The 144179-nt window shown below is 39.2% G+C and overlaps 1 protein-coding gene and 1 long non-coding RNA gene across 2 annotated transcripts; both read left to right on the top strand.

Moving 5' to 3' along the window:
- The first annotated feature begins 23556 nt into the window (after window positions 1-23556).
- On the top strand, window positions 23557-117360 carry pth2ra (parathyroid hormone 2 receptor a). Its single transcript, XM_047369912.1, has 13 exons — window positions 23557-24101; window positions 38356-38461; window positions 40440-40550; window positions 44084-44208; window positions 48783-48880; window positions 57664-57847; window positions 66238-66391; window positions 75106-75166; window positions 78330-78396; window positions 92976-93070; window positions 101742-101880; window positions 106984-107025; window positions 114301-117360. The coding sequence occupies exons 1-13, from the start codon at window positions 24021-24023 to the stop codon at window positions 114685-114687; spliced, it is 1650 nt and encodes a 549-aa protein (XP_047225868.1). The 5' UTR covers window positions 23557-24020; the 3' UTR covers window positions 114688-117360.
- LOC124870997 lies at window positions 84352-91062 on the top strand. Its single transcript, XR_007038922.1, has 3 exons — window positions 84352-84488; window positions 90764-90801; window positions 90967-91062. It is a non-coding gene; the product is annotated as an uncharacterized LOC124870997 (long non-coding RNA).
- Window positions 117361-144179: the final 26819 nt, after the last annotated feature.

Consider the following 144179-nt stretch of genomic DNA (forward strand, 5'->3'; position numbering starts at 1 on the left):
TGCCTTTTATATAAAAGTTAACCAGTGGAAATTCCAGACCTGGCCATCCCATCCAGGAATATAAATCACAATGGTGTGTTTTGACATTTTGCAGTTTGTAATGAATTTCAGAGATGAGAGGTAGACAGAGTCAAGCATCCTAAGACATTGTGAAGAAAAGATCTCCATAATGCAACACAGACATAAAAGTTGCAGCAACAAGCCACTTTTTAGCAAGTTATGAAAAACACAACTTTAAGTTGAGCTTTTTTCACGAGATTTTCCATGTGCGGTTTTAAAGTAAGGCAGTCATTGATCAGAATGTCCACATATGTGTGAACCAGCTCTATTTCATTTCCTCCTGGAGAGAACACAGAGGGAATGTTTTGTTGCGCCCTGGATCTGGGAAAATACATCAGTTTAGTTTTATCTATATTAAGTTTCAAATTTAATAAAGATCTTTATATAGCAGCGAAGGCTTTCTGTAATAGTTCAATGGCCTGAGTAGGAGTGGATCCAGTGGAATAAATAATTGTATCATCTGCATAAACATGCAAAATTTGCATCAGACACATTCTGTCCCAATTGATTTATATAAATTGTGAAAAGAAGAGGACCTAATATGATCCCTGTGGCACCCCCTTTTGAACTGCTACAGCTTCAGAACAAAAATTACCATATTTAATACGTTTTGTCCTATTTCTGGCATAGTTTGTGAACCAAGCAACAGCTTGCTCCGAAAAAACAGAGACCTGTAGTATGACTATCAAAATTTAATGTTCTACGGTATTCAACGCTTTTGACAAATCTACACAAAGAGTTGCAGAGTTCTGCTTTTAATCAAGAGCAACAATAATGTCATTAACTAACTTCAATGTAGCTGTTAGACAAGTGTAAAATAAGACACAAGGTGAAACAAGTAAGTTTGACTTGCAAGGGTGAGACAGTCCTTTGCCAGAACAGCGACTTCCTTCTCACAAATCCTTGCACCAGCCTTTTATTTACAACTCACATTCCAACAAGCAAAAAGCGGGAATTGGTTCAGCCAATTCTTACAGAGATTTCAACCTAAAAGAGTAGTCATTCCCATATATGGTATAAGCTTGTCATGTCCAGGGAGTGATCCACTCCAGACCGCATTCCTTAACCTTCCACAAACCCTTTTTCACACTAAAAAACAATCATAAGAGTCATCTTAGCCAGAGTAGAACTTCAAACATAAACATGATTTAAACTGAACAATGATAACTTATATAAATTTTTCCAACAGAAAGTCCTTTACTTGGTCACTCACAAGAGATTCTAGAATTGTTTCCAACACAGAAAGATTAGATATTGGCCTGTAACTAGTTAAAATTGCTGAGTCACCACCTTTTACCAAGGGGAAGACAAAGGATGATTTCCAAATTGAAGGAATATCTTGTTTTTCTACAGTAAGGTTAAAAGAACTGTCAGGGGCTCGGCTACAGAGTCAGCTGCAATCTGCAAAAACAAACAATCTATTAAATCGGGTCACTGAGATTTCTTGTGATCTAAGGTAAGGTAAGGTAAGTTTATTTATATAGCGCTTTTCAGCGCTATATAAACATCAGCAACAGAGAAAGGCACAAAATTGAAATGCTCACCAGAGAACAATGGGTGAGTTGCACAAGATGCAACAGAAACCGTTCCCTTGGAATCACACAAAAAGCCAGATGAAAAATGCTTGTTAAAGCAATTTAAAACCCCCATTCTATCATAAACAGGAATTGTCTTTTAAAACATAGGTAGGAGAGCTTTTACTCATGGTGAGGCTTTTAATTGCTTTCCAAAATTTCTGAGGATTATTGAGATTCTCAGAAGTAACAGATAAATAATAATCAGATTTAGCCTTTTTAATAGCAGAGGAGCATTTCTTCTTAATCGTCTAAAATCAGTTCAGTCAGTGGGGAAGTTCGACTTCCTTGCCTTTGCCCAAACCAGATTACGCTCACAACTGAAATTTGCTAATTCTGGTGATAATCAGGAATTATCTCTCCTCTTTATTCTGTGTCTTTTTAAAATTGTGTGTTTATTCACAGCTTCCATAAAACAGTCTCTGAAGAATAACCAAGCCAACTGTACATTAGGCATCAATCCTATTTCCTTCCATTCATTAGCTGACAAGTCATGACGAAAGGCTTGTTCATTAAAGTGTTTAAGATTCCTCTTTATTATAACACGAGGTTTAGATTAAGGTGTTTTAGTGTTTCTAATGGCCGCAACAACACAGTGATCACTTCCATCACTGCAGAAGGCTCCCAAAGCTGAGAATTTATGAGGAACATTATTCAATATTAAATCAAAACCTAAGTAGACTTTTCAGGACTTTAAGAATTGGTTGAGTCAATGTATTTACCAACTGGGTAACCTTGACTGATTCACAATAAGTTTTAAAGCCTTCTGAAACTCCATTGAGCCAGTCCCAAATCAAATCTCCAACTAATACTAATTCCCTAAAGTTCAGCCTGGACATAAATTGTTTTAAAGAGAATAATGCCTCTTTAGAGGCCTGGAGCAACCAAAACCGTTATACAAAAAACTTTGCAGATTTAAACATTTAAAGCTAAGAATTCCAGTTGTTTGAGGAGGCATCAAATTTTATTTGACATAAATCACCATCTCCTTTTCTAGGTCTGTCAGTACGATAAACATTTTAGCCAACAACATTTATATCTGCATCAGTAATTGACTTGGTCAACCAAGTTTCAGAGATTACACCAAAATCTGCATTTGTTGAATTAACCCAGATCATAACCATATCCACCGTGAAAAGATGATTGATTTTAAGACCAGACAAGGATTTAAAATCAGAGGGAGTCTGAACAAACAGTAACAGGGTTGGACTGCACGTTACCGGAAAAAAGTAATAATGAAAGAATCAACAGCTTCTGCCTTGTTAAGATGCACATTAAGTCTGATACACCTTTTGTTAAAATGAAGCAGCATTAAAGGCTCTGAAAATGAAGTGAATCTCTAGACAAATGAGATAAATTCATGTTCTGTGTCATGTGAATTGGTGGTCGTACTGGTTGTACCATAGGCCTATCGTAAGTAAAACTATGAGTGATATCCCAAAGGTTAAATAAATAGTACAAAGCGATAGGAATGCCATTATCCACAACTCTCAGCAATTTGTTGATCACTGTGGAGTGATTGGTTATCCTTAAACAGCAGAAGCCTAAATATCTGAGAGAGATGGCTCTGTCAAATAGCATGGGATTCAGTATAGTGTAGATTATCCTTGCAGAAAGCACAGATCTCAATGTGGGATGGATGATCTATGATGAAAACAGCAGAAAAATGCAGCAAAATGCAGCTTGACGCAGGAGGCTAGTGGAAGCTAGCTGCTTAAAGGCTGGTGAAGGCAACCTGCTACAAAACTGAATGGAGGCTGCAAGGTTAGCAAAGGCTAGCTTAATGAAACAGGGTGGATAAAATAGATCTCAGACAGCAGTGCAGGTGGAAGCAGAGCAGAGTGACAAAAGTATGCTGTGGCACAGGGTGGACATAGTGGGCTGCAGAACAGGGTAGATGACCTGAGCAGAAATTACTGGGATTACACCTAATTGAAGACACGTGGACTGTGGATTAGGTGCAATGAATCTTCCTGGATTTTATTTAGATTATCAGAGTAAAGGGGCCAAATAATGGCCTGTCAGATAAAATAACAATAAATACATTGGTTGTAGGGCTGCACGGTGGCGTAGTTGGTAGCACTGTTACCTTGCAGCAAGAAGGTCCTGGGTTCAATTCCCAGCCTGGGGTCTTTCTGCATGGAGTTTGCATGTTCTCCCTGTGCATGCGTGGGTTCTCACCGGGTACTCCGGCTTCCTCCCACAGTCCCAAGACATGCCTGTTAGGTTAATTGGTAACTCTAAATTGCCCTTAGGTGTATGAATAAGTGTGTGCATGGTTGTTTGTGTGTTGCCCTGCAATGGACCGGCGACCTGTCCAGGGTGTACCCTGCCTCTTGCCCATAGACTGCTGGAGATAGGCACCAGCTCCCCTGCAACCCACTATGGAATAAGTGGTAGAAAATGACTGACTGACATTGGTTGTAATGTGACAAAATGTGGAAAAGCTCAAGGGGCAAGAATACTTTAGCAAGGCACTGAAAGTAATGCAGCTATAAGATCAAAAAGGTCCTTGCAACAACAATCTATGATTTATTTTTAAACCTTTCCAAAGGATACTTGCACAAGATGTGCAAAAATAGTGGAATATTTCTTAAACCCCTGGGGCATGAACAGAGTTTCTCACATTGATGTATGTATAGAAAAAATAACATTTTGAAATTAATTGAAAAGCTTATTGTGGCATAAATACATATTTGTTGACAATGTATTTATCATGTTGGAAATATGTAAAGCAATCTATTTCTTAGAAAAAACAACTAAGATACCTGTTGTGTGTTTTTCCTGTTCAGATGCACAGACTTTAAAATTATAATGGTCTCCACAGGTCCTGGACCTGAAATATAAAAGTGCAAAATTCAGTGGGCGACAACAAAACAAGCCACTGAACTAAAAGTTGGTTTGTTAGGAGCCATTACTCTGCACCCAAAATGACAATAGCAAAAATTATTTTTATTATTTCCTTCATCAAAATTAAACTCCTTTTACATTTTTCCCTGTTTGTGGCCGACTCCCTGAGTCACGAGTGTCTTTTACAAAGAGTCAAAGTCAAATACAAAAGAACAAAGTTGTTTTTTATTTTAGATGTGAAAGACATATCACATCTAAAATATAAAAGAACTGTCCAAAATCAGCACAACGGGAGCCCTTTGAGCTAGATGGGCTTTAGACATGAACAATGATGTAAGCAAGGGAGAAAGTCTCATGCTCTCATGAGACGGTGTCACACAAAGGAAGTCATTTGTAGACCTAAAATTAAGGGCAGTTTATTGATTAGACTCTTTTTTTTTTAAATAAGATGACATAATTTTCTGAGGTTTGGATAAAATTGGATGAAAATAGTTGGATAAAAAAGGATTACAGCACCACAGCTCTCACATAGTGCTACTTTCTTTGCAGCCGATGTGATTATTTCACTGGACTCTATTCTTTCCCTGTCTTTCAGGTCAGATATTTTTGGAGGTAGTTGTAATCATATATATTACATTAAAACCTTACTTTTGGTTTCATACTTTCTACATTCTTCTGTATACCTAGGATTTCTTGCAGGGGAGGAGGGACAGCTTTAATTTTTAAAAAGACATTTTTATTTTGCAGCACTAGAGGTCTTTTATTTTTCATCAGTAGGTAGACAGGAAAGAGGACAAAGAGAGGGGGAGACATTTGGCAAAGGTTGCTGGGTCTGGGACATGGTCACGTTTAACCCTACACCACCAGCGCCGCTTATTAAGACATTTTCATGCTCAAAGTTCTCTTCAAGCTCTTTTAGCTCAGCCAATATATGCAATTTTAATTTATCGTCCACTTGGGTGTGCTGCATCTTTTTTTCTAACCTTCAAGATCTTTTACCTTCCACTATTAAACTAGGCCTGATCAACATTGTCAGAGACTCATCAAATAGTACCACCAAGGCGACAGATTTCTGCTTTGTTTAACATGTATCTGGCACACCTTGGACTTATCCTGTATGGTGTTACTCTTGATCATTTGCATGTAGTTGAAGTTGTCTTCAATGATCATAAGTCAGTCTCCTTTTATGTTGCTTGTCTTTTTTTCAAGTTTGTATTAAGTGCAGGCGCTTTATTGATGATTCTCTTATTTGAAGTTGTCATATATTTTCAATTCTTGTACTTTCTGTGATGATAATGTTGAGCTCCTCCCTAATTATTTTAATAAACACTGCCTTGACATTCTCAATCAGGTTGCTCCTTATAAAACTGGTCTTGGCTGTGTTACTTCCCGCTCACCCTGGCTAAAAAAAAAATCACACGACCCTTTACATTCCTGTCGAAAAGCAGAAAGACGGTGGAAGTTCACGGGTTTGGTTGTCCATCGTGAGTACTTCAAAGAGCTTCTTTCCTTTTATTATCAGGCAGTGAAAGGGGCTACATACTCTTATTTCAGTAATCTGAGAGTGTCTGAGAGTTTTGCCATGAACAGCTCACTAATGCAGGGTTGCGTTCCATCCTACCTTAAACACACTGAGATAACTCCACTACTTAAGAATCTTGATGGCAGTTCTATTGGTAATCATTGCCTGATTTTAAAACTGCCTTTTCTTAGGAAATTGCTAGATAATGTTGTTGAAAGTCAGTTCAGATCTTTATGTAAGCTACAGATTTTAACCCTTTTTCACAGTGCCTATCAATAAAACTGCACTCTCCTGAGAAAGCTGTTTTGAATGTCTATAATGGTGATTTAATAGCTTCTGATGCAGCGAATTGTTCCATAATAATTTTACTTGATCTCAAGGCAGCTTTCGATACACCTGACTATAACATTTTACTGAATAGGCTGGCAGTTTTAACTGGCATCTCTGGTTCTGCATTTGATTGTTTTTTTCTTATTTATCTGGAGGGACTTTTTCTGTCATGGCAAACAAGTTCACTTCTAAGAATGCCTCTCTTACTTGTGGGGTTCCACAGCGGTTGGTTCTGGATCCATTTTTCTTTACTTTTAATCCTTTAATGACATTTACCATTTTTCTGCAAATGTGCTGTATGACATTTAAGCCTAATCAGTTGGATAGACTGCCTACCATAGTCCACTGTTTATCCCAGATTAGTGATTGGCTTCCCAGCAGTTACTTTGTTTTAAACACCAAAAAGACTGAGTGTCATGTTTTTTTTAACTGTCTTGACCCACATGCAGATAACACTCAGGAGGCAGAGAAAAGTTTATTTTATTTATTACAGAACTGGATTTGGAAATAGACCCAGGACTGAAATCACACCAACTGCATGGAGAAGGAGAGCAGGTAGGTCGGATATATTTCTGAGAGGAGGGTTTTGTTATTGAAGATGGATTTTGCTTACAGAAGAGTTGAGGAGTAACTGCCAAGGGGAGAGCGATGTGGAGCCTGAGAGGAGTGCTGCAGAGCTGATTCGTGATGAGTCTGATCCAAGGTAAGTTATTGTCGGCACAGGTGATGGTTAAGGGTGAAACCATGGCAGTGCAACTTTCTTTCAGGAAGAGAAAGCCAGTCTGAGGTTGGTACTGCACCCAGTGAAGGTTTTTGGAGAAGATCACGGTGGAGGGTGAGTAAAGTTCGCTTTACTTGAGGCATAGGAGTCAAGGAGCTTAGAGGCTGTCAGCTGGAGCTTTATCCGAGAAGGAGTACTTGGAATCTTTGGATCTTTATCTTTTGTCTGAAGACAAACTGGAACTGGAGCCAGGACTAGAAGGTCATCATGAAGGAGCAAACAAGGAGGTAAGGTTCTATATGTTCTTAGCATAGCAACAAATAGCTTTGGCCAGTTTGGTTTACCACAGTTGGCTCGCACTCCAGGGCTGAAGTGCTGACAGCCTGCTCTCTTTATACTCCTGAGATGATGATGATGTGCTGCACCTGTGCTCTCTCTCCCACCAGATGCTCAGGCGCCATCTAGTGATAAAACAAAGTAAACAGCAGGCAGAATGGAGACTGTCTCCCGGGCTTCGACACTGAGACCACAACTATAGCTCCTCCTGCACTATATATAAAAATCAGTCAGGCTCTTGCTTCTTTTTGCTCAACCCCTAAGTCCAGCATTCAAAATCTTGGAGTAATATTCGGTTTTTCTATGGGCTTTGACTCACATGTAAAATCTTAAGGATCTTTTCTAAACTGTGACATTTGGTCTTTTTTGCTGAATTGGAAAGAATAATCCATGCAATTGTATCAGTATGTTTCAATTATCGTGATGCCCTGTTTACTGGCTTGGATAAATCATCCCTTTTACGCCTCCAAGCCATACAAATGCTTCGGCCAGACTACTTGTACTCTCCAGCAAGCGAGCTCACATTACCCGTTTTATACCTGTTTACACTGGCTACCAATACATTTTAGTATTCATTATGTTCTGATTATTATCATGAATATATTATTTAATATTTAGTATTAATATTTTATTAAATAATAATTCGGTCAGTTAAGTGTTTTCCTGTGAATACCAGCCCAATAATGCGGTGGTATTAAGGCAATAATGAAAAGGGGTGAGCCAAGCTCTGACATTACTGAACAGCAAAACTCTGCACACACATGTAATGAATTCACACAGTTTTTTAAAATACAAGAATTTATTAACAAAAATAAATCAACTCAAATTCAAACATACTTCAATCAACAAATTATACACAATATGAACAAGTGAATCAAAGATGGTTAAAAACCATGGCCAATAAAATGATGCAACATTACCATTAAATGTTATTTATGTTTGAGAACCAAGGATTATCTCGAAGAATCTGGAAATGAGGTTAAGTCAGTCTTGGAACTAACTTAGACAATAAGTTGTATACCTTCAAACAACCATTCACAACATTCACAATGCAAAATCAGATAAAACATTATTTTAATAAAATAATATTTGAAAGAATGATTTGCTGAATAAAACCAACCCTCTGGGTGACTAATTCTCAGTGGTGTTTAATTAGCTGCCTTTATTAAATACAATAATATTTAGGGTAATAATAAGAAAATATTAAAATAATATTTAAGGAAACATTATTTTTAATAAGAACCAAAGCTTTCTGGATAAATGATTCTTAACCTGGTCACGACAAAGTCTGTGGGCTCATAAGACGCCGGGTATAAGTCATGGGTTACCTTAGCCGTTAGCAGTTGAGGCCAAAAAAAGAAGCTTAAAGCTTGTTATAATCCCTTTAAAATCAAACATGTACCTTTAAAATGCCATCAATAAAAGGATCAAAATGCATAAGCATTGACAGCGTGTTATGGCCGATCTGTGTTTAAAAACCACCCTTTAAATAAAGTTTGTCTTAACTTTAAACACACAACACAGAACACATCATTAGTTGAGCAGCTAGTCTGCTAGCACTCAGCTAAGTTTTCTCAGGATAAACAAAAAATTTGATTAAACAAACATTATTTAGATTATTTAATTCTAAACTAATCTTCTCTGCCCAAACGCAAAATCTTATGTGAACTGTTCTGAAGACAAGGTTTCCTGGGTGACGAGTTGAGAGAAGCAAAGCTGTCCCGGTCATCCACATGTGGGCATTAAAAGGGACTAGCATGCAGCTAATCTCAGTAGCTGTAAGGGGTGGGCCGTTTGGCTGGCCTGGCCCAACTGTACGACAACAGCACGTTGTGGCAATTTCAGTGGCTTCAGTCGCTACCTGGACATGCACGCAGGAAGAGGTGCAGAGGCCTCAGAAGAAAAGTCCAGCCACACTTGTCTTATTACACCGTTTTTATGAATGAATGCTGGATACACGAACAACAAAATCAATACGTATCTTTGTTGCATACAATTGGTGTGATCGTAGTCACTTTGGATCCAATAATTTTTTGAAAGAGAAACCTTACTTGTCTGCGAGTCTCAAGGCTTTCGGCTGACGCGTGATCTGGTCCCTCCATTAGCCACTGTCCGCAGCGGGAATGAGGCAGGATGGAAGGGGAAACGTGCCCTTGGGTCAGAGATTCCAGCTCTGACTCTTCCTCTTCCTGGGCTGAGCTGGAAGTAGGTTAATGTGATTTATTTTGAAAGTTCCAGAAAAGTTCCTACTGCCCTTTTAATGTTGTAGCCCATGTTCACTTCATGTTTACTTCATGTTTACTTCATGTTCATTCATGGCTGGGTCCCAACAGCTTGAAAATTCTCACACTAACACACAGAGAAGCAGGCAGGACCCAGATTAAAGCCTGTTATAAACCTTCGTGTTTAAACAGGCTCTTTGTTGAATGCTTACTTTCATTGTGGGTTTTATTGTTTATCTTTTTTATGGCGCATAATTTTAATAGTTATTTTATTGGTTTAATGTACAGTACTTTGTGATAGTTTTGTCTAAGAAATGTTGCTTAATACATAAACTTTACTGACTTATTTACAGTTAATTAAATAATTAAATAGTTTCTCACAGAAAGTTTAATGCAAGTTATGTTTTCGAGTCTCAGTGTTTGTTCCCTCAAAGTATTTTCAAAAGAGTTTTTGTTGCCTCCTCTTTAATTCACTTATATATTTTTAGGGGGTCAAAGTCTAACCTCAAAAACCTCTGAGCTTGAGCAAAGTACCATGAGAGTTTTTACAAATGTTACAAACAGAAAAACATTTGGATCACAAATGCCCCAAGGTGAAACTATACCTTGACATGATCACTCAAGCCAACACTGCCAACAGTATTCAGTCTTGACTGCTATGCTAGCACATTCCAGATCGACCTAAATCTAGCAATCATTAGGCTTTTTCCACAAGTTGTTTTCAGAACTTTACCAGAACTGGTGCTTAATTTTTCTACCAAAGAGTTTCTAGCTCTTAAATGGGTCCTAGAGCCAGTTCGTAAGTGGTTCTTTAAAAAAAAACAGGTTTGCTTTTCAACCGCCTGAGAGCCAAGTTGAAACCATGCCATTACGTTGTTATGAATATCTCATTCATTTTTTGTTTGTTCATCCTCCTGTTTAATTCTGTGTTTTTGTAAAGGATTGCAGTGCATGGAGAAAATTTAACCACAGAAATAATATTTATTCCAGTATCCCTATAAACAATGCCCTAATATCACCACCTTAATTTATTTACATGGTGTAAAACAACCAGCTGTGCTTGTGAATGCTTCAGAATCCTAATCAGCTGAACTCTCATGTCTTAGAGCAAGATTTATTAGCACCACCTGGTGATATTAAAAGACCATCAGCGACAAAGAACTTAGTAGGAAATAACCTTAATGGATTCAAAGGAAAATAATCAGCTCTGAATGCATCTGTAAGCAGTTCATTGACCTACCAAAACTCCATGACAGTTGACTTCAAAATAAACTGCAGGAAGATAAGAGACAGTCAGTTTGATAATCCAACATTATCTTTTCTTTTTCTGTCTTTATGTTTTAAACTTCAGAAATCAAAAACGCAACTGTTTCCAGAGTCTTGGCGCTCACAATGTTTGGACTGGCTGCTGTTCTCCATAAGGCCGCCCAGTGGTTGTGTCATCTGCCCCAGCTGCAACCTGGGGCAGGGATAGCTCCGGTTCTTGGTGTTAGAGTGAGGGTTTGGTGAAAGGAGGGTTAAAAAGTATCCAAGGCTTACGTTTGGGGAACTGTAGATAAGAGAGGCAGCTTTGGAAAAATCAAGTCTTCAGAACAACCAGAAAATACCAGCCATTTCTTAGAGAGGCTGGCCAGGAAAAAGCCATTTTATGATCAACCATCACAAATGTAAAAATGTGGAGTTAGCTAAATGCTACTGAGACTTTAACTGGTGCTGTGTAATTTGGGTAAATAAGATTTAGATAATAAGCATCTTTATTGGTCATTGCACATGTACATTACAACAAAATTTGTCCTCTGCATTTAGCCCATCCCTTATAGGGAGCAGTGGGCTGCCATTGTGCGGCACCTGGGGAGCATTCTGGGGCTAAGGGTCTTGCTCAGGGACCCTGAGTGGCAATCTGTGGGATATGAACCTGGCCCCTCTGGAACGCAAACCTCCTGTTCTAACCACTAGGCCACCACTCAAAGCTGCCCACTTCTTTAAAAGTAAACACGCAGGGATATAGATGGGTATACCCGGGTAAGGTTGTTGGGTCCTGACTATTCCATAAGAACGGTCAAAAATACTGCCGGGGGGAGTGATACAAGCTTAAAAGGCCTCTCTAACCTTGTTAAAGAAAAAGGTTTAAAAGCCGCCCGCTCCTTTTTATTATTTTGAGTAAACAGCTGTATAACGATAAAAGTGTAACATCAATTGGCCAGTGTGGATGTGTGTGAGTCATAACAGTGAGCAGACTGAAGTGACGCGGGACACATTAGACTGACGGACCTTGACTGCTACATGCGAAGCTATCAGACCCTAGCTCACTGAATAAACTCTACTGTGAATAAACTTGGTGTCTGAGAGATAACGAAATAAGCTCTCATGTGGACCAGGAAACGGTGCTGTACTGCCTGGTTGGCCAGAGTGTGTGAAAGTGTGTGTGAAGTGAGAGAATGACTGAGAAAGTCACTAAACAATGATCTCCCTGCTTGTTCTGTAGGAGCAATGCTTGGAGACAGGGAGGAGAAATATTAGCAAGTTTCACCTACAAAGATGCTTTAACAAGTTTAAACAACAGTTTGATGGAGCTTGTTTGGGTCCCGGAAATAATTGTCGCGTCACCAGAAAAGGGTAAGAAATTATTTTTAACCATTAAGTGACACAAAGTGGTTCCACTCTAAAAATGCTGTATTTACAGGGTAACTGAACTTGTTGTGGCCAATGTTCGTCCAATTTGTTTTTGTGAAATGAATGTCTGTTTCATGTTATGTAAAAAATTAGGGGATATGTGGCGGGATACATTTAATTTCAATTGTTTTCTGATATGAAACTAATTGGAATTTTGAGTTTTTAGGTGTGGAGAGGCAGTCCTGGCCATCGACCGCCTGCTTGAAAGGTAAAAACATTTTAAACTATCTGACGCTCAGTTATTTATTAAATAAGGTATCACAATAATTAGAGACTACAAGAGCAGGTCTGATCCTCAGCAGTACCATAATAATATTAGGTAAGTTCTTTATGATAACACGAAAGGAAGTGCCAGAAAGGGACAATCTCTCCCCTCAAAACATGATTTTAACAGATGGTTTGACTTTTTCCAGTCAGAATGATCAAATTAGACTCAAATTTAACACAAGAGGAAATGCACCTTAACATAATTACTGGACTGGATGGACTAAATGAACAAAACTTTAGCTAAATGAAACAAACTTTAGTTACTTGAAATAAATACAAAGTGTGATTAGAAAGGAAACTGTACAGTGTGTTTATAAAACTGGGTAAGACAAACTAAGAGTATAAGACATAACATGCCCTTCATTTTTGTCTTCATCAATTTCATTAAGCCTTCTAAACGGATGAGGAGTGAGTTTTTTCCACAGGACTCAGTTAGTTAAATGTAATTGAACAAGATAAAAAAAAAATGGTATCTATGGTTCAGATTTAATACTTACATTCACAATTAAATGAACACAATACTCTGACCCTTTTTGATGCCTACACTACACGTAAAAGAGACCAATCGAGATATGGAAAGAGATTAAAAGAAGCACTAGAACCAATGAAATTAGCACTTCGCATTATTAGTATAATAACAACTAATACATACTAGTGACCCCACTCTTAAATATAATGAGGACTTACTACATTAGAAAATATAGATCGATCTAAATAAAGCTAGATTAGAATAGAACATTCAGAGCCGTTATAATCTTGCTGATGAATACCACAAAAATTGTTATGAAACCAGATGATTACAAGAGAGCAGCTTTATCAAGGCCAAACAGAAACATTTGCAGGGGAGATCCAATGTCCTTCGACCTGATTTTGACTTTATTTAACCCTATCATGGCACATATTATGTATGGAAAGAAATAAAAGGTATAATTGGCAGCATTGACACCTGATTATTTCAAGGCTAATCCCTTGAGATGCACCATCTCATTTTTGACAGTGTCCTTGCAGAACAGAAGATAAACAAGAGTCAAACGTATCAAACAAATGTGAAAACATCACACAGAAATACCCACAACGTTCTCAAGGACCCACAAACACACACTCTCACACTCACACTCTCACAACCACATAGTCACACACACTCTCACAATCACCACCATAGCAACTGCATAGCACATAGACTTAACATCAAGACAAAATAAGACAACATATAGATGCAGAGTTCATGTGCATATCTCTGTGAGGATTAAGTCCAGAATAAATGAACATTTATTCTTACTGAAAGCAAGAGAAAGATGTTTTACAATAAAGTAAATATGAATAGCACTGATACAGCTAAGTAACTGAGGCAAAGTATTCAAGCTGATGAAGCTTTAAACGGAAATGCAAAACGTCAAATTCTCTCACCCAGCTCAACGTCCCAGCCTCCACTTGTCAGTGGATCAACAGCTTCCTGACTGACTGACAGCAGCAGGTAAGACTGGGGAGCATCTTCTCCCGATCCAGATCAATAAGTACTGGTGCCCCCCACGGGTGTGTTCTATCCCCACTCCTCTTCTCTCTGTACACAAATGACTGCACCTCATCGGACTCGTCCGTGAAACTCCTGAAATTTGCAGACGACACCACTGTCATTGGACTGATCCAGGATGGTGATGAGTCTGCATACAGACAGAAGGTGGATCGGCTGGTACACTGGTGCAGTAAGAACTACCTAGAACTCAACCCACTCAAGACTGTGGAAATGGTGGTGGACTTTCGGGGAACACCACCCCCATGCACCCCCCTCACCATCCTCAAAAACGCAGTGTCAGCTGTGAACCACTTCAGGTTCTTAGGAACCACCATCTCTGAGGTCCTGAGATGGTCTTCACACATAGACACTGTTCGAAAGAAGGCCCAGCAGAGACTGTACTTCCTGAGGCAACTCAAGAAGTTCAACCTTCCACAGGAGCTGTTGGTCATCTTCTACACTGCCATCATTCAATCTGTCCTGTCTTCATCCATCTCAGTGTGGTTTGGCTCATCCACAAAACAGGGCAGGTCCAGACTGCAATGAATAATCAGGACTGCAGAGAGAATCATCAGGGCTGACCTTCCTTCCATCCAGGACTTATACAGGTCAAGGGTCAGAAAAAAAGCTGCTAAAATCTCTGCAGACCCCACACACCCTGCACATAAACTGTTTTACCTTCAGGCTGCCGCTACAAAGCACTGTTTACTAAAACCAGGCACCATAGAGACAGTTTCCTCCCCCAAGCTGTTTCTCTGATGAACATTTAATAGAGTACCAAACAACTGCATACTGAAGTTGCAAATGCACCTTTATATATGTGTATATTTAAGGTCATAAAAATATATGCATAAATATATTTAAAAATCCAGAGAGCAAAGTGTACCAGAGTCAAATTCCTTGTGTGTATTGTTGGACCATTTGTTTGCTGAATATTGGACCATTTGTACGTTGCTGGACGCCACTATGCCTTCCGGCATAATCAGCCATTTTGTACCCCAGGATAGTCCGCTACTACAAATGCCAGCGGGCACTGCACCTGATAGGACGGGGTCGTCGCAGCGCTGATGTCACAGTGGACTGTATAACAAATGAGCTCCCTCCCAGCTGGGCTTTTCACGCTGGAAACCGAGACGCGGTTACCACGCAACTGGAGCATCACTCTGGAGAAGAAATCCCACGTGGACTTTCATTCATTCTCCCCGTTGGCCAACGAGAATGAAAATTCATGAAAGAAGTTTCTGGAATAGGATTTAACACGTGACCCAAAAACCCACAAATGTTCAAGGAGACGAAATTTTCATCCTTGTTTTTGTTCCATTTGACGCGCGATAACTCCCCCCCTCTCTCTCTCTTTCCCCCTTCTTCACAGAAGATGACAACAAGTAACCCGTTTGTCTTATTTCTATTAGAAATAGCTTGGGCAGGATAGAGTAGGATTTTAGGGCGATTTAGAATCGCCACTTATAGTCCAATGTGTTCTAAATTGTATGTGCATGCTACGTTTTATTGAAACGTGATTGCTGTTGATTTTTGAGGCCGCCGAGCCTCGCAAGTGTGTTTTACTGTGTGAAAATCTGAACCCAGGTACACTGTAACAGTGGACTGCTAGAACTCCATGGTGGAAACTCACCATCGCTTTGTCTGCCTCCTGCGTGTTGCTTTTACCGGTTTGCCGCCAAAAGTTTCATTATTCTTTTGTATTTTGTCATAACTGCCATAACTGCTGGTTTCATACACACTCAATGCTGTTTTATTTTGTTTAGTTAGATATTTTACCATTTTATGTAGAACTTTGCATGTTTGATTAGGTGAAGATTATTGAATCGGAAAAGCGAGGTGTATCAGGGCTGTTGATTTAATAAATATTCACATAGATAAAGAGAGAGCGTTTGTGTTTATTTTGAGCAAGAGTGATTTGTCAGTCAAAATAAGGTCGAAGATCTTCCACCTGTGGTGAAACGGTTGATTAAGCAGTAACATCTAGTAGAAGTTATCAGTTATTACTGAGAATTTAACATTTGTAATTATCAAGGGCTTTGAGCCACAATTACAACACCAGAGGACATCTCTGATTTCGATTAATAAATAAGGATTTTTGGTTAAGAAATTAATTTTTCTCAAATTAGGATTTTAAATTATAATTCTAGATAAATATTAATTAATCAATAATCATAATCCTTACAGTATGTACGAACTTGGCAATAAAGCTGATTCTGATTAATTTTAATAGGGAAAATAAAGCTTAGTGAAGAAATATGGTGTGAAAGGAGTAATTTAACAGCTAAGCAGGAGCAGAACAGTTGAAAAGGGTGTTTCTGATGCATATGAGCCAAAAGACTAGATTTAATATCATATTCAGCTCTATGAAATTCTGATAAATGAGGAATTGGGGAAAAGATATGAATCCGTGCTGCACAGAAAACTGCAAAAAAGCTCTTTTTCATCTTGAAGACCTTTAATCTTCTTTGTAGATTAGAGCAGCACATGAATATGCAGAAATCTGTAGGCGAGGAGACATAAATTTGGCACCACGAGTTTCATCATCAATAAAAACAAATTACTTTTGAAAAGATTATTGTTGTAAAAAAGCCAAAGTACAAAGCTAAGAAGCAGGATGCATTCATCAAAACAGAAACTTAAAACTAATTTTCTGCAGTCATCTTCATTTTTAGCTGAAATGATCCACTATCTGCACAATTAGCACTCGTTTTGACTTGATGACTGCAAAAACTGTGGTCAAGGTACAACTTTCAAAGTCTAGGGTTTAAATATTAATGGTTATTTTTAAGATCCTGATATGTAATATTAGATTAAATGAAGCTTCCTAGATCTAGGAGAAGGCATTGAGAGAAACTAAACACAATGTTATGTCCTTTTCCTCTAACAGGGTAGAGAAAAAACTTAGTGCTTGGTTGCAAGGCTAGACTATAATCATAGCCTTTCAACCTGTTTTTATCAGAGAGGGAACATCGACACAGGATTTCTCTCTGTTTTTTATTTGAACACACAATTATTCCAGTTTATTTTCACTTTCCACCTCTCTCCATTCCTCCTCTCCTTTGTTAAGCTACAGGCATAATGTTGTAAAGTGGTTTATTTAACTGTCACACCATTCCAGGATAATGTTGGCCCACAGATCACAATTTGACAGCTGCGTGCCATCAGTGGTCACAATCTGAGCAGAATGCGGTTCACAGCATAGCGTTCTGCCGTTATCTTATTAATGAATCCATGCAGGCTCTGCCCACAAGTGCACTGAGTGTTTAGTCCTGATTTGAGGATAACCGTTTTAAAGACCATTTCAAATCCTTTTTTAAAGAGCAGCTGAACAGGCAGGCTTTATCCTACTGCTGGCAGTGCATGGCAATGTGTGAAAAGAAATGAATCCTCATTCCTTTTTAAATTAAAATGTGTTCACAGCAAGAACACCATATAATGGTGTGAGAAAAGGAAGAAAAATGTGGGTCTCATAAATGCTTTATTTACAGTAAACAAGGCTTTAGATAGAACTGTTTCCTTGCTGCACTGTCAGCACCCAGCACCACGGACAGATCCTTCAGCATTGTGGCCCCTTGAAATGCAGCAGAAAGTGTGACACTGTGGTAAACATTGTGATGAGCCACTTCATGTAAGTTCCCAGGATCTATATCTGGCAAGCATACCTGTGCCTTCATGAATGAATTTTTTTCTTCCTTTTTATGTCAGCTGTTTTGTGTATGAAAGCATTAAATTTGAGCTTTTAAACACAGTAATTGTGGTCCTAGGAGTAGTCGACTGTTGGGCTTGTGGAAGAGTGCATTATTTTACATAAAAGTTCTGCAAAGACAATTTGTCCTGTATAGTACCCAGTCCATACATTGCAGAAGTTTGCATATACTCCTAAAGGCATAGATGTTATATGACTTTGGGTTTTAAATAATTAATTGAGCTACCATCATGACAACTTCTGCAGCTCTTGACAACTTTGCTGTGTGCATCTGTCAGTTCTCTTGTTGTCTGTCCTGGAGTGGTTCTGTTTTTTCTGGGTCACCTGTTATATTACAATTAGAAAACAGTTTTCCACAAAAAGAAAACATTGTGTATGAGAGGATGTGATTAGAACCAGCTGGGAAAAAAATCAGTTTACCACTTTCTTAACTACTGAACATAAAGGATAAAGTAGTTGAAAAGTGTCTCAAAAGACAAAAACAGTTCTGCCATTCATTCTTAAGGATTTATCTTGCTAAAAATATATGTAATTGAATGTGCTGACACTTACTGTAAAACCCACAACACAATGCAAATAGTGCTATCTTTGCTGATGAAAACAGCAGCCACGAAGTACATCCATGTGAAACATCAGCAGTGCCCAAATTAGAATGGAATAGAATAGAACAAAATAATATAGAATAGAATGATCCTTTATTGTTTATTTATTCCCTCATTGGGAAAATTCAGGTGTACCAGCAGCAAAGTGACAGGCAAGTCGAACCATGCAGATTCTCACAAAGGTGAAAATATAAAACAAAAAGGAATACATTTACATTAAGGGCATAAGAGAGATATACTCTGCAGTTATTCAAAATAGCTTGTTCAGATTGTCATGATTTAAAGATGTTTTGAGCTTTGCTTTGATTCTTGTCCCTGATCCTTTTTCATGTTTTCCAGGTGGTGCTTTACTTCATTCCTTTAGGTTTAGTTTCTGACTTGTTCTGTTTATAGTGCATTTTATGTTCTGTTACTTTTGTAAGAATTTCCTTTGGTTAGATTGTGTCCTTGGATTTTTGTTTACTTCCAGTCATGTTTTGTTTTCACTCTCTGCCTCTGCCATAACATTCACCTTCATCTGGTCCACCTGCTAATGTCTATCAGTCTCACTGTTTTCACCTGTTCCATGCTCTATATATACTCTGCTGTTCTGTTTACCCCTTGTGGATACATACTGTTTGCCTTGTCACGCCTGTTTATGACCGGTTTCATGCCAACTCTGTCCATGCCTATTTGCCACAGCAAGCATGCCCCTTTTCATGCCTGCATCTGCTTCCACCTGCCTGTAGTGAGCTTTCTTTTATAAATAAAATCATCTTTTACTTACCATGCTGTGCTGCTTCCTGCCTGTCTGCATTCAGGGGTCCAGTCCAAGAGCCTTTCCTGACACAGATTCAAAGAAATGTTTAACTGAGTAGGACAATTTTGAAAAAAGGTACAACATGTGTTTGCATATTTATGCATAAAAAACAACAGACTATTTACAAGAAATTGAAAAACAACAGGGATGTAAACACTTATTAAGTTTGTTGGGAGCAGTGATGGTTATAAAATCTAACAGCTGCTAAAAGGAAAGATCTGCGATAACGCCCCTTTGTGCACCTAGGATGCAGTAGTCTGTCACTGGAGGAACTCTCCAGTTCTGCAACAGCTTCATGCATGGGGTGGGAGACATTGTCCGCTAGTATTGTTATTTTTGCCAGAGTCCTTCTCTCTCCCACCATTTGCACTGGGTCATCCTAACGTGATGAGACCGACTATCGCAGAGGCATGACACAACCTTTGTAGATGGCAGCCTGTTGAGTTGACGGAGAAGTCTGTAGGGTAGAGGGTCGACAGAAACGTTACCAACACAGTACCCTGTGGGGCCCCCATACCGCAGACCAGACTGTTAGAGACACAGCCCCGTGTCTTCGCATACTGCGGTATTGAGGACATGAGTAGTGAGGGTGTCCAGTATTTACTGGGACAGGTGGTGGTCATCTCCTGACATCTCCAGCTTGACCCTCAGATGTCCCAGCAGAATTGTAGAAAAAGCACTGGAGAAATAAAAGAACATGATCCTCACAGTGCTACTCCAGGTGGGTCAGAGCTCAGTGCAGGAGGTAGATGATGGTATCCTCCAGCTTGTTGCCAGGCTGGTAGGCAAACTGCAGCGGATCCAACAAAGTCCTCTCCAGGGGAAAAGATGGTTGAGGACCAACGTCTTGAGAGTCTTCATCAGATGCGAGTTCAATGCTACCAGCCTGTAGCTGCGTTCCTCACCTGAAGTGATGAAAGGGACAGGATGGTGGTGGTGGAGGAGAGCTGTGGGATGGAGTCTTCTGAAGCGGAGGGGGTGAGTGATAGCTGTGAGCTGACAGTTGTGAAGTTCTGGGAAGATAAGCAGACAGTCAGGAGGGCTGAAGCATAGGTGACTGGGCTGGGAGAGGGTGAGTGCTTGAACAAACCTAGTTCAGATCATTCACCCACACTAAATCTCCTACAGCCTGGAGGTTTGCTTTGTGACCTGAAATTGTCTTTATGCTCTTCCAAAACCCACTGATGTTGGTCTCTTGCAAATAGTCCTCCGTCTTCTTCCAATAGATGTTTTTTCCATCCCTGATCTTCCTTTTCAGTTCCTTCTACAAATCTCTCAACTCTTCCTTGCTTCTTAATCTAAAAGCTTCCTTCTTTTCCTTGTGTTGAACCGTTCTTTTAGGGTTGATCCAGGGCTTGTTATTGGAGAAACACCATACTTTTATGAGGGGCACAGTGTTGTCCACAGAGGTTAAAAATTGAATGTAGTCTGTGATGCAGTATGTGATGTTGTCAATGTTTTCTCCATGAGGATCACATACGTCTTCTTACATAGTGGAGCTGAAACAGCCCCTCAGAGCTTCCTCAGTCTCCTCAGACCATTCCTTCACTGTGTGTCTCACAGCTAGTTCTCTGTGTACAAGTTCCACAGACAAAAAAGAGGTGATAACCTGTATGCCTCCTTGGTGTTGGCATTCAATAAGTCCAAAGTTTTATTGTCTCTGATGCAGCAGGTAACATACTGGAGAAAGGTGGGGAGAGTGGAGGACAGGGACACAAGATTAATATCCCTGGAAATCAGTAAAATGGCCTGGCTGTGTTTGGAGTCCGCTGGTATGGAGGACATTGCAGGCTGTTGCAATGTTATGACTAACATAGCCAGTCTTCATTGATTGCACATTGCACCAGTAAGAGCAAAGTGAAGGTTCAATTATCAGGGTAAGAGCACAGTTTTGCTCAAAATATTGAAATGTACACAACATTATGGGTGACATACCAGAGTTCAAAAGATGACAAATTGTTGGTGCACGTCTTGCTGGCGCATCTGTGACCAAGACAGCAAGTCTTTGTGATGTATCAAGAGTCACGGTATCCAGGGTAATGTCAGCATACCACCAAGAAGGACGAACCACATCTAACAGGATTAACTGTGGACGCAAGAGGAAGCTGTCTGAAAGGGATGTTCGGGTGCTAACCCGGATTGTATCCAAAAAACATAAAACCATTGTATTGGCCACAAAAGGAGGCCCTACACCATACTAATAAATTATTGTGGTCTAAAACCAGGTGTTTCAGTTTCATTGTCCAACCCCTTTGAGTGCTATTATTTACACAAGAGGTGCATCACATTTGTAGGGCTTCATTTGGTGCAACAATCACTACTGCCAGCAGATGTTACCCTAGGGAATTGAATGAAGCTTCGAGTAGTGAACCACTTTATGACACAATGGTTCAAAATGTTTCTATGCTTCAAAAAGCCTCATTTTGACATCACTATAGTGACGTTTCCTACCGCGAAACAAACCTTCATCACGACCAGGATCAACCCAGTCCAAGGCGGCGCATTTACCTCTTCTTCTTTTACTCTGTCTGTGACATTAACAGCAGCGCGACCGGCTACCGTAACAGCAGTTGTTGCGCACAACATGCTCACTCGCCCTTTCTACCCCCGGCTACCGTAGTAAGTCAATACACAACATTTCTCATTAACAAAACTCTAAAATCGGTGACATTTCCAGGGACAGCTTTAACCGGGGACAGGCTGCCTAAATTGGGGACGTCTGGTCACCCTACACTACAAGACACGTGGGTTTATCTGAAACGTAGTCATATTCAAAGTAATCCCTCTGACGCTTTATCCCAAGTTTTGCTGACATGGCGCTAGGTGTGGACGGACTGCACAGGTGATTTGACTTATGTACCCGCCATCTGCTGGCAGAATGCGGCACAGCAAGAACAAAATAAAACCACAACAACCCCAGACTAGACTTCAGAATTATGCATGAGACACACAAACGAAAACTAAGCACATTATCTCTATAAATTCAGTTAATTTTAGTCAGTTTTGTAAACACTCATTACAGTTTCAGTTAGTTTTCGTTTTTTTTTTTGCAAAGTTTCATTTTATTTTTATTTCAGTTAACAAAAATGTTTTTTGGCCTGCCCTGTTGCCTTGCAGCAAGAAGGTCCTGGGTTTGACTCCCGACCGGGTTGTTTCTGCATGGAGTTTGCGTGTTCTCCCTGTGCATGCGTGGGTTCTCACTGGGTACTCTGGCTTCCTCCCACATTCCAAAGACATGCCTGTTAGGATTACCAGCATAAACCAAATATTATTAGTAATTTGGGCTTTAGCTGCTCTTACACCAATGACCCAGCTTTCTTAATTAGACTACAATGGACTGTTATTACTTAGTTCAACTTCAGTACCAGTAAAAGCAATATATCATTAGCACCTGAAAATGTGGATTAAAGCTGTTTTGTACCAGTGACTCAACTTCCCTAGTTAGAATTCAGAAGAATGATGAGACTATTAGATTTCTCAGAAAGATTCATAGATTTTTAGATTTCTTAGAAGGATTGTAGTATCATTTGATTTGTTTTTTTGTATCTGTGTTTATTTTCTTTGTCATTGTATTATAATTGTACGTACAGCGCTTTGAGTGTCTCGTTATTGAAAAGCACTATATAAATAACCTTACCTTACCTTACCTTACCTTAATCCTGGAATAAAAGCTGTGGCTGCAAAAGACTTGAGGCTGGGGCAGAGATTCACCTTCCAGCAGGACAATGATCCTAAGCATTCAGCTAGAGCTTCAATGAAATGGCTTAGATTAAAGTATATTTGTGTGTTAGAATGGCCCCGTCAAAGTCCAGACCTCAATTCAGAATCAGTGGTAAGTTTCAGTTTAACTGAATTTGAGCTGACCTGATAAGATTTGGCAATACTTTATGTCTCAAATGGGCAAAACTGGTAGAGACACACATTTACAGACCTGTAGCTGTAACCACAGCAAAAGGTGGTTCTACAAAGTACTGACTCAGTGGGACTGAACACAAATGCAACACTTTTCAAATTTGTATTTGCACAATCTTTACATGGGGTTTGTGGTCTTATTGTGATAAAATGGGTTGGGATTCAAAAGGGTATGAGTAGTTCTGCAATGTATTATATATACCAGGATATGAAGCTTGAATGGCAGATCTCTTTTTATCAAACCCAAATGTTTTTATAATATATATCATCCATGTTGCTGTTCCTCCAATAGTTTTGGATTGGACTGAAAACCTGTTCACAACTACAACTCTATTATCTGAGGTTTAAATTCAGTTTTCCTTTGGGGGTGTTAGATATACTGCCCTCCTTGATGCGCGTTTCCTCAGCTAGTTATAACCGAGCGAGAGAGAGGATCTCCACCACACATTGCATGGTGACTCACAGGAGCAGTCAGGGTGGAAGCAGTGGGGGCTCCGTGGGGAAAACGTCCACACTGTGAAGTGATTCATGACACATGGAAATGTGCTGGCACCTGAAAGTGGAGCTCATTTATTCCTGCTCAGGTCTGTCTGCGCTCACTGATCGCCACATCAGCGAGTTAACGGGGATCTCCGGTGCCAGCGCGCGTCCGACGAGGTGTCTTCCTCTGCAGAGGCAGCGGTAACAGGGTCCGGAACGCTCTCCAGGGCGGGGAAGTTATTTCTGGGAACCCTTCTGCGTGTGGCAGGAGCGAATTGAAGCGGTTGGAGATTATAGGATTAGATGAATCCACCTGCTGCGGCTTGGGTTTTGGATCGGAACTTTAGGCGAAACTTTGTAATGATGTGAGAATTTTATCCAAAGATGCGCCGACATCAGAGGATTCAAATGCACCCACATTTTAACAAGATTTCTACCTAAATATTAAGAATGAAGGGAGACCGACGAACTATGAACTTTATTTTATGGATCTTTAACTTTTTAATTTATTGGACATGGACTGACGCACAGGTAAAAAGCTGTCATCTCTTTTTTTCTTAAGCAATACTAAACCTCTTTTTTTTTTTTTATCTTAAAACTGCTTCATGCAAAACAGTCTTTATATTAAAAACAGACAATGAGTCATCAGACAAAATAGAATACCCACTGCGTCGCTGTGGAGGACTGAAACTGCCAAAATGAAGAAGAAATGCCTCCAGAAAAAATATACAGCTAAAAAATAGTGCTTACAAAAAGAATTGCAACAAAGCAATTAAAATAAACATTTAGGCTCAGTTTATTCTCTTAGAAATTATGTAATATGTTATTTATTTAAAAAATGTTAGCAGTTCAACATTCAATATTCTTACTTACCTTTTTAAATATCAAGTTTATAAGTACTCATTTTCTATTCCTTATTCTTTATTAAGAACCCTAAGAACTCAAAATGTTTGTTTAATTTTCATGTTAAAATAATTTGAAATCATTATAATTACTTTATTATATTATTTCACATCTGCTTTTTTACCATTTTTGTACCTCAGTGGTGGATATAAAAAAACCAAAACAAAACCAAAACAAAACAGCTACTAAAAACTATAACAGAAAATACAATAAGTCATTTAAAATTTAAAATAGCCAATATATGAATTTATAAAATATGGATAATATTTTTTTTTCTAAATATCTAAATTGTTAGTATTTCTACTTAATTCACAATTTAATTTTAAATTATTTGTATTTAGTTTATGCTCCTTTAATGGATTTATTTGCAGAAATTTTCTGATTGTGACATATTAGTCAGTCTTTAGAGCATCTTTCCAATTTTTTACAGAGCAGCCTTCTAGTTACAACAAAAGCAACACCCTAGTGATAAATTTGGATTCATATGGTTTTTACTGCCAGTTGTAATTCAAACAAATATCTTTGAAAACGAAGCTCTGTTTTGCCTTACATTCTATTAATATAAGGTACATAAGCTTACAGTAAAAAATCTTATTTCTGCTTTTCCATTTGAATGTTATCTGAAGCCAGACCTTAAAAGAGCATGAAGCCAACTGCTTCTCTGAGGTACGGACATAGCAGTAACTGTCAGATCGATTTACACTGCTCAAAAAAATAAAGGGAACACTCAAATAACACATCATGGATCTGAATAAATGAAATATTGTCATTGAATACTTTATTTTGTACAAAGTTGAATGTGCTGGCAACAAAATCACACAAAAATCATCAATGGAAATCAAATGTATTAACCAATGAAGGCCTGGATTTGGAGTCACACACAAAATAAAGTGGAAAAACACTACAGGCTGATCCAACTTTGATGTAATGTCCTTAAAACAAGTCAAAATGAGGCTCAGTATTGTGTGTGGCCTCCAAGTGCCTGTATGACCTCCCTACAACGCCTGGGCATGCTCCTGATTAGATGATGGATGGTCTCCTGAGGGATCTCCTCCCAGACCTGGACTAAAGCATCCACCAACTCCTGGACAGTCTGTGGTGCAACGTGACGTTGGTGGATATAGCGAGACATGATGTCCCAGATGTGCTCAATCTGATTCAGGTCTGGGGAACGGGCGGACCAGTCCATAGCTTCAATGTCTTCATCTTGCAGGAACTGCTGACACACTCCAGCCAGATGAGGTCTAGCATTGTCCTGCATTAGGAGGAACCCAGGGCCAACCCCACCAGCATATGGTCTCACAAGGGGTCTGAGGATCTCATCTCGGTACCTAATGGCAGTCAGGTTACCTCTGGCGAGCACTTGGAGGGCCATGCGGCCCTCCAAAGAAAGGCCACCCCACACCATTACTGACCCACTGCCAAACCGGTCATGCTGAAGGATGTTGCAGGCAGCAGATATCTCTCCACGGTGTCTCCAGACTCTGTCACGTCTGTCACATGTGCTCAGTGTGAACCTGCTTTCATCTGTGAAGAGCACAGGGCGCTAGTGGCGAATTTCCCAATCCTGGTGTTCTCTGCCAAATGCCAAGCGTCCTGCACGGTGTTGGGCTGTGAGCACAACCCACATTTGTGGACGTCGGGCCCTCATACCATCCTCATGGAGTCGGTTACTAACCGTTTGTGCAGACACATGCACATTTGTGGCCTGCTGGAGGTCATTTTGCAGGGATCTGGCAGTGCTCCTCCTGTTCCTCCTTGCACAAAGGCGGAGGTAGCGGTGCTGCTGCTGGGTTGTTGCCCTCCCACGTCTCCTGGTGTACTGGCCTGTCTCCTGGTAGCCCCTCCAGGCTCTGGACACTACGCTGACATACACAGCAAACCTTCTTACCACAGCTCCCATTGATGTGCCATCCTGGATGAGCTGCACTACCTGAGCCACTTGTGTGGGTTGTAGAGTCCGTCTCATGCTACCACGAGTGTGAAAGCACCACCAACATTCAAAAGTGACCAAAACATCAGCCAGAAAGCATAGGTACTGAGAAGTGGTCTGTGGTCCCCACCTGCAGAACCACTCCTTTATTGAGTGTCTTGCTAATCGCCAAAGATTTCCCCCTGTTGTCTTTTCAATTGAATTCAATTCAATTCAGTTTATTTATATAGCGCCAATTCACAACACGTTGTCTCAAGGCACTTCACAAAAGTCAAGTTCATACATTCCAATTAATCCTAATCATTGAACAGTGCAGTCAGATTCAGTTATTTATTTAAGTTGGATAAAAAGCTTTTCTGTCTAAGGAAACCCAGCAGATTGCATCCAGTCAGTGACTTGCAGCATTCACTCCTCCTGGATGAGCATGTAGAGACATTTGCACAACAACATGCAAAATTGATTGTCCATCAGTGTTGCTTCCTAAGTGGACAGTTTGATTTCACAGAAGTTTGATTTGATTGTAATATTGTGTTGTTTAAGTGTTCCCTTTATTTTTTTGAGCAGTGTATTTGAACACTGGTAGTAATGAGTTCAACAGGAAAAAAAAATGCAAGGGCATTTGATGAATGGAAATTAAGCAAAATGTTGACAAATGATGACACTTGAATCCCCGGATTTGCTGCCATATTAGTCACTGCCAGAGGAGTCAGATGTTTAGAATGTTTATTTTAGTTTGCTAATTGGTTGTCATTGTTGTGACTATGTTTTTGCATAAGCCTTTTGTTCCAAATCCATTCATAATAAATGAAAAGAATGAGAACTATAGACATTTCTTTAAAAACAATCGCAGAGAGAGAAGTCAGACAGATAACACTCTGTGACTCAAATATGAATTACATGAATCAGCTTTAGTAGATTATAAAGCTGCAGTTTCTCTGTATATTGTTTGAATTTTAATATATTGTAAACCTCCGTTTCAATCTGCTTCACTCAAAATCTACAAATAGAGTAAAACCCTCCAGGTTAAGGGACATTTGCATACCTCAGTATGCACACTTATGCACAACATATCACAAGATATTCAAGAAATGGTCCTTTAAGATCCATTGAAAACCAATAAAACTCTGCAGAAGCCTTAAGATGCCTTTCGGTATTATATTTCTATATACATTGTATCAAGAGCAGAGGTGATGTCACAGTGTGTGTGAGGGAGAGAAGCTGCTGTGATACAACTTTGAATTTGAGCAGGATTTTACATTTACTTTAAAACAGAGACAACATGATAACAGCTGATATTTTAAACTGCCTTTAACATATCAGTGGTTAGTAGCCAGCATTAATAACTATAAACACCAGACACATTCCCTACAGAGATACAGACCCTTACCTGAACTCTGAGATTTCCAAGAGACTGCCAACATCTCCAAATTCAGCATCTTACATAATAGATAGTAGCTGAACACTCAAAGTAAAAACATAGGTAACTTGTTAATTTAAATCTCACCCTCTCTTGCCCTCTTACAGTCTGAATGAACCGCAGACATGTCTCATAGAAAATACAGACTCATTTTTATAGGGCTGCTCGATATCTGGGAAATGATCATTTTCAAAACTACAACAGGACACTTTTTTTACTTTATTATTATACAATGTTCTCACTCCTGGTGGTGTGAGCATTAAGACCGTCAGTGTGTGGCTCTTGAAATATAATACTCTACCAGATATTACGTCCAAGGAGTCCTTTGTGAGTGCACTGACTCATCTAACTTTACACCTCACCCCTCAAAGTGGTAAATTTGCGTCTTCCTCAATAACGTCTTGAGCGCTAAAGAGTGTTGTTATAAGCACCAACTATTAGTGCTTAGTTGTGATGCCTTCATAAATCGTAAAAAGACCAGATTTTAAACAAGAATCCTAAAATTGCATACTGAAAGCTGGATTCACTAATGAAGAACATTTGGTAATCAACAACGGACTTCAATTATAAATCCCTGGTTGGCCACCTTGGTTATCACCTATTAAAGATATCAGTGCTCAGGGCAGGCAGGGTTTGTGTGCCATTTGAAATGGTGCATCAGTCAGGCTATAACATCACAAATTTCACCATGCAGCTAATTTATAGCATTCATTATATATTTGTTTGGTTGTCAAGATGACAAAGTTTGTTCATTAATCAGCAGGTGATCTCTGGTTGGGGAATAATTTATTTTTGCTGATTTACATTCTGAGTGGTTAATGAATTAATTTACTCTGATCGCTGTAGCAAATCATCTCTGACCTTTTCTGCCTCTGAATAATTCATCATTTGAGAGGGAAACTCCTCCTTTGCAGCTTCATCACCACTTCTACCCTGGTCTTCCCCTGGCTAACTCCTAAAGCATGTACCCACATACAATATGCAAAGGCATGGCAATCATTGTAGTAAACGAGAACAGAAAATTAATCAAACAATAACTGAATATTAAACTGAAACTTAACAGGGAGACCAACGTAACAGCTTGAAACACTATCCTGATTCTCCTGGGGTAAAATAAATCAAGGCTGTAAATAAAAAACGATCCTCTCTACAGAAAAATATTTTGCAGGTTCAGTCACACTATGGGTCTTCTTTGCTCTCACTACCCCTGGAGGCAATGAATACATGAAAGGCATGTTGAAATCACAGGGTTTTATGCAGTAGAAAAATAAAAAGGTTTAAGGGTTTCTGGAGATTTCCTTAAGGAGAGTCAGCTTTATCATTTGATTTCATGTACTGGTTGTATCCCCAGGTTTTGACAGTTTTCTTATTGTGCCTGCTTAAAAATGTATTGTTTAAACTTTAACATTCCAATTAGTTTTTTGTAAGCCCTAAAGCATTGAGAGGGACGCTTGGAATGGCTTGCAGTATTCATACCCCTGAAACTTTCACGTTTTGTCACCACAATATAACCACAAATGTTAATGTACTTTGTCAACAATTTATGTGACAAATCAACACAAAAAAGCAATCCAAGATTATGATGTGGGAGAAAAATGATGTGTGGTTTACACTGCCTGCTTTGTTTATCCTCTCTTAAAGTGCATGTGTTTCCTGGCCACATTTAGCAAATCACTTACTTTATTCTGGGCTACATGGTGGTAGTACTGTTGCTTTGCAGCATAAAGGTCCTGGATTCGACTCCCGGCCGTTTTGTTTCTGCATGGAGTTTGCATGTTCTCCCCGTGCATGCAAGGGTTCTCACTGGATACTCCAGCTTCCTCCCAGTCCAAAGACATGCCTGTTAGGTTAATTGGTCTCTCTAAATTCCCCTTAGGTGTGTGCATGGTTGTTTGTGTGTTGCCCTGTGATGGACTGGCAACCTGTTCAGGTTGTACCCTGCCTCTCGCCCTTAGACTGCTGGAGATAGGCACCAGCTTCCCTGTGACTCACTATGGGAGAAGCGGTAGGAAATGACTGACTGACTTTCTTTATTCTCAAATATTGATGTGAGAATCTGGCTTTTCGTGTTGTGTTACCTCGCCTGCTTGACAAACGCCAATGCCTTGCTTTGTTAAAATGAATTTACAGTAGGACTGCTCGTCTTTGGGGGTTTTATCCCTGGGGTGAACCGCCTTTTGTTTTGTTTACAAGCGTTGTTAGGTTTTCTGAACAGCACGTTATGTTAAAAAAAAGAAATCCTGCCACAGATGACCTGGCAGAGCTTTTTATGCTTGTTCTTTTCATCTCGGCTTGAAGCTGCCATGATTTTTTTCAGGAGTTGACTCCTGATGTTATTTTGTTCATTTTACTGTCCGCTCTGCCTTGATAGAGACCATCTCAGTTTGATGGTGTAGAACCGTGGTGATCAAACAGCAGTTAGTTTGTGTGCAGGGCTCTGGTACCTCTTGAGAGCTTTTGTTGGTGGAATACCTCCAGAAAAGGAATTAGGTTCCCATCAACTTTGTCAGCTTCCTCAGGAAGGCTTGTAGAGTGTGATTTCTCAGTTTAATAGGTGAAGATAACCACAACATCAAAATTAGGGAATTATCATTTGATTAGAAAGAGCCCAGTGGAAGCTTTTAACATATAAACACCTTTTCGATGCAAATTTCACACAGCATTCTGGAGATATTTATAACAATTCTATGTTTATAAGCTCGTTTGAGGCAATGGTTTTCCTACAGGTGAAAGTAGACTACTCCCTCCATGTCCGGGGTAAGCCCGTGTCTTAGACAGAGGAGTTCAAATGGCAGCTTGTTTGTGATCAATGGGAGATTGGGAGACGAATACATTTGTATAGAACAGGGCTTTGTTTCTGGTGGATGAGTGGATTCTGTTTATAGTGGGGGTGGGAGTCTGCTGACTTTGACTGAGGACATTATCGGGCGGTGGAAGGAGTACTTCGAGGATCTCCTCAATCCTGCCATCACGCATTCCCTGGTGGAAAGAGAGACTGGGGACTCGGGGTTGGACTCTTTCATCACCCAAGCTGAAGTCACCGAGGTGGTTAAAAAACTCAGTGGTGGCAAGGCTTCGGGGGTGGATGAGATCCACCCTGAATACCTCAAATCTCTGGATGTTGTGGGGCTGTCATGGTTGACACGCCACTTCAACATTGCATGGTGGTCAGGGACAGTGCCTCTGGACGGGCAAACTGGGGTGGGGGTCCCCCTTCATAAGAAGGGGGACCAGAGGGCGTGTTCCAACTACAGGGGATCACACTCCTCAGCCTCCCTGGTAAGGCCTACGCCAGGGTATTGGAGAGGAGAGTCCGTCAAATAGTCGAATCTCGGCTTCAGGAGGAGCACTGTGGTTTTCGTCCCGGCCGTGGAACACTGGACCAGCTCTATACCCTCTACAGGGTACTCTAGGGTTCATGGGAGTTTGCCCAACCGGACTACATGTGTTTTGTGGACCTGGAGAAAGCATTCCACTGTGTCCCTCGTGATGCCCTGTGGAGGGTGTTCCAGGAGTATGGAATCGGGGCCCTTTATTAGGGGCCATCCGGTATCTGTACAAGCGGAGCAGGAGTTTGGTCCGCAATGCCGGCACTAAGTCGGACCTGTTCCTGGTGCATGTTGGACTCCGGCAGGGCTGCCCTTTGGCTGCCCTTTGTCACCGGTCCTGTTCATAACTTTTATGGACAAGATTTCTAGATGCAGCCAAGGGCCGGAGGGGGTCTGGTTTGGGGACCAGTGGATTTAATCTCTTCTTTTTGCAGATGATGTGGTCCTGCTGGCCCCCTCTAGCCAAGACCTACACGATGCGCTGTGGCGGTTCGTAGCCGAGTGTGAAGCGGCTGGGATGAAGATCAGCTCCTCCAAGTCTGAGGCCATGGTACTCGACCGGAAAAGGGTGGCTTGTCCTCTTCAGGTTGGAGGGGAGTTCCTGCCTCAAGTGGAGGAGTTTAAGTATCTCTGGGTCTTGTTCATGAGCGAGGGAAGAATGGAGCGGGAGATCGACAGACGGATCGGTGTGGCTGCCGCAGTAATGGGGGCGCTGTGCCGGTCCGTTGTAGTGAAGAGAGAGCTGAGCCAAAAAGTGAAGCTCTCGATTTACCGGTCGGTCTACGTTCCTACCCTCACCTATGGCCATGAACTTTGGGTCATGACCGAAAGAACGAGATCCCAGACACAAGTGGCTGAAATGAGCTTCCTCCGTAGGGTGGCCGGGCACTCCCTTAGAGATAGGGTGAGGAGCTCGGCCATCCGGGAGGGGCTCGGAGTAGAGCCGCTGCTCCTCCACATCGAGAGGAGCCAGTTGAGGTGGCTCGGGCATCTATACCGGATGCCTCCTGGACGCCTTCCTCGGGAGGTGTTCCAGGCACGTCCCACCGGGAGGAGGCCCAGGGGACGGCCCAGGATACGCTGGAGGGACTATGTCTCTCGGCTGGCCTGGGAACACCTTGGGCTCCCCCCGGAGGAGCTGGAGGAGGTGTCTGGGGCGAGGGACGTCTGGGTGTCTCTGCTGAGTCTGCTGCCCCCGTGACCCGGTCCCGGATAAGCGGAAGACGACGAATACGACTCGATTTTGGATGGATGGATGGAGGGATGAATGGATTTAATGATAAAAGGATGAATTAATAAATTCGGATTGGTGGTTGGATGGGAAAATACATTTAAACAAAGCTGTAAATGAACAAATTTAAAATATTTAATCAATCAAAAATTTAGGAAAAGTTTCAAATGTTTAGCTTTCTGATCTGCTAACCACAGTCGTGAGACTTTTGAATTAACATACATGATATAATTGAACAGCAACAACTTTCCTACATGTTTATGTGCAGTAAATTAGTCTGATAAATAGTACATTTTATCAAGCTCCAAGCTGCAACTGTGAAGGCTGAGCTTTAGAAACTGCTCAAGATTAATTGATCTATCTAGGTCTATCTAGGCAACCATAGTGTACTTCTGCATGGCAGTTATGTCTCCATGTGTAAATAAGAGTGATCAGAAATTTACACTACACCCTAAAGCTTTGTAGCAACCACCAAGAACGATAATGAGACCAAAGCGAGTGATTGCCTCAGTTTTGTCACATTTGCTGCCTCTAATTTCAAGAGTTCAAAGATGTATGAGCTGGAAAAACTTTAAAAGATTAATCATGCTTTAAATCAAAGGTTTCAGAGGACTTTCTGCTACGGTAGAATGTTACTGAACAATGATTTCAAACAACTGGGAAAGAGTGATATTCTTAGCAATGGTGCAAAAAAATGTCATAAACATAAATGTTTTCTTGATCTACTTAATTTTCCACGTAATTTTGACTTGGCCCAACTATGATGTAACTTTTCAAGATAGCCTGACAGGTGCTGCGAGTGAATGGATCAATAATGGCTTTGTTAAGATGTGCAGCTGAAAACCTATGAAAAAGTAAATTAGGACAGCTTGAACAGTGGACAGACCTGCATATTATGGCAGAATTTGAAGACTTTGATAAAATAAAGCTTCCTTATGTGTTCATAAGCTGGGAAAGGATTGGTTCAAACTTGTGTAATGTGCAAAGAGAAAGACTTTACACTATATTACATAGACACAATTCCAGGGTTTTAGCAGGTCCTAAAACAATTAGAATCTAACCTCAAGTGTAAATAGTCATATACTACACCGTCCATCCATCCATCCATCCATCCATCCATCCATCCATCCATCCATCCATCCATCCAAAAAGCCCTATACATGCCCCTCCCCATTTTCACTCTCCAGCTTACTATGGGTTAACCATCAGGTTTACCCACAGAGGGTTGTGATGGGAAGCCCTCACCCTAACAGTAGGTGTCCAGGAGACATACTTAACAGAACCATCTCAGTTAACTCCCCACAATACCCCACGCTGTGGGGAGCTAACAGATGCTCTTCACCTTATCTCTAACGCTACTCTAAAAATGTTTCATTTTGTCATCTTTTTAGACATTCAGAGTTGAACTTGCTAGTGTGCCAATGATATTTGTCCTACTGTACAACTCAAGTGTCTATGAGCTCAAGGTCTTAACCTGATTTTCTAATTGAGAGCAACATTTGTGGTTCCATCAATTAGATGTCCAAGTCTTGAAGTAACCAAGCAGCCCCAGATCCTCACACTGCCACCACCATGTTTGACTGTCGATGACATTCTTTTACTGAAATACTGTTTTAGTTTTATGCCAGATGGGATGCACACCTTCTGGAAAGTTTTTTCTCATCAGTCCACAGAATATTTGGGACCATCATGATGTTTTTTTGGCAAATATTAAATAGATCTTTGTTCTGTTTGTTCTCTTTGTTCTGCTATTTTTGCCCAGTCTCTTTCTTATCAATCATGAACGCTGAACTGAAGTTATGATGGATGAGTAAAGTGTGCACTACGTTTTGTAGGCCAACCACTCTGGGTAAGGGCCACCATTGTTCCATGATTCGTCCATTTGTGGATTTTGGCTCTCACTGCGGTTTGGTGGAGTCCCACAACCTTAAAAAAACTTTACACACTGATAGATTTCAGGGTGTTTGTTCCTCATCTTTACTTGAATTTCTGTAGATCAAAATATGATGCGTTGCATTCTTGGAGATCTTTTAGCCTACTTCATGTTTTCAGACTGGTTGTATTTAAGTGATTTCTTGATTCTACAGGTCTGGTAGTAATTAGGTAGTGACTAGTGAAGTTGAACCAGTAAATGTAGTTAATTGCAGTTAAGTCAGGATTTAACAAAGAAGGGAAATATATTTTCACATAGGGGCAAAGTTGGTTTGGAAATCTTTGTCCTTAATGAAATCGTTTTTTAAAAACTGTTTTTTGTGATTTCTCATGTTATCTCTATTTTATAGACTTTGTTTAGTGGTCTGAAACAGTTTAGTGGAACAATAGAAGCCAAACCAGAAGAAATCTGTTAGTGTTTGACAAATCTGTTAGAGGGTACTTTTATATCATTGTAAATTATACAAATGTTACTAAAATTTAAACAGTGGTAGTCCTTTGTTCTTTAGCTAATACCTATAATGCAGATGCATGCAAATCTAAAAATCAATTGTTATTGTATGTCAGAGTTAAATAGATTTATATCAGGCAGTCAAACAAACAGTCTTTGATAATATAAGGTCACTTGACATTTACATTATGGACTTTAAGAGGCTCTCATTGAAGTATTATAATATTCACTACAGTAAAATCTGTTGAAACCTGCAGTTTTGCACAAAGTGAAATCTCTCAACATTTATTGGAAAAACTGAGATGGCATTTTTGCAGTGACATTTATGGTCCCTGAGTGGGAATATTAAGCCGCTGCATGCATCCTGTTTTTGAAAATTAGCTGTCAGTTTGACATTTTAGTGTCATGACTGAACTATCCCTCTCCATTTTACATAAAAGTCAGGACAACACTTTTATCAGGACAGGCAAGTTTATCTTTTCTTATCATATGCAGCATCTATGGTAATTTGGTGTAAATTTTGATAGATTAACATCAAAGTCTGCTGCAGCAACGGCAGAATATGAAATGAATGGAAAAGACAGTTAATATTAACCATTTTACCTTAAAAAGCATTATACATTTTTTGGTTCAGTTATCACTGCCCTCTATCCTCATTAGCACAAATGATGAAGGTGGATAAGAAGCATTAAAATAAATTCTTCTAACCTACGATTTGAGTTTATTTTAAGTGGTAAGAAAATGGACCTTAAAAATATATTTTTAACAAAGTGACTGGTGCCATAATAAATGGCACTCCTGCTTTTTTAAAATAAATGTATTAGCAAAATAAAAAACAAAAAATCCAAACATGTATTTATAATGATTCTGACCCACTTTCACCATTTTCCAGGACCAAATAACACAGATAACTCAAAATAAATTCATCCCTTGAGTTTCTTGGCTACCTGTCTTCAGAGTTTTATATTAGGTCCACTCATCCCAATAATTTTAGCAACTGATATCTCTAACTCATCATGTGCTTAATATCTTTATGTTTAGACACATGTAAACCATTCTTTTAGATACACCAACATAAGTGACAAGATGAGAAAAAGGATCACACCGGAAAAAATACATGAAAAGGTTGGAACATACAGACAGATTGACCATTTCTCTTTGCTGAATCTCAGAAGAATGTCCAAAGTCCTGGCACATTTTTATGCTCGGTAATGGATAAAACGTATGAAAACTAAAGAGTAGATCTAACACCAAGTTTCTCATTTATACCATTGGGGGTTGAAGTGTTCTGCTCATAAATTGATTAAAGGTTTACAGGTCCTTCTCAAAATATTAGCATATTGTGATAAAGTTCATTATTTTCCATAATGTCATGATGAAAATTTTACATTCATATATTTTAGATGCATTGCACACTAACTGAAATATTTCAGGTCTTTTATTGTCTTAATACGGATGATTTTGGCATACAGCTCATGAAAACCCAAAATTCCTATCTCACAAAATTAGCATATCATTAAAAGGGTCTCTAAACGAGCTATGAACCTAATCATCTGAATCAACGAGTTAACTCTAAACACCTGCAAAAGATTCCTGAGGCCTTTAAAACTCCCATCCCGGTTCATCACTCAAAACCCCAATCATGGGTAAGACTGCCGACCTGACTGCTGTCCTGAAGGCCACTATTGACACCCTCAAGCAAGAGGGTAAGACACAGAAAGACATTTCTGAACCAATAGGCTGTTCCCAGAGTGCTGTATCAAGGCACCTCAGTGGGAAGTCTGTGGGAAGGAAAAAGTGTGTCAGAAAACGCTGCACAACGAGAAGAGGTGACCGGACCCTGAGGAAGATTGTGGAGAAGGGCCGATTCCAGACCTTGGGGGACCTGTGGAAGCAGTGGACTGAGTCTGGAGTAGAAACATCCAGAGCCACCGTGCACAGGTGTGTGCAGGAAATGGGCTACAGGTGCCGCATTCCCCAGGTCTAGCCACTTTTGAACCAGAAACAGCGGCAGAAGCGCCTGACCCGGGCTACAGAGAAGCAGCACTGGACTGTTGCTCAGTGGTCCAAAGTACTTTTTTCGGATGAAAGCAAATTCTGCATGTCATTCGGAAATCAAGGTGCCAGAGTCTGGAGAAAGACTGGGGAGAAGGAAATGCCAAAATGCCAGAAGTCCAGTGCCAAGTACCCACAGTCAGTGATGGTCTGGGGTGCCGTGTCAGCTGCTGGTGTTGGTCCACTGTGTTTTATCAAGGGCAGGGTCAATGCAGCTATCTATCAGGAGATTATGGAGCACTTCATGCTTCCATCTGCTGAAAAGCTTTATGGAGATGAAGATTTCATTTTTCAGCACGACCTGGCACCTGCTCACAGTGCCAAAACCACTGGTAAATGGTTTACTGACCATGGTATCACTGTGCTCAATTGGCCTGCCAACTCTCCGGACCTGAACCCCATAGAGAATCTGTGGGATATTGTGAAGAGAACGTTGAGAGACTCAAGACCCAACACTCTGGATGAGCTAAAGGCCGCTATCGAAGCATCCTGGGCCTCCATAAGACCTCAGCAGTGCCACAGGCTGATTGCCTCCATGCCACGCCGCATTGAAGCAGTCATTTCTGCAAAAGGATTTCCGACCAAGTATTGAGTGCATAACTGTACATGATTATTTGAAGGTTGACATTTTTTGTATAAAAAACACTTTTCTTTTATTGGTCGGATGAAATATGCTAATTTTGTGAGATAGGAATTTTGGGTTTTCATGAGCTGTATGCCAAAATCATCTGTATTAAGACAATAAAAGACCTGAAATATTTCAGTTAGTGTGCAATGAATCTAAAATATATGAATGTTAAATTTTCATCATTACATTATAGAAAATAATGAACTTTATCACAATATGCTAATATTTTGAGAAGGACCTATATGTATTATGAGGACTCCTGACCAAACATCCAGAATGTAACAGTAGTTGGGAGTGATGGGAGCGCCAACATTCTGATGTTAGTCCTTGATACAAAGTCCCATAGTCACAAGTAGGGCTAATTATTATGTTAGTCGACAAATAGATCAATATTTTTCCAGATTAGTCGACTAACTTATTTTGGCACACCTTCTGTTCTCAACACCGGTGCATATTTTACCATCAGTATGTTAACAGATCAGTTTCAATCACCATTAGCCTCTCTGCAATCCAGAATATGGATTCACATGATCTAGGTCAGAGTGGTGGATTTGTCATTTTGTTATAAGCAATCAAATGTGTTTTTTATACAAAGCAGCACTAGAGTAACTTTACTAGATAAAGACAGAAAACAATTGCACTTTCTTGGCCTGAAAGTTCTAAACATGTTTTCAGAGTTACATTTGATGACTTTTGTGAATGAAGACCAGTATTAAAATGAGAACTACACTACTTTCTGATATTATCTCTGTGGTCTTTTCCCATCTTGCCCTGTTTCGCATCTGCTCTGGACAGCTGCTAGACAGATGCTTAGTTGTCCCAAATGTTATTAAAATTTCATGCAACACTTCCTGCTTATATACATATTGGAGTCTGAGATCTGATCCTTCTCTTTGTGCTTTACAGATGGGGTTCGATGCTCCTCTCTCTGCACAGGAGCAGATGCTGATTCTGTATGAAGTCAAAATGCAGTGCTATCAGAACCTGTCCAATATGGAACCAACAACCACAGGTACAGACACTTCCACAGAATATAAAACATCTGCGCAGCTGGAATAAGACAAGCTGTTTTCATGCTCCTGGTCTATTCTAATTAAACGATTATGAAGTGAGTTGTCTATAAATCAATCGATAAATCCCTCAGTTTTCCTTCCAGGCACTCTTTCTGGCCAAACACATTCAAACTTTGATTCTCCATGTTTAGTTTGGGCTTTCTTAGTTTTCTAAAAAAAACAATTGTATGGGTCTTAGACTTCCTGCGACCACCTTTGCTTCATCACCTTCTGTGTATTTTATTAGGTCATCAATTATCTTTTTAACCTTCATGTTATGCCTTGTTTTTCTCTCTAAAATATGGTGTTAAGGAATTAAATCAACATTTATATCAATTTATCAGCATGTCAAAATATACACTCTGCTACATTTGAGGCAAACAATGTCAATCAAATGACTATATAAAATGTAAAGCACTTAGATCAATGAAAGAAGACTTAAACATGCATAACAATTTCACCTTGAAAGTCATGACTCTTAGCTTCAATCACAGCTAAAACTCTATTTGGGTAAATCTCTTTAAATTTGGCACACAGGAATCAAACTTCCTCAACCCTCTTTAAGTTGAGCTGACTGTGTAACAACAAAAAAACGGCTGTGGGAAATTTTTCTATGGATTGACCACATCCAGGGTTCTAAGGAGGGAGTTTTGGGGTCACTTGGGGGAAAGATTAAGTCAAAATTGATTTCAAGAATAATTTCAAAATGCTAAAATAGAAAGTTGAAATGTTGAAAAAAAAAAAAGTCAAATATCTGTTCAAGAATAATGTTAAAAAGTTGAGAAAAAGTTTCAGCTTCAAAAAATAGCAAAAATGTTGAAGAAAAGTGGAAATAATAAGAAACGGCAGAATGCTGAGACTAATGTGCTCTTCCTTAATAGTTTATGTCCTTTTTTCTTGTCATTTCAAGTTTTTCACATCATTTCAAAATTTTTTCTTGTTATTTTAACTTTATTGTTGATATATTTTTCCGTTTTGTCATTTCGTTCCTAATATTAAAACAGGTAAGCAACAAAAAAAAAATCCTTGTTGTTTTTTTCTCCAGGTGACCCAATTACTCCTAGGGTTCACAGAAAGTTTCGAAAGATATGTGAAAAGATAAATTTGTAAAAAGTACTTTCCAGTCCAGGTAAAATATGTATTTCAATCCAAATGTGTGAAAGATCCATCCATCCATCCATCCATCCATCCATCCATCCATCCATCCATCCATCCATCCATCCATCCATCCATTTTGTTTTCCATATCCCACATTTAACTCTGGAAATTAGAGTCTGGAAAAGTATGGAAATTCCACATGAAAAATAGAAACCCTGGACTTGACATTTTCAAGGCTACTGAAATGTTTTTCTATAAGCCTCTTTGTGTTTGTTTAACACTTTGCTGACTGACTGCCTTCCCAGAATAAATTGTCCTCATAGACTGAAATATGATTTCCAGATTTTCCCTGTTTAGTATTCATTCAGTTGTGGCCAATTACCCAGCTCATGTCTAACTTTCCTCACAGCAGGAATGCGGCCACAATCAAGATTCACCATGGGGATGGCGGTCTTGGTGTAATGGGTTTGCGCAACATGTAGCCTTTACCATGCTGGCCCCAAACTCATCTAATCATAATTCATTTAATCTAACATATTGTCCTATTATCCGAAAAATTTGATTCTAACCAGAGCTGTAATTAAAGTTTATTACGCATGTCACTGTGAAGAAAAATCTAATTATTTTAATTGTTGCAATGATTTGTTGCAATGAAGTTTAACTTTTTAACAACCCCCAAAACTATAATGCCCAGCATTACTATAATAAAGCACAAAAAAACCTTTGAGTTATCCAGAAAAACATTTTAGGCTGCAAGGATACGTGGTTATGGATGGATGGATTTTAGCACTCATTGATGACCAGATAAGAAAGTGTGACTTCTCTGTCTTCTCGCTGCAGATGAGGTGTGCCCTCCAGACTGGGATGGTCTAATCTGTTGGCCCCATGGCTCCCTCGGGCAGGTCACGAAGGTTTCCTGCCCATCTTACATCTATGACTTCAATCACAAAGGTTAACAATCTTTTTCTTTTAGCAATAAGTCTGAATGTGAAATCAAAGATAAATCCAGAACCTTTTCTGTATTGGTATTGGGTAATGTAATGTAGTTGGTAATTTGGTAACTTTTAAGCCAAGCTCTTTGTACTGATGTAGCTCTTAGAAGCTAAAAGGCAAAGAACCAGGGTTCTTGGATGAGATGAATGTTTTGTTCTTTTCTTTATTAAATGGGTATATCTATAAAGGCAAAGAAAACACTTAACACAAAAAGAACAAAATTGCATCAAGTCTAGAAAATTGGATTCCATAAAAGTCCTTTGAAGGCATTTGCTCAGCTTATCTGAGAAGCTGTGTTTGACAAAGCAAAGTGCTGGAATGACAAGAGAAAAAAAAAACATTTAATCAGTCAGTAAGCTGCAGTGTTGTGAAAAAGTATTTGCTCCCTTCAAGATTTTCTCCTGTTTTTGCACATCAGCTTAAGGTGACAAACTGATGGCTGAACCATCTCTTTAAGAATGTTTACCAGTGTTCCTTGCTTTTAACATTGGTGGGTAACTGCTCTGATTGTGGTTTACTGGAGTTCCAAAGCTATTAAAAAAAAGGCTTTTAAACCTTTTCAGACGGATTGATGTCACTTACTTAGTTCCTTATTTGGTTATTTGTTTTCTTTAGATCGGGGGTTGATGTGTTGTTTTTTGAGCTTACTTCCTGTTGTCAGACATGTTCTATTTAGGTGAATTCTTGATTCTAGTGAAATCATCATTTGGAAACATTGATATTTACTCAGGTTATTTGTTTTGGCTGATTTTAAAATGTGATAATTTGAAACGTGACAAAAAAGCTAAAGATAAGACTTTGGTATACCTTTCCTCAGTTCTGAATATTTAGTACCTACTACTGTAGGTACTATAAATACATAATGTTACGTGTTGATTTTTATTTAACAATAAAAATCCTAGACACAGAAGGAATGTGTATGCGTAAAAACAATTCATTAAGTTCATTTAAGTCATTTTTAGTCTTCTTAGAAAGCATATCTCATATTTTTACAACTCGAATTGTAATCCGAATCTTAGCGCATGATATGAATGCTCATCTTCATGTCATACATTGAGAAACATGTAAGAAAAAGTGTCAAAGAAAGAAAGCAAGATCATACAAGTGGAACTACAGCCGAATGTTCCCTAAAAGATATCTGAAGTATGAAACACAAAACTCTGACAATAATGCATTAAACAGAGCCCACCCAAGGAAAAACTTGTTATAGCAAAGCCTGAAACGTAAATATTAGATCATAAGGGGATTATTTGTATGGCAATTTGTCTAGTGAGAATGAAGAAATTAGCACAAATGTTATCTGAGAGCAGTAGCTTGGAGATTTAAACTGCCACTGTGCTCAGGGATTTAAATGGAAAATGGTAAATGGCTTGCACTTGTATTGCACTTCATCGAGTTGGAGGACTCCAAAACACTTTACACTACAATCAATCATACACCCATTCATACACACATTCACACACTGACAGTGGTAAGCTACGTTGTAGTGCCACCGAGCCCGCTGACCACCAACAGCAAGTTTAGCTGTCCGACATCAGCTTTGAATCTAGAATGCTTTAGTTTACAGAGTTATTTTTTGTCCATTTAAGGGTAATTTTTACACTTCGTTTACACCTTAGCAACATATAAAAAGGCATTCTCATGAAGCTTCCAATGTTCTCCTTTAGTAATTTGCACAGGTGTAACAGAGGCAGCACAGTTTATTATCAGGGTGTTTATCGAACTCAAGCTGGCCTCAGAAGATCAACTAACATACAACAATGGTTTTGAAAAGAGCAAGGTGTGGCTCTGCCTCTCACCTTAAACATCCCGGGAATATCTGAGGTGCATTTGCCTCGATTACCTTCACACACTAAACCAATGCATAACAAATACACAGCTGGATTATTTGAAAGTGACACATGACTTCAGGGTTTCCACCTCTAAAACAATCCAAACTCATCATCCCTGCACACAGCAGATACACGTTGTGTGACTCGCTCAGAGGCAACTTATCAAAACTTATCTGTGAATCCACATATTTTTCGAAACATAAGAGGCTTTCTACTGGTAGACCTTTCAAACAGGTGTTTTTGCTGTCTATATTGTCATGAACACTTAAGCTGCTAAATTAGACTTATTCATTTCTTTGTAAAGTCTTTACACATCAAATAGTCTGACCTTGGGGTGAAACTGTTGAAACATCACTAATCAGAAACTGTCAAATGTCTTAAGTGTTTCAATTTGTCAGTTATCTTTTTAACAGGAAAAGACTGGATACCAATTATCTGAAAATGCCTTACAGCAAATTTGGAATTGACGCGTTGGAACAAATACTTCCCAGAAACCAATGGTGACTTATTTTAGTTGTTTTCTTCTGTTGGTACTGTGTAAAGAGATAATGTTTGACCAAAAAGTCTCAAAAATGTGTTCTTTATATATTAGGGGCTTAACAGCTCACATATTTGTACGGAAATATCCGGTAGAGCCCTGTCGGTTTGGTACGCACGTGTAGCAAATGCATACAGCGTTGTTTTAGACCTGAACACATGCAGAGTGACACCAAAACTAAACAGAGAGGACTCACAGCTATCACTAAAATCTGCTAGTTGGGAACATTAAGGTTTCTCATGCAGCTACAGTGGAGAGAAAAAGGTGGACCAAACCAATATGAGTTTCATAACATTTCAAATATTCCTTGCTTACTAATGACTAAAGTAAAAAGAAATATATATATATATATATATATACATATATATATATATGGACGATGATGCATGTGCCTGTTGGTGTGGTCAGGTGCCCTTGCAGGTCATTTAGCACGCAGACCATGCTGATGTAATTTTGAAATGGTCTGACGTGAAACTTGGGTGGCTCTCTTCACCTTAAATGTGCCTGGAGTTGAATGGCATTCATCATCTGGTTCCAGCAGGGCACTGTTCACAATGACGCTCACATTTAAATTGCATCCATTATTTTTGATTTGGCACAACATGCCGTGAGATTAATGTTTTAGGTAATATTTCAGGTTTTTGTTTTTGGGGTCTTAAATGGGTTAATTGCATATTATATTTGAAGTACAAAGAGAACCACTTCGCTGCTTTATGGCCTGCAGTCAAATGTAAACTAACATTTTAAACTGGACTCTTGGATGTCTGATTAAGATGCCATGCAAATATTTAGGGTCTTGCCTTATTATTTACAAAAAATAAAAAAAATTAAAAAATCTCAAACTGTGCTTTAAGAATGCTAAAAAAATTTGAAATACATCCAAGTTAGTCTAGATGGCAAAAATAAGTCATGTATAAACTATTTTTCTGCAGAAACTGCAGACTACTTCATCTTCCTTTATTTTGTAATTTGTGGCTGATAGATATGATATTTTATTACTGTAAATCGTTTTAATGTGTACCCTAATGCCCAAAGAAAGATTTTTCAAATTGAAAATCTTTAGTAGCTCAGTATATTGCAATTTGTTTTGGCAATGTAATAACTTAAGTCTGTGTTTACAGGACATGCTTACAGGAAATGTGATGCCAATGGTTCCTGGGTCTTTGTGGAGCAGTGGAACAAAACATGGACCAACTACTCAGAGTGTCTACGGTTCCTTCAGCCGCTCAGTGATGATGAAGCAAGAGTAAGTATTGTCATCCAACATACATATTGTATGAAACAGAAAAATCAATAAATAATTCTTAATCAAAAAACATTATGATTTCCTAATTACAGCTCTTTATTTGACACAATGCATTTTGTACTCACCTTCTCAAAGTTCAAAGCTTTCAACCCTTCACCACAGGCTGAACCAAAGTTCAAAGTTCAGATGTAAAGCCTAACGTCTTTGTTTTGCCTTTCGCATTTTAGAAAAAAAAAAAAACACCTGAACAAATATGTTCTTTCTTCTCTGCAATGAAGTACCAAGTATTACAGAAGTAAAAAAACTATTCTCAGAAGCATCATAGAGAAGAACATTAAAAACCTGAAAGCTATCATCTAATCAAAAACTGATGAGGCAAAAGAAATAATCACAAAGACAGTCAGGTCCTTCACACCAGTAAACAGGCATCATAGCTTGTTTATTCATCAAACCTTGATGATCAGTGATTAAGTTCGACAAGAGTTTCTGGGAAATCTGAAATACAGGAGTGTGGACTGATATTCTGGTCACTTCAGCTGCTGATCCAGCAGTAAATAACACTACCATTATGATGCACATTTTAAAATGTAGAATTTTATGGCAAGCAGTTGCCTATTAACACACAATAGAATCAGAATCAGAATCAGCATCAGCTTTATTGCCAAGTTCATGCATACAAACAAGGAATTTGACTCCGGTACACTTTGCTCTTTTGTTCTGTTTTTGCATTACAGAATATACAAATTTACAATTTACAATGTGCAATATACACATATCTAATAGAAAAGGTGCATTTGCAACATCTGTATGCTGTTGTTTTGTACTCTATTGAATGTTCATCAGAGAAACAGCCTGGGGGATGAAACTGTCTCTGTGGCAGCTGGTTTTAGTGAACAGTGCTCTGTAGTGGCGGCCTGAAGGTAAAACTCTAAACAGTTTATGTGCAGTGTTTGTGCAATTCTAAGTTGTTAAACTAAAATGGGCTTTTGTTACAGGGATACATCTTATATTTGGTAACAACTTCTGCTTCTCCTTTTTTGAGGTAGTGTAGTCACTTGGAATTAATTTAACTTATAGTTTTTCCATATCTTGTTTTGTATTGTTGTCCATTTCTAATTTTCTCAACTGTTTGCTCAAGTTAATGTTGTTTTCTTTCAGAAAAGCTTAAAAGAAATCTTAAGTTGCTCATAAACAACCTATTCAGAAAACTATTGAGTAACCATTACAGTTTTAGGACTTCTTGGGTTAATCTATGGAGACTTTCCTCACTTGGATTCATAAGTGGATTTCACTATCCAGCAAACAATTTCAATCTTTGTCAGATATAAATTGAAATGTGTGTGTTTATGTAAGGTTTTAGTCTTACTGCATGTACTCAATATATAGATATATTAATTTTGCTGTTTTTGGTCATTGCACAAGTGCACCTAACAACTAATCCACTACCAAGTTTCATGACTGTGACTATTTACCCAATGCAGACAGACTTTCATTTGGTCCACCAAGATGCTAATAATAATAAGAAAGGGTTGTTTGATAACTAGTTCAGAATTACTACAAGCCACCAAAGGTTATACATTCCAATTTTATTGCACGGACTTTTTCTGCTAAAGAATAGTCTTATTGATTTTAGTTTCACTCCACAACAAAACAAATCTATGATCATAGCAACTAAGGCCACTTTCACTCCAGACTAACACTGCACTGCAACATTAAAATGATCAGGAGAAATGATGGACTTTTTGAAAAGGCCTTATGGGGTGCATCAATAATGCAGTGTGCTGCTCATTACACATTAAAGAGTGTAAGAATTCCCTGATACTCTTGGTGGTGCATCTGCTACATTCTTAGAGTCCTATTACTTCTCTGACTGCAATCAAAAGGATCTCACAGATAACCTCAAACAATCCAGTTTTCACTACAACAACATAGTGACATGATCATTTCTCATATTCCCCTGCTCAGAAATTGGTATGCTTCCAGTGGAAAAGGGACTGCAGCTGGGGAGTAGCACCCACACCTCCAAATTGTGCACAGGCTGCAGTTCAAATGCAACATGTAATTGTCACAGTGTCAAAGAGAGGTCCTGGTAACAAACTTAGTGATGAGGAGGCTGAAAAGGAGGAGAAGGTGCAAGAAACAGTTTCTAGATTTTATCATATAATTGTTGCAGTCTCAAAGTAATTGCTTCGGTTTTCACCTCACAGTGGTTCGTAAAATAATTAGATTTTTGATTTTGCATGCATGATTCTTTTTTTATATACTTTTTACAGAACCCCTTCCCTAGTGTTTGCTTCTCCACAAAAAGACTGGAACTGATAGTGGAGGTTCAGAAACCTCCCAATCATACAATGATTGGATGAACAGGGAAGCAGCCGTGAAAAACCTATTTGTCAAGTACTGAGTGCACAGCCATGATTTCATTCCCAATGGAATAAGGTTTTCCAGTTTTCCCTAAATTAAATGGTGCTCTAGACTCTAAAGACCACGGTCTTAATAAGGTGTGAGGGGGACCAAACTGGCTATTGCTGTTTTTTCCATACCAGTTCCTAGTTTTTTGGTTACTTCTTCCGAGTAGGTACAACCAGAGGTGAGTAGGGACTAAATGTGACGTGAACAGACTGATGTTCTGATTGGCCATGTGACGAGGAGAAATTAGATTGTTTTCCAAGAGGTACTACAGGGAAATGTTAATAAAACTCAAGAGTGTAATATTAAGGACCACAAAGGCTGGAATCGGACAAACTGATATTTTACTATTTACAAATTATAAACCATGCCTGAAGGCTGAAAAAAAAGGAAAAGGACACATCAACTTTCTGAATTATATGCAGGCAGGGCGCTGTATTTGATAATGTACTAAATCAGCTGATCATACATTTAATCAGCTGTTTAGACACACAAAACAAAACACAAAATAATACCACCGTGAAACAGTGTGTTTGGTTCGGAAATTTACTGACAGCCATTAAGCAAACCAGCGTCTGCAGGAGGAGGTAGCAGGCAGAGTGCAGCTGCCCATAATCAGACTACCCGCATCTGACCAAACGGGTGAAAAACCTTGTTGAATCTGCTGAGCACAAATATTCAATATCCAACCTAAAACTAACTTCACTGTGGTCAAACGTTTGCAGTTTTGTGCTTTAAGGTCCTGTCCCTTATTGCCATGGCTAAGACAAAAACTTTCTCAAAAAGCCCCAAGTTGTAACTTCTTCAGAACATCAGATCCCTTGAGCCTTGTTTTATAAGTTCTGGCTGGGCTGTGGTTCTTATTGTTTCATGCAGATTACTTTAATGTGACAATGTCACATAATAGCGTTAATAACAGCAAAGCTCATCACACTGACGGTCGGAGGCGGGGGTTCAGCCTGCATAGCTCTAGCCGTCAGTGGGTCAGTGGAAACACAACTGGTACCGTACCGAGTGGAGCGAAACTGAATGGAGCGGAGCCTAAACAAGTCAGTGGAAAAGAGGCAATAGATCTGTTTTTTGGACAGCACTATCAGAGGTAGGTGCAGAAGCCTGCTAAATCTCATAAGATGCTACTCCCGCCTTGCTTTCTTGCCAGGATTAAATTAAGCATAAGACAATCACTGCAAAATACCTCAACTTTTTATTCCTTTAAGCTGTTATGGTTAAGTCTTGGGATATTGTAACTAAGCCAATAAGCTGCTTAAAGATGAATGCAAGATTTATGTAAAGTAAATGAAACAGTTGTTCTGTTGAACTATCTGCCTTTTCAATTGTGTTTTAATACTTTCACACTTGGTTTGATTGATTGGAAAAGTACAATTCTGTATTCAGAAATACATTTCTAAGCCAATAAAGCTAATAAAAGTAAAACTTTCTTGATATTTTGTGAACATGTAAGCTTTTATGTAGGTGTTTTGCTTTGTGAGTCAGTGAGCAATATTAAGGCTCTGTGCCTTAAATGTCATTATCAGATGGTGTGACTAGAGGTCTGCGCTCTCATCCATTTTGTTTTAATGCCTGACTGATTCGGTACTTGAACTTCAAAATCAAATGTCTCAGACTGATGAACACTGAGTTTTGCTGCTTCTCTAAAACTGTGACGGTTCTACTTTAATTTTGCCCATCATTTATTCATTTGCTAAAAATATAAATTCCATAAATAAAATTAAAAAATAAATAACCCAGAAATGCTTTTGGAATATCTTATTAACCACCCTTTTATATTCAGCAAGCAGCACCAGCAACAACGGCGTATCGAAGGTATAATCTGCTCTGGGAAAATAAATAAACATATTTAGGGAGAGAGCTGCAACCTTCTTTTGACTTTGTTATCAACATATTTCAGCTTATTTTAGTCTGACCATTGGTTTAAAAGAAAAGAGTATTTCATATACAGACAAAAACCCTGAAATAGCATCAAATGTAAGTCTTTTTGTGTGAAGTTCCGAGTTTAATGTAAGGACATTGTCATTTTTCAGCCTCTAAAACATTTATGTTTGTATGAGCCGTGTTAAGCTCTGTCTAGAAATGGTCCTGCGTGACATGCAGGTGTGTTTTCTCTAAGACTGGGCTAAAAATCCTGTTTTTCTGTATGTTCACAGCAAGATTTCTTTGAGCGGCTGTATGTCATGTATACCACTGGCTATGCTGTGTCGTTCAGCTCTCTGCTAGTGGCCATCGTGATCATTGGATACTTCAGGTAAGGGAAGACTTCCTGTAATATCTTTGTTAGGAAGTGCAAAACAAATATCTTATTCTTATGACTAATGGAGGCATTAAAACCTAACTTGTATTATAATCAAGAACTAGTTGTTACACAGGTTATAAATCTACAATGGCTTGATCACAAGTGCCAGTTTCAAGTCTTGTAACACAATAGCATCATTTAATGCCCTACAGCCCTTCACTCTAGAAGTTACCCAACAGTTTTGAAAAGTTCGTTGAAAACACTGACAGAAAAAAAAGTTTGCTCACAGCTCTTAGATGTCTGAACCGACTGGTGGAAATAAAAGCAAATGGAAAAAAATTAATAAACTGCCTGACATTTGAAACCATTTGGGATTCAAACCTGGCAGTTCTTTGTTTTTCACTATGTGTGTCAGTCATTCTTAGCACAAAAAATGGACTGTAGCCTTGATTTTAAAAAATGAGAAGTCATTTACTGAAAGTAAAATCGTTCCCAAAGAGTAAGCATTTCAGCAATGCCCCACGGGTGAATCCATTGAATTGTTAAAAGTGCCTTGTGTTTATTCAGTAATTCCATACACATTTTTCACAATATAAACGTTCCACAGCTTAACGTAAACTCTTGAAATGAAAATCCACAGTCTTGAAAAAGCACCAGACGAGCAGGACAAATCAAGGAGCTACCCAAACAAACTCAAGGACAAAGCTGTGAAGACAACTGGAGAAAAAACATATAATCCAAAAATATTGGAAAAAGTGGAAAGGACATATTATTCAAAGAAGTGACAATGAGGTTAAAGGTAAATATGAACCGTAAAAAAGAGCCTCTTTCTAAAGCAATATTTTAATAGTGGAACTCTAAAAACAGGCATAGTGAGAGCACACTCAAATCTCAAATCTACTCTGAAGGACTACACAGATATTATAAAAGATATTCTGGTAAGATTTGCAATTTAGGTTCATTGGCCAATAAGAAAGATATGATTCCAAGACATCTTAATACAACAGCTTAGAGACAGGGCTGGGCCATGATTTCAGCGATGAAATATCCCTTTGGATATTTGCCGGTGGTCTCCATGTCAAAAACCCATGGATTGCAGAACTGATCGATGGCATTATTTTTTTGCACTTCAAAAACAGGAAGTGCATGCTCGATTTATTAGCAAAATATGCACTTGGGAACACAGTGGGGCTGACTTGGTTGGTCATTTCTTGGCAATACAGAAAGTTCAGCAGGTTTTCTTGCTGCATCCCTTCCACAAGCATCGTTTGTGCTAACGTGTCTTGAGAACCAAGTAGCTGCAGTGCATTGTAGGATATGTAGTTTGATTGCCATCCACACTATATAACCAGGTGGCAGGCCATAACTGATAGATATATGAAATTATCTTGGGGGGCATGATACAGTTGTATCACAGACTGGATGTGGCCTGGAAACCTTGAATTTGACATGTCTGCTTTATCAGATTCAAGTCAGAGCTCTGGCTGGGCCACTCCAAAGCGTTAAGATTACTTCCAGTCAGAGGACTATGCTGGTAAAATTAAAAGAGAACTTTAAACCTAAATCTGTATGAATATTTTAACTGTACATCACAAGCCTAGACAACAAACATTTATTACAATGACTTATGGCTGTTCTACAATTTATACCACAAATGGATAAAGAAAAACTCCTGGTTGTCTGAGTTATGTGCATTTTTTAGGTATAACTGGCATTAAAAAAACACTATGACTTATTGTAAATCAGGTAAATATATTCTTTATTCTTTAAAGGTTCAATGTAAAATGTTATAGCCAACTCAGAAACTCTGAGATCCTGGTGCTTCAAACATATTGATGACATGTAAAGGTTTTTAAAGCAGGAGTACAATGGCTTGTATTTATTATTATTATTGTTGAGCCTTGAACATATTTACTCATCAGCGGATCAGCCCTGCAGCATTTGTTTGTTTGTCACCTAATGTCACATCTGTGTGCTGAGGTGTAACGAAGTTAAAAAAGATAGTCACAAAATGTATTCAATACAGTTTAACAAATGACCTATTCTATGATGATTGACTCTACCTAGTGCCTGTCATCCACACATATTCAGATGCAAATGGCTTTGTAAACCTAATGCCCACAGGGTCAAATCTTCTTCTTCTACTAAGCAATCAGTCAATCAATGACTATAGAAAGCTTTTTCAAAAAACATAAGCATGTGGTATAATATTATCACCTTGTGAACTCTCAGTTTTCTCAAAAGATATGTAACTTTACAAGAAAATGTTTTTTAAATTAATGTAGCTGCTTCAGCGGTTTAAACTAAAGCTTTGATGTAGACAGTCTTATCTCTTCCTATTGGCTACTTCATGGCAAAAACTGCCTTTAGATATGTGTCTGTGCAGAGACTATATACTTATTGCAAGTAATATCCATGTTATAGCTGGTGAATAGCTTATAAGAACATTTCAAAAAGCTTCTTGCAAGTCCTTGCTCACTAAAGTAACAAAAAAACTTAACTTAAGTGGCCTTGCTGGAACATTTAAATGCTTGGAGAAAAATACAGAGAAAGACACAAGTTTTTAAACTATCAATAATATGATTCTTTTTTTGTGATTTTATTTAAGCATATTCAACAATTTATCAATATTGAAAGATTTTAGCCATTTTAGTGATTTTCTTTTTGCCTTTTTCAGAGTAGGCTAAATGTAATGTGTATTCTAACAATAAACTCCCTCCTGATTTGAACGTCAGTGACTTTATGAATGATCTTTGAGTTTTGATTAGAAGAAATCAAACAGAAACATGTCAATAACATGCACACCTCAAAACAGGAATAAAGGCGAGGTGATCAGAAGTGCATGGTCTGATAAAGACCAAACAGCATAAATTCTGCATGAATTGCTGCCGCCATTTCAAAGGGCCATTAAGGCACCTTTTCACAAAAGTCTCACATCTGCTGTCTTTGACTCAACAAAGCAGGGTACAAATCTTTGATCTTTATCAGCCTCTTACAGTATTCATCAATGTTTGCCTGTTTCCTTTCTCAGTGGGAATATTTCCTCATAGGCAATGTAACTCTTCATTATAGATGTAATTATATAATGTATGTATATATAATGTAGTACTATGATATACTATGCAAATCTCAAGGAGTTAACAGTATGCTTTTGCATTGCCCTCATTCCAGTATTATGAAGGACACTTCATGCAATATAGAGAGACTGGTAAAAACAGAATGGACACTAGTTCTGACAACAAAATTACATTACAAGTCAAAGTAAAATATTTATTCTAGACAACAATTGGCGCAAACGCTCATATAGCTTCCTGAGAATGCTGCACAATTATGGTGAGATGTTTACATTCAGTCGTTATTACCATTAATAGCATTAATCATGGTCTCTTGATGACCTACTGTTATTTTTCCATAGTGAAATAAGTATACAACAAACTGCAGTAATTTTTAATGCAAGAATTGGTTCTAAGTTGGAATTTATTCAAACATTAAAACAACTGACGCTGGTCCCTTTTCTGTCTGAGGGAGGGGGTTCGGAGGGGTCTGCATGGTCCGAGTGTGCAGGCTGGCCGGGGTTGGTCTCGGGGTGGATTGGTCTCGGCTTCCGGATGGGTTTTGGTTTTGGCTCTGTGGGCTCTCGTGCCTTTTGTGGGCCACGGAGTGGGTCCTTTTGCGGGGCTGCTTCTGGCAGGGGTATGGGTGTCGGGCATGTTCTAGGACCTGGATGGTGCGGGTCTTCTTTTCGTGGGGGTACACTTTCATGGGGTGCTTCGTTTTTGGGGGGTTGGTGGGGGCACATTTGCGCAGTGTGGGCTTTGTGTGCAGCTTTTGCTTTGGGTGCTCTTTGCTGCATTCCGTCCTCCACTGTATGGCGTGCTGTGGTGTTGGGGTAGTGGTCCGGCTCTGACCTCCGGGCGTGGGTGCGACAGGGCGGGCGTCGCTGGGCTCTGCGCTTGCGTCGGGCATCTAGGCTTCATACTGGGGTGGGGTTTACTCGTTTGCTGGATGGCTCCTGGTGGGTTCGGTGTGCTTGGGGTTAGTGATCCTCGCCATGCCCCTAATAATGCACAGAAGGATGGGTGGTGTTGCTGTGGTGCTGGCTCGGGGGGATATGCAGTCTGGCTTGGCTCTATCATTTTTGCTTGGCTGACCTGGATGTAGGTGGGTCTGCGTCTCTGGATGGGGGTGTGACCTCTTTGCTCCGTGTGCTGGGGCCTTTGTGTGGCGCCCTTCGGCTTGCTGGGCCGGTGTCTTTCCCTTGGGCATGGTAGTGGGCGGGGTGGTGCATCGTGGGGTATGCTTGACTGTACCCATGTACCCATCATGGCCTGGAGCTTGCATTTGGGTGGGCCTGCCATTTTGGGTCGGGTGCGGTTTGGTGGCGGCCTTGGTGTTGGAGTGGGATGTGTTTTGTTGCCCTGCTTGCCTGGTTGTGGCTGCTGTCTGGTGCCGGGCTTCGGGGGCTGGGTGCTCTGTTGGCTCTGCCCCGTGGGTTCGGGGGTGGCTGGGCGTGCTGGTCATGTGCCCTCCTTTGTGTGGCGTATTTTGGTTGTGCTGGGCTGGCTGGTCTTCTCCTTTGTTTGGATTGGGGCCGCATTCTTGGCCGCTTGTGGCTGGGTCCTTTTTGTTGGGGGTCGGTGGCTACTTCGGGCGGCGGACTGGGTAACGGGGCTGGGGTTCGGGGTCTGAGGGGCTGGGTGGTTCCGGGGGCAGCTGGGGACGTTGGTCCCGGTTTTCAGTTGGTTCTCAGGGCCTGTTACCTGTCCCTAGTTTTTTGCCCGGCAGATGTGCCTATGCCTCCCTCCTTTGTTGGGACTTGGCAAACGCGGGTGCCTATTGGGGTCAGCCGGGGAGCTGGCTCCCTGGGAGAGCGGTTTGCCCCCCAGTCTTTCCCTCCCCATCCCCAGACACCTCCCTCCCCCAGCTCCATCACAATACCACTCATGGAGGGCCTTGGGGTGCGGGTGCGCCATCGGAGTGCCGCAAGGGTTTTCCATCTCTGCGGTCCCATGGCAGCCTGTGCCCCAATTTTATTGTACAACTTAGACACTCATAACATTTTCATGACATTCACATGTAGGGTCTTGGGGGTGGGTGCACTCAATGGCATCAGGAGGGAAGGATATCCTAGTAGTCTAACCTCTGGTGCCTGCGCTCACCTCTAAGGATATAATTGCATGTAGACATTGAGGGTTCAGAGTGGCGGGCGCAGGGCAGACCCTCTTCCCCACCGTTTTTCTTTTTAAATGCACACTACAACAACGCGCATCAACACCACATTTGAGCTGGCGGAGGCAGGCTTGGGGTCTTTTCACACCCCCGTTCGCTATTTCCCATCTGTGGTCGGAGGCCGGGAGAGGGAGTGGGCCCTCTTGTCGGGTTTGAGCTGGGGTTGGGGGTCAGGTCTTGGGGATTGTGTGGTGCTGGGCTGGCGTTTCGGCTCTCTCGGGATCGCTTGGGTTTCCTTGGATCTCGGCCCCTGGCTTTGGGCCCTGGTCTGCTGGCTGGGGGGGTGCCGCGCTCCGGCGGGGGGGTCTTAGCCGACATTTATTGGGATGTGGCCCCGCTTTGATGGAGGGGCTGGACTGCCCCGCATGGCCGTGGTGCGCCATGCGGGGGTGCAGGTGGCTGGTGGGCTGGGGCGCCCCGGGTTTGGGGGTGGGGTTGGCGGGGTGCCTGGTAACTGGCCTTCTTTCCACGGCTTCCTTCTGTGGTCCTGGCCTGGGGTCAGGAGCTGGGCTGCGGTTGGCGGTCGGGTGGGTGGGGCGGCAGAGCATGTCTTGTGACTACACCGGGACGGCTGGCGGGGTGTGCTTGGCCTGGAGCGGTTGGCCTGCATGGCCCAGGTCCCCGGCCGGTGCATGTATCCCTCTCGTGGACTGGTGGGCTGGAGCTGCTGGCACTGTCTGGGGGGGTTGGGTGGGCTTGGAGGTGTGCTGCTCTGCTGGCTGTCTTGTCCGAGGGAGGATCGGGGCGGTGGATTGGGGGGTGGCGTGGAGGGGCTGCGGCCTGTGGGGTGGAGGGGTTGTGTCCACTTCTAGGGCGTGGGGTCACTGGCGTTTGGATCAGCTGGGCGGCGATGGTGGAGCTGAGCTGGATAGTGTTTCTCCCTGGGTGGTCATTGCAGTGGCAGTGATGTAGTGTTTTTTGTTGCTGAGGGGGGCGTGGTGGGGTCACTGGCCCTGGGTGCCTGCCGCTGGCCGGGGACCTCTGGGTGGATGAGTTTGTCCCATCATGGTGTGGGGTCGGGGGTCCGGTTGTGGGTGCGGTGCTGGGTGGGGTCTGCCCTGTTGTGCCGGTGGGCGGGGGTGACGCTGCGCAGGGCCATTGCCTCGATGTTGCGGCGCGCTGTGTGGTGGGGGAGTGGGGTGTGGCGGGGGTTCTTAGAGCGGGGCTGTGTGTGGAGCTTGCGCTGTGTGGGTGTAGCTTCATTGGCTTCTCGGCCACGGAGTTAGCCTGTGGGGGTGTGCCCCTTTGGGGGTGGGGATTTGTGCCGTTTGGGTTCGGGGGGATGTGTTCGATATCGGTGTCCTTGTTGGGGGTGGCCCTGTGGGGAGGTTCTTGTTCTTGTTGGGGTTCACTGGGGGTGGGAGACTCATGGGGTTGAGATCAGGGCTCGTTGGGCTCCTTCAGGTGTTGACAGATACACAGATGTTCTATTTTGGGCTGCACCTCTCACTAAGTACATTTTACATTCAGAATTACCGTGTACTATTGTGTTAAAAAAAAACCAAAAAACAGCTGATAAACTGATGATCTGCTGGGTTTCTGTGAACAAGCACTTGTGAGGGTAACTGCAAATGATCAGGTACAGAAAATAAAATTCAGTGAGCAGCAGTTGTTTTGGATGAAAATGTCTAGTTGATATAAGCACTCAGAGAAAAGGCAGACTGTCATAACGACTGGGAGTTTTTTTTTACCCATATGTAGACTCAAACAGTACTCCATTGTGGTTCAAACAGGACTCAAATTATTTGTTTGACAGTTAGGTGACTTTGATAGTGGTAATTATGACTTTGGGGATATGGCTCAACTGTGCCTGTGGAAAGCAGACAGCTTACTGGTTCAGGTTGACGGTGAGGACTGAGCTGATCCTGGCAGCACAGAGGTGAAAGAGAGTCCAAAAGGCGGTTTTTGAGATCTGACAAGGGTTTGAGATTGTAATGTTTTTAGTAGTGCGGGCAGGCAGTGATTGCTTGGAAATGGAGGAGCTGATCAAGATTTTCTGGTTTGCTCTTTTGGAGGACTGTTTTCTGTGAGGATTGTTGAGGACGGTTCGGCGTGGCGTGGAAACCAGCGACTAGTCCAACCCAGGACTGGGAAGATGTTCCTAATAAAGTGTTTGTGTAGGATCTCTGCTCCTCCCCTTCTGGTTGGTTCTGGCAGCTCATTGTCTGCAGCTGCAACGCATTCTCCTAATGAGCTCATGGGCTTCTTAAGGTAGCTGCTGATACAGACCTTTGCTGGAACATAACTTCAGTTATGTGGACTCCTGTCTGTCTGCCTATCCGTCTGCCTGCCTGCCTGCCTGCCTGCCTGTCTGCCTGTCGACCTGCCTATCGGCCTACCTGCCTGCCAACATCTGGTAATACTACCTCCTAAGGACTGCACTGTAAATATTCTCAATACCAGTACTCTCACTCTCTCTCTCTCTCCTTGGATTCCTGGGTTTACCTCCTCCTCCTCTGGCTTCTGGACAACTCCAGCTCAAGATTCCTTAAACAAAGTCTACAGTAGAAATAAACCTCATTTACCGTCTTATCCTGTGTGCTGAGTCTGTTTCATCCTCTGGTTTTGTTCTACTCCGACTATCTAAGCAATTCATGATAGTTTGGTGAGTTTATGTATACATTCGAGTCTGTATTAATCATTCAGACTATGTTTGGATTAAGAAAAAGCTACAATAAATGCATCCAATTCTAGTTTTTAAAATTCAGGAAGGCCGTTTGTTAAATAATTATTTTACACTGAAAAAGAATGTTTCAAATTAAGCATTAAAAGCTCAAAATTAATTAATATGACAGTCATTCCTGGGATGGCTTTATGTGAACCTCTGATTGTAACTGTATATTGCTACAGTAATTAGCTTATCACTGCTAATTTAAGGACTTCATTGTAAACATTGTCATCTTCAGGCCTGAAAATGATGAGTGGGCCACTCATTGAACTGGAGTTGGCTCTGTTCTTTCATGCTAATTGAGAGCAGCATCAGCAATGTAGGGACTGGTTAGAACGATAAGCCTGTCAGTTCCTGATACTTCCCTTCTGCAGTCCCTGAGAGGAACAAAACAACCTTCAAATCCCACTCTGAGACAGAGGTGTGCAGTGTGTGGGGGTGCTCTGCTGTCTTCTATGATAAGAATTCAGCAAGAACCTATATCCTATATGTATGGCTCTGACAATTTCTTTACTCTTAGTTTATCGTGCTTTGAAAAATCAAGAATTACAGCCTTGTGATGTAGCTCTTGTTAAGGTGATGCTCTTCAGGATGTCCTGGTGCTGCATCATTGCAGAGATCGGCTGACTTACTGAGAAGCTTCCTAATGCAACTTGTTCTGTCGAAGCCAAGGTGGATCTAAAGTAGAGACCAATCTAGCTATAAAAGAATGTATTTGACAAAAGAAACAATACCTATTCCTTTTTATCACCTTTTATTGATGACAAAATATCTATTCCTTGGTGATAAAACAAAGTGCAATGGTACAATATCCTGGTTTTCATCCCAGATATATTATTTCTGTCTTTAATTACTTATTTTTTCATAACTATTGTTCTGTAACTTGTGTTTTTGGCAGACGTCTTCACTGCACCAGAAACTACATTCACATGCACCTGTTCGTTTCCTTCATGTTACGGGCTGTCAGTATTTTTGTGAAGGACAAAGTTGTCTATTCAAGTGCTGGATTGCAAGACTTTGACTCAGCCCTGCTGGATAACCTGAAAACAGTGAGCGTTGCATCACTCGACAAGTCACAGTATGTAAGTATCAAGTCATCTTCTTTAACATTTTATAAATAAAAATGCCGTAGTGTAAGGGTTTTCTCTGACATTAGTCAATTGGATGAAAGAAGGTTCTAGACCTTGCCTTGTTTAAAAAGACAAATTTAAAAAGACAAATGCTTAAAACAGTCATGGTATGGAAACTAAAGGAGCTGCAATCTTACACTGTGTAGGAATACTGTTTTAAAACTACAGTTGTCAAGCTACCAGTGGCATGTCTGTTAAATAGCTAATACCAGCTCATTATATTTGAGCTGCTCCATGAGGAGCAGAACATCAAAATGCACAATATTCTGTGTGGCAACCATGTTTGCATGACAACTACTGCACATTTATAATTATGTAATGCATCTATTTTTATTTTTATTCACATTTCAACTATAATAGTCATTATATTTCATTATTTTAGCAGCATCCTGAATGATTGTTGCTTTTGCTTTAAAAAAATAACTAAATAACATTTTTGCTTTTACATTTTCGTGCAAACAATGGGATACCACGGTATTTTTAATTAAAGAATATCATACTGTGAGAGTCCCATTCTGGTTCTTAGCTGTTGAAACTCTCCATACCACAGTCACACATAAAAAATACTAAAATAAAATGACAGAAATCCAGTTGAAGTGACATCTTTATACAGTCTCTATTAGCTGTTTTTCCTCAGTCTGACATTAAGCCAGATTTATCTGAACCTACTTTACGTCAGTCAGGATTACCAAAATATAATACCTAATATCTATTTGCTAAATGCCCGAATAATAAGAGTTTTTTTCTGACTGTATTTAGTTCAGACGTTTTCATACATTTCCTTAGTATTTAGTAGAACTGCTGTCTAACCTGTACAACTTAGTCTAACATTTTGGGTCTCATTTCACAAGCTTCTTACAGTAATAATTTTGGCCCTTCCCTCCTGACAGAACTGGTGTAACACAGTTAGGGTCGTAGGCTAACTTGCTCACATGCCTTTTCAGCTCTGCTCATACATATTCTATGGGACCAAAATCAGTACTGTGTGATGGTCACTCCAGAACATTGACTTTATTGTCCTTAAGCCACTTTGTAATTAATCTGGTGGCATTCTTAGAGTAATTTCCATTATCCAACATATTTGTGCCCAAGCTTTAACTTCTGACATTTTGAGATGTTGCCTAAATATTTCCACATGATGTTCTTTCTTCATGATGCCTTCTACTTCTTGAAGAGTACCAGTGCCTCCTGCAGCAAAAAAACAACAAACCTGATACTGACAGCTCTACTTAACAGTTTGATCGAGTGCTTCCCCCCTTTTCTGCACCTAATTATGATCATTATGACCAAACACTTTAATTCTAATTTCATTAGGCAACCAGACATGTTGTGACAAAATTAGGCCCAAGTCCCTGTGTCTATTCTTTGGCTTTTTATCTTGTTTTTGCGGCGATGGCCTCTTCTTCACTGAGTGGTGTTTCAGCCCATGCCAGTACAGGACTCATTTCACTGTGGATAATGACAATTACAAGCCTGATGACTAACATATAATGACTAGCATGCTAATGACTATCATATTCACAAGCTCTGTTGTTTTGTTCTGTGGTTGATGCACAGTTAACACCAAAATACAACAATCACTGGGAACTTATCTCCTTCCTGAATGGCATGATGGCTCGACAATCTCATCATGTTTGTACTTGCATATTATTGTTTGGACAGAGGAACATGGCCCTTTCAGGTGTCTGGAAATTATAACTCAAGGATGAAACAAAGGTCCACAATTCTCTTTTAGATATCGTGGCTGATTTCTTTAAATTTTTCATCACACAAGGAAGTGGGGGGTTTATTAACAAATTTGTGATTCCACTTTACTCAGAGGTAAATTAACCTTCAAGTCTTACAAAGCGATTGCATTCTCATACAAAATTGTGTAAAGGCATACTAATATTAGCATATGTAAACTTATGAAAGTGAAGAAAGTAGAAAGAAAATAAGAAAATCATTTTTACCATTCTGACATTTAACAAATTGGTAATCTTAACTGTCTAAATTTATTGTGGCACAGTGGGAAAAAAAGGCTTCTCGTCTTTTTATACAATACATATGTCAATATCTGGTTTTAACTGTAAATATTAACCATCTACAGCGGTATTTAAAAAATAGAAATAAAATGCCAAATAACAATTGACTAATACTGAGCTACTGCAACAAGAAGGAAATACATACATACATATACAATTACTTAAACAAAGAAGATGAAGGCAGACAAATAAAAAAACAAATAAATTCACCTAAAGTAAAACAAAGTTGAATTAAACAGAAAATAAGTCAATTTAAATATCGTTTTTTAAAAGGTTAAAAGTTGAAGAGTGTCCCAGCTCTTAGGATCTCTGGGAGAACGTTCTATAACTTAGGGTCATGTGCTCCCTCCTTATTAAGTTTCTAATCTACAGGTCCTTCTCAAAATATTAGCATATTGTGATAAAGTTCATTATTTTCCATAATGTAATGATGAAAATTTAACATTCATATATTTTAGATTCATTGCACACTAACTGAAATATTTCAGGTCTTTTATTGTCTTAATACGGATGATTTTGGCATACAGCTCATGAAAACCCAAAATTCCTATCTCAAAAAATTAGCATATCATTAAAAGGGTCTCTAAATGAGCTATGAATCTAATCATCTGAATCAACAAGTTAACTCTAAACACCTGCAAAAGATTCCTCAGGCCTTTAAAACTCCCAGCCTGGTTCATCACTCAAAACCCCAATCATGGGTAAGACTGCCGACCTGACTGCTGTCCAGAAGGCCACTATTGACACCCTCAAGCAAGAGGGTAAGACACAGAAAGAAATTTCTGAACGAATAGGCTGTTCCCAGAGTGCTGTATCAAGGCACCTCAGTGGGAAGTCTGTGGGAAGGAAAAAGTGTGGCAGAAAACGCTGCACAACGAGAAGAGGTGACCGGACCCTGAGGAAGATTGTGGAGAAGGGCCGATTCCAGACCTTGGGGGACCTGCGGAAGCAGTGGACTGAGTCTGGAGTAGAAACATCCAGAGCCACCGTGCACAGGCGTGTGCAGGAAATGGGCTACAGGTGCCACATTCCCCAGACCTGGGCTACAGAGAAGCAGCACTGGACTGTTGCTCAGTGGTCCAAAGTACTTTTTACGGATGAAAGCAAATTCTGCATGTCATTCGGAAATCAAGGTGCCAGAGTCTGGAGGAAGACTGGGGAGAAGGAAATGCCAAAATGCCAGAAGTCCAGTGTCAAGTACCCACAGTCAGTGATGGTCTGGTTGCCGTGTCAGCTGCTGGTGTTGGTCCACTGTGTTTTATCAAGGGCAGGGTCAATGCAGCTAGCTATCAGGAGATTTTGGAGCACTTCATGCTTCCATCTGCTGAAAAGCTTTATGGAGATGAAGATTTCATTTTTCAGCACGACCTGGCACCTGCTCACAGTGCCAAAACCACTGGTAAATGGTTTACTGACCATGGTATCACTGTGCTCAATTGGCCTGCCAACTCTCCTGACCTGAACCCCATAGAGAATCTGTGGGATATTGTGAAGAGAACGTTGAGAGACTCAAGACCCAACACTCTGGATGAGCTAAAGGCCGCTATCGAAGCATCCTGGGCCTCCATAAGACCTCAGCAGTGCCACAGGCTGATTGCCTCCATGCCACGCCGCATTGAAGCAGTCATTTCTGCCAAAGGATTCCCGACCAAGTATTGAGTGCATAACTGTACATGATTATTTGAAGGTTGACGTTTTTTGTATTAAAAACACTTTTCTTTTATTGGTCGGATGAAATATGCTAATTTTGTGAGATAGGAATTTTGGGTTTTCATGAGCTGTATGTCACAATCATCCGTATTAAGACAATAAAAGACCTGAAATATTTCAGTTAGTGTGCAATGAATCTAAAATATATGAATGTTAAATTTTCATCATGACATTATGGAAAATAATGAACTTTATCACAATATGCTAATATTTTGAGAAGGACCTGTAGATAAAATAAAGTGTACCATGCACACTTTTATTGCTATCAGTTTTACTAAGCCTGTTCTGAGACTTGTTTGTTATTACAAAGGTTAAAATACATAGTTTTCTTATCCTTTAAGGAATGGAAATATTAACACTATTGTAACCTTTTGGTGCATCTCATTTCCAATAAAAACATGTCAACAGAAATCTCTATGTTTAGCTATAAGAAATTCTGACACATCTACGTGTTTATATCATGCATGTATATCATGCATGTGTATATATATATATATATATATATATATATATATATATATATAGTACAGACCAAAAGTTTGGACACACCTCCTCATTCAAAGAGTTTTCTTTATTTTCATGACTATGAATATTGTAGCTTCGCACTGAAAGCATCAAAACTATGAATTAACACATGAGGAATTATATACTGAATGAAAAAGTGTGAAACAACTCAAAATATGTCTTATATTCTAGGTTCTTCAAAGTAGCCACCTTAGAATTTGTATTATGGCAAGAAAAAAGCAGCTAAGTAAAGAAAAACGAGTGGTCATCATTACTTTAAGAAATGAAGGTCAGTCAGTCCGAACAATTGGAAAAACTTTGAAAGTGTCCCCAAGTGCGGTCGCAGAAACCATCAAGCGCTACAAAGAAACTGGCTCACATGAGGACTGCCCCAGGAAAGGAAGACCAAGAGTCACCTCTGCTACGGACGATAAGTTCATCCAAGTCACCAGCCTCAGAAATCGCAGGTTAACAGCAGCTCAGATTAGCAAACAGGTCAATGCCACACAGAGTTCTAGCAGCAGACACATCTCTAGAACAACTGTTAAGAGGAGACTGTGTGAATCAGGCCTTCATGGTAAAATAGCTGCTAGGAAACCACTGCTGAGGACAGGCAACAAGCAGAAGAGACTTGTTTGGGCTAAAGAACACAAGGAATGGACATTAGACCAGTGGAAATCTGTACTTTGGTCTGATGAGTCCAAGTTTGAGATCTTTGGTTCCAACCACTGTGTCTTTGTGCGGCGCAGAAGAGGTGAACGGATGGACTCTACATGCCTGGTTCCCACCGTGAAGCATGGAGGAGGTGTGATGGTGTGGGGGTGCTTTGCTGGTGACACTGTTGGGGATTTATTCAAAACTGAAGGCATACTGAACAAGCATGGCTACCACAGCATCTTGCAGCGGCATGCTATTCCATCCAGTTTGCGTTTAGTTGGACCATAATTTATTTTTCAACAGGACAATGACCCCAAACACACCTCCAGGCTGTGTAAGGGCTATTTGACCAAGAAGGAGAGTGATGGGGTGCTGCGCCAGATGACCTGGCCTCCACAGTCACCGGACCTGAACCCAATCGAGATGGTTTGGGGTGAGCTGGACCGCAGAGTGAAGGCAAAAGGGCCAACAAGTGCTAAGCATCTCTGGGAACTACTTCAAGACTGTTGGAAAACCATTTCACATCAACAGAATGTAATTAAAGTAATGATGGCCACTTGTTTTTCTTTACTTTATATATATATATATATATATATATATATATATATATATATATATATGCAAAGTGAAATAGGGAGTGAACAGAGAAAAAGCATGTCAGGATTTAAGGGTCAAATGTTGCTTAGTCATTACAAGCTGCAGACAGTAGAGTACTGCAAGCATTTTGCCAAAGCTAATTAAATATTGACATTTTCTTGGAATCTGCAATTTAAATGCAATCACACCATCTAGGAGGTGAAATTTTAAATGATTAAAACACAAAACCAGCTTAAGTTTATGGTTTTACTCATAAAGTAGGAGATAGGAATGTAAAAATGGTTTTATTTTAAAATGGGAGTTAATCAGATTCACTTCTAACATAAAGATCTAAACATATACATTTGCCTGTTTAAAACGAGCCATGAATGTGAAAGAGAAGGATTTGTTGGTCAAAGCAAGAAAGTCAGATTATTTAAATTCTAAACACATCTAAAACATATTGGGCTTCCTGATTAATTTTGGGTAATCCGTCATTTCTACAATATGCTTGGAAAAACAAGTGTCTTTTTCTGTGGCAAATATTTTCTCCACAGTCAACTGATGGATTAAGGAAATAAATCAATATTTTCATACAATGACAAATGGAAATATACAACTATTATGGTTCTACTAAGGAGTCTGACTTTGGCATTTCCAGGGTTATAGAAGCAGAATAAGAGTAAGCTTTACCTTCAAAACCCATTTTTTTTCTATAAAATATGATATTTCATAAAGAGGAAAATTCTATTCGTAACTCAGAAAAGCTTTCAATGTTTATTAGATAAGTTTGAGAACAGCCTTTTCATCAAACTGTGCACATTCAGCGTTCTGCACAGTAAAAGGAAATAAAAAGCAAGCAAAACACAGCTTGGAGTTTTTTATTTGAATTTGGGATTTGTCCACTGCTCTGATAAAAAAAGCTGAACACAGAAAGCTGGAATTATTAATTCTGAATAAAACTCTGACTGTGTTATTATCCAGATAGATCAAGATACACCTGGAGATTTGTCACAGTTCCATTACAAACTGTGATGCAAACATGATGCATTTAACGCACGCGGATAGAACATCGATCTTTGTAAATATCTGGTTTTAACTGTATATACAGTACAGATAAGGTGAGGAGATATGCCATCTAGGGGAGCTCGGAGTATAAACAATGCTCCTTCACATTAAAATGGGTGAGTTGAGGTGGTTCGGTCATATGATCATGATGCCAAATAGACTCTTTGCTATGAATCAGAAAAAGGCAGTTGATAGAACGTAATGTGGAAATTATTTCCTCCAGCCGGAACCCAACCAGGAAAGGGTCTCATCAACATGGGTACGCCACTGTTGTGCTGGCGATGGGTCCATTTTTGGCCAGATTTTTCTGCTATGAATCAGAAAAAGGCGGACCAAGATTCAGCCAGACACAGTACTGAAAATTTTAAAGGTTTATTCAGCCACAGGAAAACGTCACACAGGTAACACTCCTCACAGCTTCCAGGAATCACTGAGGCAGAAAGAGGAATTAGTGACTTGTAGTCTCTCCAGATTTTGCAAGGATCACAAAAGTCACTAACCTGCTTTTGTCTTGCGTGGAACTTGAAACCCAGAGGGGAAACCTCAGTGGGCGGCAGGCGGTGATCTCCACAGCACAGGTAAGAAGTGACTCCAGGCTGAATAATCCGAGGGCTAGGCTGGCTCAATAATCCAAGGACAGAAACAGGGTCAACGATCGGAACAAGAGGCGTCAGACAAGGGGCAGGCAGAGGCATAAACCAGATGCAGGAAACAAGGTCGACAACCAAAATCCAAATAGTCCAACAGGGAGCAGGCAGAGGCATAAATCCAAAAGGCAAGGCAAGGTCAAGAACAATGATCAGACAGGAAGGAACGCTGGATATCTACTCACACAATGGCTTTCAAATATCTGGCACCGTCTGCTTGTCAGAGTCAGTATATATCAGGGAAGACACAGGTATATTCAAACAAATTTAATGCAACAAGTCTGTTTTTAAAGAAGTCCCTGGATGTCTGTGGCCCTATTTACTATTAGATTAAAAAGAAAAAAAAAACGTATGTCAATGTATTACAAGATGAATACTTTGTGTTGTGCCTAGCAATTTTACATTTTTGTTAAAATGCCTTTCTAAATTTTGTTTCAAAGCATCTGCATCAACAGCATGTGCTGGTGAACCAAATTTATAGGCATTGTTAAACTGCGGTTTGGGGCCCTCATAAAATCTCTTTGGGAATCTCTGGCTCAGATTATTTTTCTGCAGAAATTCAGACAGAAAGGTTAAGATGGCTAGTCTTATTTCCGGTCGTTGAATGCTCAAACCACATTTTTTCGGATTCCAGCTATGTCTCCTCCTCCTTGAAAATGGGTTAATGCTGTCCCTTCTGGGATTTAGAGTCTGTTGTTCTCTGTGTGTGTATTTTAGTAGTTGTTCCATCTCATGGCTGGCCCAACAAATCATTCCAAGCATACCTACAGGCTCCAGTTTGACACGTCTGACTTTAAAAAATAAATATGTTGGCAAAACAAATGTTACATCCATTTGTCATTGCTCTAATGGCTTCCACTGCCCTCAATTTTACATTTTAACGTGTATTTATAATTTTACTGTGTTTGGTTATATTTTATGGCATTATTTGGAACTCCATGTTTACTTTGTTCTTTGTTATGCTAATATGTTATGCAGCAAGGTTTACTACACTGCAATCAGACATTTTGCTCTCTCATGGCCACCTGTGGTGCAGGAGCTGTTTGTGTGAAGTATTGTGGTGAGCTCATGAATGTGTCCGTGCAACGCCAAACAAGTAAGCTGCATAATAATAAGCACAAATCAGATATGACGAGTCTGAATGCTCTGTTGCCAGATCGGCTGCAAGTTGACAGTGCTGCTCTTCATCTACTTTCTGGCCACCAACTACTACTGGATCCTGGTAGAAGGCCTCTACCTGCACAGCCTCATCTTCATGGCATTTCGCTCAGATTCCAAATACCTCTGGGGATTCATACTTATTGGATGGGGTAAGTAGCAAAAGTGCACTTTTTCAGACTACCCTAGTACCACAAAAACATCAGTGCTGAAAAGGGAGAAAAAGACTCTTGAACTATTGTATTGCAGCAATGCACTCTTGACAGTTTATATATTTTAACTATAAATTATATTCCTTATAATGAAAGTTGGATTTAGTTTGATGTTTAGGAGGATTTCAGACATATTTTGCAAAGCCCTGCACCTTATAGAAGATTTATTAGAGTTGCATATAGTTTGTAGTTTGTGTTTTTAGGACTTTCTTATAAAACAGAGCAGCATAAAATACTGCAAGTTGTCTCTTAATGAGATAACATGACTCTTACTGAGGTTACAAGAAGAAACAGGCACAATTTAGATCAAAATCAAAGTAAAAGGAGGCTCTGATACTACAGCTGTGCCAGGGGACCTGAACAGCCTATTAAGGTCTTCGTCATCCATATTAGAGCCTTTCTCCTTTGACATTATCTAAGCTGTCAGCTGTCTGTAATTCAATGGAAAAAGTTCATTAAAGGAAACAGAATTGGGAAACCTAGGCTGTGAAAACTCATTTCTAATCATAGTTTATCTCATCCAATGTCACATAGTTATCTCCTTACAAGCATAAGTATGAGGCATACATAAAGATAGTTTGTATTAAATTGTTGCCATTTAAATGTTTTGTTTGTCATCAGTTTAAATTGGTTTTGGTGCCGACTGACTGATTGCATCCCATTTGCAGAAGTCATCAATGTTGAATGTTATTCTAATGTAATTTTTTAACACAAAACAACATCTGACAGCTTCCAAAAAGGATGTTTCTAAATTACAGAAATTTGTGTTGTTCAATTTAATATTTGCCTGTTTTATTCTTTTTGTAACTTAATGTTTAGTTTGGCTGATATTGAATCCCTGCCTCGTGTGGGTACCATCTAACCGTCAAGTCATGTTTTGGGTAATTATTGAGATGTGTTAATCGGTCCCGTTTCATATTTAGCATTTTTTTTGTTTCCGTCAGCTTTGTGTTCTTGTACTGCAGAAGTGGATACTACACTATTCTACTGCTATACTACTATTACTGTACTGCTACTCCTGAAAAAAACAAAACAAAAAAAAAACAATAAAAAACTCTGCTCACAATTATTTGGTACTACCACAGTCGCTAAGATGTTAATTTGCTAAACAAGGCTTTCCAACTGAGTCATAAGCATTAGTTGGGCAGACGGGCCAAATGCAGAATGGAGGCTGAAAGGCAGACATGAAAGTATGGTGCCAAAATAAAACTCTAACAATAAGGTCCAAAAATACACAACAGAACACAATCTTGCCAGAGGGAATAAATAGAAAGACAAACATCAATCCAAGACAGGAACAGCATTAACAACTGCATCAATTTTTTTTTATTAAACTGGAAGATCTAGAAATGAACTGAATAACTGTATTAATTAGTGTTGTAGCTGTGATTTACGCAGCTCTCCCCCCACAGACAGCTGTCTGAGAGCTGATTACAGACAGACAGGAAGCTGCAGCTGCAATGCAGTCTCTCTTTAATTGTGAAGATTGTTGTGAATATGATGATTGTTAGGGAATCAGTTAAGATCAAGAACATAATGTGCACTGCCTATAATTCACCTTTGCCAGCCGTGCACACAAAAATATGCCAAAAAGCAGTCTCACAGCTTGCCTGTTAATGCTAATAATGGGGTTTACATTCATTTAAAATCAGTTCTCCACTCCACTGACAGAGATTAGGAGTTCAGTTTAGTCAGTCACTGAAAAAAAAAAAAAATTTGATGGGGATCCTTATCCTATCGAATCGGTTTCCAGAGAGAGGTGACTAATAACAGACCAAAAGTAACGTATGTTCTCATGAGTCTTCTTGTTGTGGTTCAGAGGTCACAGCTGGAGGACCTAAGGTGTCTCACTGAGTTAATGTTTTTTTTCTGAACTTTCCATTAAGTTAGGAATGGAATTTGATTCTAAATGAGGGCCAAAAACATGGAGTTTACTATTTTAGAAAGAGACCCATAAATGGATACAAATGTGTTTTTTTTCTGCTGCTCATTTTGATGCACTGAAAATTTTTTATTTTACAACAAACCTGTTTGAAATAATTGACAGGTCGACACAAAGCAGAAAAGCAAAACCCCGAGTTTAAACGGAGACAGATGTACAAACGCCAACCGAGGGCCACCATCCGATTGATCCTAAATCTTGGACTATGAATCATCTGTCCAGACGTGAAATGGTGGCTTAATGGTGTTTACTTAGTTATCAAATCTAGTAAATGATGTTAAGGGACTATTATTCACTAGCTTGAAAGCTAACAACCTTTCTGTTAAATACTCTTTAGTAGCAAGGACGTGTCCTTACCGGTTGGCAGTTGAGCTAACAATAGAAGCGGATAGCTTAGCACCAGGAACAAATACATACCTTTTAAAATACCGTTAATAAAAGGGTTAAAATGCATAAGCGCGGACGGCGCTTTATGATCAATGTTCTGTTTAAAATCACCCTTTAAATAAAGTTTGTGTTCACTTTAAAAACATGCAAAAAACACAAACAGGGCAAGTGTGCTACAGATATTCTGCTAGCACCAAGATAGCTGAGTTCAACACAAACAAAACTTCATAAAATGAAAAACATTTAGATCATTTCATCATAACTGTTAATTTGCCCAAACCTAACCTCATGAACTGTGGTAAGGAATGTTGTCCAAAAGACGATGAAGTTTGAAGAAGGTATCCACAGTGAACAAAGGGTTAGCTCCGGAGCTGTAGCTGGGCGGCCCGTCCTGTCCGCTGACCACACGGGTTAACACGATGATGCGGTCTCTGTTGTCTTCCTTCCAGGCTGGGAGACCGTGTCTTTGCAGGCGTTTCTCTCGAACACCGTTTGCTTCTGCTTATACCTTAATTTCCCCTCTTTATGAATGAAAATACCGGATACACAGACCGTATTTCATTTGTACTTATCTTTGCATATGATCGATGATCGTATGACACTCTTGAATCCAGTTTGAAGAGTTTATGTCTGTTTGCCAGCAAAGAGACATCAGCGTGCTTTGTCCCCCTCCTATCCCGATGAACACCCGTGTGGAAGAGAAAGACTTGTGGGAAGGTGGGGGTTTTATGCGGGCAGTGGCATCATGGGAAGTCCTCTGTCCCTTCCCCCTTCTGAAGTTGTGCTGAAAGTCAGTTAAATGCAATTTATTTTGAAAATTCCAGAAAAGTATGTACCGGAGTTTAATGTTGAAATCCATGGGTGTGGGTCCCAACAGCTGCATCCTGTTGCATTTCATCAGACATGTCTGCATTCTTGATTGCTGCTTTCTTGTCAGACATTATGCCCTCCTGACGTTTCTGTGTGAAGTTTCAGTGTTCAGAGATGCCTGCTTCCAAATTTTAATCTTTAATCAGCTAATGATACTCTGAATATTCATTCTAGGTTCCCTTTGGAATTTCCTTTTAAGTACTTCAGGCTTTGCTACGTTTAGTTTTTTATCATTCATTTAAATAGATTAGTGTGATTACTAATAGGTTAATTATTGATCCTGTTAGTGAAGACATTCACTGTAATGATTCATATAATTACTTTGATTTTAGTCTAGTTGTGTCAAATCCGTCTTGTTTTTTTTTTTTTTTTTTCATTTCCTGGCCATTTTGCCTCAGCAGCACTAGTTTTGTTAACTAAAACTTATCAATTTCATCATCAACCTGCCTCTGGAGCCAAACCTACATTTAGGGCTTTCCCATCAGCACCACTTCAAATGACACTTCATTGCTTCATGACACCAATAGTGTTACAACAACCCACTCTCCCCCTCCTCCGGAAGTGTCTATGAACTGCTTCTTATTCTCATATGTATGTGCCACATTTAGGCTGGAATAAATAATTTAAAAAATGCATTTTTTAGCAATTGAACCACTTTGCTGTCATGACGAAAGCAGCTCTAGGGGAGGCACACTGTCACTGTGAAAAATATTTGATTAAAAAAATATGTGTGAAGCAGGAAATTTACTCAAAAATTGTCAGTGTTTATATTAGGAAAAGGTAAATTTCTTATATTACTTTTATATTCAGTTGGTTTTGAACCTCAATGGTTTTCTTGTCTAAAAGAAGGTTTAAGCTATGAACATCTAAAAGTGTCCATTGAATTGTCAGAAACACTTTATTTTTATAGAAACACTTGAACTGAGGGACGAGTTCTCAGGATTGCTAAGATCATGATTTTGTACCTTCATTTGTCTCTGTTATCAAAGTCCCTTTAAGCTCAGTCAACCTTTCTTTTCTAACTTCTCTAGCTGGAGCTATAGATAAAATACACATTTAAATTCAAATGTCTTTAGCAAGCAGAATATATGCAGAAAAAGGGGAGCACTTATCAGTCCATTAAAGTTTCAGTTCAAAACGATGTTACTGTAATGAGGCAGACACATTCAGACTGGTATCCTATGAGGATGATAGAGGAGGATTTGCTCCAGAGAAGTCTGTCTTTGCTGAGCCTCAGTCAGAACCTTAACTCATCTGCCTCTTGGCCTTTAAAGTCAAGTCAAGTTTATTTATATAGCGCTTTTCAGCAACAAGGCACTCAAGGTGCTGTACACAAGGAAAAACATTACAATGATATGGAAAATCAAACAACAAAGATAAAAAAAAAATATTCAGCTGCTTATGCAGATCCCAGAAATAGTTCCAACTGAATGTTAGTGTTAGTGCTGGCAGTTTGAGTGGATAAATGTGTTTAGTTTTGCTATGAAGTATGTTTTTATGGTAATTGATCGTGATTCACCACATACGCTCATTCTGTTTTGTGTCCAAAATCATTTTAATCCTTTTTGGTACAATTGCATCTATAATTATAAACTGTAAACCATTTTCATTTATTTAATTTTACACTAATTTACCTCTGAATTTGCCTAGAGTTGATCCAGACAATAACTGTTTAATAACTCACGTCGCATGTATTATCAAATATATGCAAGAAAACTGATCATATGGTAAAAACAAATCATCTTATTCCATATTTGACTTATTTTCAATGGCCTTAGGTTTGAATGGTTCTGTTTTCCTGTGTTATTCTGTATAAACATGGTAACACTTTCAGGTTGTATCTCATCAGAAACCCAAATCTAAACTTTTTTTTTTACTTTTTGAAGAAAATGCTGATGAACGGCTCAAGTCAAAGGACAATCGTATAAATGCAACAATTACAGTAATCTGGTCAAATTCAGGTTTCCTTAAGCTCTATCCTGCCGATACTGATTCTTCTACAACATCTATAATCAGCAGTAGAGGTGTGGTGGTCTGACAATAGACAATAGAGAGGCTGCGAGTTCGATTCCAGCCCGGCTCACCACATTGTGTTGAATTGTGCCTATTGATCTGTGTAACCATATGTGTATGTTTGTACAAATAGGTGAATGTGGATATGCATCATTGATCACTGTTTAGTGTTAGTGTTAGTTTAGTCTTTTAAATTCCCAGCATTCTGCTGAGAGTGAAGCTATATGTTGTGCTGCAAAAATGTTCACCCCCCTTGGCTTTAAATCTTTCTTGTTAGATTCCAACCTGTAATTTAAATGTTTTTAATCTTATTTTATGTGATAGAGCTTCACAAAATGTACCAAAAATTGCCATGTGCATATGTATTTACCCCCGTAAAAGCCCTTAAAAAGTTCTGGTGCAACCAATTACCTAAAAATTCAAATAATTTGTGAAATAAAGTCCAATCTGTGTGCAATCAAAGTCTCACGTGATCTGTCAGTTTAAACACACCTTCTCTAAAAGGCCACAGGGGCTGAAACATGAGCAAGAGGTATCACACCATGAAGACCAAGGAGCTCTCCAAACAAATCAGGGACAAAGTTGTTGAGAAGAACAAGTCAGGGTGGGGTAATAAAAATTATCCAAATCTTTGATGTTTCCCTGGAGCAGCATCAAATCCATCATCTTCAAATGGAAAGCACAGGGTACCACAACAAACCTGCCCAGAGAGGTCTGCCCACCAAAACTCACAGAGTGGGCAAGGAAGGCACTAATCAGAGAGTCAATACAGACACCAAAGGTACCCTGGAAGAATTTGCCATACACTCCATAAAGCTGGGATTTATGGAAGAGTGGCCAGAAAAAAGGCTTTGCTTAGTGTTAGAGATAAGAAGGTTTGTTTTAAGTTTGCCCAAAGCCATTTGGGCAATTTCCCAAATGTATGAAGCAAGGTTCTCCAGCAGGACAATGATTTTAAGCATACTGCTAAAGCAACAGTCGAGTGGTTTAAGGGGAGACATTTAAATGTGTCAGAGTGGCCTAGTCAAAGTCCAGACCTCAATCAAATTGAGAATCTGTGGTTAGACTTGAAGACTGCTGTCCACAAGAGAAAATCATCCAACATGAAGGAGCTGGAGCACTTTTGCCTTGAGGAATTGTCAAAAATCCCAGTGGCAAGATGTGGCAAGCTCATAGAGACCAATCCAAAGCGACTTGCAGCTGCAAAAGGTGGCTCTACAAAGCACTGACTTTCGGGTCGGGACGAAGAGTTATGCACACTGAAGTTTTCAGTAATTTTGTCCTATTTGTTGTTTACTTCACAATAAATTTTCAAAGTTGTAGGCATGTTCTGTTAATGAAACGTTAATGAACGTGCGACCCATATACGGAGGCCTGAGTCCTCGACACAGCTATCCCAGGTTCGGATCCTGACCACGGAGACCTGTCTCAATGAGTACATAGCTAGACTTAAAGTTGTGCTGAAAATATACACAAATTAATATGTATGCACCTTTTTGCAGCCTCAACTTTTCCGCTTCTCAACAGATGCTACAAATCTTATTTGTAGCATCTGTAGCATTTAAATTTAAATATTATTTGTCTGACAGATTCCTGTTTGTTCATGTAAATGATCTTTAAACTCCAGAGTTAGTTGTCGAGTACCACAGGGTCCAGTACTTGGGCCAATTCTCTTTACTATATATATGCTTCCAATAGATAAAATTATCAGGCAGCATAGAATACATTTTCACTGTTACGCTGATGATACTTTACTTATCCATAAATCCTGATGAGCCCGACCAGTTGGATAGATTACGAGCATGTTTTGAAGACATAAAAACTTGAATGACTTTAAATTTTCTGCTTCTAAATTCAGACAAGACAGAAGTTGTCAACTTTGGACCGGAGCCTTTAAAAAAGAAACTGCTTAGTCAATCACTTAACCTGGATGGCATTAAATTGACCTCCGGTAATAAAGTAAAAAACCTTGGTGTCATTTTTGACCAGGACAAGTCATTTAAATCCCATATTAAACAGGTTTCTAGGATTTCCTTCTTTCACCTCCGGAACATTGACAAAATTAGAAATATCCTGTCCAGGAGTGACGTTGAAAGACTAGTCCATTCATTTGTTACTTCAAGGCTGGACTATTGTAATTCTTTACTATCAGGATGTCCACAAAATGCAGTTAAAAGCCTTCAGCTGATTCAAAATGCTGCAGCAAGAGTTCTGATGAAAATTAAAAAGAGAGATCATATTTCTCCTATTTTAGCTTCCCTTCATTGGCTCCCTGTTAAGTCCAGAATAGAATTTAAAATTCTCCTGTGTCTCTGCTCTGTTCTCTCAAACCCCCAGTCGGTCATGGCAGATGGCCGCTCACACTGAGCCCGGTTCTGCTGGAGGTTTCTTCCTGTTAAAAGGGAGTTTTTCCTCTCCACTGTCGCTACATGCATGCTCAGTATGAGGGATTGCTACAAAGTCAACGCCAGTGACTGTCCACTGTCTCTACATGCTCATCCAGGAGGAGTGAATGCTGCAAGTCACTGACTGGATGCAATCTGCTGGGTTTCCTTAGACAGAAAAACTTTTTATCCAATTTGAATAAATAACTGAATCTGACTGCACTGTTCAATTGTTAGGATTAATTGGAATGTATGTACTTGACTGTTGGGAAGTGCCTTGAGACAACATGTGTTGTGAATTGGCGCCATATAAATAAACTGAATTGAATTGAATTACAAAGATACAACTTGATTTATTTATTACTCTTTAAAAGTTACACATGTTTTTCTGTCTATAAAGCCTGTCATCTTTAAGACATGCTATGCTATTTCACTCATTAAGTTGCAGTGACCGATCTCCGAAAACAAAAAAAAGGAAATTTTGGGGTGTTGTGTTGGTCAGTCAATGGTTAAACCATCAGAACCAACAATCAATTCTTGACTCCTGGCATTAGTTTGATACACTCTCTGGAAGTCTGAATCTTAACAAAGAAATCGTGCATTGGTGAATTTATTTGGAAGGTTATGCCTATTTAGAATCCTCCATAGGCTTAATGGATTTGTTTATTTTATATTAAAAAACAGGCTGTAGCATGTAGATTTTTAAAATATACAGCTGTGAAGCATGAAAACGTCTCGACACACATTAGGTACGTGAAAACCTCCAGCCTCTATATGCTTTGATAGGGAGTGAAAGTGTGAAAACTGCTGCTTCGGTTATGATGTTACAGGCTTCAGAGCTGCTGGATAGGAAGTAGGTTTGTCACGTTGTCTGAGAGTGTAATTATGTGTCAGTATACCATTATTATTTAGACACCCTTACTGTCACTGCAGCACTCTAGTATACTTGGTATCTTGGTATACTTGTGACATGAAGGAAATAAAATGTGAAACATGAGCTAGGAGTTGCATCAAGTAAAATGTTAAATTCACTAAGTCAACTTGTTTTGTTCTTTCAGGTGTTCCTGCTGTTTTTGTCGCAATCTGGGCAATCGTCAGGGCAACGCTGGCAGATGCCAGGTAAAACTATAATTTTATGGATACTCTTCTCTGAATAGTGTTTGCATTTTTTTTTTGTCTTTATCAAAATACAAAGATTAAAGAGGGAAAATGATTTGTAATCAATGAAAGATGACAACCCATCTACATAAGCAAGTAAGAAAGAGAGGCGACGGTACAATTAGAGTCTAATTCTGCTGACGTTTGAGTCACCCGTGAAATCCAATTATTCGCTTAATTTAATATGCAATACAGTTATGAAGAAAAACTGACACGTTTTGCAACAGGTGGAGGCTTTAGAAATAATTTCTGTGGAAAGATTAAGTTTAATCTAAGTATATCTCCGAGGATATGTTTTAAGCTGCAGTTGATGAAAATAACATGCTTCCTACTGTTATTTAGAAAGGAGAAATTATTCTGCTTTGGAGCTGTGAGTGCTTCTCAAAAACCCTTCCTTTTTCCTTGATTGAAAAAAATAAATCTTAGAAAGAAATTTATTTTTAAAAAGTGAATGCGTTAGAAAAAAAACAAACAAAAAAAAAACTGTGGAAACAATCAAAGGAAATACAAAAAAGTACAAAACCTGAACCACATGAAAAGGAATTGTCATTACTCATTTTTAGTTCTTTTTTCTATCTAAGTTTAGGCCTGATATGTTGTGCCAAGTCACAACTACAAAGCCCTACTCACTTACTGACGCTCCCTGGTAAAGATTTGTAAGACATTTTAAAATAAATCAGTCTTTTATTGCAGTAACACACACTCAATCAGCACAAGTCAGAAAAAAAAAATCAAACTTTTATTTGAGCTTTAAGCAATGAAGGAATATAGTGATGCTCTGGACCATATTACTCCCAGTTCACAAATGACTGAAAACCGTTTTACGGCACCAGGCATCAACAATGCAACAGACAGTAATGGCAGGATGACCACCAATGACCCGGGAAGATGAAGGGGCTTAGCCAAAGGGCACAAGGAGCTGGAATGAACTTTCTTGATTTGAGAGACATAAAAGATAGGATGGACACGAAGGTAGGAATAAAGTTTAAGACACAGATAATGGAGTTAATAACAAAAGGACCAAGGAAGTTAGGGGAGTGTTATCAGTAACAGGTTTTTATAGGAAAGTCTTTAGCTGATAACCAGGGGTGGTAGTAGTTTTAAATTCTTGCCGGTACTCATGGGCGGAGCTAGAGGGGGGGCTGGGGAGGCACTGGGGGCATATATGCATGCATATATATATATATATATATATATATATATATATATATATATATATATAAATTGTTAAAGAGCTGCCATGTATGAAACAATAATAAACCATTTTCTGATGCATAATTTTTCATCTTCAGTTTCCGTCTTTTCTTTGAGCAGAGAAGTTATTGTTCTCTGCATTGTGATCAAGTTTTGATTTAATTTAAATAAAAAATTTGAAAGTTCGGTTGTTTTTGCGGTTTTTATTTAAAAGTCTGTAGATGGTAAGTGATTTATTGTTCGTCCTGTCCTAATGCAAGGGGCGTTTTTGTATGTCTGTGCACCACCTGTGTAAAATTTCCCAGGCTATTAAATCGAACGCACCAATCTCCTTGGCAACCGTTCTGTTTTGGGGGTAAGCGCGCATGCGCTCTCGTGTAGTGTATGTGAAATCTCTGGTCATAAGCGGTGTTTTCGAGCTGTACTGTGTTGCTGTAATTCAGCAAAATAACATTAAACACAACTAGTTTCTCTCCCTTTACTTTTAACTGGGGTATTTAGCAGCGAGCAGACAGACATTAAACGTAGCGGTGCTCGTTTTAAACGTTGGCCGTTCACAAAAACCTCGAGCTCCGAGGGGAGAGAAGGAAAGCAAGAGCATTGAGGCTCCAGCATAGCAGAACAGTTCAGAAACAATTTGGAATGAGGGGAAAAAAGCTATATTTATGTTTTAGACTGGCTTTTGATAGCGGATCTGATGTTCTTTGTGTGCTCATGAATTTTGGCAGCCATAAATGGTTCTGGATGACAGCTTTATAGCAGACAGCCGTTCTTCCCTCTTCCCGGTACTGCGTGCCGCGGAGAATCTTTTAGTGGTACGCAGTACCGGAGCGTACCGGCTCACTTTCACCCTTGCTGATAACCAGACCTTGGAACATAGATGGGACATACTAGAGGCAGCTAGAGGGACCTCTTCCTGGATCTGGTTCCTTCTGAAATACATGTTACCATACCATACCACCATACATACCAACACTATTTAAAATACAAATACAAAGTGCGGCACATAACCGAAAACAATAAATATGCAAAGGAAAGTTTAAATATGGAATAAAATAATAAAATATTAAACAGTCAGTCAGTTTATTATGTCATGCATCGCAACAATGTTCCCATACTTTGGAAGAGAAACAAGAATACATCATCACAGATCCTCCACTTTACTAGCTAGTGGACATAAGGTTTTCCACATTTGTATCTTTTGTTATACAGCAGACCAACCTGGAGCATTTGTTGGAAAAGTCTTACGGCTTTAGTTTCAATGGACCAAAGCATACAGTTTCAGTTAACTCAGCATGTTTGTATTTAGGAAACAAAAAGCTTTTTCTTGGCATGCCCCCAACCAGCCAGCTGGAGAGTTGGTATTTAACTTCTCTTTTCCTTACTGTGTGTGGCGGCAAAGTACACTTGGCTTTTTATCCAGTCTAGCAGAGAGTTGCTAGGAGAATTGAACCTCCTATGTTTACTGCAGGGACAAAAAAGAAACAATAAAAAAAAATTCAGATTTCCCTGAAATTTAAAAGTACAATTTTAAAAATAAAGTCTGAATACAGATTCCAGTATAACAAATTATTACTATTTCCTCCTATGGTCAAAAAACATATATGTTAGGTTAATTTGTCCCATAGGACTGATTATGCATGTATAGTTGTCTATTTTTCTAAATTTTCCTGTGTGAAATTATCCTGCTGCAATTTAAGACGAATTTATTATAAGGCTTTTTACACATCTTTATCAGATGTGCCAGCATATATGAAGGGTTTTTATTGCCAGGTCCAGTTTAAATCCATTTGGTAGGCCCTTCTGGTAGATAATTAAATACATTTTTCACAGGGTTTAACCAAAATGAGGCATCATTTTAACCTTTACATGAAACTCATTTAACATCCTGTTGTTCAGACTAACTGTTTTCTATTTGCTCCAACATCAGGTGCTGGGAGTTAAGTGCAGGTAACGTTAAGTGGATTTACCAGGTACCCATCTTGACAGCAATTGGGGTAAGAGTGCACAAGGATTTTGTGCTGTATTACTTCATTAGAAGGTATAATTTTGTTTGCTAAAATAAAAATAAACCATGGTTGGTTTGGTATCTAAAACGAAAGACAAAGATAATTGATGGATTGGAAATCAAAGGTGTTCATCTTAAGTTTGTCCTTCTGGCCTCATTCACTTGTTCTACCTGAAATCCCTTGAATTGTTTGATGATACCACACACTATATAGGTAAAAAAAAAAATTTATTCTGTCCTATTTTTATCAAAAGAAATGTTTATGAGCTTTTAAAATATTTTTTCTGACTTTTGTTGACAAACTGGAGATAAACAGGATAGTTGCTGCTTATCTTTCCTTCTCAGACACTTTGTAAATACTGCTTTTGCAGCAATGGATGATTATAATGACATGTTACCATTATAATATGATGACTACATATCTTACCAAGTACTTTTTCTAGTGACTTAGCTCCCCCCTTTACATCAGATTAAGACTGTCCTAAAGTCCCCAGGGCCTCAATAATATTTAAAACATCACTGGGTTGGAACTAATTGAAGTGTGAAGGCAATAATGGGTAAGTTGCTGCTGAGTTGACAGAAGTCCAGAAGACATTGAAGGCATTGACACCCTTCACAATGAGCGTAAGTCACAAAATGTCATTGCTGAAGAAGCTGCTTGTTCACAGAGTTATTTATTCAAACATATTAACTGAAAATTGAGTGGAAGGAAGAAGTGTGGTAGGAAAAGTGCACCAGCCCAACCTGGGCTTCCATTACACCTACGCACAAAGACAGAACTGACCCGAAAATATCCTCACCATGGGCTTAGTCTCCCTGCACAGGCCTATTTTACCCACTTTTAAAAACGTCACATTTCTCATTTAAGGAAAAGCCAACTCTGTTCATTTACATTTGTGCAAATTAAGGCTCCCGCATAGTCGGGCGTCCTTGACTTCGCAGACGTCCACGTGTACATGAGACGTCTACCGGACATCTCCGCGCAAAGCAAAATTTTTATGTTTACATCGAGCTGTTTTATATGTGACACAGTGCTCTGAGCAACCGGTCGCAAGTACACGCAGGGTCACTGCCACTCTCTGCGCCACACTGACAGGTGTATTTTCCTGCTTTGAACCTGTGTGGGTGAATGGTTAGCTCTGTCTCCCCATCCGTATTTACACAGAAAGTGTAAAAATGTAAACATTTGTCACCAGAAATATAGGAAATTGTTAAGCTCGACTATGAAACTTCAAATGTCCATGGACAGTGCGTGTGGTTAGATAACCAAGATGGCGCCGCAGATGGTCGCCTCGGCGTGTTGGTGCGCATTGTTTTGTTTTATTTTTTGCTTTAAAACGGTCTTCTGTGATGGTACCCGGAGCTCTCTCACCAGAGAAGAACTCATGAACATCAGGGCTACTACACCAGAGGAGTTATTTCCAACTTTTCTACCTACTGCTCTGGAATTTTTGGACATTCTGGTCAAAGGTGCGCTCACCTTTGTTCACGCGGTGAAACGCTGGAAGAGAGGGAAACGGACTGGGGTGCTGGTACGACTTCGCCAGCGTGGACTACGAACACCGTTACCTGGAATATTTCTCTCTAACGTGCGCTCACTTCCCAAAAAAATTGACGAACTACAACTGCTGTTGGGGAAAAACAGGGACTTTTATTCATCGGCAGTTTTGTGCTTCACGGAGACGTGGCTGTGTGGATTAATACCAGACTCTGCGCTGCAGCTGGCAGGATTCCAGCTCTACAGAGCGGACAGAGACACGGAACTCTCTGGCAAAGCAAAAGGTGGAGGAATCTGTTTTTACCTCAACAGTGGTTGGTGCAACGACCTGACAGTGATTCAGCAGCACTGTTCTCCAGACCTGGAAGCCTTCATCATAAACTGTAAGCCTTTCTATTCCCCCCGTGAGTTCGCATCGTTCATCCTGGTCGGTGTTTACATCCCGCCGCAAGCTAACGTGCAGGTCGCACAGCGCATGCTCGCCGACCAGATACTGAGTGTGGAGCGGACCAACCCGGACTCCTTAGTAATCGTCGTTGGTGACTTTAACAAAGGTAATCTCACCCACGAACTCCCCAAATATAGACAGTTTATAAAATGTCCGACCAGAGAGGACAACATTCTGGATCACTGTTACACCACCATCAGAGACGCTTATCACGCCGTCCCACGTGCTGCACTGGGCCAATCCGACCACATCATGGTCCACCTGATTCCTGCATACAGGCAGAAACTAAAGCTCTGCAAACCTGTTGTGAGGATGACAAGGAAGTGGAGCAGTGAGGCTGTGGAGAATCTCCAGGCGTGTTTAGGCTGTACAGACTGGGATGTGTTCAGGACTACTACCAACAGTCTGGACGAGTACACAAAGGCTGTGACTTCCTACATCAGCTTCTGTGAGGACAGCTGTGTACCATCATGCACCAGGGTGAGTTACAACAACGACAAACCCTGGTTCACAGCTAAACTCAGAAGGTTAAGACTGGATAAGGAAGAGGCCTTCAGGAGTGGGGACAAAGACGTATACAGAGAGGCAAAGTACAAGTTTGGCAAGGCAGTGAAAGAGGCCAAACGACTGTACTCTGAGAAGCTCCAAAACCAGTTCTCAGCCAACGACTCTGCGTCTGTCTGGAAAGGGCTCAAGCAAATCACCAACTACAAGCCGAAAGCCCCCCACTCCATCAACGACCGACGCCTCGCCAACGACCTGAACGAGTTCTACTGCTGCTTTGAAAGACAAAGGGACAGTCCTGCAACCATCCCCCACGACGCCCCCCAACAGCTGCAGCCACAATCCACCACCCCCACCTCTCCAACCTCAAGAGGGGCCTTGGCACCTCCAACCTCCACCCTGAAGTTCCTCCCCACCAGCCCCCTACCCACGCCGAGGACGGCTCTTTCCATCCAGGAGAGGGACGTAAACAAACTCTTCAGGAGACAGAACCCCTGGAAAGCTGCTGGTCCGGATTCTGTCTCACCAGCCAGCCTGAAGCACTGCGCTGATCAGCTGTCTCCAGTCTTCACAGACATTTTTAACACCTCACTGGAGACATGTCATGTGCCAGCCTGCTTCAAGTCCTCCACCATCGTCCCTGTCCCCAAGAAGCCAAGGACCACAGGGCTTAATGACTTCAGACCCGTCGCCCTGACCTCTGTGGTGATGAAGTCCTTTGAGCGCCTTGTGCTCTCACACCTAAAAGACATCACCGACCCCCTCCTGGACCCCCTGCAGTTTGGCCAACAGACCCAACAGGTCTGTAGATGATGCAGTCAACCTAGCCCTTCACTTCATCCTCCGGCACCTGGACTCCACAGGAACCTATGCCAGGATCCTGTTTGTGGATTTCAGCTCTGCCTTCAACACCATCGTCCCAGTTCTGCTACAGGAGAAGCTCTCCCAGCTGAGTGTGCCCGACTCCACCTGCAGGTGGATCACTGACTTCCTGTCTGACAGGAAGCAGCGCGTGAGGCTGGGGAAGCACGTCTCTGACTCCCTGACCATCAGCACCGGTTCCCCCCAAGGCTGTGTTCTCTCTCCTCTGCTCTTCTCCCTGTACACCAACAGCTGCACCTCCAGTCACCAGTCTGTCAAGCTTCTGAAGTTTGCGGACGACACCACCCTGATCGGGCTCATCTCTGATGGTGACGAGTCCGCGTACAGATGGGAGGTGGACCATCTGTTGGACTGGTGCAGCCAGAACAACCTTGAGCTCAACGCTCTAAAGACAGTGGAGATGGTTGTGGACTTCAGGCAGAACCCAGCCCCACCTGCCCCCATCACCCTCTGTGACTCCACAATTGACACTGTGGAATCTTTCCGCTTCCTGGGAACCATCATCTCCCAGGATCTCAAGTGGGAGCCAAACATCAGCTCCCTCATCAAGAAAGCCCAGCAGAGGATGTTCTTCCTGCGGCAGCTGAAGAAATTCAACCTGCCAAAGACTATGATGTTGCACTTCTACACAGCCATCATTGAGTCCATCCTCACCTCCTCCATCACCATCTGGTACGCCACTGCTACAGCCAAGGATAAGGGCAGGCTGCAGCGTGTCATTCGGTCTGCTGAGAAGGTGATTGGCTGCAGTCTACTGTCGCTCCAGGAACTGTACACCTCCAGGACCCTGAAGCGGGCAGGGAAGATTCTGGCTGATCCCTCCCACCCTGGTCACAGACTCTTTGAGACTCTCCCCTCTGGCAGGAGGCTGCGGTCCATCCGGACCAAAACCTCACGCCACAAGAACAGTTTTTTCCCATCTGCCACCAGCCTTGTTAACAAAGCCCGGAAACCACCCTGACATTCTCCCTTCCCCCCCCCCCCCCCCTTTTTTTTTTCTGCTGACAGGACACCTGTAACCTGCAACTCTATGCGTTACATTAATGCTCAGCATGGACTCCTGCTTTACTTGCACAATGATCATCTGCACTGTTGTATTGCTCTTGCATCTTATACTGCTCTATATTTACTCTCACTCACTTAAAACTGTGCACATATATTTATATTATATTGTAGATATGTTTATACTGTTTAATTTGTATTGTATTGCACAGACTACGCCAAAACAAATTCCTTGTATGTCCAAAAACGTACTTGGCAATAAAGCTTTTCTGATTCTGATTCTGATTCGGAGTCTGCGCGGAGTCCAAGATTTTCACAGTACGCTCGACTATGTGGAAGCCTTTATAGCCAAATTGTCTGGCATTTTCAAAGATATCCAAAAAATATGGTCTGCTGAAAATCTGTGGTAAATTGTCACACAGGACAAGAAAAGGGTAAAATAGTGACCTTCTGCTCTGCTGTCTTTCAAAGAAGAAGTCATCAATGCCACAGAAAGCAGAATCCATCTTCTGCTCTATTAACGTTTGCACCACATTGTTTAAACCAAAGAAATTAACCAAACTGTGTTTGAATCCAATTCTTAGTTGCAAAATGAATGCCATATAAATGTGTAACATTCCAACAGATCCTTAATGTGTTGAGGTAATAAAGCAAACTAAAATAATTTAACTGTAAAGAAAATCCATCTTTGACACTGAAGAATCTCTGCATTGCAAGCGGGAGACAAGAGGCAGCAGTTGGGTACAATGGGGGTGGGGTGATCTTGCTAAGAAGGTGGTATCAAATGAGTGCATCACAGGCAAGATGTAATTGTGCAGAAGTGTTAATTTTTTATGTTCTGATATTACTGCGGGTCATGACAGGATATTTGTAGCGAATGCATGTAATCAAATATAATCTGTTACATGTATAACTTCATTTGATATGTTTTTATCAAATAATTCTGTTAAAATTATGCATCATTGGGCATGGTGCTAGTGGTGTAGGTGTAAAGCGTGCGGCCATATACAGAGGCTACAGTCCTCGAAGCAGCTGTCCTGGGTTCGAGTCCCAGACCTGGTGACATTTGCCAAATGTCTTCCCCTCTTTCCTGTCTACCTACTGTCAAAAATAAAAGCCACTAGTGCTGAAAAAACATCTTTAAAAATAAAATTATGCACCATTCTTCGTCATCATTCAAAATTGTAGTAATGGATTTACATTAATGTGGTCCACACCACCCTAATTCTTATTTATTATAGAAACAAACAAAATATACAAAATGTTTCACTTGACTTACTTTTAGTGCTAGTTCCTTAAATAACTTAGCAGAAGCCCTCAAAATATTTGTTTAATATAATGTGTCATGATCCACAGATGTTTGTGTTTTGAATCATTTCTGAGTTATTTATTTTTGTTTAGGGCTTTCCATATTCAATTCATTTTTTCTGTGTGAATCATTAATTAGTTCTTTACTCTGTGCATTTTGGTTTGTTCTCTTATGTCAGTGTTAGGTGTTTCACTTTAGATTTGTAGATCCTTTTGTCTCTTAGTTCAACCCCCTCTGTGTTAATTAGTCTCCCTCCCTCAGTCTCTCTGCTCTTATTCTGCCACAGCTGTTCCACATCCCCTCTAATTAGCTCAGCTGGTTCCTGTGTCAGTCTCCACCACTGCCTCAGTATTTACGCTCCTTGTTTTTAATTTTTCACACTGGATGTGTATGTTGTGCTCCTTCGGGTTCCGTGTCCTGCTCTCCTAGTGTTTACCTGTAAGTTCTTCTTGTTTTTGTTATTAATATTCTGTTAATCTCGACCACCGTCAGTCTCTGCATTTTGGCTCCTCTTACAAACCAAATTGACAATATGTATACAGTATGTCCAGACAGAGAACCAGTTATGAATAACAAATCATTTAAAACTGTATCAAAATAGTTATAAGGTCAGTGTTCAACTTGAATATTCATAACAGTCGCGTCTTGAGACATATATTATTGACTCTAGCTAAAGTGAAATAAAATTATCTAGTAGACACATTTTGTTACCATGTTACCACTTAAGCCAATAACAAAGAACAGACCCAGACCCAACTTCAGCTTCTATATTTCAAAAAAGGTCTCCCTCTAGATGAAAGTCGTGGCCTTGAAATGAAAAAAAGCAGTTCTGACTGTCCATCTACACTTGTATACCCATCTGAAATTGGTTTCTGAAATTCAGAATGTTTAATCTGTGCTGTGAAATGTTTAATCTGTGCTGTGAATGTAGAACCTGCCACAGAAGAGAGTACCATGAGTTCTATTCATTCTAACTCTGCCCCATTTGGCCAAACCAGCAAATAATATACAGTCCTAAAAGGTGAGAAGATCTGAAAGTGTGGTTATAAAATTACAAAGACACCTAATTATGAACACAAACATCATTGGAGCATAATTTTCCCTAGACAGCGTGTGTTTAGCATATTCTTTTGCTATATTTTTAATGGTCTGTGGCTTATTTGAAAAGACTGCTACAGCTCTGTTATAAAACAAAGTAATTTAATAAAAACAGTAATTAGAAAGACTGGGTCTGACTGCCTTTTCTTTTATTTGGAGAAATTATCCAAATGGAACCTTTTTCCAATAAATATTCAAATAAATATGCACGATATTTGTTGGTAGGCAAGTACCAGTAACATTTGTATGTAGAACTATAAACACATTTTCAATTAAAATCTGCTCATTTAAAAAAAAAAAGGTTACTTTGATGTTTTAAAAACAGCCTTTTTTAACGGGCTTTTTCATGCTCTTTAAATCAAATACGTTTTACAAAACAACAGACTATTTTTTCCTTTTGCCTCTAAGCTGAAATCCCAAACAGACAGTAGAGCTTTAATACATAAAATTGTTGTAAACAGATAAATTTATGAAAGCAATGATGAAGAATCATTGCTCATGCATTGTCTTACTGTGAGGGCCCTCTTTTCCAAAAAAGAAAAGAACTGCTGAAAAGAATTATCTACAAATGACTCAGTTGATGAAAGTGCCACTTCTACCTTCAGTTGTCTCAGCCTTCATGTATAATTAAGTTGCCACCAAGCAGCAACTGGAAAAATCTTCTGATGATTCTAATTAGTAGCTGCATTTCTTTTATTGCAACCGGTGTCCTGCCTGATTAAAAGATTTATTTTCAGAATATTCATACAGAAGGTAAGCATGCTGGAATTAGAAAATATTAGTCATTAAAAATCTGCTTCAGAAATGTTTGCTCATTGATACAGAAAATTCCTTATTAGGAAGCACCAAAGTGTAATATAATCGGATGAAAGGGCCTAGGGTAGCAATGTGGGGTAACTGTAAGCAAGCTCACCAAACTGTGGCAACAGATGCAAAGCAGATTTGTCCTTTGGATCAAGTGGTGCATTTTGGCACTTATGCTTAAATCTATTTTTTCTTAATGTTCCAGTTTCCTCCCACAGTCCGGAAACCTACTTATTGAATTCATTGGGGACTGTAAATCGTCCATAGCATGGATGGCTGTTTGTCTCATTGCTAAATTTTATACGCGTATATATATATATATACACACCCCACACACACACACGCACGCACACACGCAGGCACGCATGCCGCACACACACACACACACACTCCCTCTCTCTCTTTCAGCCCTTCTTAATGTGTAGACTTTATTTGCACATTATCTTTGGGGCTTAGTGGCTTGCCCAAGGGCACTTGAATATATAAAACAACTGGGGACTGCACTGCTGCTCTTCTTAGTGAAGGATGTATGTGATCCATACCAGCTCACTGATGACACATAAAACTGGGTCAATATACATCTTCGACCCTCAACCTCAGCACCGTCTCTCCACAGGGTTAGGTGTTGAGCCCCCTGCTCTACACCCTCTACACCTTCTACATCTACGATTGAACCGCCACTCACCACAACACCACTGTCAAGTTTGCAGATGACACCACAGTGGTGGGGCTTATCTCCAGGGGGTATGAGTGTGCCAATAGGGACGAGGTGGAGCGGCTGACAGCGTGCAGAACAACTTGAGAACAACTTGCTGCTCAACATCTCTAAGACCAAGAAGATAATAGTGGACTATAGGAATAAGAGGATGGACATTTCACCACTGATCATCAGCGTCGACTGTGTCGAGAGTGTGGCTAACTCCATATCAAAGAGAGCTTGACCTGCAGGGTGAACACATCTAAGATGCTGAAAAAGACCCAGCAGAGACTGCACTTCATGAGGGTTCTTAGGTGAAAAACAGCACATAGAGACTGCTGGTTTCCTTTTAATGATGCTCTATTGACAGCATATTGAACTGTGTAGTACACTATCTGCACCGTTGCTCAGAGGAAAACACTTCATAGGGTCATTAACGTAGCCCAAAAGATTGTTGTCAGCCCTCCCACACTTGAAGAACTTCCCAGTTCCCTATTATTCCTAAAATCTTCAATTTTGTTGGACCACATTTAAATGAGTGTATGGTTACAGAACTTGTCGGTGAAAACACCCCTGCCCTCTGTGTAGCTGACGAGTATGTAACAACATGTTAGCTGTCCGTGCCTATGGGGCTCAGCACTGCCCCATATCAGTGTGGCACCATACTTTTTATCTCACCTGGTCCATTTTCCCTGTGCATTCATGGCTAATTAAATACATGGACTGTAAATACATGTGTGTGACATATTTAATCTTTCTAAACGACCACACGGTGGTGCAGTTGGTAACACTATTGGTGATGTGTCTAGGGTGTACCCTGCCTCTTACCTGTAGACTGCTGGAGACAGGCACCAGCTCCCCCGTGACCCACTATGGAATAAGTGCTATAGAAGATGAATGAATGAATGAACATTCATTAAATATATTAGACAGACTGTGGAACATCAGCATGTTTAGTACGTGTCCAGCATATACAGGGGATAGACAATGAAACTGAAACACCTGTCATTTTAGTGTGGGAGGTTTCATGGCTAAATTGGACCAGCCTGGTAGCCAGTCTTCATTGATTGCACATTGCACCAGTAAGAGCAGAGTGTGAAGGTTCAATTAGCAGGGTAAGAGCACAGTTTTGCTCAAAATATTGAAATGCACACAACATTATGGGTGACATACCGGAGTTCAAAAGAGGAGAAATTGTTGGTGCACGTCTTGCTGGCGCATCTGTGACCAAGACAGCAAGTCTTTGTGATGTATCAAGAGCCACGGTATCCAGGGTAATGTCAGCATACCACCAAGAAGGACGATCCACATCCAACAAGATTAACTGTGGACACAAGAGGAAGCTGTCTGAAAGGGATGTTCGGGTGCTAACCCGGACTGTATCCAAAAAACATAAAACCACGGCTGCCCAAATCACGGCAGAATTAAATGTGCACCTCAACTCTCCTGTTTCCACCAGAACTGTCCGTCGGGAGCTCCACAGGGTCAATATACACGGCCGGGCTGCTATAGCCAAACCTTTGGTCACTCATGCCAATGCCAAATGTCAGTTTCAATGGTGCAAGGAGCGCAAATCTTGGGCTGTGGACAATATGAAACATGTATTGTTCTCTGATGAGTCCGCCTTTACTGTTTTCCCCACATCTGGGAGAGTTACGGTGTGGAGAAGCCCCAAAGAAGCATACCACCCAGACTGTTGCATGCCCAGAGTGAAGCATGGGGGTGGATCAGTGATGGTTTGGGCTGCCATATCATGGCATTCCCTTGGCCCAATACTTCCTTGGGTCCTTGACAACAGAACCATTCTTGAGGACCATGTGCATCCAATGGTTCAAACATTGTATCCTGAAGGCGGTGCCGTGTATCAGGATGACAATGCACCAATACACACAGCAAGACTGGTGAAAGATTGGTTTGATGAACATGAAAGTGAAGTTGAACATCTCCCATGGCCTGCACAGTCACCAGATCTAAATATGATTGAGCCACTTTGGGGTGTTTTGGAGGAGCGAGTCAGGAAACGTTTTCCTCCACCAGTATCACGTAGTGACCTGGCCACTATCCTGCAAGAAGAATGGCTTAAAATCCCTCTGACCACTGTGCAGGACTTGTATATGTCATTCCCAAGACGAATTGACGCTGTATTGGCCACAAAAGGAGGCCCTACACCATACTAATAAATTATTGTGGTCTAAAACCAGGTGTTTCAGTTTCATTGTCCAACCCCTGTATATAGGCATTATAAAGAGAGACAGCAATGGGCATGTGCCAACTGCCTGCGTCAGTGTGTGTAGCACAGCGCCATTGATGAGGAGGCACAGCAATTCACTGCCTCACCTTGCTTTTCTCCCATGTATTTGCATCAGCAATGCGTACATTTTGACCATAAAAATGTTGAAATCAAACAGAACAATTTATAGAACAATAAAGTCAATGGGCAAATTCATTTTCTCTTATCATTCCTAACATCATACTTGTCATGATGCCTTCCCTGACTGCATGTCACTGAAGGATATTATGATTCTGATTTTTAATTAAGCCTGCAAGCTGCCAAAAAGATAAACGTATTTGGCCCTATGCTCTTATTATGAGGAATATTACCTCCAAACATTTTAAATTGATGACAGAACGTATAACAACTGACAGCTAAAAAACCACTACTGGATTCAGTTCTCTTAGCATACATAGTTAATTAGGATGGCACAAAGCTTCAAATGGAAAACTTCAGTGCAGGCTCTACTAATTAGGAAGCAATGACCAATCTACTGGATGGCTTGGCAGGATTATCCATATAAGGTTTACCCTGTTTTTGAACAACAAACAGTTCTAGGACGTTTGTTACCTATATGTTCCTCACAGCCACAAAACATGTCACACAGTTGATTTATTGTGCATCCACCCATTAATCTATCTTCATCTGCTTATCTGCGGTTGGTTACAAATGCATTTGTTTCAGCAGGACAACTCCCAAACCTCTCGTTTTAAAGATGATACTGATGACAAAAAGATCTAGAGTTCTTTTAGAAAGTTTTTGGACAAATGTTTTAATAGACTGCAATCCCAGAAACTGATAACCCCCACCAACTACTGCATGCCTGTCTTGAAGATGTGTAATAAATTCTGACAAATGAAGATGTGTGACTTTAACTAAGTAATGTTTCAGCATTACCTCCCTACACTCCATTTAAATACCACTACCATAGATTTTAACAAATGGTATAGAAATAGAAATAACCTTTATTGTACCTCAATAAATTGAATACATACACCAGTGCAGTTTATGTTAAAACTATGCAAAGGTTGCAGAAATAATTTGATAACAATTAATAAATCTCTTGGGGCTCTATGCGGACAGGGTTAACAGGGTTAATCTGTTTTGCATCTCAAATGCTTGGAGCAGCTGACATGGCATGGGAGTTATTCTTAGTCTCTGATTAATTCAGCTAATGATTATTTAATGCTGCAGCAGTCCTATTTTAGGGATTAAGTACTTAATAAAATAATTTCTCAATTAAATAATTGGGTGCACATATGCTACTCCAGGTATTATTCACAAATCTTTTCATATGAATGACCTGACAGTGTGGCTAATGCGTATCTTGAGCAGTCATTGGGTAGGCCCTGAACAGGTTGCCAGTCCATCACAGGGCAACACAACATGCACACACAAACATACATACACGGAAATAAATGAACTGTAATGTGAATGTTTTGTGACAGTAGGAGAAAGTTGGAGTAACTGGAGAAGCACCAATGCTGCAAAAAAATGCTGCAAATAACAAAACCGAGTTACAAAACAAATGCAAAGGAAAAATGCTGCAAAAAGCAAAACATCTAAAGTTAAATACAATCAAAACACATAGGTTTCAATGAAGATTGCTACAGAGACTAACATTACTATTACATATAAGAAAGAATTGCAAACTATTATAAATTAAAGTCTGTAGAATGCTAATACTAAGGACGTAAAAATGCTGCCGTTCTATAATATTGTAAAAGATTAGGTGTTTAAAAAGACTCAAAAGAAAACGTACATTTTCTATCTTCTATCCAAGTTTCCTATTAGCATCCAGTTAATGCTTACTAATGCCCATTTTCCATTGGCTCGTTTTAGGCGACGCGGCTCCATTCCACTCGATTTGGCTCTACTTGGTACGGTACTTCCACTGACCCATTGGCAGCTGAAGCACCACTAGCCAGGCAGTGTAGTGCCCTGTGCTACTATTAACTTTACTGTTTGACATTGTCACTGTTACATCCCCCAATGTGGATGTTTTTGTCTTCATGCATTTGAAGTAATGTCTTGCTCTGTTGTAGGCTCCACCTCCTCCAAGATTGGTTGTTGCTTCCTCGGCCTCCATCCAATCAGCAATCATCTACATGCAATTAGATGGCTGTGAAGCTCCATTTCAGTGCCTTTTGTCCATTTGTCTACCATACAACCTGTTTGTCTGTGTAGGCTTGAACGCCTTTCTGTATAATTGGGTCAGATGTAAAACCTGGTCAGACTGGTAGGGGAGAGCTGCCTGTTTGTTTAATTCCAGTTTTCTCCTGTTCATGTTTGTTAGGAAGGTTATTTTGTAGGTCTGTGTATTTTTGCTTTTATGGGAGTTAGGTAAGTTTCTTTTATTTTTTTCCTTCAGGGTTGTTTCCTTTGATGTGTTGGCCTGAGCTCTCCCTGAAGCTTTTATCAATCTGAAATGCAACTACTTAAAATGGCAGAAAATAAACAACTTAAATGCCATCTTGACTCCTCTTTTCGCTGTAGAATTTGTGTTAGTCTCTTATATCCCCTAGACCAAGCCAGGGGACGTAACAGTCACATTAAAGTAATCTTATTGAAACAATAAAAAATTAACTAGAAAATAACAATATAAATAAATTAAATACTTATAATGCTTGTAGTATATGCAAGGATATCTGTTTTTTTCATGTATAAAATGATCCACTGGGATAATTATCTGGACCACAGCCCAGCCAGAACTTAGAAAACAAGGCTCAGGGGTTCTGATGTGAGGGGGGTGGCAGGAGAAGTGGAGAGGAGAGACGCCTCCATCTGTACTGGTGAAGCTCCAAAGTTTGCATGAAGAAGTTACAATTTTGGGCTTTGTGAGGATGTTCATAGATGTCACAGGACGTCACATTTCACAAAATGTACTTAATTTCTTCATGTTTAGAACCTATTCTTAATCTCTAAGGCCCAATTTGTTGATGGACTCACCATTGTCAGCAATAGCAACTTTTGCTATTCTGTAAATATCTTCCATCTGGTTTAGGAGTGTGTTCATAGTTAGATGAGAAAACCAGAATTGCAGCCTCCGCTTTAATTCATCCCAAAGGTGTTCAAGAAAGGTTGAGGTCAGGACTCTTTGCAGGCCAGTCAAGTTTCTCCACACCAAACTTAAACCTGCATTCATGAAGGGTATGGTAACACCATATTCATTTATTTGGTGGTTTGATCCAATTCATTTGGCAATAGCTTAAGTGCCAGTACCAATATTGCAAAATCATTTATAACTGTGGACAGTTTTGTTTTAACTCCACACATTTTGACATAATTGATCATTTAAGAAAATTCAATTCAAATTCAAAAATACTAAATCGATGACAGAACCCATACATTGAAAACCAATAACTTCTTAAACATCCTTTAATGATGTCTGTATCATTGTAGCTCCATTGAAGTTGTGTGTTGTATAATTATTCCACCCTGAAAACATAATGGCTCAAAAAGGGCATGAACCTAATGCAATTTAGATGTCTGATAAATGAATGTAAAGATCTAACCAAAACTCTGTGTCCTCCACAACTCCTGAATGCTTGTCTGTTAAGATGGTCAAACCTTTCTGTTGTTGCTTATTTGTTGATTTGTAATACTATATATGCTAGAACCTTTTGGTTGAGTCATATTTTTTAAACATCATAGCTTATATATAAAGCATAAGTTGAATGTAAGCCTTTGTTTGCACAGAGCACATGCATTAATTTGCATTTTTCATCTTAATTTATTTCAGTTTCATTGATCTTAAAATAATACTGATGATAATGAGCAGTGAAATTGCATTTCATCCCTCTGTATCATTAACAGCCTTTAAAATGACAAGAGTTTATCAGAGGTACAGCTACTTCATGTACTGCATTAGATAGTTGTAGAAAGTTATTCTGGTGTATAATCTTCACAGTGGAGGAGTTTTATTTGACCCTTTTTTGCTATGCATAATTACACCATTCTTTGAACATTTCCTAAAAAAAAAACCAACTAATCAGTGTCTTATTTTTAATGTATGCCCCACATTTACATCACAACTTCTTTTCTTGTTTTTCAGCTTAACTTTATTTTATTTCTGAACATCGTGCGAGTGCTGGCCACGAAAATTCGAGAAACAAACGCAGGGAGATATGACACCAGGAAACAGTACAGGTTTGTATTAAACCGGCCAAAAATCTAGAAAAATCTGCTAACAATTCCAAGTCTATGGCTGCAGCTTGTTGTGTGTTATCTCTGTCCATGTATGTTAGGGTTTGACTAATTGATACCTAACAATGTACTTCTATAAATGTCCTAAGTTTGTAGAAGAGGCAATGAGATGCTGTCTAAATCACCAGTCCAGAGGCATGAAGCTTGAGATATCACTGTAGTAGTTTGTCTATTTTATTTGGTTGTTAACAAGCTTGAACAAAAGAAAACTTGAATTTCTTGTTGTTGGTTGAGGGGAACCAATGGTTAACGTTAGAGATGTCTCAGTCAAGACCTTCAGTCCCTGATACCTAGTCTTGTGAATGATGTGGGTGACAATCACATTTTTGAGAAGTTTGATCTGAATGATACATTTTTACATCATGAACTTGAAATGAGCGCATTTCATAATGCTATAACTAGCTGCATGAAAGATGTGAATTGAGTTTTTATTTTAGGGAGCAAGGTTTTGTTACATAATGCTGAAACAAGCAACACCTCCAGCGTGAGAGCTTAGTGGCTCTATGTGTGTGTCTGTCTTTGTAAGGGACCTTGAATGATGATGTGTGCCTCTCGGTTAAGCTTTATTAAGATCACATTAAATGTAAGACTATAAACTGACAAACTGCCCCAACCATTGAAACTAATGAATTAAACTGAGGGTTCTTTTGCACTCCAATATTGGTGTTACTGGAATCTCTAGGTGAGTTTGCAGCTACAGCAGAGAAGACCTGAGAAAGTTGCAGCTTTGTGTGTTCTAGCTTTTTTCTTCAGAGTATCATACAAATTATAGCCACATAACCTATCACATGTTGTCTTCAATTCACGTGAGTGATAATTTTGTCAGCTGATATGATAAAAAAATATTTTCTTCTAAAATACATACACCATCTTTGCAGTGTCTTAAAAGTGGCTGAAGTTACAAATTTAATCTATAGACTCCCTTTCAGTCAGTTTCTCAGACTCATTTGTTTTTTGCATATGAATATGTGAATGAGAGCAGCTGTTTTGGGAATGTGAGAATAATTAAATACAGTTTATCTGAGCAAAGTGAACAGAAGCATACTAAACAGATGTAAATAGTCTGGCAAAGGCGCTGCGTAATGTTGCAGTGGAACGTGTGCCCCATTTATCCATCTGTGATGGCAAAGGTGTGTGTACATCTATCTATCTATCTATCTATCTATCTATCTATCTATCTATCTATCTATCTATCTATCTATCTATCTATCTATCTATCTATCTATCTATCTATCTATCTATCTATCTATCTATCTATCTATCTATCTATCTATCTATCTATCTATCTATCTATCTATCTATCTATCTATCTATCTATCTATCTATCTATCTATCTATCTATCTATCTATCTATCTATCTATCTATCTATCTATCTATCTATCTATCTATCTATCTATCTATCTATCTATCTATCTATCTATCTATCTATCTATCTATCTATCTATCTATCTATCTATCTATCTATCTATCTATCTATCTATCTATCTATCTATCTATCTATCTATCTATCTATCTATCTATCTATCTATCTATCTATCTATCTATCTATCTATCTATCTATCTATCTATCTATCTATCTATCTATCTATCTATCTATCTATCTATCTATCTATCTATCTATCTATCTATCTATCTATCTATCTATCTATCTATCTATCTATCTATCTATCTATCTATCTATCTATCTATCTATCTATCTATCTATCTATCTATCTATCTATCTATCTATCTATCTATCTATCTATCTATCTATCTATCTATCTATCTATCTATCTATCTATCTATCTATCTATCTATCTATCTATCTATCTATCTATCTATCTATCTATCTATCTTTATTACTATAACACCAAATTAAACCATACATTAAATTATTTCAAAAATCTGTTTTAGTTGAGCGTTTTTTGACTTAATTTGCAGCATGTGGAGCTGATGCAAAAGACAGTAAACTCATTTACATTCTCAGTGAGGACAGAAAAAAGGTGTTTAATGTAACATACTTTGAGAATTTCAACATTGACTATCTTTTTTTTATATATGCACTGTGCTGAAGAAGTCAGAAGCCTGTTTCCATGTCTTCAATTCAATTCAGTTTATTTATATAGCGCCAATTCAAAACCCATGTTGTCTCAAGGCACTTCACTAAGTCAGTTCCAATTAATCTTAATCATTGAACAGTGCAATCAGATTCAGTTATTTATTTAAATTGGATAAAAAAAAATTTCCATCTAAGGAAACCCAGCAGATTGCATCCAGTCAGTGACTTGCAGCATTCACTCCTCCTGGATGAGCATGTAGAGACAGTGGACAGTCACTGGCGTTGACTTTGCAGCAATCCCTCATACTGAGCATGCATGTAGCGACAATGGAGAGGAAAAACTCCCTTTTAACAGGAAGAAACCTCCAGCAGAACCAGGCTCAGTGTGAGCAGCCATCTGCCACGACCGACTGGGTGGTGGTTTGAGAGAACAGAGCAGAGACACAAAGAGAACAAAGAAGCACTGATTCAGGAGTACTTTCTATGGGAAGGAAAAGTAAATGTTAATGGATATTAAACACTGAAAGACAGGGCCAAGTGGATCATCTGTAGAAGTTGGGCATTAAGTTGTTGCCAGCAGAAGCTCGGACGATGCCCCTCTCCAGAAAGGTGTCACAGGTAGACACAGAGTCAGGCCAGGTGTAGCTTCTAGGAAGAGAAAAGAGAGAGAACATAAAGTTAGAAGCTGAAATAACAGCAAATAATGCAAAATTGGAGAGTAGTTTGAGAATGTTACAGAGAGAGTGAAAGTGGTCATTATGTCCTCCAGCAGCCTAAGCCTATAGCAGCATAACTACAGAGATAGCTCAGGATAACCTAAGCCATCCTAACTATAAGCTTTATCAAAAAGGAAAGTTTTAAGCCTAGCCTTAAAAGTAGACAGGGTGTCTGCCTTACGGACTAAAACTGGGAGCTGGTTCCACAGGAGAGGAGCCTGATAACTAAAGGATCTGCCTCCCATTCTACTTCTGGAGTCTCTAGGAACCACCAGTAAACCTGCAGTCTGAGAACAAAGTGCCCTGTTAGGAACATATGGAACAATCAGATCTCTGATGTATGATGGAGCTAGATCATTAAGGGCTTTATATGTGAGGAGGAGAATTTTAAATTATGTTCTGGATTTAACAGGGAGCAAATGAAGGGAAGCTAAAGTAGGAGAAATATGATCTCTCTTTTTAATTTTCATCAGAACTCTTGCTGCAGCATTTTGAATCAGCTGAAGGCTTTTAACTGCATTTTGTGGACATCCTGATAGTAAAGAATTACAATAGTCCAGCCTTGAAGTAACAAATACGTGGACTAGTTTTTCAGCATCACTCCTGGATAGGATATTTCTAATTTTGGCAATGTTCCGGAGGTGAAAGAAGGAAATCCTAGAAATATTAATATGGGATTTAAATTACATGTCCTGGTCAAAATGCAGCAAAGTCAGATTTTCCAGTAACAAAACTATTAACATACTTTTTCAAACTCTATAGATTTATTGCTAACTTTATACAATACTAGGTATTTTATAACCAATCACATCAAATATTTTAATCCTGGACACTGTAAAAAACCAATTACCTAAAGTTTAGAAAGTTAGAGGACATGCTGTGCTCATGGGTGCCTGATTATGTCATGAAATGGAAGAGGCATAATTAACCCCAGGGCTCCAAAAACTTTGTCTGATTAAATAAATCAAATGTTGTTGGGACACCAGCCATGGGTTACTACATTAAAGGCCAATATAAACTTTTCTGGAACTTTCAAAATAAATCAAATTAACCTTCTTCCTAAAACAGCCCAGGAAGCGGCGAAATCAGAGCTGGAATCTTTGACCCAAAGACACCTTCCCACCTCCGCTTGCTCTCACTCTGGCTGTGCACCTCAGCTAATGGAGAGAGCAGACCACGCATCAACTAAAGGAAGGAGGAAGTTAGGAGGTCTCTGAGAGGACTCTGAAAATCTTTGTGAATACGGGCCCAGACGTTTAGTTTGATGTGCTCCTGACTGTTAAATGAGAGGGCATGTTGTGGTGAGATCAAAAGAGCATTCTTCAAGGACCTTTTGTAAGACAATAGTAACAGCCCATGAGGATGGTAAGGGTTTAAAGAGTTCTCTAAAATATTTGAAATGGGCCATTTTACTGGATGGAAAATTAACTACAAGTGCAGGACATTCAAAGCACCTACCAGCATGTCTGGCTGTCTAAGCAGGTCTACCCTGAAAGCAGATAGCCAGATGCCAAAAGAAAGGTGCCTAAAACGTTACTATGGGACCTACAGCAGACTTTTGCTAATGTGATAGTGCATGCTTGGATCAAAAGGAAACTGCACAAATGTAACTACTTTAATGGTTTTAGGATTTGATGCAGCAGGACCTCACCCACCCGCTATCTTTGAATCCACCATGAATTCTGACGTGTATTAGAGGGTGCCTGAGAAACATGGGAGGCAATCTGTTAAAAAATAAACACCTAAAGCAGAACTTCACCCTGCAACATGAGAGTGATCCAAAACATACCAGTAAATCCAGCAAGGACTGGCTGGAAATTAAGAAATGGAACTTTTTGGGACAAAGTCGAGACAAAGTCAAGATGTTCAACTAATTAATATGCTGTGAAGTTACTAGAAGCGGGCTGTACATGCAAAACAACTCACACATCTCGCAGCTGCAAGTGAGGAGTGACTCAAACTTTCCTCAGAAATATATCAGAGACTGGTAGCTGTCTACAAGAAGCCCTTACTTTAAATCTAGCTGAGGACAGAGAGCACATTTGTTGATATCTGGTTTAGTGACTAGAATTAGCCAAGTTTTTAGTGTTTACCTATGATTCAACTTCAACTTCTTTTCCAAAGATGCACAAACAATGGATTAGACAACACAATGTGAATACCTTTTTTTATTGGGTGTCCTAACTTATTAACATGAATGCAGTAAATAAGTTTTGATTCTGCGCCTGACATTGTAGTTGAAAGTTAAAACACACACATACACACACACAAACACACACACACACACACACACACACACACACACACACACACACACACACACACACACACAGAGATCCATTCCCACATCTGCAATTATCTGTATTTCCTCCCCTGCTGGTGCTGGCATCACCATGTCAGATAGAAACATAATAATTATAGTGTATCATCCCAGAGCCGCGTTGCTTTGAATGCTTTAGACGAGAACATTTTATACAGATGAGATGACGATTTATAAGGACAGATTGTAGTTAGCAAATAGTGCACCATTAAGTTTGTAGGATGATGCCAAACTAAAAACAATTGTGAGGATAAGAGAGATGTATTAATGCACAAGACTAAGTCAGGTTGTTTAAGTTACCCCTTGTCGCTTGCTGGGCTCTTTAGTTTTAATTGAAAATGTAAGTAAGTCAAAGTCTTATTTCTGTGTTGTTTGTTGTTTTCTAAAAATAGAAAAAAATTGCAAATGCATGAATTTATCATTTTAAGAGAAGTTAACCATACACTAATCAAAAAACAGAAAAGTGAGCATTGTTGTGATTATGAATCTAAAAATATTATTTAATATTTAATATTAATATTTTATCAAATAATATTTTGGTCTGTTAAGGGTTATCCTGTGAATACCAGCCCAGTAAGGCGATAGTATTAGGACAAAATAGAAAGGTGTGAGATGAGCTCTAACATTATTGAACAGCATAAACTCTGCAAATATATGGAATGAATTCACACAATTTCTTAAAATACAAGAATTTATTAACAAAAATAAGTCAACACAAAGTCAAACATATTTCAATCAACAAACTCTTTACTATACTAAAACAATCCAACTAAACTACCAAGCAGAATTAAAGAATAATGAAGACTAATGGACTATGTACAATATAAACAAGTTGATTAAAGATGATTGAAATCATGACCAAAAAGAGTGATGCAACATTACCATACAATGTTTATGTTTGAGAACCAAGGATTATCTTGAAGGATCTGGAAGTGAAGTTAGGTTAGTCTTGGAACCAACTTAGGAAATAATCAGCAACATTTAGACAACCATTCACAATGCAAGATCAGATAAAATATCATTTTAATAAAATAATGTTTTAAATAATGATCTGCTGAATAAAACCAACTTTCTGGATGACTAATTCTCAACGGGGTCTCATTAGCTGCCTTTATTTATTAAAATAATATTTAAAGAAATATTATTAAGGGAATATTTTGGAAAAGGGCCAAATCTTTCTGGAGAAATGGGGCTTAATGGTGTTTAGATAGTTATCAAATTTAGTAAAATGATGTTTAGGGACTATTATTTACTGGATTGTAGACTAAACCTTTCTGGGTAAATATTATTTAGCACCAGAATCAAACACACACCTTTAAAAATACCGTCAATAAAAAAGTTAAAATGCATAAGCGCGGACGGCGCGTTATGATCAATCTTCTGTTTAGAATCACCCTTCAAATAAAGTTTGTCTTAACTTTAAAAACATACAAACACAGAACACAACCTGACGCACGTGTGCTGCAGATGGTCCGCTAGCACCAAGTTGCTGAGTTCAACACACAAACAAAACCAAACTTCATAAAATTGAAAAACGTTTAGATTGTTTCATTCTAAATCACTTTTATCTCTCTGCCCAAAACCTAACCTCATGAATGTGTTGAGGAGTTGTCCGGGTGACGACGACGTTTGAAGAAACGTCCACAGTCAACAAACGGAAAAGGGGTTGCTTTTCTACATGCAGTGGCATCATGGGAAGTCCGCTGCTACCCCCCCTCCCCCTTCCTCAGTTGCTGGAAGTCGGTTAAATGCAATTTATTTTGAAAATTTCCGAAAGGTTTGTACCGGAGTTTTAATGTTATTTCCATGCCTGTGGGTCCCAACAGCATGAAATATATATATATAATGAAACTAAATACAGAAGACTGTGCACCTACATCCCCTCAAAGAATGTTTCAACAGCAAGGTAATTGTTTAGACCAAAACAAGTACAAGTTTTGTTTTTGGCTCAAACAAGACCTGAATGCTAAACTGGTGTTATGCTTTGGAAAAATACAGACCAGGATACTGACCAGGAAAACGTTTATTCACTCTAGGACTTATACTTCATTTTATTGATTAATTAGACACAGGCTGATGTTTTTAACCCTTTTATTTATGGTAAATCTAACAATTTCCATTCACAGCTAATGAAAACACATCATTTAAGATCAGAATATCACACAATACTAATAACTATTATATTTGTAATATAGAAATGTGGTCTTAATGAAAAGTATGAGCCTGTTCAATGTAATTTTTAATCTGACAAACAAGGCCTATAGGAACGCATATTCTAATTTGTTAAGTGACTGTAGATGGCACCATGAGGAAAGAAAATTATGTGGCAACATAATATCTCAAGAAATACACCAAGATATGAATACATGGGAACAGTTAGGTCATCCAAATCTGCAACGACCCTAAACAGACTGCCAGATTAGTTACAAAGTAGCTAAAGGACAACTAAGTCAATGTTTCCCAATGACTTCTGTGCAATAGGTTTTTGGACATGAATATTCTAAACATGTTTATTTTGTTCAGGTATGGAAAAAAGTCTTATGTTTTTGCAGTAGCTTTGTAATGATTGTCACTCTTGCAGCAATGTCTCCCACCTAATGCATGAAGCTATTGCACAACTGGAGAGCCCCTTCAGTGAAAGTCTGCTTGCTGTATGAATCTGCAAAATTCCATTTGCCTGTCACTTTGCTGCAGGTACCCCTAAATTTCCCTTTACTGTCCTAAGGGACAATAAAGGATATTTATATTCTATTCTATTCTATTCTATTCTATTCTTAAATGTATGTGCATTTGTGATCTGGATCTGGTCATTTATTTGGTAAATTGCTTGCATGTGTATAGCGATTATACAGTCCCTAGAGACCCGTAAGCACTTTACACTACAATCACCCATTCATCCACACATTCACACACTGACAGTGGTGATATATATATATATATATATATATATATATATATATATATATATATATATATATATATATATATATATGGTCTTGGTCCTTTGAATGAATGAGGCATTCCAAGATATATGGAATATATATTTAACTGCCATCTTATACCTGTTTAAATAAAAGCAGATGGAAATTAGCCACAGGCTACAAATATGTATGTATTTGTTCATTAATATGCCTTGTCCTTTGGTGTAAATAAAAAGAATCAGAATTTGAAATCAGTCTGATTGAAAATGTATGGGCAGAGCTGGATATGAACATGCGAACAGGGAGGCCTGAAAACCTGACCCAGTTATACCAGTTCTTTTAGGAGGAATGGGCCAACATAACAGCAAACTATTAGGAGAATCTTGTGGAAGGATACCCAAAGCAAATGACCAATGTCATACAGTTTGAAGCAATGTTAAGTAACTTTATATAAACCTTTAAGAAAGTAATTACCATGATCTTTCTCATTATTCTGGTATTTAGAAAATAGAAATTATTGTGTTGATACTAACTGAGCTACAACAGGGAAAGCAAAGAAAGGGTGTATGTAAACACCTTGTTTAAACTATAAAAATATATTGTTTATTTTTTGAACAGAAAACTGGCAAAGTCGACCCTTGTGCTGGTGCTGGTGTTTGGCATCCACTACATCATCTTCATTGGAATGCCTCATACTTTCAAAGGACCAAGCTGGGAGACCCGCATGTATTGTGAGCTATTCTTCAACTCCTTTCAGGTATTTTCTGCTTACTTTTTAGTTATGTAACATCAGCTAAAAAAAACTCCAGGGTTGCAGTTCTTTGCAAAATCAGGGCATATAATGAAGCAATGCACCATCAGATCTTCTTCCACTGTTGTTTTTTTTTTACCTGCATTAGTTTAAGTCTCTGGACTTAATTTACTTTACATTTCCCTACAAAGTTTTCACTCAACACATCCTTTTGTTTTGTTATTTTTGTAAAATACTCTGTATTGCATATTTTGATACCTCCCAGTTGCAGACTGTCTGTGATACTGACACCTAAAGCTAAATACGTCGCTTACTTTTTCCCACCTCCCTGACACTTAGGAGTTAGTCTCTATAGTTGGTTGTTTATTTTCTGAGCCAAGTCTCTTTAAATATATCCCCAGGTGGAGGGTGACTGCTTCATCTGTTCTCTAACTGCACTGATATTGTACCCTGTGAAACCTCAGTTTCACAGACCTTGTGGATCAGTGCTACTGGCTGCACGTTGTTCTGCAGAACTCTGATTGTGTCAAGATCAGATGGCTCCATTTGTTTAATTATTTCTGTGTTTGTGCTGTTAATCAACAGGTGTCCTAGATGTTGCCAGTTTAAACAAAAACATTTCACACAGACTCACAAAAGACAATGAACAATTCAAATGGTCCAGAAATGAATTATCACCTGCTGCTCTACATTTTTTATACTTGACGACCCATTTCTGCCATAATACGGAAACTAATTGAAGTGATAAATCTTTTTTTTGTTCAGAAATGACGCAAGGCCGGGATCACATTTATTTTGCAATTTCACAATAACACCTCAATCCATTCCTAAGATTAAACATGATAAACATGTTTAGAAACATGATAGAAACTTTGTTTCAAAGTTTACCCTACAGATAGAAGTGAAAAGTAGATGAGTTTGGATAGTAAGGGTTGTAAATAAAACTTTTAAAAGCATTTTCAGATATAACACATGATTGTTGTTTGCTTTCATCATGGCCAAAATAAATCTGAGAGTCATACCAACCTAATAAAACATAGTTTGCTGATGTAATTAGCCCCAAACCATGTAGGGGACAAAGCAAATATGTGGAACAAGGTGCTCTGGTTAAAAAAAAAAAAAAAAGTGGTCAGTAACTGTGAGATTACACAAAAACCACTGGCAATCATTATGAAAGGAGCTGTAGAGAAATAACCAAAGATCACATACATCTTTTCATTTCCATTTCATGCTGTGGGAAAATTCCAATATTATCTGCTATGAATTACTCTGGGTGACTGTCAGTGTCGAGAGTTATTATTGTACATTAATTTGCAGAGAAGAAGTATGATAATGAGGTTGATTCATGTTTATAATTAGGCTTACCCTATGTTGAACGAACAATTCAATGCGTTAGAATCAGTGCAGCCATTATTTTAGGCCAAGTAATCAGTTTCTTTTGAGCAGTAAAATACATGTTTTAGTCTAAATATTTTTTGACTAAAACCTGTTATTATTGCTGAAACTGTAAGCCTGTTTGACATCTAATGTCAAGTTCTACATTATTTAGGAGCTGGTCATTTCAACAGATGACAAATGGTTTGGCCGACTTTGTAATTCAAAGCCAAACCCTGAGCTGGGCAGTGGATCAGAATTATTCGAAACAGGCTTCTTAGACCAAATGCTTTTTAGTAGCATAATGACACAAGACAAATTTGTGATGTAGTAACATTTACTGCCCAAATTGTCTACACACTTTTAAAAATGGAAAAGTGTGCAAAATTATAATGAAAAATCATGTGTTAAATGTTTTACATCTGCTCAAAAATGCTACACTATTCAAACTATGATGAATTGAGAACAGTTAAAATTGTCAAATTGCTTGCACCGTTTGAACGTTTGAGCGTTCCCTCAGCAGATTTAAATCTTGTACCTTCATACTACCCAACAATATCATTTGACATCTTTCCTGTCTCACAAAACTCCCCAAATTCACTCAGCCAAATATGAGATGCAAATTCTTTGGATCTGACGGGGATGGGGTGGAATTGGATTGGCTGTGACTCAGGAGCTTTTTGTGATTGAGAAATGCTCTCACTGCTCACAACCCACAAAAGCACTTTGAAACAAAAGCACTTCTAGCTGCAAACAAACTAGGAAAAATGCTTCATGAATCCAGTTCAATCACATTCTCAGGTCAAAAATAACATCTGCACTTCAGCATTTCAGATGTCAGCCTGACATTCTTCAAAAGAATTAATATTTAGGGAATTAATAATGTGTATAATTAAATTTGTTTGGCATTTTTAAAGTTTTACAGTAACATTAGATATGCTAGGTGTGTCACTGAATCACTTTTATGATGATTGATTAAAAAGGTTTCTGCACAGCGGTCTTACTTATGGTTACAGAAATAAAATAAATTATTCCCAGCAGCCATTAAATCACATCTGTGAAGGTTGATAGGATTTCTGCTTTTGTGACACTGCCAACTAAATTTGATGTGGACCCTATTTGTGATGGTATCCGGAGACAAATACACAATTTTGTTGCACAATAAAGATCAAAATTAGTCTCTCACCCATTGAGACAAAATAACACCCTGAACTGCAGCACCTATAAAGAATGATCCTGTTGGTTTATTAGCAAGGTAGAGTGTAAAAACATTTGAAAGTCTAAATGACAATGGATTAGCACATAGAAACTGCCATTAATTTTTGGAACATTACAGACTTTCATTTGAGGGGATGAAGCATTGTTTGCCCATCCATCTGTTGTCTATAGCTGCTTATTTCCTTGCAGTGTTTTGTGTATGTGAGTGTGGTTGAGGGGGCGGAGGTGGGTTGGGGGGTCACATAGATGCCCTATCCCACCCCCAAACACCCACCCTTAAGACTCAGTTATAGTCAGCGTTCAGGGGGTTGTGCAGGTCTCCGCTGACGTTGCTCAAACCTGGACAAGAGCTGAATTTGTTTATACTTGATGCTGACATTGGTGCAATATTCACCGAAAACACAGGGGGCAGTGTGCTACATAACCAGTGGAAATGTAGTAAAAGAAGAAATGCTTGAAGTCACAAGCCAAAAATGGCTGTGTGCACTATTAAAAACATTTTTTACCAATATGATTCTGTTTCTTGCAAAGTTTCAGATTCATAAGAGTAAAACAATGAACAGAAAACCACTTTTTGACCTCTTTGTAAAGGATTTAAAACTGTGCCTACATACAATTTCGGACTCTTAACAATAAAAATACAATAAGATCTTTCTAACACTTAATGCATACACTGTAACTTTGTAACTCGTATTTATGTTTCTCTTACCTTTTTTTGTTTGTCGTTTTTCTTTTCTGTTACTCTCTTCCTGTTCATGAAGAAGTGATTTATTTATGTTCGAAATGTTTGCACCTTCAGCTTTGTTCATTCTGAATGGAGCACAAGGCATGTGAGAATGGGGCAGCTTAAAGCAGGATAACATCCGTTATCTTTCAGCTATCTGATATAAATCAGAGGTCTGTGACCTCTTTAGGCCTTCCTCAGTGGCTTTCAATAACGTTTGCTAAAAATGATGAAAAACCAACAGTTTTTAAATTAAGATATGATAAAAATGCAAGTTTTATATTTGCTAAAAATGCCACTTTTCATGTAATTAGATTGGAAACTATGTGCTACCATTTTCCACAAATATCAACATACAAAGGAAGAAATTGTAAACCATCCTATCATTTTTAAGTCTAAAAATAGAAATGAAATGGTTCTTAAAAAATAGCAACATATTTCTTATGGTAGATCTTTATCAAACAAAATAAGTCATCTTGGTCATGTAACATTTGCAGCTCTAAATGAGTATTATTGTAATGTGGAGCCAGGGTGATAGAATTCACATACTGGGTCAAGAATACAGACACAAAATCTTTGGAGTACGGGAACTCATCGTTTATTCAGAGCTCTCTGGCATGCAACTCAATCCAACCCACACGTCATAACCAGGAAGTTGCAGGAAGTGCCAGCCATTTCAAAATAAAAGCACATAAACATACCTCCTTTGCTTACATTATTTTGCTGGACAGAGGCCAAAAATGCCTCTTTGGATCGTAAAGGTTGCAGACCCCCAGTTTGGAACAAAGTATACTTATGTGTTAGGTCTGCAAAGCTGGTAAAGACATACCAGCTTACATGACACTTTAAAAAAGCAACACATGGTCGACCAAAGAGCTGCACAAACAGGTAAAACATAGTACGAGATAAAACAAATGGAATCATAAAAACACGGACATAGCACAATAAAACCTGAATAAACAGTACAATTATTGTTGGACTCACACTGTGTTAAAAGCCAAACAGTAAAAGAGTGTTTTCAAGTGAGATTTGAAACATCAGTTGAGGGAGCTTGTCCTAAATGAAGAGACACCTCGTTCCAGACTTTTGGGGCCACAATAGAAAAAGCTTGATTCTGCCTCAATTTCCTCTGTGATTTAGGAACCAACAGCAGCATCTGGTCAGCTGACCTGAGAGGAGAAGATGGGGCATGAGGGTTTCTGCAGATTGGACAAATATGATTGCACAAGTCCATTAAGAGACTTAAAAATAAATAAAGTAACTTTAAAATTGATCCTGTAAAAAATAAGCAGCTAGTGCAAAAAGGTTAAGGATTGGCTCTTGTGTCTTGGTACACGTTAAACGTTTTGGACTAGTTGAAGGTAACAGAGTGACCTGGCTAATTTCTGTTAAACGAGAGTGGCAATGATCCAACGGGGATATTATTAAAGCACGGATTACTGATTCCAAGTTACGTCTAGAAAGGTGAGGTTTAATCTTAGAGAGATGTCTGAAATGAAAAAAGGATGATTTTACCACAGCATTAAAGTGGTTATCAAACCTATGGGTTATATCTGTTTTAACACCTAAATTTTTGGCAACAGATTTAAATGAGAGGCAGGGTGGAGAGATCATCACAAGGGGAATTTGTTTATTGAGAAAAGCAATGAATTGCAGCTGTATGAGTTAGGCCTTCTTGACATCTTTCTCTGATTAGGACCATTTCTGATGCGCTCAGATGGAAATATTTGATTATAAGTATCAAGCATAATCCTTTATGCTTTGGGTTTCAAAGATGTTTATCTGTTTTTTAGGGCTTCTTCGTGTCCATTATCTACTGCTATTGCAACGGAGAGGTGAGTTGAGATTTTTTCTAAAAGCATATTTATTACAGGAAAAAGCAGACATATACTGTAGGATTATAGAATTATAGGTTGCTAAGATACCTGCTAAATTGGCTTAATTACTCCAATTATAGAAACAAGGAAAATGCTAAATTTCTGACAGTTTTCACAAAAATCTTTGCTTTCTATGTTTTGATGATTTTCCTTAAGGTTGACTATACAGTACATAACATTATTTTAAAACAGTCCTCAAGGAAGGTGAGGCAAACACAAACCAAAGCACAATTACGAGAAAAATCATTTCAAGCCAATGACAAATTCATATGTTTTGTAAAATCAATGTTCCGTTAATGAAAAAAAGTAATAGCACAAAATCCTACAGAAACTCTTATTTTGGTTTAATAGACAACATCATCTTGTATAAATAGTTTTTCTTTATTTTCAAAGAATTGTGTTTTAGAGACCCCAACTTGGGTTATAGTTTTTGATCTCTGAAATATTTGCCAATATTAAAAACAAATTATCACCATGCTAGAAAAAAATTCATTCAGTGGCTTCATTCTTCATTTTCCCACTACTGAACTTAAAGTAACATGAAGGGCTTTTGTTTCATTTTTCTAAGAGAAATATGAAATACGCAATTTCAGGAAAAAAAAGGAGTACCAGCTAAGATGGAGATGTCTCACGCGTGCTTCTGTGTAGCCTCAATATTCTATTAAATAGACATATCGGAGAACAGAACATGGTGTCAGAAGTATAGACTACTTAGCGAAGAGTGAGAGAGAACAAGTGAGAACTGACGGCTCGAAAAAAATAAATAAGAAGGACAACGCCATGAACCAGTTTCAAGTCGTCCCGCCAGAAAAGTTCATGTTCAGAGCTGAAGACTGGCAGAAATGGATAAAGCGTTTCGAGAGGTTTCATATCACGTCTGGTTTGGAGACAAGAGCGGACAAAAACCAAGTAAATACACTGATATACACCATGGGGTATGAGGCAGAAGATATACTGGTTTCCCTGCATCTAACTCCGCAAGAAGCGAGTGAGTATGAGACTGTTAAGGGACGGCTGGATGCTCACTTCGAAGCCCGCCAGAATGTTATATTTGAGCGGGCGAAATTCAATCAGCGCAACAGGAGACGAGTGAGTCCATTTCACACCGCGTTACACTGTTTGGCTGAATACTGTGGATACGGGACTTTGCATGATGAGATGGTGTGGGACAGATTTTTCATGGGTCTGAGAGATAAAAGACTATCAGAACATCTGCAAATGGACGCTGAACTGACGCAAGAGAAGGTGATAAACAGAGCCCGTCAGAGCGAGCTAGTAAAAAAGCAACAGGAAATGCTTCATGCTAACTTCAAGTCAGACATTGCTGGCACGCAGTTGGACCGCTGTTGGGACCCACAACAATGGATTTCAATATTAAACTCCAGTACGAACTCTTCTGGAACTTTTCAAAATAAATTGCATTAACCTACTTCCGGCACAACTTAGGAATCGGGGGTAACAGCGGACTTCCCATGATGCCTCTGTCTGAATAAGAGCACCCCTTCTCCAACAAGCCGACCTCTTTCCACACGGCCTCTAGTAGGACCGGTCAGGGGAGGCCCAGCGCGCTGATGTCTCTTTGCTGGCAAACAGACAAACTCTTCAACTGGATCTAAGGAAGCCATACGATCATCGATCATATGCAAAGATAAGTACGAATGAAATACTGTCTGTATCTGGTATTTTCATTCATGAACGGAGAAATTAAGGTGTAAGAGTTGCTTACTTTTTCCTCTGAGGCCTGTGAAGCACATTGTCCCAGAGAAGTTCCCTACAAAGATGCGCGGTCTCTATGAAACCGAGCGGAGCGGTCTCCCAGTCTGGAAGGAAGACAACAGAGACCCCATCACCGTGCAGTGGCGTTGGCGGACAACGAGCCATTCATCATCCACAGCTGGAGGTTAGCGGGAAGCTAACCCTTTTGTTCACTGTGGATACCATCTTCAAACTTCATCGTCTTTTGGACAACATTCCTCACCACAGTTCATGAGGTTAGGTTTGGGCAGATTAACAGTTAGGATGAAATAATCTAAACGTTTTTCATTTTATGAAGTTTTGTTTGTGTGAAACTCGGCTATTTTGGGGCTAGCAGGCTATCTGCAGCACACGTGCCCGGGTTGTGTTCTTTGTATGTTTTTGAAGTTAAGACAAACTTTACTTGAAGGGTGATTTTAAACAGAACATTGATCATAACGCGCCATCCGCGCTTATGCATTTTAACCCTTGTATTAACCAAGGTATTTTAAAGGTATGTGTTTGTTTCTGGTGCTAAGCTATCAGCTTCTTTTGTTAGCTCAACTGCCAACCGGTAAGAACATGTGCTTGCTACTAAAGAGTATTTAACAGAAAGGTTGTTAGTTTCAAGCTGGTGAATAATAGTCCCTGAACATCATTTACTAGATTTGATAACTAAGTAAACACCATTAAGCCCATTTTCTTTTCCAAAATACTCAATAATATTTCTTCAAATATTATTTCAATAAATAAAAGCAGCTAATGAGACACCGTTGAGAATTAGTCATCCAGAAGGTTGGTTTTATTCAGCAGATCATTATTTAAAACATTATTTCATTAAAATAATATTTTATCTGATCTTGCATTGTGAAGGGTTGTCTAAACATCTGCTGATTATTGCCTAAGTTAGTTCCAAGACTAACTTAACTTCACTTCCAGATTCTTCAAGATAATCCTTGGTTCTCAAACACAATGTTGCATCACTCTTTTGGTCATGATTTCAACCATCTTTAATCGACTTGTTTATATTATACATAGCCCATTAGTCTTCATTATTCTTTAATTCTGCTTGGTAGTTTAGTTGGATTGTTTTAGCATAGTAAAGAGTTTGTTGATTGAAATATGTTTGACTTTGAGTTGAATTATTTTTGTTAATAAATTCTTGTATTTTAAGAAATTGTGTGAATTCATTCCATATATGTGCAGAGTTTATGCTGTTCAATAATGTCAGAGCTCGTCTCACACCTTTCTATTTTGTCCTAATACCATCACCTTACTGGGCTGGTATTCACAGGACAACCCTTAACAGACCAAAATATTATTTGGTAAAATATTAAAATATTAATATTAAATATTAAATTATATTCTCAGATTCCTAATTCCAACACTGAGTTCACTCGAGTGGGAGCGTGCGCTCCACATAACCGAATGCGCCGCACAAATATGTCATCACAAAAGCAACACAGGATAAAAAGGCACAGTGCAGAAGATGCGGAGACACGAAAGGACACAGTATGCAGCAAAGCCCTGCTTGAGAAGCAGCCTGCAATTATCGTGGGAAAACGGGACAGTTTGCTAGGGTCTGCAGAAATAAAAAAATATGTGAAGTGAATGCTAGGTTTGCAACAGAAAGCACAGATACAGACAATGATGTTGCTTTTCTGGGATCGCTTTTGGCAGAAGTTAAAGACAATCCATGGATGATGGACATAATGGTGAGCAAACATAAGACTGTATTTAAAATAGACACAGGAGCTGATGTCACTGCTGTCCCAGAAACACTGTATTCTCAGTACCAATTTGGCAAATTAGATAAGCCAAAGAAAATCCTGCAGGGACCGGGAGGCACTGCATTAAAAGTGAAAGGCATTTTTACAGCAACACTCATCAACAACTGTGTTAGTACTGAGGAGGACATTTATGTTGTGAAGGATTTATGTACATCATTGCTGAGTGGGCGTGCTGCAATGGCATTAAAATTGGTTGCCAGGGTAAATCAAATAGGTTTGGACTCGATTGATGCTGTCAAGCAAGAGTTTACTAAACTTTTCACAGGACTAGGACTGATGGAGGGTGAGTATAATATTGTTCTGTCACCAGATGCGCAGCCTTTCTCCCTCTCAACGCCAAGGCGGATATCCCTCCCCCTACTGCCTAAGGTTAAAGAGGAGCTCAAACGTATGCAGCAGGAAGGGATCATCACCAGAGTGGAGGAGCCAACAGACTGGTGTTCACCTATGGTGGTTATCCCCAAGAGCTCGGGCAAGGTGAGGATATGCATTCATTTCACAGAACTGAATAAATACGTCATGAGAGAAAAACATCCACTCCCGTCAGTAGAGCACATGCTCGGACAGTTAGCAGGAGCAAAAGCGTTCTCCAAATTGGATGCCAATGCTGGATTCTGGCAGATTCCACTGTCAAGGAAGTCTTCCCTGCTCACCACCTTCATTACACCTTTTGGGGGCTATTGCTACAATCTGCTCTGCTTCGGGATTTCATTGGCACCAGAGCACTTCCAGAAACGCATGACACGGATTCTGGAGGGCCTGGATGGAGTCCTTTGCCAGATGGATGATGTCCTAATCTGGGGGACAACGCAGCAGGTGCACGATGAAAGACTGAGGAAGGCACTGTTTTGACTCCAGGGGGCGAGAGTAATGTTAAATGACAAATGTGAGTTTTCTAAATGCAGAATAAAGTTCTTGGGACAAGTCATTGATGCATCAGGAGTCAGCCCAGACCCGGATAAAGGGAGTGCTATAAGAACCATGGAGGAGCCCAGTAATATAAGCGAGGTGAGACGCTTCCTGGGTATGGTGAACCATCTTGGGAAGTTCCTCCCCCACCTGGCAGAGAAAACCCGACCTTTGAGAGATCTCCTAAAGAAGTCAAACATGTGGTCATGGGGTCCACCACAGCAACAAGCTTTTGACGCTGTTAAAACAGATCTGACAGCACCACCAGGACTAGCGTGGTATGACCCGAATGCAGAAATATGTGTGTCAGCAGATGCATCATCGTATGGACTAGGTGCAGTTCTCCAGAAACACGCTGATACAGGATGGAGGCCAGTGGCATATGCATCACGGTCTCTCAGCGACACGGAGCAGGGGTATGCTCAGATTGAGAAAGAGGCTCTCGCTTCAACATGGGCCTGTGAGAGGTTCGCAGAGTTTCTGACCGGGAAGAAGTTTCACATTGAAACCGATCATAAGCCACTAGTTCCGCTGCTGGGGTCGAAGAGTGTAAACGAGCTTCCTCCTCGCATACAGCGACTACGAATGCGACTAATGAGATTTTCTTACATTATTTTCCATGTGGCTGGCAAAAATATTGCTACAGCTGATGTTTTGTCCAGAGCTCCAATCCTCAACGAGTCGGGAGGACTGCAAGAAGAGGAGGTCAACTTGTATGTTGACTCAGTCGTTGCATGTTTACCTGCCACAGAAGCACGACTGAGGGAAATCCAAAGACATCAGGATGGTGACAGCATACTCAAACAGCTGAAAAAGTTCTGTGTGGATGGATGGCCAGATAAATACTCTATTGAGAAAGGGTTCCAACCTTATATGCCATTTTCAGGTGAACTTACTGTTAAAGGGCCTGCTTCTTTATGGTAGCAGAATAATGATTCCAGCTTCTCTAAGAAAGGACATTCTATTGACGCTACATGAGGGTCACTTGGAGATAACTAAATGGAGAGAAAGAGCCAAACATTCAGTGTGGTGGCCAGGTCTCAGCAGCGAGCTGATTAAGCTGTTGGAGACCTGTGACACGTGTTGTCGGGAGAGAACTAAACACAAAGAGCCACTACTGCCCACTGAATTCCCACAAAGACCATGGGTCTTGGTGGGACCTGATCTTTTCCAGTTTAAGGACAAACAATATTTGATGTGGATTATTTCTCGAGATTCTTTGAAGTTGCAAAGCTTACTTCCACAACATATGAGGTAGGGATCGAACACTGTAAGTCTATCTTTGCACGCCATGGCATACCAGAGCGTCTCCGTTCTGAGAATGGGCCACAGTTTGCTTCAGATTCCTTCAGAAGGTTTGCACAAGAATGGGGTTTCAGTCATGAAACATCCAGCCCAAATTTTCCTCAGAGCAACGGGGAGGCTGAGAGAGATGTCAGAACTATCAAGACTCTCCTTAAAAAGGCGGGGGATCCGTATCTTACTCTTATGGTCTACCGTTCCGCTCCATTAGCAAATGGATTCAGTCCGACTGAGCTTCTCATGGGAAGGAGGATAAGGACAACTGTTCCTGTTACTCAGTCGCAGCTAACGCCAAATAATATTGATATGGAAAAGCTGAGGACTGCAGAAAACAACTATAGACAGAAACAAAGACAAAACTACAACGCCAGGCCCGCAACATGTCACTCCTACGTCCAGGGGAGACGTTGCGGGTGACAGATCTGCAAACCAGAAGAACAGTAATGTCTGGAGCAGGGTCACCTCGATCCTGCATCATCGAGACACCCAGAGGCATGCTGAGAAGGAATACCCTTTCACACACTCCTGGAGCAACTGGAACATCTCTTGTTCCACCTGAAACTTCTGCTGTTCCACACGAGACACTACCTGAAGAAAATCTTCACAATTCTCCACACACACCTGTTCCAGATGAAGACCAGCAGGAGGTTAGCCATCAGACTCTACCACCTGAGAGTCGAGTTTCACTGAGAAGTAGGAGACCCCCAGCCAATCTGGATGATTATATTTGTTCATAGGAACTGAGTGAGTTTCCTGCATGGGGCAAAATAATCCCCACACTCAGATAGAGGATTTGGGTTGTCCACCCTTCCCTCTTAGTTGCTAAAGTTAAATGTTATAGAGATTACTTTAATGTTGTGAGATTTATATATATCTTAGTTCTAATGCTGGACTGTGACTAGAAAGATATTTAAGTTTGTGCACTGTTATTGTAAAATAGATAAATAAACATTAATAACAAGTTAAGGTTCTAGCACATTCTGCTGTGGAAAAATACTAGCAAGGTACTGAGTTAATCTTGGGTATCCCACAGGATGCATCTTTCTGGTGTGTTATTTAAATTTACGTTTCTACATGTTCTTATATAGACCTTTATAACAAATCCCATTCAGAAAGGGGGATGTAGTATCAGGCTGTCGGTGGATAGGAACCTTTGTGCTGTATTGTGTTGAGGGGGGAGCAGAATAAAAGGAGTACCAGCTAAGATGGAGATGTCTTACGCGTGCTTCTGTGTAGCCTCAATATTCTATTAGATAGACATATCGGAGAACAGAACAGCTACAATCCTTAATACGCTCTTGCTCTGGCTGACCATGTTTTCCTCTATGGCACTTGACTGTATTGGTAGGCTAACTACTGCTGTCTGCTTAGGATCTATCCTTCTAGGTGATGAATATTGTATATTTTAAATAGATAAAGATTACAAACTCAACATAATGTATTTGTCCTAAAATATACAGCATATTTTTTACATCATATTTTTGCCACTTTCTTGCAGGTTCAGACAGAAATAAAGAAAACATGGACGCGCTGGAACCTGGCCTTTGAGTGGGAGGGCCCAGTGGTCTGTGGCCGCTATCGTTACGGCTCTGTGGTCGTAGGTCTCAACAACAACAGCACCAGCAGCCAGTCTCACCTGGCTGGTGGAGGCATTTCCACACGCTCTACCACACTTGCTTCGAGTCGCGTTTATCGCAGCACAGGCGCTCCTTCAATCAACGTACATGCCACCCTTCCGGGCTATGTGATGACAAACTCAGATCCTTTCATTCCTGAAGAGCTAGAGGACAGCGGCCCCAAAAGAGTGGATGATATCTCACTCAAGGAAAATCTGCCTGTACTGAATACAAGTGCAACAGCTGAAGATGAGGAAGAAACGCTGTAGCAGACAAAGAATTTGAAGAGAGACTGATTAACGTTTCTGCAGATGGACCTAAGCAAACTGTTACTGTATTGTGTGATTTCAATTCAGATAAGGGTAGCTAACGCAAATCAAAACTCAAAAGGAAGAAGCAATGTGAACTCCATATAGATGAGTCAATATTGAAGAAGATAAAGTGCTTGACACAAATTCATGACACTGTACGTGCAAAACATTTTATACGGCTTAAAGGAGTAAACAACTTTTTTTTTATTCTAGAGACAGACGCAACAAGACACTCAAATCAAATTTATACCTGGATTAAAATAAATCATTGGACCCAAGCTGTGACCCTGGTGCAGATGTTAAAAGCAAGCATTTGTATTGTATACATGTTTGCCTTTGACGTTGTAAATATCCACTTGTAACAGCTCATGCTGTACTGGTATCAAGGGCTTTTGGGATTGTAATAAACAAATGGTGTATAAAGACAGTTTATGGAAAGATACCAGTATCTATTATGTTGGCACATAGTAAAAAAACAATACAGATGAGAGACCTCAGATAAAAAAAGAACCCTTATTTTTTTCACAAAGCCAACTCCATTTTTCCAACTGCCCCTGGAGGCCACTCACTAGATGTGTGCTTAAGAAACAACCAAGCTGTTGCCTACTAATACAGAATTTAGGAACATTTGTGTAAAACGTTTTGTAAGCTCCTTGTTTTTCTTGCTGCTAACTGGTGTGCACCTTTAATTACGCCCACATCTGAGACTAAAGTGAAGCTCCAATCAAAAGAAGCACAAAGACAATTGTTTACATAAAAAAAGGTTGTTTGTAAGATAGCAGTGACAGCACAAGTAGCATGACAGATGTATAAACAAGTGAATATGTGGAATGTTGTATTGATTAAACTTCGTTTTTGCAAAGAACTGTTCATGATATCTGAAACCCTCAGAAAATGTAATCTATGCTATTTTCTCCATTATCTCAATTCAGCAATCTCAGTTTTTTTTAGGCATCTAGGAAAACTTATGGAAAATGTTTGGTGTGACTGCAAGTCTGGTGATTTCTGAGGCCAATAGTTCACAGTTGGGTTCAAAGAAACTTCTACATGCAATATCTTAAGATGTGTTTTTAAGAAACACACTTTAAATCAGCAAGTTAAAGAACTTTAAACTGCATTGTTGATTTTAGCATGTGTTGCATTAATGCATTAAAAATTTCATCATTGTTTAAAACTTCGTTCATAAAACCAGAACTCGAGAAAACTGATGATGCTAAAAGCACAGTGATTACTAAGCTGGTTACACTGTTTCCTACCATACTATGTGGAATGGCTTATAGAAATACGCGAGTGCTCTACCCTTGAGGATATTGTAAGGGATGTTGTAGAAGTTCTGTCACGTCTTTGAGATGCGTGTATTGCTGTTTATTTGGTCCTGTGCTCCCTAAGGTGGTAAGAAACTTACTAGCTGCAGCAAACAAATTTTATCAGGCTGAGCTCCATCATCACAACCTTTTTGGAATGTGATTAAGCCTTAAAATAAAAGATTTAATAATTATTAAAAATACAAATAAATGTAAAACAACAAATATAAATTGGATAAAACAATGTCAGTACATTCGTTGTAGCTTATGTACACGTAAGCTTGATTATATCCATAAACAAAAAAAGTATAAATCCCATGAGTCCAGAAAAAAAGTAAAACTATACATTTTCATAAAACTATATTAATAAATAAACCTGCAAATGATGAAAAGTTGCACTATAGTACAGAATGCAAACTCTCCCTAAATTGTTATTTGCGCCTAATTTTTTCCTGGTACCTGTGGTCCCAAAATAATTTAGCATATCTTGCAAAAATTAGTTTTCTCTTAAAGACATTTGCAGGAGTTTCAACATGTTCTACAGCCGGTAGTTTCAGTGAATTACAGCCTTCTGTTTCTCACACAAAAAGAGATTCATTTCAATAAAAATGACTACCTATGGTGTTCAATTTCAACTGAAAAATCTGAAATCAGGTACTGTAGTGGTAGATTTCATCTAGACGATCAACTTTGACTCCCCAATCCAACATAAGTGCCTCATGCGTAAAAAGCGATCAAAGCTTTCTGATTTGCTGTCATTTTTTTATACTGCTTGCCTTTTTACCCATTTAATGTCTCAAAATTCACTCTTATGTAATACTGTCCAACCATTCTCAGCATTTTGACGTACTACATATCAACTTGATATTAACTGATTTGACTGACAGGAAAATGTAATAACACTGAGAATAAAATGTGAATCAAAGCCACATTGTGAGTACTTTATTAATTAAAGTTTTCACGCACATATTGAGGTTTTCTATCTATATGAACTGTAAATTATTTGAGTTGTGCACATCAAAATCAGCGTATGGTTGTTTTGTTTTTTACTTTCAGTTACTGGGTTAGCTGAGAAGCCGTACAGTGAATCCAACTATTATCTAGCCTTGTGTGTTTTTGCATGCATGTTTGTCAGTGCCTTCTGTTGCAGCAGAAGCTTTAAAAACTTGACTTGAAAGGGATTATTTTCAATCTCCTCTTTTCATGTGCCAAGAGCATTCAGCTGTTTTATACAATGATTATGGTCTGTGTCATACTTTCTGTTGTTTCTAACATTTGCCCTCTGCCTGTCACTTAGCTGCTAATAAATGTTTAATGTTTGCAGCAACTACCTGGCAATCAGCCCTTTGACTTTCCTGTCATGAATGTACAGTAAGCAATGCTAAGCAATTTTTTTATTTACCTAAATTGATGATTACCACTTACATTTTAGAACAGTTACATGAAAATATGACTGGACAATAAATAAATCAAGTTTCAGTGTGACACTACATTACTAACATTAATTTGATCTTGACCAGCAGAAGAAAAAAAGCTAATCTAAAGTTATTATAAGCATTTAAATAACAAATCTTTAAGAACATTTTAGAAAAGACTGGTCAGAATCATGTCTGCTTATGTACTGATGTGCTTATACACAGGGAAATAATGTACATTACAAGCTATCATCCTATTCTAGATGTGATGACCTATGGCAGGAGCATCGTGCACCATGACTAGGAGAGGAGCAGCGAAAAAACCTATTTGGCGAGTACAAAGAGAGCAGTTGAGCCATACTTGTCTTTAAATCGAAAAGTGGTTCATCAAATTTGCTACAATCCAGTGGCCTTTGATCAGATTTGAAAGCTCTGGAGAACAAAGGGAGGTTTTAATCCAGATTTGGTGGCGAACACACCCTGCATTTCTGCTACCTGTGCAATCCCTTCTCTTTTCAATTCAATTCAATTCAAAGATACTTTATTGATCCCCGAGGGGAAATTAGAAGGTTCTAATGGTTATAATCTGTCTGACAGAGAGAGGTACCTCCAATCCTTGTGGTTTTTAGTATAACAATGGCCACCAGTGGGCTCTACATGGACAAACTTTATCAGTTTATTATTTTACTTAGTACCCCTACACATAGCCCATTCTAAAATGGGCAAACTCTAACACTCAGTAGTTTAATCTAACTTCCCCAACAACCCTATACCATTCCAAACCCTTTGTGAAGTGCCTTGAGATGACATGTGTTGTGAATTGGTGCTATATACAGGTCCTTCTCAAAATATTAGCATATTGTGGTAAAGTTCATTATTTTCCATAATGTAATGATGAAAATTTAACATTCATATATTTTAGATTCATTGCACACTAACTGAAATATTTCAGGTCTTTTATTGTCTTAATACGGATGATTTTAGCATACAGCTCATGAAAACCCAAAATTCCTATCTCACAAAATTAGCATATTTCATCTGACCAATAAAAGAAAAGTGTTTTTAATACAAAAAACGTCAACCTTCAAATAATCATGTACAGTTATGCACTCAATACTTGGTCGGGAATCCTTTGGCAGAAATGACTGCTTCAATGCGGCGTGGCATGGAGGCAATCAGCCTGTGGCACTGCTGAGGTCTTATGGAGGCCCAGGATGCTTCGATAGCGGCCTTTAGCTCATCCAGAGTGTTGGGTCTTGAGTCTCTCAACGTTCTCTTCACAATATCCCACAGATTCTCTATGGGGTTCAGATCAGGAGAGTTGGCAGGCCAATTGAGCACAGTGATACCATGGTCAGTAAACCATTTACCAGTGGTTTTGGCACTGTGAGCAGGTGCCAGGTCGTGCTGAAAAATGAAATCTTCATCTCCATAAAGCTTTTCAGCAGATGGAAGCATGAAGTGTTCCAAAATCTCCTGATAGCTAGCTGCATTGACCCTGCCCTTGATAAAACACAGTGGACCAACACCAGCAGCTGACACGGCACCCCAGACCATCACTGACTGTGGGTACTTGACACTGGACTTCTGGCATTTTGGCATTTCCTTCTCCCCAGTCTTCCTCCAGACTCTGGCACCTTGATTTCCGAATGATATGCAGAATTTGCTTTCATCCGAAAAAAGTACTTTGGACCACTGAGCAACAGTCCAGTGCTGCTTCTCTGTAGCCCAGGTCTGGGGAATGCGGCACCTGTAGCCCATTTCCTGCACACGTCTGTGCACGGTGGCTCTGGATGTTTCTACTCCAGACTCAGTCCACTGCTTCCGCAGGTCCCCCAAGGTCTGGAATCGGCCCTTCTCTACAATCTTCCTCAGGGTCCGGTCACCTCTTCTCGTTGTGCAGCGTTTTCTGCCACACTTTTTCCTTCCCACAGACTTCCCACTGAGGTGCCTTGATACAGCACTCTGGGAACAGACTATTCGTTCAGAAATTTCTTTCTGTGTCTTACCCTCTTGCTTGAGGGTGTCAATAGTGGCCTTCTGGACAGCAGTCAGGTCGGCAGTCTTACCCATGATTGGGGTTTTGAGTGATGAACCAGGCTGGGAGTTTTAAAGGCCTCAGGAATCTTTTGCAGGTGTTTAGAGTTAACTCGTTGATTCAGATGATTAGGTTCATAGCTCGTTTAGAGACCCTTTTAATGATATGCTAATTTTGTGAGATAGGAATTTTGGGTTTTCATGAGCTGTATGCCAAAATCATCCGTATTAAGACAATAAAAGACCTGAAATATTTCAGTTAGTGTGCAATGAATCTAAAATATATAAATGTTAAATTTTAATCATTACATTATGGAAAATAATTAACTTTATCACAATATGCTAATATTTTGAGAAGGACCTGTAAATAAAATAAAACTGAAAACTGAATGAGAACATTTTACATTAAAAGCTAAAGTTACATGTTGGTGTTATTTGACCAAGTGTTAAAATGCATTTCACATTGTAAGTGTGGGCATTTGGACAATAGGCAATCTTTAGATCTGGTCTGTTTTCATATATAAATATTTTCTGAACAATTTATTTTAATGATTAATTTATCTAAACTTTTAAGCATCACATGTCAACATGGAAATAATTTAAATTGCAAATAAGAAAAAATCATCCCGCTGCAACTTTTACAACGTAGCAGTAGAGAACTAAATGTGTTGACACACACACTACTGTTAGTTTTATGTAGTTTTCTTTATTGCATTTAGGTTTGAAGTGGTCTGTATTCACAACAAAGTTTAAATAGACACATTCAAAAGGCACTCTATAATTTTTTACCAAAAAATTACCATTACCAAACAAATAGTCATTAATATTTTATTTTTATATTGTTAGACAGTTGTGTATAGCACAGGTAATTTGTTAGTCTGGGTCTTTGGAAACTTTAAACTACAATACATAGCGAAGGATTTAGAGGTAAATAAGCCAGAAAAACTAAAGCGTATGTATAAAACGTCATATGTAAAAGTACTGTATGGCTGTTGGAAATGACTATAATGACATATACAGGGGGTAGCACATATTAAGATAAGGGTTACCCTTTCCAAAGGTTCTTGCCCAAAAACATTTGGTTCCTGAAAACTTTATGATTTTACAGATACTGCAGGCCTCTCTGGCACTGATGCGTTCCAAACTGCAGATGGAAAGATAGTACTCTGCAATTACACCACAGCCTTGTAGAGGACACCTGGTATTTTGCTGTACTGAAAAAATGTCAGTGTGTGCAACAACATTGTCTGCTCTGGGCTGGAGTACCTGATTTTCTTCAAGAAGAGGAATCTGTTCTTCTACAGTTTTTTTCCTGTTATACAATCTGCATTCAGTCTGGATTTTTGCCCACTGTTGTCTTAAATGATAAAATTCAAATAAATTGGTTGGTGAATATCATAACTCTGGCTTTTAAAACTAATTCAAAACCTTTTGATGGGGTTGAGGTCAGGGTCATGTCAGCTGAAGTTATCTGGTTTTCCTTTTACATATTTATATTTAAAACATCATTGAGAATAAAGTTGAACTGAAGTCAGATAACCTCTTTGTGTGCACAAACTTGATTCTCATTCTTTATGTTTCCCAAACCCAGTTTTGACTTGTTTCTTTACATCATTGTCTTGTTGGAACAGAGTTCAATTCAATTCATTTCAATTCAAAAATACTTTATTAATCCCAAAGGGAAATTAAATGTTGTTATAGCTCATATTATGTAGGTTTCCTCAAAGAGCCGTTGTAGATGCTGATGGCTGTGGGCAGGAAGGATCTCCTGTAGCACTCCGTCTTACAGCAGATCTGAAGAAGCCTCTGACTGAAGACACTCTGTTGTTGTAGGACAGTCTCATGAAGAGGATGCTCAGGGTTCTCCATAATGTTCTTCATTTTATGAAGAATCCGTCTTTCCACAATGATCTCCAGAGGTTCCAGAGGAGTCCCCAGAACAGAGCCAGCCTTTTTTATCAGCTTGTTGAGCTTTTTTAAGTCCCTGGCTCTGATGCTGCTTCCCCAGGAGATGATGGTAGAAGAGATCACACTTTCCACAAGTTTAGTTGTGTCCAACTTCCCACCTAGCTGTTGTCTAGTTGTTGATTAGGGGTAAAGTTGAAACATTTGGACAGTTTTTTGTTCTTCATTATTCTATTCACCATGTACAATGCACCAGTACTACTGTCAGACAGCTGGACCTATAACAAGCATGCAAGATTAGTCAATCATAATGCTGATAATGCTACCACCTCTATGCTTGACAGTAGGTAAGGTTAGCCTAAACTTGATTCCAATCATTCCTTTTGTCATGCAACAAAATAGGTAAATCTTTGACCATTTTAACAATAAAGCTCCTCTTCTGTGAGCACTTGGATTGGTCATCTGAGTAGCTGCAATTTTCCTTCAACTTTGATGACACTGATTTAGGAACATGGGCTTGTCTGTATATAATTGTGCCTATCGAGTCATATTCTATAAATAAAAATATGTGTTTTAAGTTATGCACCCAATTTTCTGTTTTAAAAAAATTACTGAAGTTAAATGTTGTATAATCATTCCACCTTGTTGATAGAACAGTTAAATAAAGCTCATCATGTCCATGGTGAATGTATGCCAACTACTAAATGGAACTGTTCATAGAGGTCTAAGTAAATGTTCAAAAAGACTTTCTGCATCTAAATCATTGTGTTGGTTGTCATTGCTCGACAAAGCTCTTACTATGTGCAGTAATCCCATTACCCACTGTATTTATTTAGGTTGAACAACACTCCTTAATGTGCTAAGGTTTTTACTTTTTCCTTTGTCTGACCGTATGTGGACAAAGGAAAATCATTTATAAAACATATCATTCCCATATTTCTTCAAAGAAAAAAATTCAGTTCTTCCAATACAAAGACCTGCACTTACCAATCAAGGATTTCTTAATGCTAATTACCACGATCCTGGTAACCTGTCTTGCTTTTGAAATGTTGAACAAAGATTTTAGCCATCATGTACAAGTTATAATTAGTCCTTACATTCAGCTGTAAGCTTGAGGACTGAGCATCTATTTTGTTGTGCACTTAAAGCCTAGCGAATTGACCTTTATGAGACGCATACAAAAAGAAATGCATTAGAAAAAAATTTTTTTTCCCAGAAATCCTGCAAGTAGTTTGCAGGGAGTAAACTCATCAACACTTCAGTGACATCAGTTAAATAACATATATTTTCAATTATCCAATTTATGCCATAGATTTTTTTAAATAGTGTGAAGATCATCTGAATAAAAACAGAAAGTCTAAGGGCAATATTCCACCTCTGTTGTTTCGTTTGTTGTTTACATCACGTCTGATTAAGAGTGCACAGAAGTTTAGATGCATCAAATCTGAGGGAAACCAAGGAAGCAAGTGATTTAAAGGTCAGCTGTATGTGTTGTGAGTAATCTGAAACATCTATATGCTCTGTTTATACATTCCTTGCTCTGCTTTGTTTGCCACTTAATTTTCAAAGACATGCGCCTTCTCCTTTGCGGTTTGTCATACAGTCTCTCTTAATTGCAGTCACGGCCAAGCAGAGCACCCGCCAGAAAGCAAGCACACGAAAGCCATACACATATCAGGCATTCACAAAAAAAAATAAAAAAAAGAGATGAATGCTCTGAGGAGGCAACAGCAGCAAATAATCTGAGGCTTGTTAGCCATCCTCATGTTTTTTATTTGAAACCCAATCAGTAAGCAAATAAAGCAAATGTTCTCCTCTGCTAATTTAGTGGACACAGAGAGAGTGTGGGGGCTACTTTCTTACACAGAACAAAAAGTTGCATGACACAGCAATCAGGAAAAATAACAAAACTGTTACTGCTATGTAGCAATATGTAACATCTTTCAACAGAATATATACGTTTTAATCTGAAGTGAAAACATAAAATACACTTAGGTTTACCCAGTTATAAGTATTTGGATTCAGAGATTATTTTGGACCTGAGATCTCAGCAGAATTTGAACATAAAGTCAGAATGAAAGCACATATTGTTTATGCAGGTTTGAATTGTAGGACTGTATGGACCTGGATTGCTTTGTGAATGCTTTATTTTATTAGATCTTCCTTTATTGCCTCATGCTTTGGTGGAGAATATGCGCTCCTGTTGTAAGAGCATGACTGATGCAGGAGATGTTTTGAACAGGATGTGTCTTCACAACAGGTTACCAGAACAGACTGCTGTCTTCCAGTCAGCTGTGCCTCCAATAGCGCTGAAGCTTATTATCATTGGTGTTCTGCACTGTTTCGTTAATGATGGGACAGAGATGGCATCATTATAAAGGTTCAAACCAAGCAAGAGAGAGGTACAGTGCATGCCTAAGCCTTATCCTTTGTACTGTACAAAGGGGAAAAATGTGCGCCTAGATTTTTCCATTTGTTAAAGCCTCGTAATATTGCCAATCAAACGTGCATGAAGTTCACTTATTAACATTCATTCTAGGAACTATTAGTAATCTTTTGATGTGGTGTTGATATATAGTGCTCCAAACTTTCTCCAATGGTATATTGAAAATCTTTCCTCTATTAAATTCAATTAAGTTAATTTATATAGCTCCAATTCACAACACATATTGGCTCAATGGTACTTAACGGAAAAAGAAAAAAAGTTAATTTAATCCAATCATACAGACAGATTCCAATTCAATACCATACATTCCTATTGATCGTAATTATCAAACAATGCAGTCAATTTCAGTGTATTATTCAAATTGGTTAAAAAGTTTTTCTATCTAAGGAAACCCAGCAGATTGCCTCGAGTCAGTGACTTGTAACATTCACTCCTCCTGGACGAACATGTAGTGATAGTGGACAGTCGCTTGCATTGACTTTGCAGCAATCCCTCATACCGAGCATGCATGTAGCAACAGCGGGAAGAATACACCCCTTTAATAGGAAGAAACATCCAGCAGAACCAGGCTCAGTGTGAGCATCCATCTGCATAGACCAACTGGGGGAGAGAACACAGCATACTCACAAAAAGAACCAAAAAAGGATGAAAGAGGGCACACATACAGTCGCTGTCATGATTCGTGGGTGTTTTTGGTTTCTTCTTATTATTATTATTCTTGATAGATTTTGAAACATGCTTCTGATCATGCTTTAGGGTGTATTCACACCAGGAAAGTCCTTTGGTCCGGACCAAAAGCGAACTTTATTTTTTTCATTTGGTGCGGTTTGTTTTCACATTGTACTTTTTGCAAGTGAACCATTACTTATAAAGAAAGCCACGTGGGTGACGACCATTGTTCCCATTGGACAGAAATGACGGGGGCGGGACAGAGCGCAGATCCGGAAATTTAGGAAAACAGCTGTAGACGTGCTGTGTGCAGCACCTCTGTTCTGCATAATTGTGCCGTTATTACAGCTGCAATATTATTGTGAGGGTGAAGAGCAGCTTATTCAACACAGACTTGGAGATGTTCCATTTATAATGTTGGAACCCCGTCGGAGAATGCGTGCTGAACGCCGATGTTCTCTACGTGCCTTGTCCCACAACCAGCCAGTAGCCTTGCTAAGCAACACACAGCTTATCAGGTATGATTACCTTACAACACACACCTTTGCTACCGGCTACGGTGGCTTTGTATGTTCAAAGAGACGTACGCTTTTTGTAGTTGGTTCGGATCGGGGCGGTTTGTATTCAGACCATAAGCGAACCGCACCAGAGTCCGTTTGGAAGTGGACCGAGACCACCTCAAAAAGTGGGTCTCGATCCGGTTGTTTGGTCCGGAACAGGGTTCACTTGAGTGTATTTACACCTGCACAAATGGTCCAGACCAAGGAGGGAAACAAACTCTGGTCCATTTAAAGCAGACCAAAAGTGGCAAGTGTGAATACACCCTTAGTTTTTGTCTTCTTTTTCATGTTTTAGTTAGGTTTTTTGGATCTGGTCATGCTTTAGTTTCATGTTTTTCTAGTTGTATTTCTATTAGTTTGTATCCTTGTATTTCCGTTCTGCTCCAGCCACGTTTTGTTTTCTCCTGTCAATCAACTTTATTTGGTTCACCTGCACCTAGCTAATCTGTCTTCTTGCTTCACCTGGTTCACGCTCCATAAATACTCACCTGTTCTGTTACTCGTGGAAACATTATCAGATCATGTCACCTTGTTTTTTGGATCATGCCACCCTGTATTACGGATCATGCTTTGCCTGTCTTTCATGCGCGTTTATTGTTTTGTTCCTGCCTCCTCTTTTGAGCGAGTTATTTTTTTTTCTAAGATTAAATCATTTCACTTACCATGCTGCCTGCTCGTCTGCATTCTGGGGTCCTCCGCTATACTAACTGTGACAGTCGCACTGAAAGCTCGGCCAATAGCATGTCTGGGAGAGAGACAGGGTCAAACACTGAAAGACAGGGCTGAGTGTATCAACTGTAGAAGAACAACATGAAGTTGTTGGCAGCAGTAGCTGGGCCAAAGCCCCCCACCGTGAAGGTGCAGCTAAACACAGAGCCAGGCGATGTGTAGGTCATCAGTTGATTATCTATGTATTGTCAGTTATTTGGCCAATAGCTCTTTAAGAACAAAAACGTCTAACGAAAATTTCATTTGAAAAAATATTTTTGAAAAAAAACAACATGGCCTTCTGTCTAATTATGGTGAAATTGAAAGTTAAAGCTGAAAACACATGAACATATGTGATTGAAATATGGTTAAGATTGACCAAATGGGCTAACGAAGCCTGACTTTCTGTGCCTTCATTTTTAGAATATAACAATAAATGGCCAACTTTAAATGTTGTGAAAAAGGATTGATATCCACTATTTGAATAGTTGTTGGAGCTATAACACTGTTTTCTGACACTCAAACAATGTAACCATTGGTATTTTTTTGTAGATTCAACAAAAGAAGGTGTGACAGATTGCATTGTAACAGGCAGCTGATTACTAAAGATTCAGTTCGACATTGCTTTGTTGTTGTCTGTTATGTGCAACACAACAGAGGTTAATTCTTTGACTTAAGGGTTTTGTTGCAATGTTGTTTTGCAGCAAGATATTCCTGGGTTGGAAACCCAGCCCAGGAACTTTCACATGGAGGTTGAATTTAATTTATTTGGTAATAGTACAGATGGGAGATAGAACAATCAAATATCGCTGAGGATAACAACAGAAGAAAGCCAAGAACTTATTTCCAATGTAGTCCTCCAGATACCCAACACCCAATACATACATACAGAAGTTATAAAACCAGAAATATGTAAAGACAAAAAAGGAAAAATTACAGAAACAAGAACTAAGAAAACAAAAATAAATTACAATAGATTACATGAGGAAAAAACGGAGTATACATTAACATTAAAATAAAAAATCTAAAAAATAAAACATATTTAGTTCTTAAATTGTTCTTAAAAAGAAAAAGAAAATGTAACTGTAACCTTTAATAAACAATACTTAATACATAACCTTCTGTGACACATAATTCAACTGCACAGCTGTGTGATCTGTGTGATACAAGAAAAACTATAAAGGCACAACATCTGGTAAACTTCCCTGATTGGAGTAATGGTGAATAAGACAATACACATGAAAATTTATTTGGAAAATACTTTATTGGTGACCATTTTAAAAGTGCAGCATCTTGAGATGGATTATACATTTTTCCACATCGTCAAGATTAAGGTGTACATGTCGATTTAATTTGAGGATGACCTTAGCTGTTTTTTTAGGTGTTGTCATCCACATATCCTCCCTGTGTATGCATGAGCTAATTGGTCTCACTAAAATTGCCCTTTGGTAGATGAGTGTGTGCACGGTTGCTTGTCCTGTGTCAGTCTGTCTTGCCCTGTGATGAACTGGTGACCAGTCTAGGGTGTACTACGCTGTTCACCCAATGACAACTGGAGATAGGGCACATTTTGTGCAGGGTCACTGAATGGATGGATGAATCAGATGGCTTACAGACTGAATATGTTCAGTAACTAGACTGATATACATACTTTTCCTTTTCAGGAAAAATTACTTTCCAGATGTCCCAAGCAATTGGGATGAAAGATAATCAGACTAAATAACTAAGTCTCAAGGCTGTTATTCAAAAGTCTTGACGTTACTGTACTTGCAGTTGCACTGTTGCAAACACAATTAAACATTTTTTTCAATAAATACAAGCAAATGATAACATGCACAATCTTAAAATACCTTTAATGATGATTTCCCAGAACTGAAGTTTGCTGAACTGAAACCATTTTCTTCCAATGTAAAAACTTTCAACCATGACTACTAATCAGCCCCAAATTCTCGTTAGGAACAGCTCCTGAATACGTTTCTTTCTGTTTCAATTTGCTTCAGATTTGCCACTTGCCTTCCTGCCTGATGCAACAAATTTAAAAACCTCTGTCAGGTATTCTCTCTGGAAACTTCATCCAGTGCCGTTACAGTTCCTCTGGAAGAAATCACCGCCTGGAGACTGAAAGTTATAAAAAACAACTTCACTTAAAATGGCTTGATTGCTCCTATGGTTGCTTTTGGGTTTTATGTTTAAAGTTGTTTTGACATCACTTTTCATTTCAAATATAAAGGGAAAATATGGTACTTTGCCTTCGGGCATTATAAAAATGTTAAGCTATTAAAGAAAGTCCCGCTACTTTTGGACAAATTGACAATGAGTATAAGTCCCAAGTTCTTTCTCACCAGTTTCTGGACAAAGCAGAAAATGCTTCAAGGATACATTTTAAAAAGGTCCATTAGGAAATAAAAACCTAAAACATAACCAGTGATACCAACACCAGCTACCAACAGCACAATGTACAGAAAATTAAATGAGATACTTTCAAAAACATTTTCTAGTGGAAAATCCTGACATAATAGGACCATGGTAAACATAATTAGCAATGTGGCAACATAGATTTGATAAAACAAAGTTACAAATGAGAAAAGAAGACCTTGAGTAAGTCTTTATTTCACAATAAACTGAAGATGCAACTAAAGTTGATGAGCTGGTGGACAGGTCGCCAATTAAACTAAAAGACAAATAAAAACAGCCCATGAACTGAAGTACATACTGCATTAGTTTGAATATGTGCAGTAAAGCATGTTAATTATGTTTGGTAAGGCAGCATGCTCTACATGTAGAGATGTTGCAGCACTGCTCAAAGGAACACACTCCCTTCATAAAGCAAAAAAGTATTTCAAGCTACAAAGAAGAAAAGGAGAAGGGGAAGGTTTTGCTGCCACATCAAAGACATTGGCTTTCAAACACAGCCTCACAACCTACAGGAATGTAGACAAAGGTGCCAAACTGTCCCAGTCTCTTTTCCAAGCATGCGGAGGTGCTGTGTTGGACTCCTTTTGTATAAATATCAAAGCATTAAACTTATGCACACATTTGCAGCTGAGATATGGTAAATAGTAATTACTTCTAAAATAATACCAAACAAAAGAAATCACTTAAAAACAATAAATTGCCAAAAGTATTGGGTCACACAACTAAATCAGTAAATTCCGGTGTTACAATCACTTCCATCTTGATCAGCCTTCTCGAACACCTTTGGGATGAATTAGAGCAGAGGCTGTAATTCTGGTTGAAGTTACTGCAGCTTTAGGTGTGATGAAAAACATGAAGAAATCTGCCATGGGGCAAATACTTTTTCACAATAGTGTGTCTGGGTGAAATTAAGCATGTCCCAGTTGGTGTCTCAAAGCATTTTTTACAAAACTATCTGAGGGCTTGTCTAGATTTTGCCCTTGACCTGTATTGTTTGGTGTATTTTTTGTGCTGCCATTTATGCAGCCAGTTTCCAATAATTATGGCCAACTTTTCTGTCCATAGCTTCCAAAAAGTGCACATTGTTTTGTTGATATAACGACTTTGGTAGTTTCTTACACAATTCAATGGTTAGGATTTTTGTTGCCCTTTATAGTGGCGTTAAGTGGAAAGAAAGACTTCTTTGTGCTGTTCTCAGACACGCTGTGTAGGAAAGAGCCATGTAGAGAGAATCACCAGTCAGCACAATTTAAGATGTTTTAAAGCAAAAAGCTAAGTTTAGAAAGCATGAAAGAACTACTGTTAGTTTGGTCTGAGGCACAAAAAGAGGCAAATTACTGCTATCAGTGGGTAAACATGCTAGCATTAGTGTAGCACTTCAGTAAACTGCTATTAATAAAAACATTGTCAGCAGGAACAAACTGTGGTTGAATGTGTCGAATCACAGATATTAAGAGAAAATAAAGCAGCTCAGCAAAAACTGTTGGTATTAAATAAATGGGACTTGGAATTGGCAAGTAGTCTTAAATTGCTCAAAATCTTATTGATGACAAAAATAGGAGCAATATGATTAAACTCTACCTTATATAAAATAAAATAAAATAAAATAAAAAGAGTCAAGAGAGTCTTGTGACAAAAAATACAATTAACAGATAAAACTTGTAAAGATTTGCTGGGAAAAAAGGTATAAAACAACAAATAGATTCAACAGTCAATGACATTAGGGGACAACATAATATTAAACCGGCTGCATTAAACAGCAGCAGTGTTATTCCATGGGATAACCATTACAGTGCCTTAAAAACATCAATGGTTTTTTTTTTTTTTTACATTTTGCCTGATTGCAATGCAATTTACTCGTACTTGTCGTCTTCCGCTTAATTCGGGACCGGGTCGCGGGGGCAGCAGACTCAGCAGAGATGCCCAGACGTCCCTCTCCCCAAACACCTCCTCCAGCTCCTCCGGGGGGAGCCCAAGGCATTCGCAGGCCAGCCGAGAAACATAGTCCCTCCAGCATGTCGTGGGCCGTCCCCTGGGCCTCCTCCTGGTGGGACGTGTTTCAGGCACGTCCCACCGGTGTATTCGTCCAGGAGGCATCCGGTATAGATGCCCGAGCCACCTCAACTGGCTCCTCTCAATGTGGAGGATCAGTGCTTCCCCCTCCTGAGGCAATGAATGCAATTTAATCCAGTATAATATTGGATAGGAGTCTGAAAAAAGTCTAAATTAGTACATTTAAATTGAAATTCAGAAAAGTTGTAGATCTAGTGATTGCATTTCTAGTTAAAAGTGTTGGATTTAACATACTATGGGAAAAGTCCTGGAACCAATTATTTCTGGGTTTCAAAATAGGTAACAAGCTACTATGGAGCTTTTTTGTATAAAACAGAAAATCATATATGCAACATCCCAAACGAAGTAAGAAAATGACTGATAACCAAGGACATCTGAGAGACTCCTCAAAAATGTGCAGAAAAGGATTTTTTTTAAATGTTGGTTTTGTCATATCCACAGAGCTGTGTGCAGGCTAGTGTGTCTATGTGCGTCTCTCCTCCCCTCTTCCTTTGCAGGTGTCTTCCCAAAGCTGCAGCTCAAGACCAATCAGGAACAGATTCCCTGAGACAAATGCCAGATTGTTTTGCTTACTTGCTTGGCCAACCTTATCTTGTTTCTTTTCCTTCCTCGAGTTCTGACACAAATTCTTGCTGTTCTCCTTTTTAAAATGAACCGGTCCGCTGTTCATGCTCAGTTCCTACGTTCCAATGCTCTGCTTCCTCATTCTCTGCAATCGCTGTAGAAATCCCCCCAAGATTTTGTTTGTGAATCACCTCACTGCTCCTCTGCCCGCCCCTCTGTTATCACCTCATCATAATCTAGATCTCCTACTTCAAACAATAATCAGTTTTCTCTTCTCCTCAGTGCCTAATCGGAAACCTGGCAAAAACCGTGAACCATCAATCTATACATTGATTTCAATAAACCTTTCACACCTTTATGCTGTGTCCGTAATTGTTGCCAGCGGTAGAGTCTATATTCAAACCACCGTGAGAGGTTTGTGTGACATGACAAACCCATCACGTCTGATTTATGTCTGGGGAAAGAAAAATGGGCCTGCTGCCTTCTTTTGTAACAAGAGTTGGTCAGACCTTACAGCACTGATGGGAATAAAATAAAGATTATCCAATATGGAATCCAGTGGTATTTCACAAGTATTGCCTGGATTCAACATACTTCTGGCACTTTTGTGCAGAACAAATCAGGCATTACGAGTGCTACAAATGAGCTAATACAAAAGTTAGAAAATAAAGTTTGAGTTTCAGTTCCTCAAGAAATTGTTTGTGACTTATTTTGTGTTAGGTATTATTTAGTCAACTCAGAGGTAAGAACGATACAGTCAGAGTTACTTGTGACAAGGGTAGCCCACTTTGCAGTGAAACTACAAAGTTTTGACACCCTATCTCTTTATTTATATACACAGTTCAACAGACAGTTCAGACAGGGTTTGTGTGTGTGAGACGGAAAGGAGGCTGGTTCACACAGAGATAACAATGATCTCACACACACAGGGAGGAAGGCATAGTGCAGGTGCCTTGCAACCCAAGGTTTTTACATGAGTGATAACAAGTCCTCACACCCATCCAACAGTCCCTCCTTTTATCACAAGTAAAAACATTTAATATAAAAACGAGTAAGAAAAATACTTTGTATGAGCGAAAACCCACGGACGGTAAACAGATTATATTTTGTGGGAAATACTCATACGGCCCCGCCGCCCTCGGCGACCATTAAAAGTTAAATGTTGATTAATACTTGAAATCATAAAAATAAAATAATGATACTTGAAATCATAAAAATAAAATAATGATACTTGAAATCATAAAAATAAAAGAATAATACTTGAAATCATAAAAATAAAAGAATAATACTTGAAATCATAAAAATAAAAGAATAATACTTGAAATCATAAAAATAAAAGAATAATACTTGAAATCATAAAAATAAAAGAATAATACTTGAAATCATAAAAATAAAAGAATTAAAAAATCTGCCCTGTTTATGTCATCATTGTACTTTTTCTCATTTCACTTAAGCAACAACTTCTTCCGATTTTCTGCTGTAAGGTTATTTTATGAAATACAATGTATGAGTACACTCAGGCTTTTGATGTGATTTATTTACAACATGTCATCATAATCGTCCCCTTCATTTTCGTGCATTTCTACCTGGTTCAGTGTTGCATATGCCACCATGAACAATACCAGAAATTCTGTAGGAATGGATGTGCGTCATGTTCTTCCGTCAGTGTTCTGAGATGGGTCCCGTCTGATGTCCATCTCTTCTGGTTCGGTATCACCTCCTGTGGATCCTGCTTTAGATAGAGAAAGAGTCCTGCTACCAGAATTAAGCTCAGGCTTATCAGTCCTGTCCGCATGTTACAGAGAGCCATTTTATAATTGGGCGCAGATCAGCTGTTTTCTTCACCGGTTTGAGACGCTGGGCCATCTTTGAACCCGGACTTCCTCTGCTACCCCGTCGGTTGATCTGGCTCCTGTAACAACAAAACTGGCTTACAGTGGCTTTTATGGGTCCAGGAAGGCCTCTCTGCTATTTTCAGAGCTGAGGGCGTTGTTAGGAGCATTTGAAACGGCCCTTTCCATCAAGGAGTGCTCCAATCCTTCCGGTGGAGTGTCTTAATCAGGACCATGTCTCCAGGCCTCATTCTGTGGGATAGGAGCAGAGATTATCGGCAGACCACTGGACATTTGTTCTTCTTTTGTCTGCAACATTTTATTCATCCACTCAGCTAATGAAGTTTCCTGTTGTGCTTTCTCTATTTCATTCATGTCAGAGGGCAGAGAAAACGGTCTGCCATGTACTATTTCTTTGAGAATACAAATTCACATCAGCAACTTGGTGTCACGTGATCTCAGACTCAGAACACAGTGGGTGGAGCCATACAATGATGTACAGTAGGTGGCAAATGGAGTAAGACCGGTTTGATTTGGAGTTATTCTCATCCATAATTTAACCAGGGATAGGCATTCGGGCCATGGCCTCCCTGTTTCTTCCATTGTTTTCCTTAATCTTTAACTGAAACCCTAATGCTCTAGAACTTAGTTCTATTAATTTATTTACAAAATGAGTTCCATTATCTGACCTTATAATCTGTGGGATACCATATGTGGGGAAGAAATGTGTCACTAGGTTCATCTATTACAACTAGGCAATATTTCTTCCCCCGTGTTTGCAACAAATTATGCATGATCTGCAAAAATGATTTGCATAGTCAGAAATATTTATAGTGTAGCATTAATGCTTTACCAGATGTGACATATTCCCCCCTTGACACGTGGGTCTTCCCAATGTGTCACTGTAGTTGCTGTGTTGTATAAATATTTTGGGAGGATTGGTTTATCTTCTATCTGATAGATGTCATCTTTTCTCTGTGCTCCTCTCTTTAGCCAGGCCTTTATTTCTGTCTTGGGTGCTGACTGTTGGGCGTCTTTCAGCACGTCCGTGTCTATAAATAGCAGATCTGACATTTTCTCTTTAATAGGTTGAAATGAGTTAGTTCTGTCCCTGATGATGTTTTAAAACCTCTATTTTGCCAAATCTTAGCATGGTGATGTACTGATCTGAAAACGTATTGGCTGTCTGTGTATATAGTAAGTATTTGTCCCTCATGTAATTCACATGCTCTTACTACAGCATATAATTCTGCTGTTTGGGCTGAGCATGTATTGGGTAGAGATTTAGCTTCTATTATCCTATCGATGGTTGTTACTGCATAACCAACTCTATTCTTTCCATATTCATCTTTAGATGATGAGCCATCTACAAACACAACACATGAATCTGGTATAAGGGTTTGAGAAATGTCTCTTCTGGGTTTTGTGTCTTCTTCAACTTTTGCTTTATAAGAATGTGGTTTTCCATCTTCTGCAGTAGGTATTAGAGTACTTGGATTTAAAGGGCACATCTTTTTAGAGTTATGTTTAGCTGTAATAATAATAGCGATGTCAGTGTGATATGCTTTGCATGTAGCGTCAGGTGCTTCTTTTAATATTCCTGACTTCAACATATCTTGTATTACTGGCTTAGTACCTTCTTCAGCTTCTGGCTTTAAGGGGTATTGGCGGACTAATGGCCTTTTTTCAGATATTAGTTTAACCTTGTATGGTGGGAACCCCTTTATAAGCCCTACATCAGTTGATGATTGGGACCACAGTTCAGGTGGGACAGCAGCTAGGGCAGGATGCATGTTGCTCTCTTTGCTCTCAGTTAAGCCCTGTATTTGTCCCTCTGCCTCATCTAAATGTGTCCTTGGATGGACTTTGACTATCCACGCCAGAATGAGCTTCCAGATTCCTGTATTAGGATCTACCTTTGACAGTGTCAGTGCTGTTCCTGCAGAGGTTTAAAGCCTCTGTTTTTCCAAATTCTTATTATTCTTTTTTATCATATATTATAAAGTAAGTCCTTATTACATTTAAAAATGAGATCACTATTTTTGGTAATTGCTATTATTATAAATAATGCTTGGTTTAGTTCTTATTAAAAATAAAAATAAAAACTCACTCACTGATGAACACAAAAAATGAAGGGCATATTATATCTTATAATCTTAGTTTGTTTTACCCTGTTTTATAGATACAACATACAGTTTCAGTCAGCTTTGTATTTAGTTCAAGTAACTAAAGTTTGTTTCAATTAACTCAAGTTTTATCTATTTCAGTCCAGTTCAGTAATTCTGTTAAGGTTAATTTAATCTTATGTTAAGTTTGAGTCTAATTCAATCATTTTGAACCTGACTGGAAAAAGTCTAAATATCTGTTAAAATCTTTTTGTTTTACCATAGAGAACTGACCTAATATTATTATGGTAATGTTGAGGACTCTAATTTTTACATAACATGAAACAGACATTTATTTCACAAAAACAGAAAGTCAAATACAGACATTTGGCCACATGAAAGTTTAAATAACCTGTTTGTAAAAGAATTATGAAACATTGAAGACAGATCTATGAACTTTCTTATGGTTATCAGTATTTTCAGTAGAGGTAGAACCTTTGCCATCTTTAAATGATTTTTTGAAAAAGATTCTGGAAACCTTATTAAGATATAAATTTGGCAAAGATCATCAGAACATCAGACCTTTATTAGCGATTTTAAAGTCCCTCAAAGATGCATTACAATGAAATCAGTCATTCCCATTCACACACATTCACACACTACTTACTTATTTCTCTGTCAGAGTCATTTTTATTTGCAAAGATTTGAACATAATTTGACTTCTATTATTCTTAAAATGCACATTGTTTCCTCATAACCCCTTTTGTTTCCACAAGGTCTGTTTTGAACGCTTCAATTCTTTTTTTTTATTCACCAAGAATCCATAAGGTGGTCTTAGTGGGGTCCACCTTAAAGGTGTTATCTGTTGGGTGTCATGTTATCATTGTCAGGTCAGTGAGGTTCATAAGTCAGTCAGAACCTTGGTCATTTGGTCTGTGCACATAATGTTTCATAGATCCAGCCTATGATTAGTCAGCAAAACATCCACCTATAGGAGAAAAATTGATTGTTAATGAATGAGCTGCATTTCCTAGGAACACTGTCTTCCTTCTGGATGAGCATCACCTGTTGAAAAACTTTAATCATTGTTGGTTTCACATATTCAATCAGATCTTTATATTATACCAGTAGGTGAAGTTGTTAGTATCTCATGTAGACTGACATATACTGTTGCATTTGGAGAGGATCTCAGATTAAATAAACTTAGTTAGAGCTTCAATCCAAGTTCATTTTGTGTCTGCAGACTTTAGCCAATTTTTCTTTTCTTTTTTTTTTTTATACATAAAGAGCAAGATTCAAAACATTTTCAAAAGGCAGATTGTGGCAGAATGTAGACAAAACTGCTTATTGATTGACAAAATAACATTCAAGCACACAATCAACATATTAAAAGGCTCTACTTCTAGAGAATCACTAAACTTTTGGGGTCCGGTTTTGGCCCGCGGACCTTGAGTTTGACACATGCAGAGGTAGAGTTACAATTTTTTTTCAGACCTTTCAGCAGAGACAGGCTTCTGCTGTTTGCAGAAGTTTTATCTTTGTTTTCAGGCAGCTGCATCTCTTTGTCAAGGTCGTTTCACAGAGCTGAAATTTAACTTCTCTCAAAGAGGAAAAATCAAGAATGCACACAATCTGAGCCAAATATGGAATTATTTCCCTGTAAAATGAATCTTTTGCATTTTATCATGATATTGTTGGTAGTATAACACCATAGAATGATTTTTAAAGCACCTGTTTCTCACTAATGCTTGCCTACAAAATCTTTTACTCTCAGATTACTTCTTTAACAACATTCTGTTCTCCCTTCTCTAGTCATTGTTCACTGGGTTGTCCAGTTGGACAGTTTCCATGTTGTCACCTCCTCTTTTAACTTCTTTTACCACGTCCTCTAAAACCACCTCTTAGTCTTTATAATTTGGGGCTACCTTGGTATTCTAAACTGGGATGGGTGGCAGTCCGCCCCCCTTTATTTGTTTTCAGTTAAGCTGAAAGTTTTTTCTCTGTGCTTTTCTTAAAGCATCAGTATTATGGCTATGTCAGTTAAAAGCTGCTCTTATTGTTGTTTTTTTAATTCATCTTTTTGTTTTAATCTGTTTATCAACTGTGAGCACTCAGGGACTGAAAAGTCCCCTTTGAAATTATAATCTGGCAAGGTTTTTTATTGTCTCTTGAATCTTTTGAATGCATAATCTCCAGTTTAAGATCCCCGTGTAGTTTTAGGATTTCAGTGATAATTAAGTTACCTGAAAATCCGTATTTTTATGCCATCGTGTACATATTTCTGTTAAATCAGAGCTTTTTCTCTGTTCTTTCCCCATTGTTCTTTGTTATTTTTCTCTTTTTAGTTTTCATTATTGCTAATTTTAGATCCCCTTGTAATTTTAAGACATCCTTTGTATCTAATTTGCCCAAAAACCCATGTTTTTTATTTTTTATTCCATCTATGACAGATCATACCTGCTCCTTTTACATAGTTCTCCATAAACTTTACCTCCCCTTCTAAGTCAATTAGTTTACTTTGTTTCTTCCCCATTATGTTTTATGTTAGTTTAATTATAGTATAAATGTCCCAGATAAAAGGTCACTGGCATGAGACTTATGGAGAGGACATTAACACGCCCTTCTACTGCAACTAATTCGCAGCGGTGTTAATTTTCTGGAATGAAATCCGGCCTGAATCTCCAAAGTCACCAGTACGTAGTTTTAATCTGGGCAAAAGAAAACACAGGACTAGCAGAATCCTGCTATGATTCTATTAAAATGCTTAGTCCTCCATATACACACAACACAGTCACACAGTTAGTTTCAGGTACCTTGTAATTTTTCTAAGTTAACTTGGTGTTATTTTATGAGCTCAATTTACTCCGTTCTTTTTACTTTTATAGCGCTTATTCTATTCCCTCGCAGGGGAATAACCCTTAGTCGTTTTATTTGGCCCCCTTCTTGGCGGGGCCCTACCTTAATTTGTCACTATTCCTTTCACGGTGGAATAAAACCATCCCAATGCAGCGTCCTTACCGGCGACGCACTACCAACGACTTTTAAGTACTTTTCTTCTTTTATTTATATAGCGCTTACTCTATTCCCTCGCAGGGGAATAATCCTCAGTCGTTTTCTTTAATCCCCTTCACGGCGGGATTGTACCAAATTTGTCACTATCCCTTTCACGGTGGAATAAAACCATTCGAATGCAGCGTCCTTACCGGCGACGCACTACCAACGACTGTTAAGTACTTTTCCTATGAACTGTATTTTAAAACTGTCTCACCTCGGAGTTGACTTCTTGGTGACTCTTTGGACCCTGTGAGAGTCACCCCGCGCAGAGGAAGGCAATAACCCACTGGCCAGGTGTGAATTCACACACACCGGGACTTTCAGCCACTCCGGCTAAAGGAGGCTGTGCAGCGGTGCTTCGCTCGACGTCAGGCTTCCCCCACGGATCCCAGAGTCACTGTTAAAGCAAAGAGAAATAAGGTTATTGAATTAATCCGGCTTCGAAGGACCAATAAATGTTAGGTATTATTTAGTCAACTCAGAGGTAAGAACGATACAGTCAGAGTTACTTGTGACAAGGGTAGCCCACTTTGCAGTGAAACTACAAAGTTTTGACACCCTATCTCTTTATTTATATACACAGTTCAACAGACAGTTCAGACAGGGTTTGTGTGTGTGAGACGGAAAGGAGGCTGGTTCACACAGAGATAACAATGATCTCACACACACAGGGAGGAAGGCATAGTGCAGGTGCCTTGCAACCCAAGGTTTTTACATGAGTGATAACAAGTCCTCACACCCATCCAACATTTTGCAAAGGTGTTTACATCAGCTTACATCAAAGGTTATCCATACATTTTTCAATTCCTGAAATCGAGAAATAATGGTGCAAGTTGAAAACCTCTCCCTTAAGTAGCTTTTTGAATTGAAATGACCTAAAATCTTTAGAGACAGAGAATGTCAAAAACCATTTGAGAAGAGATAAAGCTTACTGTAAAAGTGTCAGAAGTGGTGTTAAATTAAATCAATCTCTTGAGCTGATTGATACAAAAACACAGAGCATAGTAAATATACTCAGGATCATATGAAAAAAGTCCTAAAACAGCTGCGGCTTGACTGCAAATGTTCAGAGGATTTCCCTCTTTTTCTGCTTCAGCAGGATAAAAACAGATCCAATGAAACAAAGAGGAAGCTGGACCCTACACAACACACGCTCTTAACAGATGTTCAATGGAGCATTACCTTGGAAACAAGCTACCAGCATCTCAAACACAGATCTGCGATCTGTTCTGTCTTCGGTCTTCCAAAATAAACATATGTCCATCTTATGTCCATACTTTTATGTACAATTAATTTCAAAAATTAAGTTATAAATTATACTGCATAAAACATGAAATCTTGGCAACTTATTATAGGTATACCCTGCTCAATTCTAACCATAGAATAGAGCAAGGAACACAAAAGGGTCAGTAGCTGAGTGCTCAGAGTGGAATTTCTTGATCAATACTGTGCATTAGCAGGCTCAATGGTAACGTTCATAACTGCCAAACTGTGTCCTGCAATAAAGACAGTGAGGAAGAGTTCTAATAAACCATTGATTCAGAATACTGTGAGGATTTATTCAGAAATCTGTCTGGTAGTGATGAAGAGAATGTTAACAGCTGTTGATAAAGATACCATGAACAACCTGCTTTAACATCACAGATTGCAGCAACTATTCTTCCTGCGTTTAGGCTCCAGGCTCACACATAAGATGGAAATTGAGCAATGGGGTAGGTTCTACAGTGAAACTGTTATTTATTTTTCTGTCTTCACATGTGCAAATATTGCTGTTTTCTTTGAGATGCTAACTAGTCATGCAAGTTATTTAAAGTTGACTGATTTTATCTATCCCCAGTGAACAGAGATGTATAACTATCATTTAAAGACAGGATAAGCAGACCTTATCAGTTAATCAAATGAAACAAATTTTAGTCTAAGAAACAACAATTAATCGTAGGTCGATTATTTTTTGCATTCCTAATAGTAACCAGACAGGGTGCTATGGTTAAAACCTGTTTTTTAGGCTTCTTGCAAGCACATAATGCAATGTTCTTCTTGACTTGCCCCTGGCCAGACAGGAATCAAGTAATTTTTTTTAGGTAACAACAAAGTCAAATATAGCAGCTGCAAAATGTCTCCACAAAAAAGGCAAACTTACAGCTTAACACTGGAGACAGGAGACATGATAGGAGATAACTGGCATGGCAGATAAGGAGGAGCAACAGACATGGAGCAAGTAAGCCAACAGGAAAATCCAGCAAACAGCAATATGCAACAAAGTGCTTATATACGGGGGAAAGAGAGGACAGGGCATGACATAGGTGAGGGTGATCAAGGTAATAGGCATGCACAAGTAGGTTGAATGAGCTTAATTACCAAGGTGGCAGTGCAGAGGGAAGGTTGAGCAACTGAAAAAAAGACACTGGAGCTACATAGACATTTGCAGAACACTTAATAAAAAAGAAAAGACAAATATAAACCAAAGGGAAAACAAACCAGAGTAAACATGGAATAAACTAAGAAACTAAGCAGAAGGAATAAATAAGAAAACATCTAACTAATAATGACCACTAAGTATAGCAAAACACACAGAGTAACCAAACCCTAACACCCAAGGATCATGACAGCCTGTGCTTTTAATAAATTAAGTTACTTTTTCAAAATATGTACAAATGATAATTACTACAATTTTGTTCACATTCTATCATTTTGTCCTGCTTCAAATTTAATTTTATCAGTCAATCTGAACTGTGTTATCTTACTTATTCATGTGGATTATCTGTGAGTCTTATACATTTTCCATTTTAATGTATATGTAGAAAACAAAAAACATCAAACTTTAATAATAATAAGTGTGATGGCAATTAAAGCACTACCAAACTACAAAATATTATTTTTACTGCAATGGTCAGATGTTTGAAGATAAAAGGAACAGTTGAACTGAAAGTACTGCTCTCTTTGTCCCAAAAGGGACTGTTTTGTTTCTTACAGCTGAAGTTAACATTCGACAAAGAGCTAGTGTTATTTAAATAATTATGTGTTTTAAAGATGATTGTGACAGTCTAGTGCTGGACTGAAATAAATGAGCACTTCACTTCCTTCAAGATAGGTTATTTGAAAGACTGTCAAATTGTGCTTCATCATGTTGTCTACAGTGGCACACCTGAATCATACAGGCAAATTCAGTTTTTGTACTAAAACAAGATGCATGGGATTTTTTCACACAGATGATGATTTGTGCATTCAGCAGTACTGCACCACTTCACTATCCTTTGTAAGTTCTGTTCTGTTTATTTAAAAGCCATTTTTAACTTTAAAAGACCCTTCATGTTGTTATTTTCACACAAACGCTGCATTAAGTTTACAATTCAATTCAATTCAGTTTATTTATATAGCGCCAATTCACAACACTTGTCATCTCAAGGCACTTCACAAAAGTCAGGTACATACATTCCAATTAATCCTAACCATTGAACAGTGCAGTCAGATTCAGTTATTTATTCAAATTGGATAAAATGTTTTTCTATCTAAGGAAACCCAGCAGATTGCATCGAGTCAGTGACTTGCAGCATTCACTCCTCCTGGATGAGCATGTAGAGACAGTGGACAGTCACTGGCGTTGACTTTGCAGCAATCCCTCATACTGAGCATGCATGTAGCGACAGTGGAGAGGAAAAACTCCATTTTAACAGGAAGAAACCTCCAGCAGAACCAGGCTCAGTGTGAGCGGCCATCTGCCACAACCAACTGGGGGTTTGAGAGAACAGAGCAGAGACACAAAGAGAACAACGAAGCACTGATTCAGGAGTACTTTCTATGGGAAGGAAAAGTAAATGTTAATGGATGTAGCTCCTTTAGTCGTTTCACATAGAAAGAAAGAACAAATAAACTCTGAGCCAGTTTTCAAGGTTAGAGTGCCTACAGCATTCACACTAATTAGTTACAGTAAAAGCTCAGTCAGTGGCTATGTCTAGGAGAAAGAAAGCGTTAAACACTAAAAGACAGGGCCATGTGGATTATCACTAGAGGGTGAGCATTAAGTTGTTGCCAGCAGAAGCTTGGACGATGCCCCCTCCAGGACAGTGTCACAGGTAGACACAGAGTCCGGCCAGGTGTAGCTTCTAGGAAGAGAAAAGAGAGAGAACATAAAGTTAAAAGCTGAAATAACAGCAAATAATGCAAAATTGGGGAGTAGTGTGAGAATGTAGCGAAGAGAGTTAAAGTGGTCATTATGTCCTCCAGCAGCCTAAGCCTATTGCAGCATAACTAGAGATAGCTCATTAGGATAACCTAAGCCACTCTAACTATAAGCTGTCTGCCTCACGGACTAAAACTGGGAGCTGGTTCCACAGGAGAGGCACCTGATAACTAAAGGATCTGCCTCTCATTCTACTTCTAGAGACTCTAAGAACCACCAGTAAACCTGCAGTCTGAGAACAAAGTGCTGTGTTAGGAACATATGGACCAATCAGATCTCTGATGTATGATGGAGCTAGATCATTAAGGGCTTTATATGTGAGGAGGAGAATTTTGAATTCTATTCTGGATTTAACAGGGAGCCAATGAAGGGAAGCTAAAGTAGGAGAAATATGATCTCTTTTTAATTTTCACCAGAACTCTTGCTGCAGCATTTTGAATCAGCTGAAGGCTTTTAACTGCATTTTCTGGACATCCTGATAGTAAAGAATTACAATAGTCCAGCCTTGAAGTAACAAATTCATGGACTAGTCTTTCAGCGTCACTCCTGGACAGGATATTTCTAATTTTGGCAATGTTCCGGAGGTGAAAGAAGGAAATCCTTGAAACCTGTTTAATATGGGATTTAAATGACATGTCCTGGTCAAACATAACACCAATATTTTTTACTTTATTACCGGAGGTCAATTTAATGCCATCCAGGTTAAGTGATTGACTAAGCAATTTCTTTTTTAAAGACTCCAGTCCAAAGACTCCAGTGTCTTGTCTGAATTTAGAAGCAGAAAATTTAAAGTCATCCAAGTTTTTATGTCTTCAAGACATGCTTGTAGTCTATCTAACTGGTTGGGCTCATCAGGATTTATGGATAAGTAAAGCTGAGTGTCATCAGCGTAACAGTGAAAATTTATCCTATGCTGCCTGATAATTTGACCTATTGGAAGCATATATATAGTGAAGAGAATTGGCCCAAGTACTGAACCCTGTGGTACTCGACAATCAACCCTGGAGTTTAAAGATGATTTATCATTTACATGAACAAACTGGAATCTGTCAGATAAGATTTAAACCAGCCTAGCGCTGTTCCCCTGATCCCAACAGCATATTCCAGCCTTTTTAAGAGAATATTGTGATTGACTGTATCAAATGCAGCACTGAGATCTAGCAGAACCAGAACAGACACAAGTGCATTATCTGAGGACATAAGAATATCATTAGTGACTTTCAGCAGAGCTGTTTCAGTGCTATGATGAGCTCTGAAGCCTGACTGAAACTCTTCAAACAGGTCATTGCTGTGTAAATGCTCACACATTTGATAAGCAACTATTTTCTCAAGAATTTTAGATAAAAATGGAAGATTGGATATAGGTCTGTAATTTTTCAAGTCATCTCGATCTGGTCATTGGTGTGTAAATGCTCACACATTTGATTAGTAATTGGTTGCACATCCACCAAAATGGCGAAATGACTTGGGAGGCATTGTGGGTAGCAAGTAAGCATATGCTATTCATTGCTTTTACTGCATCACATGGCAAATATGAGAAATTACAGATGGGATTTTGGACACAAATACAACATACATCGAACTGGCAAACGAGATTCAATCCAAACATAAAACAATTTAAAATCTATTTTGGTTGCTCACTATAAAGCTGAGGTAAAATCAGTTTATCATTGCTTATGACAGGATGTGTCTCATTTCAACATTCAGCCATCTCAGTTCCACACAAACTTGTGAACATGTTGAATACATAAATCAAAAAATATGTTATCTGCTTATATTGCTAACATTGGTTAACCTGTTTACTGAGCACAACTGAAATGCTCTTGTTCTACTTTCATCTGTAGCACATTTATGTTGAGTGCAACAACATTCCCAGATCTGAGCTTCAACTTCTGAGGTAAACAGAATATAGCGTTATGATCCTGGAATCAATTAAAATATGTCATAAAATTCCTTTTCAGGACATTGCAAGGTAAGGTGACCATTGTTGTATACAATCCTAAAGAGAAACATTTTAAGATGATAAAATCAGTGTGTTTATATTTATAGATTAAATTGTCATGTTTATAAAACATAATAAAAAACAAAACTACCTTTAAATAGTCCATATTTTACAAAATACAATCAGAGCATCATCCATGCCAGCAAAATAAAATATATGGGAGAGGATATTAGGCAGATGT

The sequence above is a fragment of the Girardinichthys multiradiatus genome, chromosome 7, assembly GCF_021462225.1.
Source record: "Girardinichthys multiradiatus isolate DD_20200921_A chromosome 7, DD_fGirMul_XY1, whole genome shotgun sequence".
Taxonomy (NCBI): domain Eukaryota; kingdom Metazoa; phylum Chordata; class Actinopteri; order Cyprinodontiformes; family Goodeidae; genus Girardinichthys; species Girardinichthys multiradiatus.

Coding starts and splice junctions, on each gene's coding strand:
- pth2ra (XM_047369912.1), top strand. CDS start 24,021: ATGAAGGGAGACCGACGAACTATGAACTTTATTTTATGGATCTTTAAC. Junction 38,462..40,439: donor TATGGAACCAACAACCACAG/GTACAGACACTT, acceptor TTCTCGCTGCAG/ATGAGGTGTGCCCTCCAGAC. Junction 75,167..78,329: donor GCAACGCTGGCAGATGCCAG/GTAAAACTATAA, acceptor CTCCAACATCAG/GTGCTGGGAGTTAAGTGCAG.